Below are 131,743 nucleotides of genomic sequence, written 5' to 3'. Positions count from 1 at the left end.
CTGGCCCTGCTGGGGCTGCTGGCCCTGCTGGGGCTGCGCAAACTGGTGGGGCTGCGCGCACTGGTGGGGCTGTGCGCGCTGCTGGGGCTGCTGGCCCTGCTGGGGCTGTGCAAACTGGTGGGGCTGTGCAAACTGGTGGGGCTGCTCACCCCGCTAGGGCTGCGCGCCCTGGTAGGGCGGCTCACACCAGTGGGGCTGCGTGCACTGGTGGGGGCTGCGCGCACTGGTGGGGCTGCTGGCCCTGCTGGGGCTGTGCAAACTGGTGGGGCTGCGCGCACTGGTGGGGCTGCGTGCGCTGCTGGGGCTGCTGGCCCTGCTGGGGCTGCGTGCACTGGTGGGGCTGTGCAAACTGGTGGGGCTGCTCACCCCGCTAGGGCTGTGCGCCCTGGTAGGGTGGCTCACACCAGTGGGGCTGCGCGCACTGGTGGGGCTGCGTGCACTGGTGGGGCTGCTGGCCCTGCTGGGACTGTGCAAACTGGTGGGGCTGCGCGCACTGGTGGGGCTGCGCGCACTGGTGGGGCTGTGCGCGCTGCTGGGGCTGTGCAAACTGGTGGGGCTGCGCGCACTGGTGGGGCTGCTGGCCCTGCTGGGGCTGCTGGCTCTGCTGGGGCTGCTGGCTCTGCTGGGGCTGCGCAAACTGGTGGGGCTGCGCGCACTGGTGGGGCTGCGCGCACTGGTGGGGCTGCTGGCTCTGCTGGGGCTGCGCAAACTGGTGGGGCTGCGCGCGCTGCTGGGGCTGCTGGCTCTGCTGGGGCTGCTGGCCCTTGTGGCTGCGCTGGTGGCGCAGCAGCCCCGCGCTTTCCAGAAAGCTCCGGCCCGCAGCGCGCGCGCACTGGTGGGGCTGCTGGCCCTGGTGGCTGCGGCGGTGCTTGAGGAAGGCCGAGCCGTAGCTGAAGCGCTTGCCGCACTCGCCGCACTGGTGCGGCTTCTCGCCCCGGCGGGGCCGCTGGCGGCCGTGGAGGCTGGCGCCGCGCTTGCAGCGCTGCCCGCACCGCGGGCACTGGTAGGCCGCTCGCCCGGAGCGGCCGCGCTGAGGTGCCGCCAGCTCCCAGCTCCAGCCCGAGCGTTGGCCGCAGGCGCCGCAGGCGTCGGGCCGCTGCCCGCCGTGCAGCCGCGGGTGCGGGGCCGGCTCGGCGCCCCGGCCGCCGTGGGTGCGCTGGTGGGCGTTGCGGTTGGGAGCTGCGGGTGAAGCGCTTGCCGCACTGGGGGCACTGGTAGGGCTTCTCGCCCGTGTGCAGCCGCTGGTGGCTCAGCAGCTCCGAGCGCCGCGCGAAGCTCTTCTGGCAGTGCCCGCACCGCGGGGGGGGCGCCGACGCCCGGCGACCCCCCCGACCCCCCAGCGAGCTGCGGGGAGCCCCAGACGGGGGGTGGGGGGGAGGAGGGGGGGGATGGGGCGGCCTCCTCGCCAGGCGGCGGGGGGACGGTGGCCGGTTCCGCCAGCTGGGGGATGGGGGGGGTCGGGGGGGTCCTCGGTCCTCGCTGCCTGTCCCGTCATCTGGGGGGGGGGGAGAGGGTGATGTTGGGGGGAGCCCACCGCCGAGGGGGGCAAAACCCGGGGGGGGGGGGGAGGGGGGTCAAAATCCCCCATCCCGGTGGGTTAAAACCCCCACCCGGGTGTTTTGGGGGGGTCAACCCCCCCATCCCAGTGTTTTTTTGGTGGGTGGGGGTCTTAAACCCCCATCAAAGTGGGACGACCCCCCCCCCCCCCCCAGTCCTTTGGGGGGGGTTAAACCCCCAATCCCAGTGTTTTGGGGGATGGGGTAGATTAACCCCCCCATCCCGGTGGGTTTTTCTTTGGGGGGGGGTGGGTGGGTTAACCCCCCGTCCCAGTGGGACAACCCCCCCACCCTGGTATTGTGGGGGGGTCAAACCCCCCACCCCAGTGGTTTGTGGGGGTGGGGTTCAAGCCCCACCCCAGTGGGATAAACCCCCCACCCTTGTGTTTTGGGGGGGTCAACCCCCCCCATCCCAGTGGTTTTTTTCTTTTTTTTTTTTTTGGGGGGGGGGTGTGTTAAACCCCCATCCCAGTGTTTTTTTTCTTTTTTTTTTTTTTGGGGGGGGGGTGTTAAACCCCCATCCCAGTGTTTTTTTCTTTTTTTTTTGAGGGGGGTGGGTGTTAAACCCCCATCCCAGTGTTTTTTTCTTTTTTTTTGGGGGGGGGGTGTTAAACCCCCATCCCAGTGTTTTTTGGGGGGGGGTCCCGGCTCACCTGCAGGGGCCACCCGGAGGATCTCCCATTCCTTGGAGTCGTTGGGGTCCGGCACCCCCAGCTCCTCCTCCAGCTCCAGCCGGGAGATGACGTTGGGTTTGGGGACCGGGAAATCTGCTCGGGGGGGGGGAGGGGGGGGGGGGGGGGGCAGGGCACCCCCCTCATTACAACCGGTTCATTACCCGCCCCCCCCCCCCCCCCGCCCCCTTCCCCGGGACGTATTTTTAATTATAATGATGATTTTTAAGGAAACTGGGTGCTGGGCCGCGCCCCGCGCCCGTGGCTCCTCGCCACCCCTCCCCCCTCCCACCTGCTGGGGGTGAGATGTGCCCAACCCCCCCAACCCCCCTTTCCTCCCCCCCCCCCAACCCCACCCTCCACCTGACCCCAGTACACCCAGTACACCCAGTGCGTCCAGTGCACCCAGAGCACGCAGTGCCCAGTGCACCCAGTGTTCCCAGTGAGCCCAGTACTGCCAGTTTTCCCAGTGCACCCAGAGCACCCAGTGCACCCAGCACACCCAGTGTTCCCAGTGAGCCCAGTACTGCCAGTTTTCCCAGTGCACCCAGAGCACCCAGTACACCCAGAGTACCCAGTGTTCCCAGTGAGCCCAGTACTGCCAGTTTTCCCAGTGCACCCAGAGCACCCAGTACACCCAGAGTACCCAGTGTTCCCAGTGAGCCCAGTACTGCCAGTTTTCCCCAGTGCACCCAGAGTACCCAGTGCACCCAGCGCACCCAGTGTTCCCAGTGAGCCCAGTACTGCCAGTTTTCCCAGTGCACCCAGAGTACCCAGAGCACCCAGCGCACCCAGTGTTCCCAGTGAGCCCAGTACTGCCAGTTTTCCCAGTGCACCCAGAGCACGCAGTGCCCAGTGCACCCAGTGTGCCCAGTGAGCCCAGTACTGCCAGTTTTCCCAGTGCACCCAGAGCACGCAGTGCCCAGTGCACCCAGTGTGCCCAGCGAGCCCAGTACTGCCAGTTTTCCCAGTGCACCCAGAGTACCCAGAGCATCCAGTGCGCCCAGCCCACCCCATGCACCCAGTGAGCCCAGTGTGCCCAGTGAGTCCAGGGTGCCCAGTACTGCCAGTTTTCCCAGTGCACCCAGAGTACCCAGTGTGCCCAGTGCACCCAGTGTGCCCAGTGAGCCCAGTACTGCCAGTTTTCCCAGTGTACCCAGAGCACCCAGTGTGCCCAGTGCACCCAGTGTGCCCAGTGAGCCCAGTACTGCCAGTTTTCCCAGTGTACCCAGAGCACCCAGTGTGCCCAGTGCACCCAGTGTGCCCAGTGAGCCCAGTACTGCCAGTTTTCCCCAGTGCACCCAGAGTACCCAGAGCATCCAGTGCGCCCAGTGCACCCCATGCGCCCAGTGAGCCCAGTGTACCCAGAGCACCCAGTGTGCCCAGTGCACCCAGTGTGCCCAGTGAGCCCAGTACTGCCAGTTTTTCCCAGTGCACCCAGAGCACGCAGTGCCCAGAGCACCCAGTGCACCCAGCGCACCCAGTGTTCCCAGTGAGCCCAGTACTGCCAGTTTTCCCAGTGCACCCAGAGCACGCAGTGCCCAGTGCACCCAGTGCACCCAGCGCACCCAGTGTTCCCAGTGAGCCCAGTACTGCCAGTTTTCCCCAGTGCACCCAGAGTACCCAGAGCATCCAGTGCGCCCAGCGCACCCCATGCACCCAGTGAGCCCAGTACGCCCGGCGCACCCAGTGAGCCCATCCTGCCCAGTATGCCCAGTACGCCCAGTGCACCCGTGACACCCAACGCCTGTGGCTGGGGCTGGTTTTCGCTCCGGCCGGCCCTGGGGGTGGTTTTCTTTGGGGGGGGTGGGGGGTGGGGGTGGGGGGTGGGGGTGGGGTGGTTCCTGGGTGATGCCGGAGGGTGGCGCGCGGCGGGGGGGGGGTTGGGCAGCGGGGGGCCCGCCGAGCCCCTTACCCAGCAGCATCAGGCCTCGTAGCTCTCCTGCATGACGCGCCCGGGACCCCCACCGCACCTGCGAGAGAGGGGGGAGGGGGCTCAGGGGCACCCAGGGGCTGGGCCCCACTCCCCCCCTTCCCCCCCCCCCCCCCCCAACCTGGGGGGCTTCTGCCGGCCGAGCCAGGGGGGCTGCTGGCGACCCCTCCCCCCCCCCCGCCTGGGGATGCTGGTACCCGAGCATCACCTCCCCGCCCCTCCCCCCCAATCCCGGCACCCCGGTACCTACCGGGGGGGGTGGGGGGGTGGTCGGGGGGTGGTCGGGAGGGGGAGGGGGTGCCCGGCTCGGGGCTGCCGGGGAAGCTCCGCCGGGGCCGCCGGATGGAGGAGCCGCCGCTGACCCAGGAAGTTCAGCCCCCCGCCGCTGTGACGGGGGGGGGGGGGGGGCGGTGGGGGAGGGGAGGGGGGGGCGGCAGCGCCCGTGCCCGGTGCCCCCCCACTGGGGGCCCTGGGGTCGGCCGGGCTCTGCCCCGCACCCCCCGGCTCCCTTCGGCAGCCCCTCCCCCACCTCGAGCCGGCCGATCCCGGTGCGGGTCCCGGTCCCAGCCCCCCCCGCTCCTGCGTCCCCTCCCCCCCCCCAGTCCCCCCCCGGCACCCCCAGCCCAGTCCCATCCTATTCCCCTCCTGCATCCCAGTGCCATCCCAGTGCCATCCCAGTCCCCCCCGGCACCCCCACCCCATCCCCCTTCCATCCCTATCCCACCCCTGTTCCCACTTGCACCCTCATCCCAGTCCCATCCCAGTCCCATCCCAGTTCCTCCTGCACCCCCACCCCACCCCCACCCCCACCCCAGTCCCATCGCATCCCAGTCCCATCCCAGTCACTCCTGCACCCCATCCCAGTCCCAGTCCCATCCCATCCCAGTCCCATCCCAGTTCCTCCTGCACCCCCCCCCCCCACCCCCACCCCCCACCCCCCCCCCCAGTCCCATCGCATCCCAGTCCCATCCCAGTCACTCCTGCACCCCATCCCAGTCCCAGTCCCATCCCATCCCAGTCCCATCCCAGTCACTCCTGCACCCCATCCCAGTCCCAGTCCCATCCCATCCCAGTCCCATCCCAGTCACATCCTGCACCCCATCCCAGTCCCAGTCCCATCGCATCCCAGTCCCATCCCAGTCACTCCTGCACCCCCATCCCAGTCCCAGTCCCATCCCATCCCAGTCCCCTCTTGCGTCCCAGTCCCATCCTCCCCCGCGCCCCCATCCCGGTCCCAGTTCCATCCCAGTCCCATCCCCCCCCCGCACACCGGTGGACTCGGCCGCAAGTTTTATTAAGACAAACGGGGGGGCGGGGGGGGGAGGGGCGCGGGGGGGGAGGGGCGCGGGGGGAGGGGCGCGGGGGGAGGGGGCCGAGCTGAGGCTCCTGCGCTGCGGGTCCCGCTCCCGTCACCTGCCGGGACACGGGGCTCGGGGGGCTCGGGGTGCGCCCCCCCCCCCCCCGGACCTGGGGCTGGGGTCCGCGGGCTGCGCGAGGGCGTGGCAGCAGCGCGTCCACCCCCTAAAACCTAGGGGGGGGGTAGGGGAGAGCCCCCCCCTCCCCCCGCAGCCCCAGGACCCCCCCTCGGCACCCCCCGTGGGGGCCCCTCCCCCCCCCCGCAAAGGCTGGTGTCGCTGCCCACCCAGGGGGCCCCCCAGACCCACCCGGATGGGGGGGGGGGGGGCCCAGGAACGGGCTGTCGTGTCCCCCCCCCGGGACCCCCCCGTGGTGACCCCCCGAGTCACAGCGGCCGCGCGGCTCCGCGCCGCTTTGCAGGTTTTCATTATTTTAGTCGTCTTTTTTTGAAAAAAAAAAATTTAGTAATTTTATTTTTTTGTCTTTTTTTTTTAAAAAAAAAAATTAATTTTTATTTTATTTTTTTAGTAAATTATTTATTTTTTATTTTTTAGTCATCTTGGGTTTTTAATTTAATAATTTTATTTTTAAGGTTTTTTTTGTCTTTTAATTTTTTAATTTTTTTAGTAGTTTTATTTTTATTTTTTTAGTAAATTTAAAAAAAAATTTTTAGTCATCTTTTTTATAGTAATTTTATTTTTATTTTATTTTTTAGTAAATGATTTATTGATTATTTTCTTTTAGCCCTTATTTTTTTTAAATTTTTATATTTTTATTAGTTTTATTTTTATTCTTTTTTAGTAATTTTTAAAATGTATTGTTTTCATCATCTATATTTTATTTTGTATTTTTAGTCTATTATTTTTAATTTTTTAGTAATTTAATTTGAATTTTATTTATTTATAATTTTGTAGTAATTTTTAATTTTTTTATTTTTTATTTTGTTAGCAATTTTTTTAAATTTTATTTTTTTCTTTATTTTTTTAGTCTTTTTTATCTGTTTTAAAGTAATTTTTAATTGTTTTTATTTATTTAGTAATTTTATTTTTATTTTCAGTAATTTAAAATTTTTTTGTCATCTTATTTTTTATTTTTTAGTAATTTTATTTTTTTTAGTCTTTTTATCTTTTTAAATAATTTTTTAATTTTGATTTTTAGTAATTTTATTTTAAAATTGTTTTTATTTATTAATTTTATTTTTATTTTTTATAGTAATTTTATTTTTTAATGATTTTATTTTTTCTATTTTTTAGTAATTTTTAATTTTTTTAAAAAAATTTTAGTCATCTTTTTATTTTTAGTCATTTTATTTTCTTATTTTTTCAGTCTTTTTATTATTTCTTAGTAATTTAATTTTTTTATTATTTTTGTTTTTATTTAGTTATTGATTTTATTTTATTTTCTGTATTTTTTTAAATTATTTTTTTTTAATTAATTTTTTGTTTTTTTCAGTCGTTCCCCCCCCCGGCCCCTCCGCCCCCCGGCCCCATTCGTGAGCAGTGATGGGTCCGGGGGGCAGCTGGGGGTGACCCCCGGGACGACTTGCCCCTCCCCCGCCCCGGGGGACCCTCGGGGAGATGTGGGGGCTGTGGGTGGGGGCTGTGGGTGGGGGCGCTGTGGGGGAGGGGGCTGTGGGCGCTGGGGGTTGTGCCGCGCTCCCCTTCAATGTGCCCTGGGAATGCCAGTGTCTAAAATGTATAAATATTTAAAATTAAAAATCTAAAATTTTAGGTTTTAAATTTTAAAATAAAAAATATAAAAATTGAGAATCTAAAAATTTTTAAAAACTTCAAACCTAATAATTTGTAAATTGTAAATCGAAAAAAAACCTAAAAGCCTAAAAAATTAAACTCTAAAAATCCACCAATTTAAAAATCTAAGAATCTAAAAAATCTTAAAACTTTAAAATAGAATTTCAAAATTTTAAAAAATTTAGCAGTCTAGTTAGAAATATGAAGATCTAAAATAATTTAAAATTAATAAATCTAAAAATATTAAAAATGTTAGAAATACAAAATGATAAAATGTTAGGAATAGAAAAATATAAAAATTTAAAAATCCAACGACTTTAAAATTACAAATTAAAAAATGTTAATATGCTAAAAATACAAAAATATAAAATTTAAAAAATCTGAAATTTTACAAATTAAAAAATCAAAAAATGTTAAAATGTTAGAAATACAAAAATATAAAAATTTAAAAATATAAAGAATTAAATTTAACAAAATCTAAAAATGTTAAGATATTAGAAATACAAAAATACAAAAATTTTATAATTTTAATTTAAAAATATTTTTAGATTTTTAGATTTTTAATTTTATTTCTTTGATTTTATTTTTTAGATTGTAAAATGTTTAATTTAAAAGAATAATTTTATACTTTTTAGGTTTTTAGATTTTAATTTTAAAATTTTAATTTTTTAGATTGTAGAATTTTTAGATTTTTAGTCTTTTGAAGTTTTAGATTTTTATTTTTTATTAGATTTTTAGATTTTTTTTCCCTTGTAGATTTTTAGATTTTTTACTTTGTAGATTTTTACATTCCTGCACTTTAGATTTGTAACTCCAGGGCGATGAGGCGCAGCCCTCGGCACCGGCCGCGGTCACGTAACGCCGTTATTTTACGATCTTCCTGTACGCTGCAACATAAACAGGGGGGCGCGGTGGAGGGGCGGCCGTTCCGCCACGCCCAGGTGGCCCGAGAGCTGGAGCGGCGAAGCGTCCAATCAGCTCACGCGCCTGCTGCGTGTCAACATTTTGTTTCCACGCCGAGCGCCAGGGCGCCACCCGCCAAGTTCACACGTGCCGGGACAGTGGCCGGGCGCCCGCGCACAGTGGAGTCACCGCCACGACGCAGCTGCACCCTGTACTGTCTGGATGCTGCTGCTCACGCCTTGCCGGTCCGGGGGGCGAGCGACGCCGGGTGGGGGCAGGGAAGCGCGGGGCTCACGGGGGGCGCAAAGGGCTCGGAAGCGGCTGGGACCATGCGACAGAAAAAAAAGCAACCAGCAAACCGGCGACCCTTTCCCTCAGCGCTTTTCAGGGCAGCGTCGCCCCCTGGGCCGCGAGCCGGGGCTGGGAAGGTCACGCCAAGGACGTCGAGGGAGGAGCTGGGGGTCAAGCGCATCCTATCACATGGGCGAGGCGTCGCTGCAGACGATGAAGCCCCCCACGCCGTTCCGCAGCTCTGAGGGTTGATTGGTCTCTTGCCCCCATCCCCCACGCCGGGGGGCCGGAGGGGTCCCGCCAGCAGAGCGAGGCGCCCCCTGAGTGGCACCGTGAGGCTCCGTGAGCTCTTCGCCCCCATCGCTCCATCCTGGAGACCACCGGCTTGGTCCTCGGGGCGCAGTGCTGGGTCAGCTGGGATGGCTGGAGGTCAAGATCATCACACAGGGGGTCGTGAGGCCATACCCTGCTGCCGCCCCTCTCCGCGCGTCTCTCTGCTCCATCCAGAACCTTCCAGGTCTGGATTGCTGTAGTTGTGCCGGCTTGGCCCTTGCGGGCGGCGGAGCTGGGGCGCTGCAGACGAGCTCCTCGGGCACCCAGACTTCCGGCTTCACCGATGTGCTTGTTTTAGCGTTGGATTTGCTTCCGATGGAGGATGTTGTTTCTCCTCCTTTCCTCTTGCGCCGCTGCCGTTTTGCCGCCTGTGCTTGGCCCTTGCCCGCGAGTTTGCTCTCGGGTTGGCTCCTCATCGTCGGTTTTTGCGACCTGGCCCCCCGGATCTCCAGCAGCTGCCTGGAAGGATGTGAACAAGGAGCTGGCCCAAGGCCGTGGTGGCTTTGGGGGCAAAATCCCGTCCCCGAGCTGGCGCCCTCAGCTGACGCGCTGTCCCCGTGTCCCCCGTGCGCTCAGGAAGGGCAGGAGAGGAGCCCCCCCCCCGCGAAGTGGGGGCTCCCCCAGCCCTATCGTGCCCCCCCCGTGCGCCACTGTCAGGCATCGGTGAACCCGAGAAGGGCTGGGGGCTCTCGCTGGGTCGGCAGCGAACCCGGCGCCGACCCTTGGCCCTGAACCCCCGGACTCACCCCACACGGTGCTTTGTCCCCATCTTCGCCCACGCCCTGCCGCCGGGTTCCTCCGGTTGGTCAGCAACCGAGCTGGAACCAGGAGGTCCCGCTGCGAACGGGAAGGAGAAAGCTCGTCAGGATGAGTGTCGCCATGATGCGGAGCGGTGCTCACGCCTGGTCCCAAAACATCCTGGGTGCCCGTCCCGCTCCATCCCCTGCCCCCTCAACACCGGCGAGAAGGACGTGAATCACTCAGCGTCGCTTGGCGCTGGCAGCTGGGAGGCTGCAAGGTGCGAAAGCTAAAACCCTTGGATTTACACCAAATTTTTTCCCTGCTTGGACACAAGGAGCCCTTAGGGTGGCCGCTTTTAGCAGCGCAGGGCTTGAGGGATGCGGGCGAACCCGTCTGCTCTGATGTGGAAAGGACGAGGATTAACCCATGCTCCATCGCCCTTTTTAATTTCCATTTTTTATACCTTACATATATATGTAATATATCTTTATATGTATATTTACATTTCATATTATTTAAATTATTTATATATCATATATTTTATATTATCTATATTCATATAAACAGAAATAGTTATATTTAATAACATATTAAATTAAAATATATTAATATCATTAATTAAATAATTAATTTTAATATTAATATCATTAATTTTAATATTAATATTATAATAAATAATATTAATTTTAATTAATATTAATAAATAGAATTAAATATAAATAAATATAATATTATTTATATAATATATTATATATATTACATAATATATATTATATATATATATTATCTAAATATATATTTTATTTATATATATATATATAAATTATCTAAATAAATATAATATATAATAATATATTATATAACATATAAATATTATAAATATTATAAATATTAATATTATTAATAAAATCACTTATTTCTAATTTTTATATTTTTAAAATAAATATTAATTACATATATATTTGTATCTACATAATAAATAAATACATAAACATACAAATATATGTATTTATATAAGTATATTCCTTTCCCCAGCGCCCGCCGAAGGCACCGCTAGCGCCGGGGTTTGGAAGAGGGGAGGTGGACCATGTGGGCGAGTCTCTTTTGGAGAGGGGATTTGAAGTCATTCCCACGGACCCGAGCGTCCCGCCCCACTCCCGAAGCCAAGCGTGGCCCAAAGCGCTGGCGCCAGCGTCTGACCGTTGTTGCCGTGGGTTTTCCCACCAGACACCGCTCGCCCGCGCTATGGAAAGGAGCCGGGAGCTGCTTCACCTTTTGCGGCCTGCCCCGCGGGCGGCAGGTCCTCTTCTTTCTTCCACATGCCCTCACCAAGGGCATGCCTCATGACCTTGAGAGGCTGCTTGGACTGCGATTTGCGCGCCAGCTGCAGTTCAAACCTGGTGACGAAGAGGTGACAGTGGCGTGACCAGAGGCGCCACCAGCCCTTTCCGCTCTGCTCCCAGCTGGAGCTCAGCACCACTGTAAAAGCCGGGTTTTCCCCCCAAAATCATCCATCCCCCATCCCCAAGGAGCACCCCAGGAAATGAGGTCACCCAGGAAAGGTGTCCTGGTGTCCTCAGATCCTTCCTCCATCCCACCGTTGGCAGGAACGACGACGGGGCAGAGCCGTGGCAGGACCCCTGAGGCCACTGGGGGAAGGACTCACTCGGGAAAGATGATGACACATCCGCTGCGAGTCAAGGAAGCAGCAGGTACCATCGGGGACACCACCCTGTCCAGCAGCCAGGGAGCCTGCAGTGGAGGAACATGGAGATGCTGGGACGCCTTCAACGTGACCGTGGCACTCGATCACGGAGGAATTCATGGTGGCAGGAGCCGGTGGAGCCACGGGGAATCCAAAACGCTCACCGACAATGCAGCCATCCTGAGGTTTCTCTTCCCATATATCCCTTCCAGGAAATCGTAGTAGAACCTCATTTCCACCTTCCTGTCCTCAATGAGGAGCAGCCCAATGTCCCGCAGGACCAGCGCGACGTTCTTCCCCTTCCCCAGGCATTGGGACAGGAGGGACGTGGTGCCGAGGATGCAGATCTCCACTTTGCGCCGGGACACGTCGGCACCCGTGGCCACCTTGATGTATTTCACAGGCTCCAACACCTTATTGTCTGGAAAAACCCCACGAGAAGGATGAGGGCGCTGACCCCGTGGCCCTTCCTGAGGGGTTCTTACTGCCCTCGTCCTGTTTGCGGCCCACCTTCGCAGAGGGGGCAGTTTGCTTTTGGCCAAGGGATGTGATAACCCCCCTCCCCCTTCACCCCCACCGTGCAGTTGTTGTCCTACCAGACAGGTCATCCCTGTTGTCCATCAGGCTGTGGATGTCCCTGAGGACCCTGGACAGGCAAAAGACGGGCTTGTGGAGAGTGGCAGTCTTCGTCCCAACCCGCAGCTGTGTGAGGACCATGTCAAAGTAGCCGAGGGTGGGAATTCGGACCCCCTGGAGCAGAGGAGAAGGGCATGAAGGGTGAGGAGGGAAGAGCTGGGGGTTGGCTCCACCCCAGGATGGTTCCTCAGGCCCTGCCACCTCCCGCTCATCAGAGGCACCAGCTGGGACAGTGGGGAGAGCTTTGGGGAGGAGATGCCGAGTCCTCTCCTTCCTTTTCTTCCTTGGAAAAAGCGGGACTCGGGGGCAGAAGCCGCTCAAGGGCATCCAGGGTTCTCCAACAACGGATCAGCCCTGCGGTAGAAGACCACCTACCCGAGGTGACACCACCCTTGCCCGAGACCTATTTTGTCTCCCAGTGGGGATTTTGGGGGGGGAGTTTTCTGCTTTTTGAGGAGGGAAAGAGCAGCTGCGGCCCAAGCTCCACGGCCACAGGGTCCCCCCAGGGAAGCCGGGGGGATGAGGAAGATGCGGGGGTCACTCTACCTTGCGTAGCAAGAGCTGTTGTCGGACGTAGCTGGCCACCGCGTCCCAGATGATTATTTGCTCTGGAAAGCAAAGGAAAACCAGGTCACGCTCCGTGTCCCCTGGCTCTACCTGTGTCCCACCCCCACAACGCCACAGCGCTCAGTCCTGACAAGGCTCCTGCGCTGGCTGGGGTGCTTGTACCTCTGTGGGTGATGCTGGGCATCATGAAGATGGGCTTCATCCCATCCCAGAAGTCCATCTTGGTTTGCCTCATAGTAGTGGGTCGCCCCTTCATGGCAACAGCTGTGTGGGAAGCTCTTCCGTGTGTTCACCCCAGAGATGCTCCTCCAGAGTGTGTGAACCACCCCCCCACACCCCCTTTTGTACCCCGGCGTGGCCTGTGTCACAGACCTAGTGTGACATCACAAAGATGCGGCCACTGCTGACCCCACCACCCACTGTGACAGTCACCAGTCACCCGCTGCCCAGTCTGACACAAACCTTCTGCCTCCCGCGATGTTTTTGCTGCAGAAACCATTTTAACCACCTGTGAGCAGCCAGCCCAGGGCAAAAGTCCAAGCACAGAGTTGGGCCAAGCACCAGAGGTGGGCCAAACACTGGCAGCGAAACCTCCTAGGCGCAGAGGAAAGGGGACAAGGGAGGATTAAGTGGCCTCCGTGGAGGCTGAGCTCCCCTCCTTGCGTTCAGGCTCTGGCAGGGACGTGGGACCGTTGATCAGGCGGCAGAGGTAGCAGGTGCTCCATCTTCGACCTTTGATGGGCTGACAATGGAGAGTTTGGGGGTATTTTCCTCCTCCTCCTCCTCCTCCTTTTCCTCCTGCTCCTTCACCTCCTCCTTTTCCTGCTAGCTGCCCTTTTCTTCCTGTTATTCCTGGAAGTTTTGTCCCCTTCTCTTCCTCCTCCTCTGCTTCCTACTTGCCCTATTTTGATCTTCCCACTCTCTTTTCCTTCTGCTCCTCTTTCCTCCTCCTCATGCCATTCCTCCCCCTCCTCCTATTCCAATTTCTCCTTATTCTTCCTCCTCCTCTTCATCTTGTTTCTCATTTTCCTCCTCCTCCTCCTCCTCGGTTCCTTTTCTTCCCTTAGCCTGTGGACCGCCCCTGTAAAACATCCATCAAACGTCCACAAAATGTCCCCAGAGTTGATGAGGTCTGCGGTGACGCAAGTCGAGGCGGACTGAAAAAACACCACGTCTGCGTGGCTGGGTTCAGACAAAATGGCCTTTATTGTTTATACAAACTATTTATGTATCTCAGACAGTGCAGGTGTCAGACCCTGACAGGTTTTTGCGTCCTTCTTCTTGCCTGCTCTTTGCTGTTGCTGTAGGTGCCCGTATGCTGCGGCTCTAAGTTCCGATTCTTCACACCCCGTTTACATACCTGACAATTTGTGGCCGTCTTAAAGGTACACGGCTAAGTCTTTGAAGTCAACTAACTTGTCTGCAGACCCGCTGCAGACCCCAACAATTCCCCCTTTTTGTTTTTGAACAGCTAGTACCAGGTTTGTCATGCTCTGCGGGGCCCTTGCAAACATGACGGCAACCAAGGCAATAGCAAACAAACAATACTGCCAATCGAGTGAATGGATGCCAAAAAGGCTGAAATTTTCTCAGATTTTGTTAACATGTTGCTGCAATGGGGCGCCTAAAATCCATTCAGCACATACCATCAAAACCCTCACAGCCATGTCCTTGAGCCAACAACAAAAAGCAGCGGCAAATTTCAACTCACGCTCTTAACTGCCTAACAGGGAGATTTAACTCTTGAATGCTTTCCCTGCTGTTGCTCCGGAGAAGAGAAGAACCACTGCAATACGTTCCCGCCAGTTCCATAAATCAGCTACATCATTACCTGCTTCATCCAAAGCTATATTGCGTTTAAGCGCACGATGCTTATCAACATGTTCACGTGTTGATTTATGTGGGTGTCATGGTCCCATCATGGCCTCCTACTACACTAGCATCTACATAAAGACAACTATCGACACTCAAAGTGCAAACAAAATCAGCTTCTTTTGGGTTAACATTGTACAGAGGTAATCCCTTATCCCCGATATCAAGGCTTTCAGTAAGATTCTTCATTCCCCACATACATTCACTTGTTCGCAACAATGTTGGCAAGTCAGGAAGGGCACACCAAGCCAGGATGTGCTCGGTTGCTGTGCTAAGGAGACCCACACATCAGTTGTTGGGTTGACTGGCGGCAGCAGCGCTCCCACGGTCCGGCACGCTAAGCTCAGGCCGCACACAGCGAGCAGGTATCCCATCGTGGACCTTCATCTGTAGAAACACAAGCATCACCTCTCCCCCAAGTTAACAATCCATGCGGTCCCGACCAATGCCCGGTACGAGGGTCTTTCATGCCTACTAAGACACCTTGGTGCTTTTGCTGCTTGTCACCAGTTGGCACAAAATATCGTACAATGGGAGGCACCACACGGTCGACAGAGATTTCCAAAAAGTTCACAACACAGCGTGCTTTCTCTGAACGTGCCTCTGGGTCATTCCCCTCATTCCCTCTTTCTGATTTTCAAGCAGGCGTTTATAAGAGTATTGTTCATGCGTTCAACGATGGCTTGGCCCGGGGGGAATGGGGAATACCAAATTGCTGGAGATCCCCCACCGGGAAAGGAACTGACTGACGGACTCGGAGCTATAGGCAGGTACACTGTCCGCTCTGATTTCAAGGGGGACGCCAAGCACAGACAACAAAGCACGTTGCCAGTGCCCAGTGACATCACGCCTGGTCTCACCTGTGCGGGCAGTAGCAATCGTTGCAGCAGAATATGTCTCTATTGTGACATGGACATGCTTTTGTCTGCCAAACTCGTTGTAATGAGTTACATCTGTTGTAACGCCAGCGTTGTAAAGCTTGACGGCCTCTGGCATTAACTCCAAAACTGGGCACGGGGTAAGGTTTGGACAGTCTGCACAGGCTGCAACAATGCTGCGTGCAGCCGCCTGGGAGAGACTCTTTTGGCCAATCTGTTGATACAAGAATCGCCAATTCTGATGATAAAATTGGTGGGCTAACACGACCTGCAGGTGGGCCTCAGGAACAGGCACCGACAGAGCCACAGAACCTGGAGCATCAACTCCAGCGTTGCCATCGATTGCAGAACCGCGTAGGGAAGTGTGGCGGTAACATGCATAACATAGAATGGAGAACGGCGTTTCCAAATATCTTCCCGAAGTAAAAATTGAAAAAAGCTTGGGATGGTTGATATGGCCATGGACAGCCATCTCCAACTGGGAAAGGAGGGCTGCCACACAGGCTGAATCAGTAACGAGATTAACAGGGCCTGGGAAATAAGGAAATGCCAAGGCCGCAGCCCGCAACGCCATGACTTGCGATGATCCTTCCTGATGCACAATTTGGGAAGGCCATTGCCCATTTTTTTCCAATCCACTGCGGCTTTTCCCACTTTTCCAGACCCATCTGTAAATACCGTATCACCTTTGATTGGTCGTCTCCAACTCGGCTGCCGTGGCTGCAAAGTTAGATCTACAGTCATTGCCCAAAGTGGATGAGGTGGATGGTGGTACTGAACTTGCCCTTGAAAATTGCCAAGAGCCACTTGGAGGGCAGCAGAGTCTGACGGCGCCCATGCCACACAGAATTGTTGTCCAGGGGCTACCACCACGTGTGGAACACCTCCAGCCAACTCCAAATATCTTTTTTGGATTTTTATGATCAATTCAGCAGCAAGTTCACACCATCCAACAGCAGATTTCAAAGACTGCAAAGGCAAAGTGATCCCAGCTTCTGCCTCCACTCCTGCCTGGGACCCCTCCTATTGCCTCCCCTCCCCCCCCCCCCCAGACCCCCTGCCCCCACCACGCCCAGCACCCGGAACCAGGCACTGTGACATCACCCCACATCCAAGGGAACCCCAGGCAACGGGTCAGGGTCAGGGTCAGGTACATGCCATGCACAGCTCGACCAGAGAAGGTGCCAGGAAGGAGTTCTGTTGGTAGTTCTCACACTGCCCCGGTAGCCAGTGTAAAGACACCACAGAGGTGGGGCTACCTGCCTTCTGGGCTGAGATGGGGAACCGCTGACTTTCGAACTCGGCTGGAGACAAAATGTTCCAAACACACCTCTATGCACAACTCCAGCGGGGAAGGTGCCAGAAAGGAGTTCTGTTGGTAGTTCTACTGATTATATGGAAGCAGATGCAACAGATACAAACCTGCAAGTTGCGAGATGTTTGACAGTGATAAATGTTAATGGGAGTCGAGCAGTCAGGTAAAGCCTATTCAAACAAAACGTGCGTTACTGCAGTACTCCAAAACCCGATCAGGATGATGAAGTGGAGCCCATTGTCTCGTATGTGGGAACTGTGTATGTGGTAAGCGATGGCTGAGGAGGCTTTAGGTGTAATGGTGGAGAGGTTGGTGAGATGTCATAACGCAAGGGAGTCACTTCATCCTTCAATCTATGTATGGTATAGTAACGAACAGGAATTGAGACATTATTTCATGTCATTAATGAGACAGATGCTGCAATATTATGCTTAGTTCAGTTCTCAGAATCTTAAGTTCTTGGAAAACGGTATGTAACACAGAGAAGAGGCATAAAAGTTGAGCTTGGAAAACAGGTTGCACAATGCAAGAGTTTCAAATTGGCGTCCTTCAAGTTTGCCTGTAAGGTAAGAGATCATCTTAAGTTAGTTGGTGTAGTATTTTATACATTGATTTTAACAGGAACTGACATTTATGCAGAAGACATATGGGAAGAACCTATTGCCGAACACTAAAACCATTCACATTTTAAAAAAAAAGTGAAACTGAGATCTAAGTGAAGGCAGTTAGCCACTGAAACAACTTCTAAAAGAAGTAGAACATCTGTCCCCTTTGCTTTTGCATCAAAACTGGATTCATTTCTAGGTGGCGTATTCAGGTCTAAATTCAGCCCGAGTTACAGGTCTCTGAACTACAGCGCAGAGAACCCCTCCACAGGCAGCATTCTCAAACGAGAAATAAATGCACGTATGATTTTGTTACATATACAAACACATAACATTAGGCATTATATGTTGGCGATGTGGTAATGTGATGGCTATTTAACAATGATCCTTCCTCATCGGGAGAAACAGGATTTCTCTTGTTTGGAGATAGACGCAGCTTTGAGGCCAACCCATTTCTTCAGCCAGCTTACATTTTTCTGGACTCTTCAACTTCAGCCATGGCAATTAATCTAAAAAGTAAGCATCGTATCTTTCCCTTTTCACCTACGCAAATACGATTTTTAAAAAACACAGAAACAACCAAAGGAAAGCGAAGCCAGGTACCGTTAATGATATTCACAGAGGAGGAATGTCTCACTTAGTCCTCGGAGCAGACTAGGGGACAGAAACAGCAACCAATCGTTACCAGTATTTATCCTAGCTAGCGCTAGCCAAGTGGGAGGGCCTCATTCTGTACGAGTACTTGGTGATACCGAGGGTCTGCTAAAGGGAATTTTTGCTTCCTCCTTTCATCCAGTTCAGTCACCATAATTCAGAAAAACCTGCTCAGCTGTTTTTCTTTCTCAGCATTTGTGATTTTTGACGCCATCCCTATAATAAACTGTGCAGTGATGGATCGGCTGCAGTACCCGCTTTTTCCGCTAGATGGCAGCAGCGCTCCAGCCAAACGGAGGGCCCCGTCCCACCCACGGGCAGCGCGTGCGCAGAACGGGCCCGGCGCCTCGGGGCGGGGCTCCCGGCCGCGCACGCGGCCCCGCGAGGCGGGTTCGTGGCTTGGGCGGCAGCAGCGCGGGTGTCGCGCTCACCCTGTGTCGTGACAGTCAGCCCCTGGGCCGGAGCAGCCGAGGGGAAGAGGCCTCTGGACTCGCTTCCCAGTGAAACGGGGCTCTTGTGTTTTTCCTTTGTACCCAGGTTCATCCGGAATTGCACGTTGACAGATCAAGGGGAGCTGAACTGAAGGTCAGCCGAGATGTTACTTTTGTACATACGCCTTGTGCTGGCGAGTCGGGCTGCTGACTGCGGAGGGATAACTTTCGTACTTGCCGAGGGCCCACGATTCTCCGTGTGCCCGCCGCTTCCGAGTGCTGCGCTGCGGCTCGGGCAACGGCCGGGGAGGAATTGCTGGTGCCGCGTGGTTACGCAGCCGGGCCTGCTGGGCGCTTAAAGCAGCGCGTCCCGTCGGGCAGTATCACTTTCGTAGATTGTAAAGGAGCCTGAGGTGCAAACCCATTTACATTTCCGTACGGCGGTGTACTTGTCAGAGAGCTCAGTCGCACTGGCGGAGCTGGCACGGGGTTCCCTCGGGACTCCAGACTTGACTGTCTCGTTGAAAGGCTCCAGAGCCTGCTTGGGAAGCCACTTGGCAAGGCACAGCTTTGCCGAGAATTTTGTACTTGAATTCCGACTGTAATGCCAATGCCACGTCTTAGCCTTTCTCCAGCAGTTATAAAAGCAGAATGAGCGTTAAGAATCTGATTACCTTTTAACTAAATTCAAAACAAAGTTGCGGGATGAAGTGACTGGAAGTCCTGCAAGTCTGACTGGGTGTTACTGCCGTGCATGTTATCCGCCTGTCTACCGATCGTTCCTGCCTCGTGTTCTGCTGTGGTAATTCCTCTGGGTAATGCGTTGGGCTCTGAATGTAGTGCATCCTGCCTTCCTCCTGACCCCCCGAGATGTTATCGGTCTTTGCCTTCCTCACGTTTCACAGGGCGTGGGAAGGCCGGGGAGACGGGAAGCCTCGGCTGTTGTGTGCAGAAAAGCTGTCAGCCTTCTAAGAGAGCATGTAGCCAGCAAGCGCATCGTGGTGCTTCGGCACCGAGCCGATATGACAGACCTCAATGTTTTTTGTGAAAAGGGATCACAAGGAAATGTGCTGATGTTGAAGGGGGAGAGGTGGCAGGGGAAGAGGTAGGAGGCAGCTTTCAACCAATTTTAGGCTTAACTCCTGTGTTCCTGAGAATGGTTCTGGGCTTTGAGGGGTTTGCTTTTGGCTTTGTGCCTTAAGCGTGTCTACCTTTGAGGGTAACGCTTTCTTGGAAGTTGGAAACAGTCCTTCTGGGACACCAAACCAAACCCCGTACCTGGGAGGGCCGTTTAGCGTGCTGCACCGTGCGTTTTATTGCCTGTCGGTCACTTGACACTAGCTGTACGTGCTCTCCCCGTTTGGCACGTTCTTACCCTGCTGGCTGAAAGATTCTGTCTCTTCACTTCCTCGGCTTGCCACAGGCCATAACACTTGTGTGTTCATAGACCGCTTTCCTTGCTTGCTGCTTTCAGATTTGAGCATCGATGCCGTGGACGGAGCAGGAGAGCCTCAGCAGGACGTCGAGCACAAGCCGTTTAAACAACACTTGGATAAAGCTGCCAATTGTGTGACTCCAGAAGCAGAGAGACGCGGTAAGATGCTATTCTGCCATTCTTGGATGGATGCTCGCATAGTCTTTCCATCACCGTATGCCTGCTATGAGATTCATGGGAACAAGGGACGGCTGAATTCACAGCATTTTAAACACCACAAACTCTTGAAAAGTTTATAGGACACAAATGTATTACACTGGCAGATCAGACAAGCTCCTGTGTGTGTGTATATACATTATACTCGGTACTTTTGCGAGGCAAGTCTTTGCCTGGTCCCTCTGAAACTGGGACAAGGACTCACTGATGCATTTCAGGAGCAAAGCTGCTGAGTGAACGGGCTTTTCCTACTAGAAATCAAGCAGCTGCTCTGGCAAAACTTGACTTTGGTTGCATCTTTAAATCCTAGGAGGCTGAGAAACGGGACGAGCTGGTTAGAGGAAAGAGCCTCTCTCCAGGGAAGGCTCCGCTGACTTGACCCTTAAGCCTAAACTTGTGTCTTACTATGTTTGCTTTGTGTGTGTTAATGCATACCTGATTAACAGATTTCAGTTGATTTATCAGTTACAAGTTGGAGTAAGTGGTCCTTGGCTACATAAACCTCTCCTCTGTATTTTTGGACATGTTATGGCTTACTGTTGTACTTCAATACAAACCGGGAACGATTCTGGTAGTGTTGCAGTCTAACGGTAATACTGCAAGACTTTGTCTTTCTAAAACGTGCGGTCCTTGTTATCTGTTCTGGGAGATAGTGTATTTTGTGTATTGGTGTTGCCTTCACAGGCGCGTGGTGACCTGGCTCAGGAACGGCACGGCGGCCGACCCCTGGCCGCGCGGTCCATCAGCTCGCAGACACCAATGTGGTGGATGGCAAATGGCGTTTATTGCTGAACGACGTGACACTATATAGCCTAGGTTTACAGTGTCACTTCCGTCTGCTGACATCATAAGCTACAAGCTGTTGGCTACCTGGAGGGGGGCCCTGTGTTTCCGTACAGCGCGAGATCTTCCAGCCGCCAGGCCCTACCTGGCAACATTTCCCCTCTCCCTATGTTTAACTAAACAGGCTAAAATAGTAAAAATATTTCTAAAAAAGAGTACAAAGATAAGGCACACTGAGCAGTTGGCACTTGGGAAACGACTGGGGGTAATGGAGTGTAGCTTGGGATACCTGGGGAGAGCCAGGGAGAATCGGGGGAAATACTGATCAAGTACATTTTTAAGGCAGTTGTTGGTGTTCTACAAACATGATGTTGACCTTTTCTAGCCGGCTCTGGACAAAGGACGCGAGCCTGTTTAATATACAGGGTCCGAAGATCAGTGTCAGCAGGATCATTGCAATCGGCCCTACCAAGGTGGGTATCAGGGTGGCTAGCCACGGTGATTGGTTAAACCATGATTCAAACCACCCCTGTTGGGCTTCCCTGTCTCTTTTTCTTTGAGCCAATCTCTCTCTCAATTTGGCCATCGAGTCTCTAACCACTCCAGTGTGGTCAGCATAGAAGCAACATTCCTCTTTCAGGGCGGCACAGAGGCCTCCTTGTTGCATAAACAGGAGGTCTAATCCCCGTCTGTTCTGCAAAACAACCCCTGATAGCGAGGAGAGGGATTGCTCCAAAAAGGTCATGGATTTCTCGATTTTTTTGTAGGTCTTCATCGATGGCGGCTTGCAGTTGAGACAGGCCTCGTTGCTGGGTCACCAGGGAGGTCACTCCCGTGGCCGTGCCGGCTGCTCCCAAACCAAGCAGCGTCGCTACTGTTACAGCTGTCAGCACTTCTCTTTTTTGAAGCCTGCTATTGGCTTCTCCCCAGTAGCGGTACATTTCTTCTTCTGGATGGTATAGGATCCTGGGAACAATCAGAATTTGTACACAGAAGTCAGCAGAATCGTCAAAAATTTTGAGGGACACACAGGGGGCTACTCCTGATCGATGGCAGATCCACATTCCGGGTGCGGACGGGATCGCCAATTACGGGTCTTGTCAACCGCAACGGTTCTTGCGCAGACAGCACTATCCCAGCTTGCTAGGGTGGCATTACCGATACATACACCCAGGCCCCTGACTTGGTTCAAGGTAACTCCTTTCCGTGGTGTGTCCCACCTACACTGGGTTGGACTGCTGTCTGATGAGTAGTCGAAGGAAGCATCGAGGGCAATGCCCTCGTAGAAGGGGGGATAGACGTCATAACATAACCAACAGGAATTCATGAGATCCGGGTTTGACTGATTCAGTGACCGAAAGGTGGCATCTAACGCGCTAAAAAAGGGCTTGTCGGGTAAATGGTGAGAGTTCATGTTAGGTTGGCTTGAGGGAACTACCTGCTTGGTTGGTAAGGGATCGGCTGGGGCGGGCATGGCAGTCTGAAAGCTTTCTTTTCTTTGCTGGTTATCGCTTTTGATCACGACATTGGGGCCAATCGCTGTTCCGCTTTTTACTTCCTGTTTTTTAATAAAAACAGTCCCCCCCTATCTGTGCCGGGTAGCCAGTATCTAACGCCCCAAGTTTTGTTGATGGTCCATCCCAGGTCGTTTTCATTGGTTACTTTTAAGAAAATATATTGGCAGTCACATTTCCCGCGGGATACTGTCCCTCCCAACCCGTTTGGTCTCCTAGGGGTGCAGCTTGTTGGCCCCCAACCGGTCTTAAGAAACGGGTCTGGTTTCGCTACCTTCCAGCCAGACGCGATGGTTTCACAGCCCCAGCGAGAACAGTAATACTGGTAAGGGACGTTGCAGTAAGATCTGCCGGGGTTAGAGCTGGGACACATATAATACATTGTAGTGTTCAAACAGGGGGGTGAGAGGATGAGGTCACAGAGATATACTTGGAAACTAGGGGGCCCCGGGGTAACAATCTTTCGTAGTATCTTCTGGTCCTCCCATCTCGCCAGTACCCATTCCCACGGCTGATGTTCATACAAGCTGCTAGACGGCGTTATGAACCCCAAGATTGAGATCACACAAAAACATCGCAGCCCTGCCCTGCGGGGGCTGTTCCGCCGTTATCTGGACTTTGCCGGTGCAGAGCCCTCGGATGCGGACAGGCCGCTTGCCGACTCGTCGTCTTCTCTTGTCACCAGGGTATACGGGTTACGGGGGTGTCCGATGATCCGGTCCTGCAGACAAAAACTCACAGTTTTCATTAGTTTTATTCCGAAGGTCTGGCTTGATAGACTTAAGTGGACACCATTTGATTCTGTTATCTTTTCTGACCGCAGCATACCCTCGCCCTGTCAGAACTAATTCCCCCCCTTGTTCCCACTCTCCTAGCTCATTTCTGATCATAATGTACGGACCTTCTTCTAGCGCTGGAGTGGCCCAGTGCTTCTGGGCAGGGCGATTCACCTCGTCTCCCCTGGGGAGCTGGTTTAGAGCTAATAGGACTGTCGCTAATAAGCGTGCCTGGTCCCCTGAGGGAATGGCGTTGGTAAAACCTGGTTTTGCTAATACCTCTAATTGAGATTTCAGAGTTTGATCTGCCCGCTCGACTATGGCTTGTCCTGTACTATTATATGGGATGCCGTGTATCAGAGTAATACCCCATTTCAGGGCGAATGCCTGGACTGATTTAGACACAAAATTTGGACCGTTGTCCGTTTTGATCTGATTAGGGATGCCAAGCCACGCCATGGCTGTTAGCCAATGTTGGATGGTTGCCTTAGCGTCGGTTTTAAGGTGTTGTGTCGCTACGATCACCCGGCTATATGTGTCTACGGTTACTGCTAGCCATGCTCGAGGTTTTAGCAATTGGCAGAGCGTAAAATCTGTCTGCCACACCTCGGAGGCTTTAAGACCTCTGGGGTTGACTCCGCTAGACCACAATGGTGCTTTTTGGCAGTGGGGACATGTAGCTACTATATGTTTTGTGTCAGTGGCCGAGATCCCACATCTCTTTGCTAACGCTTTAGCTCCAATGTGGAGGGACTCATGTAACTGGCGGGCATCTCTCGGTGTCCACAGCCCTTTTGCAGCGGCATCTGCTTTGTCGTTGCCGATTTGGAAGAACCCTTTGATTGGGTTATGGCTGTTGACGTGGATAACTGATATAGTGCCCTTTTGGGAAAAAAGTGCTTCTTCCAGCATCAGAGCTATTGTGGATGTTGACACGCCAGGCCCCGACATGGCTAAGCAAAGCTTGGCCACAAACATTGAATCAGTTACTATGTTGAGATGTTCTGTCGGGAACAGTCCGCACGCCAGCGATACAGCTGCTGCTTCCAGCTGTTGGACGGAGATCGCATGATCGGTCATTTTGACACAGTGCCATTCTCCTCCCGACTGCCATACTGCTGCCGCGGTTGAGGTCACTGAGGATGCGTCTGTGAAGACCGTTGGTCCCTGTTGGGGCCGGTCCATGATTTTCCATGGGAGGTCGATGTTGACAATAGCTAGCACTTGAGTCCAGGGGGGCTTTGTGGCATACCGGACTTCGCCCCCAAATCCGGCGAGGGCTATAGCTAGATATTCTGACATTGCCACTGATTGTGCTGGGAGCTGTTTGCGGAAGGGCAGGTATATTCTGGCTGGCTCAATGCCCAGATGCCTTAGGGCGAGTTTTTTGCTTTTCGTGATGAGGTTACCGAGGCACTCGGCTTCCGGAGAGAAAGCGCGTGACGTTTTCCCCAGGACTACCCATTGTATTGGCTGAGCTTTTTCAGGAGGGCCTTGGGCCAGCGCTCCGACTCCCCCCCCTTCCGTGAAATGCACATACAGATCGAGTGGTATAGCTGGGTTCCACCTGGCGAGCGTGTTTGATGACGCCTGTTGTTCGATAAAGTCGAGAGAGCTTATTGCCTCTGTCGTCAGAGCTTTTTGTTCCCATGGGTGTTTCCCTTTCAAAAGCTCGTACAGGGGGGCCGTGATTTCGGGAGGGATCAGGACAACATTGCGGAGCCATTGCAAAGACCCCACTAACTGTTGCATATTGTGGAGTGTTTTAACGTTTCGACGGATTTTTATTTGAGGGGGTGTTATATAAGAACTTGTGATCCCCATTCCCAGGAAACTGACACAGGGTCTGCTTTTAATTTTTGCACTTGCGATTTCAAACCTGTTTGTCTTGAGGGTTTCTGAAATTATTGTCACCAGGTGGTCTACCTGATTGCCTGATGGTGCGGCAATCAGGATATCATCCATATATTGAATGATAGTCGCGGTCGGGTCACTGCGCCGAACCGGTGCCGGTGCCCGATCCACTGTGATTTGACAGATAGTGGGTGAATTTGTCATTCCTTGGGGCAGCACTTTCCACTGGAAGCACAAGTTGGGGCGTTGGCTGTTTGGGAACACTGCAGAAAAAGCAAACCGCTCCTTGTCCGCCTCATGCAGAGGTATTGAGAAAAAACAGTCTTTAATATCAAGGACAGCACAAGGTTGTCCCTCCGGAATCATGGAGTTCATGGGCAACAGTGTTTGAACAGGACCCATTGGCTGGATTTTTTTGTTTACCTCACGCAGGTCGTGGAGGAGACGAAACCCCTCGCCTGCTCGTTTGGGTATTACAAAGACTGGGGTGTTCCGTGGGCTAGTGGAAGGCTCTATATGGCCTCATTGTAGTTCGCGGTCAACTAACTCGAGAAGGGCATCCATTCGAGGCTTTGGCAGGGGCCGCTGCTCGACCCACACTGGGTCGGATGATTTCCATGTCAGTCTGATCGGCGGGAGTGGGTGTGCGGCAGTGGCCCTTCCTGTAAATTTGTCACTCTGGCTTTTAATAAGGCTCGGGCGTCCCTTCCCAACAGGGGTGGGACTCCTGACATGACGTATGAGAAGAGGGTAATGGTCTTTTCTGGTCCCTTTTCTGTGTGAAGCGTGATTGCTACCAAGTGAGCACTCTTCCGAGCTCGGGTTAATCCCCCGATTCCGCCCACCATGGGGGCGTCTTCCAATTTCCAACGTGGGGGCCAGCTCGTTTCAGGGATAACTGTAACATCTGCTCCGGTATCAATCAAAAAGGGGATGCTGATGGTGGTACCATTTAGGGAATTATGGAGGGAACAAATCCCCCATACCACTGGCGGGTTGTCACACCTTACTGCCAGGGCCACCCAGGGGTCTCGTCCCCACCGGGCGGTCCCTGCTGTCCCTGGGACGGAGGCCAGGTTTGTGGGGTCGTTGGCTGGGCCATAAGGTTGTTTGCTTCCCTCGGGGGCAACGGGTTCGGGAGTGACCCCCCCTGTCTGGGGTTGGTGTAATGGGGCCGCCTGACATCCCAAGTGGGAGAGGGCTGTGTGTGGCCCGGGGGCCCCCTCCCCTTCCCGTTTCCCTGCTTTTTAAGCCTGCATTCCTTCGCGAAGTGCCCTCTCTTTCCACAGGCCCAACGCGGTCCTTTAGATCGGTTTTGCAGGGGGAGCGCCGTTGGCGGGTCTCCCGATTGGGGGCAATAGATCATCGCGTGGCCTGGTTGGCCACATTTGGGGCATATCATCACGCTAGCCAGTGCACGAACGGCCACTTGGATTGGGGCCAGGTGTTCCTCGCTCACGACATGTTTGATCATGTCCGCGAGACTTGACCCAGGTGGCAGCGATCGCAGGATTGCCTTGTTTTTTAGATTAGACTGTTGCCGCAAACAGTCTGCGACAAGTGGGCCTTTTGCCTCTGGGGGCAGGGCCGAGGAATCGACTGCTGCTTGGAGGCGATCTACAAACTGTGTAAAGCTCTCACTTTTTTTTTGTTTTATTGTGGACCGTGGCGATGGCTTGGCAATAACTCCAGAGGCTGTGCGAATGGCTTCTCTAGCTGCACGAGTGGTTGCCATAACTTCATGGGCCCGCTGGCCCTGGGCTTGCGCTTGGGGGGTAATCATTGTTGGGTCTGTACCCATCAACCGCTGTAGGCTGGAGCCGTGTAGCGGATGATCCGCTCCGGTTACTCGGGCTAACTGCCTCGCACAGTTCTCCTCCCATTCCTGTTTAAACACAACCATCCCTGCCCCATCAAAAATCAACCTACAAGTCTGTTTTATATCGAACGGGAGCAAATCATCCCCCCCAAAAACCCCATCTACGAGGGCGGAGACCATGGCAGAACTGAGTCCTTTGTCCGCGATTGCTTTAACAATCGCTTGTATATCCTTAGGGCTTAAGGGGGAATGGACCCTCTGGCCCCCGTCCGTCGCTAGTGCGTCCGGGGGGGCCCAATCGGCGCACGCAATTTGTATTTTTCTCCAATCAGCGAGAGGAATTTCTGTCCCCTTACGTCTTCCTTTCCCCGTGAGTGGTGATAATTTGGTCTTTGTATTTGCAAGCCAAGTCTCCCACGCAGAGTCTGAGTCGGAGTCAGAGCCCGACTGACCGCGCACTGCCGGGCGCTGGTGGTATGTGGTCGGGCTTCGGCCCCTCCCTTGTCTTGCGTAATCGGGCGGGTCTTTCCCTTTTTGCCCGCCCCGCCTCCCGCTTGGGGCGGCGCCTGCCTTATAAGGGCAGTTCTGGGGAGGGTCATTCTGATTGGCTCTCTGCCCCTCGCTCCTGATCTTTTCCCTTTTTTGGTCATGCCAATCACTCTTTTCCCTCCCATTCCCCTCCCCCTCCCCGCGGTGAGCGCCTGTTAGCGCTGGCGCTCCCCCCTGCTCCCGCCGGGGGCGGTCTCGCCCCGCCCTTCTTCTGGCTGCTCGGCGCCACCTTGGGGCGCACAGGGCGGTGGTTCAGCCCGTGTATTTTCGGCCTCGGCTTTCGCCTCAGCGCCCCTGGCCTCTGCAGCCAGCTTGGCCCAAAAGGAGTCCGCCGAGGGTCCTGTGGGCGAGTTGGAGACGGAAGAGTCGTTTGGACGCTGAGTGGGCGCGTCACCGTTCTGTCGGCTTTGAGGGTCGGCGGCACCCTCCTCAGCCGGGGGGCGTGAGGTCTGCGTAGCCGCCCCGATTCCCACCCGCGGGGTGGTTGACAGACAATCCCTGGCAGCCTTCCAGGTCTCCTGCTCGTGTCTTAACTTTTTTGAGAGCCTGGACGACTTTCCCCCACGCTTTCAGATTTTTCCCGCTACCAGTAGACATCGTTTCGTCGCATAAAGCGCGGGAACATTTGTCCCACACATCTGGGTGGAGTATATCCACCGGCTGGTCAATGACCCCAAGCTCCAAAAGTCTCGCAACTGCAAGAGTAAAATCTTTGGGCTTACAGTCAATACCCCACTGCTTATGCAGCTGTAATCCGACCTTCGCAAGAGCTTCCATCCTCGGTTGGTCCGGGAGCGTCCTCCCCGCCGGGCTGGTCCTGCCGCTCCAGCCGCCGTTCACCCGACTCCAGGTGATTGATCCCGGGTTTCGGCACCACTTGTTGCCTTCACAGGCGCGCGGTGACCTGGCTCAGGAACGGCACAGTGGCCGACCCCTGGCCGCGCGGTCCATCAGCTCGCAGACACCAATGTGGTGGGTGGCAAATGGCGTTTATTGCGGAGCGGCGCGGCACTTTATAGCCTGGGTTTACAGTGTCACTTCCGTCTGCTGACATCATAAGCTACAAGCTGTTGGCTACCCGGAGGGGGGCCCTGTGTTTCCGTACAGCGCGAGATCTTCCAGCCGCCAGGCCCTACCTAGCAACATCTTGGCATGAACTAAACTTGCTGATTTGTTGTAACTCAGATTTAGCTTTTCTGTTCTTAAAGCTGAGAGGCTAAACTAAGCCAAGAGCTGAACAGTGGGTGGGTACGAGACCTTCTCCTGGTGTCACAGAAGTGAGGTGATAGCGTTCTTACTGTTGTGTCACTTAGCAGCCTTTCTGTATTCAGAGGCTGTGGCGTGACAAATGTAATGTCTGGGGTCAAACCCCGCTTTTTTGTACCCAATTCTCTGTTTCCACATATGGGCCTCCTGCCTTACTTGCGTTGCCAGCCTCCACTGGGATTACTCGGTCTGAACCGGTTGCTCTCACTCCTTATATTATCAAGGGAGAGGAAGAGAAACTTGCAGGGAGCAAACAGCCTCATCCAGGAGAGGCATTTTGAAAGCGATCAAATTGCATTGCATGCAACGAGCAATTTCTTCTGCTGTCTGGAAAAAGGATATGGCTGGTTTGATTTCCACCACGTGTGTGGCAAGTTAGATTGGAAGTGTCCACCCACCTTTGTGAAACTCTTATCAGTTTCTGTTAGTAGCACTTGATGTTCAGTCAGTTCTTTAAATGGCAACTATAGCAGTATTGTCTGGTAAAGGGAAAATCCACACAGACGTGGTTACCGCCGGGCTTGCTTTAGTCACGACTCAGAGCTGGGCCACCCCCCCAGTGGGTGACAGAGAGCCAAGGGATACAGCGTAGGTTATATACGCTTACCAGATCATTAGTCAATGTCTGAAGTTTTTAGGAGTTTCTTTTGGTCCTGTCGGTTCTGTGAATCCATCACCTGACTCTGTCCCAGTTGATTCACCTGCTCGGTTCCAGTCTGCCTCGGTTCCAAGCTCCTCCTTGGATCGTGATCTTCTTTCTGCCTGCTTTAACTCACACGCTCCTTCAAGCGCGCTTAGTCTTTGAAAGAGCAGTTCCTATTCACATGCACCAATTTTTCCAAAACCGCCTGCGTTTCTGAAAGCACCTGTGTCCACAGATTGTTCATCTGTTGCTTCTCTGTTCTCCCACTGATTAACTGGGCTGGGTTTTAAACCAGCCTTGGATTAGGGCTATGCTAGGGACGGGGACTGGTTCTGCCACTTAGCTGCTTCGGCACTTTAAATTTCTTAGTTAAAAATACATTTTATTTAACATTAACCTTAAATTTAGTAAAGCATACCTAAATATTATGGAGTAGTATGTGGAGGCTTTTCCTGACCATAGTTACATTCAAATAGTTAATAGCTTAATGATTTCTATGGTAGGTTGCATTCCGTGCTGGGATGTCATCTCATTAATTTCCATGGATGGCGATAGAGGATTGAATTTTTTTTATTTTTATTTTTATTTACTGTTTCATTTCCTTTTAACATGGACCGAGTTTTCCAGCGTCATGTGTCATATCTGCATGCAAGTCGAGGACCATGTTAACAGCACGAAACTTTGCATGTGGGGTTTTATGTACTGTGGTTTCTTTATAGTATCTAAGCTGTGTGCAGTACCTCTGGGTGCTCTCTGAGACGACTCGACAGGCGGCTACCGATTACATTCAGAAAGCTGTTACTAGTTGCTGTATCTTGGAAGACTCCGTGTGTTGTACAGGTGGTGTTCTTCAAATGGCAGGAACCACGGCTTTGACAAAGCGTAGGAATTACTAAGCTGCATTCTTCCTGACGCTATCTCTTAGTGTAATTACAGGATCAAAACCCATACTGGTTGAATTCTTAGTTGTACTCTCACCTTGTTTGAATGTTGTAAGCTGTAGAAAGTAAGTCTCATACAGTGGTTTAAGAATGGGTATATTTTTCTAAAATTTTTTATTTGCTTGATCATAACTACCATAAGGTGAGGTTAACAATTGATTTTCATGCATATTTCATACTTCCTCATTAAAATCTCTTTTTTTCTGTGGCTAATACAGATGTCTTACATACTCACTTCTGTCCGCCTGTTACACCTCCCAATCTCAACAAAGAGGGTCCCGATAACATTTTGTCCCCTCAGCGGTGTCTGACTTATCACCTGCCCTGGCCTTAGTTATCCAAGAATCCACCTTTTCGAGGCTCGTAAGAGGGTAGTGCGGCGGTGCCTAGACAGTGAGCCTTAGAGGGCTTCTGTGATCCAGCAGACTTGGTCCTGTCCTTCAGGATTTGTGAGTGGAACAGCCTGGTTTTAAGGGGCCTCTTCCAATAAGAACCCATGTTTCTGGAAATTATAGACATGCAGTTCCTTGGCTCGCTTATTCCGAACTCCAAAGTTTACAGACCTTTTGTATTTGCTTTTGGAAAACAAAGGTCCTGTTGGAGTTTTCTGGAGGCATGTCTTGCCCTTTGGCAGGTTTCAGCTGTCACCAGCTCTCATCTCCTCTGTTAAGAGTCCCTCTGCAGCCTTCTGCATTTAAGAACATATTTGTGCCCCAGCTGTACGGTGGCCGCGCATTCAACACACAGGTGGCACAGACACTTGCAGAATCGTAAAGTCGTGACAAAGATAGAAATTCCTTGGAGATTTCTAGTAAGCCAGTGGTTGATGTGTGTGCATTGTCAGCATCGTTGTACTGGAGAGCTGAGTGTCAGTTTTCCGCTTGGGAGATTCCCGCTGTGATCTAGTTTCACAGCAATATGTAACTGTGTTCCCTACATACCTTAGGACAGGATTACGCGCTATGCGCTGCTGTCTGCTATTTAAAATGTTGTTTGTCTGACAGGTCCTGTATCGGTCGCAATTTGCTGTTTGGGTCTGCTTTAGACAAAGTTTTAACGAAGCCTTTTGTGCAAGTAACATCTGATCGGCGCTCCGGCAAGGCTTACAGGTGGCTGGTTCTTTCTGTGGAGGGCGTTCTTCAGATGGCAAACGCTACTCTGCTTCTTGATCTTATTTTGCAGCTCAGCAGGCCCTGTGCATTCTTTCAGGTGAGCTTCGGGTGCAGGATGCGCAGATTCTGACACAAAATCATTTCCTTCACGTGTAGAACAGTTTCTGTGCGTAGAGCAGAAGTACAAGGTGGTGTTTCTAGACGTGCCTTGTCACTATGAATCCTCTTTTGTCTTAGAACTGGGGAAAGAAGAAGAAAAGGTGTTTGATCCAAATGCTTTGGATGCCGATCGCTGTGAAAGCTGTTACGGGGCAGAGTCAGAGGACATTCGGTAACCTTTACATCTTCTTAGTGCTTGAATCGGTACAGTCAATGTGGCATACGTGTTGGAGGTTTTTTTCCAAAATGTCTGTGAAGGTCCGTGCAGTGAAATCCTCCTGGGCACCTGTTCAGAGAATGGTGAGAGCTGTTGTGTTATCGTACGCCTGTGCTGCGCTCACGATTGTTAAGAGCGTGCACAGTTAGGTTGTCTGTTTTGTCTGTGTGCCTGTTTAAGGGCAGTAGCACAAAGATTGTATCTTAGCAAACAGAACCTTTTCTGGGATTACTTGGTGTCCAGAGGGGAGCTGTGTAAATTATTTCACTGTTCTGTGAGCTGTCTCGGAATAAAACCCAGTTACGGCTTTGCCTTCTCGTTTCTGCTGCAGGCTTTGCATCCTCATGGGAGCAAAGACCAGACACCCATCACTCAGACAAATGACGGGTGTCATTCGGTGTTTCTCATTCCTTCTACCTGCAAATTTGTGTAAGAATGGATTCGTGATAGTCCACAGGTTCTGGGCTATCCTTTGCTATTGTTGTCTCTGTAGTAATTTAGTTTGTCACATCTGTCATGTTGCATCCTTCCCCAGAGGTGTTTCCATCTTGAGGGATTCATAATTCCAGCCTTCAACTTTTTGTTTTGTCCAGCACAACATGGAACAGAGACAGACAATTGTTTTTTCTGGTGAGCGTGACAGAGACTCTGGTGAGTCCAGAGGTAGAAGAGCAATGAAGAAAGTTTGCCATTAACCTTGCCTCCGATGTTGGCAGTCTTTCCCTAAAAACGGAGGGAGGGAGGAATGGAAACAGGTAGATGCTTTGCTCACATGGGGAAGTTCCAAGCTGCTCAGAACTGTGGGAGACTTCCCACAGAAACAAATGTCATTTCTGCGGCAAATTTATTTGCCAAGGATGGACTTGGCTGTCTGAATGGACAGCTAAAGCCCTCTTCAGAATTAAGCGCTGCATTAAAACAGCTTGCGTCCTCGTGCCAAAATCTCAAAAAGTACATCAGGAAGCTCAAGCTCCTTCAGGAGCATTAGACCACCTTTCAGTGTCCAGTTCCTGAAGTTTGCCGCTTTGAAACAAAATCCACCAGGGATTTGAGTCCTGAGCTGGAGTGTCTCTTTGTCGCTGTAAAGATGATGTTTGTGCTCTTGCAGGTGCTGCAATACTTGTGACGATGTCAGAGAAGCATACAGGCGACGAGGCTGGGCCTTCGAGAACCCGGATAGCGTAGAGCAGTGCAAGAGGGAGGGATTTAGCCAGAAAATGGAAGAGCAGAAGAACGAGGGCTGCCGAGCGTACGGTTTCCTGGAGGTCAACAAGGTGAGAGATGGGTTTTGCCGTGAGCCTGTTGCATGGTGGTGATGAGCGTCAGAAGGCACAGTCGGGGCACTCTGCTCTTTTTTCCAGCTTTAGGTGTTCACAGGACTGTAATAACCCCTGGGCTCAGCGAGGTACTTGTGCCTGTAGGGGGGTTCAGTAGGAGGGTCAGGAAAAGGGTGGGAAGGGGCTGATTCCCTGTTTCATGAGGTGGGCTGGCTGGAGAAGCTTAGCTTTTTCTACCATCTAGCTAGTGAGTCTTTTTACCGAGGTTTCTGGAGGGGGAGAGGCAGCTTCTTTGAGGTGAGGTTGTCCATCCTGCCCTTCTAGTCTCACAACAGAGACCACCGGTGGGTGCTGGAGATAACAGTAACCAACAACTCGTCAGCAGAGGTGCTGGGGGGAGTGAAATGTTCCCTTCTTTAGAAAACCAGTGGAAGCAAGACTATTGGAGTTGTCAAGGTTGAAGATGCTTAAAGAGATGTTGTTTGCAACTGGAGTATGAAAAGGTAGTACAAGATACGCCAGATGACCACGTAACTACCCTGTCATTTGGCAGGTTACCGAGCTCAAAACACTGGGATGTGCAGGTTACGTACCCAAGTACATTCTAGCAGTCAGGCCCAGGGTAATTTTTTTTTACTACTTTATTTCAAAATCTGGAGGTTTTTTTACATCTTTGTGTACTATTCCTGGAGACAACATTCTTTATTTCTGAAAACCAAAACCAAAACCAAACACACCCCGCCCTTTCGCTCATGAAGCCAGACATCGTGTTTTGAGCATCATCATGGGTGCTGAACCATTACAGGACCCTTTGCCACAAAGTGTGGTGAGCAGGAGAGATTCAAAGGGGAGTGCTGTGGGTAGCAAGGGTCCAAGGGTGGGCGGGCGTCACTAGGGAAATTTCTGGGGGCCATTGTTAGGCACTTGCACTTTTGCACATCTCCATTCTCATCAGGTCCGCAGTTAACATACGCGACAGGTTTGCACGGACATTCAGAGGTGTAATGTAGCGTGTGAGCTTGATGCATTGAAATCTTCCAGGGGAGGGTGTGTATGATCGCTAGCGGGTGTCAGGGAGGACTGACACCTCATATCCATATCCTTTTCATGTTCAAGGTTAAAACTTTAATAACCTTTGTCTTTTGGGGGATTTTGGAGTGTGGGGGTTTTTTTGGTGGTAGGTTTAGTGCTTTATTTTTGAACACGGCTTGTTTTCATGGGTGCAGACATAGGACCGCTGTTGTTTATTGTATTAAGGGTTTTCTTACCCTGCCTGCTCACCCTCCCAGTTACTTCCTCCACTCCGTTTCTGTGATACCTTGTGATACCTTTTGATATTTCCCACAGCAGCAGTTAGTTCCCTCCCAGTAGACTTGATTCCTTCTTCTCATTTTTATGTCCGCTAAAATACTCTGCATAGAACAGTTGTTGTCAACATCGGTATGTGATGATGGCTTTCCACATGACTGCCTGTGAGGAAGAGGGGAAATTCATCTCTTTTTTTAGGACAATATTTGCTGGTATTGTCACCCATGACAATGAGTTGCTTATTGTCTATCTTATTTAAACTAAAATTTTAAAATCCAACCGCCGGTATGTCTGCTTTGTTTATGTAGATTCAGGCTTTTTAATGAAAGATGACTGTCTCCTGCAGGTAGCTGGAAATTTCCACTTTGCACCGGCAAAAAGTTTGAGCAGTCTCATGTACACGGTAAAGTATTTTCTTTTCCTGCTTATTGTGACCTTTAGCTTCCAAGTGTTTCAGACCATTTCCTTTGAACATCTTTGCATTGCTATCTGTGGTAACAGCAGCACTGCTTCAGGGGGGAGGACACTGGTGAAATTTTGTTAGAGATGTTTAGAACTGTATCGGGAACGAACAGAAAAGTGTTTTCTGAAGGTGCTGCCACATGGGTCTGGGAGAACATGGAGGAGAATGTGTCTGGGCAGTCTCTTGGCCTCACTTGTTCTACAAAACTTTGCTGCCCTGCTGTAAACAACCTCAGGTACGGTGTTGGGTCCAGGACCTGAATATCAGCATCTCTGGAAGGGATGTTTTGGAGAAAAGCTCTTGAGAATTTCAAGGCAATTCAGAACTTTCAGAGTAAAATTTCAGTCGTGAAGGACTTTGACTTCCTCAAGTATATATAAATACACCGTGGCTGGAATGACAGTGGTAGTTTACAGAATCATAGAATGGTTTGTGCTGGAAGGGACCTTTAAAGGTGCCCTAGTCCAGCCCCCCTGCATGAAGCAGGGGCATCTTCAACTAGACCGATTTAAAGAATCATTCACCAATATTCGAGTGAGTGGAGGTTATCTTTAGTCTTTATTGGGGATCGCTCCACCAAAGTCGTGCACCCCAAGGGGGTTTTTCAGTCCCCTCTTTATACAAGCAACTCAGACCTATTCATTAACTTTCTGGGAAATCGTTTACATATTCATTACAATGCCAGGAACTTATTTACATAAGCTAGTGACCATGATTTAAGTCCTTGTCTTTGCCACCTTTCATAAACAACAGGAACTTGGGACCAGACAGCCTTTTTAAAGATGACAAATCCAAGGACTTAGCAATTAGTACATCCGTCGTGTTAGCAATAAGGGTCCTTGGACGTTTCCCAGCTTTTAGATAAACATAATTACATCACCCTTTAGATAACTGGCACATCATTCACCGTTCATTCCCCCCTTTTCTAGTAACTTTTGCAAATTCTTTTGCAACTACAAAAAATCATTATGCCTTATGATCATTCTTCGACAGCACCAAACAGAGCATTGAAGTAATACACATATTCCTAAAACTATTACAATAAGTATTATAATAAAAGCATATTTTAACCATTCCAAATTGGGTAACCAGAAGTCAGTTTGTCCCATATAACTTTAAAACTCCACGATAAATAATCTTTAGTAATTTCATGCAGGATCTGCACCTTGTTCCATATCTCATGGATGTCTGTTTAATCATTCCATCCATCAGATTGGGAACAAGTATTTTGCCCTGGGTTTCCAGGACATGCTCCTCCTGTCTTGTTCGAGCTTTCCAATGACAGTTATTATCACTTTTCATAAATATTGTGGTGGTTAGGCTTAATAATATTTGTAAATCAAATCTGGGACCTAACTCATATATTTTATTATCAAATAGGCAATATCCTCCGCCGTAGTCTGGCTTTTTCCAAAAGTCTGGCCAGGTAGTCCATTTGTCATCGAGATAATTCCAGTTTTGGGAGGCCACCCCATACAGGGGTGTTATCAAGCCTCCTTTAGGAAGAGAGGTACGTATCCAGCATTCCTTAGCTTTCGTAGCATTAACAATCATTTGCAATGTTTGAAGACTGGTATTGTTTACCCATGCTTCAGTTTCTAATATTTCTACAACAGTTACAATTAAGATCAGAATAACTTTACACAAATGTCCCTGATCCTTTTTGACAGTCCATTGTGTCTCCGGAGATATCTTTACCATCTAAAGAACCGTAGTCCCGTGGGTCCTGCCGGGGTGACAGCCCATGATTTCTCAGGAGCCTTCTTTATCCAAGAGTAGTGAATCCAGGCTGGTTATTCTCTTATCTTGACGGCAGTGAAGGTTGTCAGCAGCACCTTCCCACTTTTCTTCCAAAGGTTTCCCTGAAAATGTCTTTATATACACATAGTCACCAGATTTAAAGGAACGGACTGGTTGATCCAACCCTCTGGCCCTTGTTCCCAATACTTGTTTATTTATAACTTTTAATTCTCCCTGGAGGGTCTTCGCATATTCACACAAATATCCCTCCCCTAACTGCCTTAAATCTTCCCTGGCAAATTGTAACGGGTACGGTCTCCCATACAATACTTCAAAAGGGTTCAAATTCTCCTTTGTTCTCGGTTTAGTTCGTATTCTTAATAATGCCAAGGGAAGAGACTGTGGCCAAGTTAGATTTGTCTCTTGTCCTATTTTCACTATCCGTTGTTTAATTAAATGGTTTATTTTTCCACTTGCTTGAGGCCTGTAAGGGGTGTGTAATTGCCAATCTATTCCCAGTACCGTACTCACTCGTATTATTTTGGCACAAAAATGTGAGCCTCTATCAGAAGAGATTGTTGCTGGAACCCCAAAGTGGGGGATGATTTCATTTAACAATCCCTTCGTTACCTCTCTTGTTTTATTTGTTCGACAAGGGAAAGTTTCTGGCCAACCTGAAAACGTATCGGTCACAACGAATAAATACCGGTACCCCCCTTTTCTTGGGAGTTCGGAAAAATCAACTTGCCACTGTTGTCCTGGATAATTTCCTCTACTAATGTTCCCTAGTTTTATTCTGTTTGCTACATTGGGATTATTACACTGTTTTATGACAGTATATAAGTTTCGCCCTATCAGTTTCTGATTTAGACTTTTATATAACATACCAGCTCCCCAGTGAGTCGTCTTATGTTCTGTTAGGGCTGTGGTCCATATTAAATTGGATGGCACCACTATACGGCCATCTGCCAAATAAGCCCACTTATTTAATTTTATTTTACCATTCATCTCCTGAATTAGCTTTAGGTCTCCTTTAGAATAGTTTGGCTCCTCATCTGTACTTAGAGTTTGGATTTTACCGTCTGGTATTAAGGATAGTTCCTCCTTTCCTACTTTCTCTGCTGCTCATCTAGCCTCATGGTCGGCCAGCTGGTTTCCAGTTTCCAAATCAGTGCCTCAATGGGCCATCTTATGTTCTTCCTTCCTGGATGACCCTCTTATAACAGCGGGGGCCATTCCTCACATCAAGGTCTGGCATGGCACATGTTCCCACCGCTCAACGCCTACTGGGTTGCAGCCAACAGCGGAGCTCAAGATTCTTCTTGGTGGCAAACACAGAGGCCAACCCAGTCTTGCCCTTGACTATGGTAGGAGGCACCTGACCAACCTTATTCCTTGTACTTCGTTGTCAATGCAGAGTTTCATCTGCACATCCCATAACAAGTCGCTGCCATGGCAAAACACACAGATTTACATTAGTAGATCTACTACAGAGTGTATTTTATCTCAGTTTTTGTGCCAATACCTCCCACAGCCCTGCTGACCGAGGGATATTGTTTTACCTGAACTAGGCAGGCCTTCCCTTATCATTTTTACTGTAACAGGGAAAGCATTTTTTTTTGCCTTACCTGGAATTTATTTCCAGATTTACCTGGTTAAAGATTTCTTTTACTTCACGGAGGTCCTCTTTTCCACTTTTCTGTTGAATTAAAGATAAGCTCAAGATTTCAATCACTTGATCATTTTAAACTTTTGGTTTCATTTCTCCTTTTTTAAATGTCTAGATGTTCTAATAAATCTCATCCCAACAAAGATTTTGGTGAATTTGGCATTCTTCTTTGTTTTCTTAGTTTGTACTTTAAGGTTTCCGGATGTTTTCCTGGTGGCCAGCTGCTCCCACAACTGTAACAAATTCCTTTCACTGAAGTTTAACATCAAATAAGTTGTTTTTGTATTCACTAAAAATTCCACCTCATTTTTTTCTAAATCACTATTATCTAGTAACAATCAACTTGAACCTTTACCTAGTCCTCTTAGATCATCCTGATAAGTCTTTCACAACCAACTTTCAAACATCTAAATTTCCCCATCAAAGACTCACCTTCACTCTCCTCAGACCCGCTGCCTGCCCTAGAGGGGCCATTACCGGTCCCGTTGTACTGCAAATGCTGCAGCAATTGGGGGTGACACCGTCAGGTCCTTCTGCTCAATCGTCAGCAACAGCAACCCCCTCCTCCCCACCATCAGAAGGGTTCGGGGCAGGAGATGCTCTTCCTGCTCTGCAGGTTACACAAGCCTGCCTCTGCAGCAGCACTTCTGTTTTAACTCTTTCTGACCCTGAATGCAAATCTGCTCCTTGTTGCTTTAAGTCTGCGTTCTTACATACCACGCCTTCGCAGGCAAACAGCAAACACCCTGCCATGCGTCCCGCAGGGCTCAGCCGCACCTTCGAGGGGCGACGGGGCTTTGTACAGACTCACCCCGATACTTTAACACTTTCACAAGGTCTTTGATTCTCCACCCCACTGCCCCGCCGCCCCGCCTCAGGTTTTACATACATCAGTACAAGTTTTTATCTTACAACGTGTTTCATTCTGGTTGCTCCACAGAAGGAACCACAACCTGAGCTTTTTAACACAAAAATTTCAACAAGAACATCTTTCTAGTTGAGGTCTCAGGGGTTTTTTCCTATCCTTTTCTAGAGCCATAATCAAAGATCAGGTGATGTTAATCCCACACTCTTTCTAGTGCTAGTACCATAGGATCCCGAGGGGGTACTAATCCACAGTCCTTTTGCCACTCGGGTTTGTCCCGGAGGACGAAGAACATGTCTGCATACGATACTTCGTCCCATTTTCCTTCTCTTCTCAGAAACATTAATTGCAGGAGAGTGTTATAATCTAACGTTCCTCCCTCCTGAGGCCATTTCGCATCACTCCCCAATTTATACAAAGGCCACCACTGATTACAATATTTAATCAATTTCCTTCTATTTTCGGTACCACCCTGTCCTACAATATCACTCCAATGTTTTAATATACAACCCAAGGGCGATTTTTCACAGGGCTTACTCCTTCCATTTCCCATTTGGCAATTTTAATTACTTTGTTTTTCTCCGGCCGCCGTAGCCACCCAAGGTCGGAAACGTGGGTAGAGCTCCTTACTCGTTTCTCACTCAAACGCGCGTCTCAAGCACTCTTGCACTCGCACTCAGTCAAAATAATTAAGCTATACACGGAAAATCAAAATGCGCATCTCAATCACACCATTCACACTCTCCGGGCAGCCCGCAGTCACACAAGCAGTATGTTATACGGTACCGTGCACTTATGTACAACTTTTAGGAACACTGACAGTTCACAAAGTATGCATTTCAATGAACAATTGCCAAAAACCAAACAACAAACAAAACCCCAAATTTTTCCTGGTCTTAAGCAGAGTGTTAAGTTTTCCGCTATTTGCCTAGAATTACCAGAATATTATTATTTTTCAACATACCTTTCATAACTCCGAGTTTTGAACATGTAACAAGACAAGGCATAGAACAAACAAGACACAGAGCGCTATTTCAGTTGTTACATTCTAGGAATTCCCCAATTCTTAAGACAACCTAAAGGAAGTTTTTAGCTTCCCCCCCCCCCCTTTTTTTTTTTTTTTTCCCCCCGATGCAAAAGTTTCCCTTTTACTTTTGCTGTGAGGTCCCTCTTGTTCCTGTGAGATTCCGCCTTATTCCGTCCCGCCCCCCGCTTTCCGTCACGAGGCCTCCGGGATTTTAGGAATGGCAGTAACCTCGGGTTTGCTCGATCTGCCCTCAAGATCGCTAGCGGCCACCCCTTGGTCAGCAAACCCCCTCCCAAGGTACCTTTCCTCCTGGGGACTACGCTGCGCGCCGGACGTCTCCGTGCGTCTCACCAGCCGCCCCGTTACTAAACATACCGTTTTATCCGTGGATCCAGGGGTTTCTCTTCTGCTCCCGGGTGAACAGCTGAGAAGAGGAGGCTCCTCCGAGGAAATCTCCCGGGGCACGCCTAGGAGCGTCCGCTCCGCAGCTGGTCCCTCAGCCGAGCAGAAATCCTCCTGCCTGGCTCGCCAAACTGACGTGCGGAATTAGACTCTATAACTCGAAAGTTATAAAGTAGGTATGTTTATTGCGCGCAGATGCACGGGGGATCGCTCCTCCACAAGCGTGCATACCCGAAGTGACGAACCATCTCACATTTATACAATGAACAAATGAATATTCAATTAACGCCTATACATATTCGTTACCTAAACCCCCGCTTCGTATGTTAATTAGCTTATCAGTCCGTTCCCTGGAATGTGGTGGTCCTGCAGGTTTGTAGGTGATTCATGTTCTTGTGACCATCCGATCTTCTTCAGGTGATTCATGTCCTTGTGACCACCCGATCTTCTTCAGGTGATTGTGACCACCCAATCTTTTCCAGCAAGGAGACTTAGCACTCCCTCCCTCTAGATAGCATTTGAATGTCTCTCATCTTTTCTTATTCTCTTTTAAATAGCCCCTTTGTTAGAGGAAGAGGGGCAGGCGTCTCCCCTTTGTTAGAGGAAGAGGGGCAGGCGTCTCCCCTTTGTTAGAGGAAGAGGGGCAGGCGTCTCCCCTTTGTTAGAGGAAGAGGGGCAGGCGTCTCCCCGTCTCCCCTTTGTTAGAGGAAGAGGGGCGGGTGTCTCCTCAAAACTGTGGTTGTCACCGCACCCATGACCAGTCACCATACCCACATTCCTTAAGCAGACACATACAATCACAATCCATGTCCATTATCCCCATTTCACATTATTTCTCCATATCACTATAATTATTAATCCTATATACACAGATTGACTTCAAATCATCAAACGTGTCAGTCTTCCAACCAAAACAGAATCAGAGTTCCGATATTACCTCAATATCAGAACAAATACCAGAACAGAATCAGAGTTCTGATATTACCTTAATACCGGAACGAATACCAGAACAGAACCAGGTGTATACCTGCGGTGCTAGCTAACCGGCACACGCCATCCTGCATAAGAATGCAATGATCTTACACCTTACGGACAGCTTTACAGATGGAGTGGTCCCAGAACAGAAATATCCGAAACAGTACTGTTCAAAATATAATATTTACAATTAATATAATATTTGAATAAAGATAGTACCTTTGCTCCGCAAGATGGAGTCCTTGTCTGCTCCTGCGGTGATCCAGATGAGACAAGGAGCCCCTCCGGGAAAATCCCCGGGGGTACCCTAGGGAGTCCCCGCTCGCTCTCAATGGGTCCCGCAGCCGAGCAGAGGAGGTCCCGTCTGGGTCGCCAAATTGATTTAAAGAGTCAGTCACCAAGATTCGAGTGAGCGGAGGAGGTTATCTTTATTCGCCAGCGCTGGGTGCATGGGGGATCGCTCCACCAAAGTCATGCACACCGAGGGGATTTTTCAGTCCCCTCTTTATACAAGCAACTCAGACCTATTCATTAACTTTCCAGGAAATCGTTTACATATTCATTACAATGCCAGGAACTCATTTACATATCTCACTAAACTAGTGACCATGATTTAAGTCCTTGTCTTTGCCACCTTTCATAAACAACAGGAACTTAGGACCAGACAGCCTTTTTAAAGATGACAAATCCAAGGACTTCGCAATTAGTACATCCGTCATGTTAGCAATAAGGGTCCTTGCACGTTTCCCAACTTTTAGATAAACATAAGTACATTATCCTATAGATAAGTGGTGCATCATTCATCATTCAAGAGCATGAGGAGGGGAAAGATATTCAGCTGCTTTAAGGTTTCTATTCTACAGCACCTTATCTTCTCACTGCCTGTCATCTAGCACCCACAGCAAATAAGCAGGGGACCCGCAGAAGGCACCTTCCTTCAGTTTACAAACCCTGACCCATTCCTTGGGCAGATCGAGCATGAATGAGTGTCCCTGAGTCCCAGAGCAGCTGCATTATAGAGCCTTCACTGCAATGCTTGCAAGGAAAGGAGCACCTCTCAATTCTTACTGCACTGTTTTACCATAACTAGTTGTCCCCAGCACCAAATCTTGTGCGTTTCTACTTGAAAAGCAGTTTAGAAAGCCCTAAATGATGACAAAGTTTCTTTCTAATTTTTTGCTCCCAAGTAAACAAAGTGTTTTGTTTGTCTTGCAATAAAATGTTTTTGATTCATATCCCAAAACTGTCAGGGCTTGGTGAATACAAAATGGATTTCTTCCAGGATACGGAATGAAAAGATTGAGTTGTTCTCACTGCTCTGGTCTCCAGGAGGAGCAAAGAAAAGACCGAACTTGCTCCATACAGGAAATCTAGCCCAGCTGTAATAATGATGAGGGAGAAGTGAAGCGGCACTTTCCTAACAGCTATTCTTGGGCTAAATTCTAATATATTTTGCAAATACTGGGAAAGTAGTACCCCTGAAAGCCAGAAGGTCAGTCTTTCTGATGAGTGCTGGCTTCTTACCACTGTGCCACCACCAGGCACAAACAATACATATATTTCTCCTAAACTAACTCTCAGAGGCAGCTGTGGAAATAAACCATTGTCAGCCCAGCCTGAGATGAGCACTTGAAATGTTATCCCAAATTACTGTTTCGGAGGCAATGGTGGGAAGCGCCAAGTGACTTGGAACTAGTGCAACCAGTTCTGCCTCTTACACAAGAGGTCATTAGCATTTGAACAAGGTAGTGACATGACACTTCACAGGCAGAAACCTTGCTTTGAAGAATACACAAAAGCACACACATCTCTCAGTTATTTGAATAGGGGAAAAGGTTTCTCTTGTCCATCCCAGATTTTCCAGGACACCGCTATGTGTGTTTACTTGTCTGGAAGATGTGCCTTGTATACCCACCCAAAAGTAACTCACACTCCAGTGTGGAGACAAAACACACACGGGTTACTGGTGACAGGTCTTTCCCAGTGTTGGTAGACACAAACTGTTGGGATGCTGTCAGGTACTGCAGTGCTGTCCCTGCTTGCTGCAACTGAGAGACGGGACGCAGCTTGATGCAAGCAAACGTCACTTTAATTAGCTGAATATCATGATTATATACACACAAGCAATTGTTACATCTAATTCTGATCGGTTCAAAAACTTGCTTATTCAATAACTATGTGGCAACTCCCGCGAGGACCTCACACTAGCTATTTAGCAATTCAGCAATAAAGACAACAATGTCTGCAGCTCTTGCACCACGTCTTTGAGCAAGCTGACAAACCGACCGCCTTATTCCTTGTATAGTCTCAACTTGATGATTAGTCCCTGTTTCTATACCCTTCAGTAATTTCTCATGTCCCTTTCACCAGGGCTTGTGACCCACAAGCTCGAGCACATTCCTTTCAACTAACTGATTGTTACTTGTGGTCCTGCTTCCCAGGCCCCCTCCTGCGCCTGCTCTCGTCCAGCGCATCTGTGTGGTTCCTCCATTCCCAGCTGATCTGCTTGCGCCCACATGCCAGGACCTGTCCAGAGCAGTTTTTCCCCTGTGATAGAAAGTGCAGCACAAGGCTGTGCCGCAAGTCTGGAAACCCCTCCATGCCCCAGCAGAGTATGGGACAGACTACCACAGCACAGCCCCTTCCCTTACCTCCTCCCACCCTTGGGGTCTGCAGCTCGGAAACGATCCCTTCCCCTCACGTGCCCTGCAGCTCTGGAGTCCTCATTTGAAATTTCAGGGGCAGAACTTATGAGCGGGGCTCCAACAGTCCAGCTGCCTGGGCATGCGGGACTGGCAGAAAGGCATCAGTCCAGTTTCCAGGGCCTTGGTGCAGTTTGGTGCCTCACAGCACAAGGGTTGTATCGACATGATGAACATCCGACGTTAGGGGCAAACTCCATCTGCTCCTCTTCAGGAGAAGTTTAAAGTGGTTCCCAAAGTCAATAGGAGTCATGTGTGCATATCTGAGGGTCTTCACTAATCCATCTGCTAATTAAATAATAATTAAAAGCCATGCTGTCCACATGCACTGCAATCATTACTTTTCATAATTAGCTAAACGTGTAAGTCAGAGCCACTGCTTCAATTTTTTTTTTGTCCGCTGCCTCAGCCATCGCTTGCTTTGACTGCCTAGGCTCTTCACCAAGGCAGAAAATTGGTTTAGCTGCATTTAATGGGTCTGTGCTAAGTACCACTACATGCTGTGAACTCCTTGATGCCTATTTAATGACCCTTGCCTATTACAACTGAGAAAAAGAGATGATTTCAGGATGACGTTCAGCAGTGGTCTGGAGCAGCAATTGAACAAATCCAACGAAACCCAAAGAAAATGGTCATGCCGCCTTAAGGTTGCTACAGCAGGTGCTTACAATTAGAAAGCACTCAAAGAAACCCTGGGTGTGGGCCAACACTGTTTACTACGTATTGACACGCTCTTTCTTCAGCTAAACACGTCTGTTGGACCACTTGCATTGGTGCTTTCCCCAGCTTTGGAGAGAGAACAGAAACGGTGTGAGCAAGGCAAGAGAGCCACGGGCACAGGGAGGCTCCCACTTGTGTGCAAAACACTGGCCCTTGGGCTGCTTTTAAGACTCAGCCCAGTCCTCACTGCCTGGAGCACGTTTTCCAACAGAATTCAACTCCAGTTCAGATAAAAGCCTATGTTTTGGGCGTTATTTTGATGTGGTGTAAGGAGAGAGAGACACACACACTAAAATTAGGCTATGGCTGGTTATCAGCCCAAAGAGGCTCCCTAGCACCAAAGTAGGGTTGGGTCCTCTGCTAAGCAGAGCAGAACTGCCAGTTGGACAACTCAAGCTCAAACTTCTCTGGAATAAGGCCCCACCTTTTTCCTGAATGAGTATTATTCCCTTGCCAAACTGCAGTTCTGCTCAGACCTCAACATTCTGCCTGCAGGCTTCTCGGGAACAAACGTAAGTATTATTTTTATAATGGGGAAAGTTTCTTTTTTCATGCTGCCCTAACTCAAAGCCAGCCAATGCAATTTTGCTCAAGCTTTCAAACAATAATGCCATCTCAGAAAATGTCTACAGATTGTATTTTTGAATGACTCCAAAACCTGGAAGCCTGTGTCTACGTTGCAGGAGAACAGACTGCCCAGTTACACGATTGCTTGAATACTCCCAGATCATCCCATCACATGTAGGCTCTCAGCTTCAGCATTGAATTTAAAAGTGCAGCAGCTTTAGGCATCCCTGGAGGCCACAGTACAGGCAGGTACCTCAAGCAGAAATTCAGATCTTTGGTGCTGAAAACGGTCTCCTGGAAGTGCTCACCTGCCTCCATTCCCTAAAACTGGAGCCTAAAGCAACCATACTCCTAATGTAGGTACCACACCTAAGTGACTAATGGGTAACTGCTGGGCTCACGCTGACTGTGCAGCTCACCACCCGGGGAAGCCGGGGGTCTCTTTGCCTGGGAGGGGTCCATGTTACATGGCTCCCAGCAGCGAGCGGCAAGATACAGGTGTCTGGCACTGCAGTGAATGATGATGTGCACATATATATCTCCAGGGCAACCAGGCAAGCCCAGAAGAAACTGACGCTCAGGCTGAACACAGGTAAATGAGCCCAGCGGTGGATCTGGAAAAAATCTACACCTAATCCTGCCCAAGCCGGAAGGTGCTTAAATTCCATAAGTATATTCTTTTTCACCTGCAAGAGCCCCGGGCATTCAGAGGAGTCTCACTGCAAACCCCCAGCCGGCCTGGTGGTGCAGGGGAGCTGGAAACACGAGGCACAGCTACGCCCGGCAGGACTTGGAGAGGACTCTGTTAAATAAAGTCCCCTGAGGTGTTCAGTTCAGTAGGCATTCTCAGGACAGATCTAACATGCGCCAACTGGATGAGAGTCATCTGAAAGCTCAGCTGCAGCAGCCGTTCTCACTGAAAACGTATCCAGAGGAGACACAGGAGGTATGCCCAAGCTTCCAGAATTCCTTCAGCAAGTTGTGAATGAGGCATGAGATGAAAAATCTCTCCCCAGCGGACAACACACAGACAAAGCTCAGCATACACTGCCCTTCCCTTTTTTGTTTCCCTCTGCTTTAATCAAGGATACTCCACAGTCAGCTCGAATGAAAAAAAAAAAGCCCTTTACAAATGCCCATCAAGCCCAAAAGTGTCAAGACTATAGAAAAATGGATGGGGAAAACCCCTTGAGAAGGTATTTAAAATATTCAGTACATATTAAAAAAATTTCCCTTTTTTTAAGTTCACTGAAGCTCCCCCTAGCAAGATCAGCTCCTGCTTAGGGAAAAGTATGAACTGTGGTTATTTGTGCAAAGGTAACCTTTCCCACTAATATAAAAAAAAAAAATAACTGAACCAAGTATTTCAGAAGTTGTAAAGACTGTTTGAATCTGTGCTTCGGGTTTTGTTGGTTTCTTTCATCCTGGTTAACACTGAAAGTTTACTCTTGCCTCTTCCAGAAGTAGCCAAACAGGCAATCAGGGATATTCTCCAGACCTTGGGTCCCACTGCTGGTGGCTGTCTGCCTGTTTTACAAAGTACTTGGAACACCAGGTTAACCCAGGACGGTACAAAACACATGGGCATCAGGTGAACCTGGTCTGGACCTCAGAGCCCAGCTGGATTTCCCAGATCAGTAAATGGCTTTTGAAACAAGCACTACCTACAAGTCCTTCAGGGTTGTCTTAAAATTTGCTCATTTTGTCTCAGGTTTAGTGAATAAATAAGCTTCTCTAATTAGCGGCAACATTTCCTTTAATGTTCTCTATACCTGCTGAATGTAATCTAAATGCTAAGATAATGTTATTCTAACGTCTTCAGGAACTGGCACCTCTGTAACAGGGACACTGACTGATCTGTGGTGAACAGCAGGAGTAGGTAAGCACTGTGAGAAAGCAAATCTCTTCCTTCATCCAACACCTTTGGTTGACTAAATGCATGGATTGTTTTTGCATTTGGTCACAAGTATCAAGATCTCAGCTATACTTTCCATTCCAGCTGTAGCAGTCAGGGACTTGTACTTCTAAGTTTGTGCATCTGCTTTACTCCTAAAAACATCCTGAAACCCCTCCATGAGAAATACTTCAGCCACAATTCTTCCTCTTCCAAGTTCCTGAACCTTGATTTTCAAATACATGGCATCAAATTACGATTCCCTCATCATCAGAACTGTTGCAAAGAAATTACATGCTTTTCTCCCAAGAGCAAAGTTTTAACAACTGTGGAATAAATCTGGGCAAGTGGCTGGTGTAAAGGCAAAGTATCTTTCCAATGGTAGAAAATACTCATCACACCTACCTGCCTGAAAAAGTGCTGTGTTGTTATAACAAAGACATCAAAGCCGCAGCTGGCCCTTTTAAGGTCACCTTGAATATTGCTTAATTGCTGGGACTGCTCATCACCCTCTTCCTTCAGTGTCTGAATGAACTGCTTTTCAGCATCTCGACTCTCTCCCGGTTTGGGGGAGAATACCCTCTTTGGGGTGGTTGGCCTTTGCTTGGGATGTCCTACAAAGGAGAGAAGAAAAGACCATCAGGGTCCCTTTATATGTATGGATATGACCTTCCTGTGTTTCTAAGGCCCTTGGGACTCAGCCCTATAAAAGAAAAAAAGGTCTGTAGCATTCACACAGATCTGTAATGACTTTCAAAAAAAGCAAGAGCACAGCGCAATATGTTTCTGTAGGGGCCAAAGCTCAAACCTTTGTAACCGTCATCTCACCTCAGGCTCTGAGCCTGAAGGTCTGCTATGAGCCGGGGAGAGCTCTCCCAAGAACGTCTTACTGAGAACTGAGGTTGTTAGAGGAAGGTTCCCTCTCACCTATGTTAGACATCGACAACAACAGAGGTCTGCATCTTGATGCGTGATGCTGGACCCCCTTGGATAACAGTGAGAGAAATGGGCACGTCCGGACTGAGATTCAGCTTATCCCCTTGTGGATGTGGGAAACAGTAAGATGATGTCTACATGGTACACATGATTTCTTTGGCCACCTCAACCCCAAGTCTGGTGACTTGACAGAGGTCCCAGATGGCCTTTGTAGATTTCCTTTTGCCTCCAAATAGGACAATGTGGGACTGGAGTTGTCCTTCCCTGAATGCAAACACAGCATGGGTTGCTTGCTATTGGGATTCGCCACTTCTTTTTCTCAGCAATACTGCAGTCTACCTTGCCAGTCCCCCTTGCTCTGCCCTTTGTAACACTTCTAAAGTTGCAGCACAAAACAGATCTGTACAGAAATGCCACCAGGTGCCACACGGTGCTGACTGTTACACCACTGACCCTGCATGGCTGCTCTCTCTGCACCATCGGTCACAGCAGCAGCGCTGTACGGTTTGCCCGCAGAAATGGGCCCCGACCGACTCTGGCTCCTCTGACGTGCTCCAGGTTGGCTTGAAGCAAGTCTGATCCTGTATAAAGATGTGGAACCACTGGTGTAGCTTGTGTTCAGGATATCAGCTCAAACACGGTGTCATATTCACGTGAATGGCTCAGGAGCTAAAGCTCGCTCATGATAAGCCCCTTCGGGGAAGTGAGGCCTTTATCCTAATTTAAGTTCATTTCCTGCCTGGGTCAGCTACTCCTTTCTCTGGAGATACTCGGGAGGATGAAGCAAGAAAGGGCAGTGTTCTGGTAGTGCCAGGTTGCTCAAGCCACTGCTTGGACCATCTGTTTTGTCTTTATCTTCTCAGCTTCCTGAGAACTCTCTGCAAACATCAGGCTGGGGCAACACCTTTGATTTAACGGTTCTTGTTGCTACCCTTGTGTCTCCTCAGTTGTTGCTTTCTAGCTCATTCCTGAATACTGGCCAGGAATCCCTGGTTCACTTCTTGAGCTCCTCCCACTAGTATCAAGCTTTTAGCCGAGGAGCTCGAGTCAGTAAGAAAGGGGCAGAAAACAGCCAGACACCTTGTTCCCATGCGTTACTAGAAATGGAGGACATTGGTCTGGATAGATGAAAAACGAACACTGCTGTGCTGGCAGCAAGGGTTGGGTACGGAAGAATCTGGGAAAAAAGAAAAGGAAGAAAAAAAAAAAAAGAGTATCTTGTGGTCTTACAGTCTTGTAGCACGGATTTCCCGCAAAACAACACAGGAACAATGTCTCCAACTAGTTGTCAGCAATGAAGGTAACAGGGGACAGTCTTCCACTGTGGATGCTACCTACCCCTTTCCCAAAACCCAGAAGAATCTTTCCACAGAGATGCATCTAACGGTATGAGTTAGAACCAATTTTGTTAGATGTGCTTTAGATATTTTAGATTTTTAAGACTGTGGCCTGGGTGTGCAAACAGACCCTTAGGGCAATTTTACTACATCAGGCAGGGAAGCAGCATAGCTTTTCCAGAACAATACACCAGGAGCATATTCCTGCTTTTTTAGATCCCAGACTTGCGTGGAGCCACTGGGAGCATGTCTTCCAATTTGCTGGACTGTGTCCTGGCTCCAGGCTAAGCTTACAGGGAACTAGCTCCAGAGATGCTCCCTCATGACCCCAAGTATCTCGTGCTGCAACCGCAGAGAGCCACGAGTGCAAAACAGCCTTTGACACAATTTGTGCCCATGACTGGCATTTGTAAGGAGGAATACCAGGTTTCCCAACATGTCAAAACTAACTTTACGATGTTGCAAGTCCTAAATACTACAATGCGGGATGAGAGAGAGAGGACTTTCTGTCATCAAGAGAGTTCAACCAGCACAGCCATTGCCCTCCATCCATTTTCATGTCAGTTTAAGCCTGTACGCCTTTTTACTCAGGAATGCTATTTTCTTACAGATTCTTCCATTCATGTAAAGGGGCTCTCAGCTGGGCAGTAGGCAGTAGGTATTATCACAAAATAAGAGATTCATAGGAGCAACGGCCACAAATATCTGTCTTTCTAGTGTAAAAATCTTGGGTTGTTGAGGCAGCGTGGTGATGTTACAACAAAAGGCATAGGGAGAAGTGTAAAGGGAAGCTCTTGAAATCAGTCCAGTTTTAATGAAAACAGAAACCCATCAGGTTGCTTTGTCTTATATCTTTCTAGCTTTCCTGTTCACTGGAACACTTGAAGCACACGTCTCTGTGTTGTCCTCGTCAGTGTTATAAGCTGTCCTTGCAAATGAAATTGTGCTATTCTCCTCAGGGATGAATCTGAACTTCTCAGTTCATTTGGGTCTGAAAAGCAGCTTACTAAGCTTACTCTGCCATTCGTGTCTCCCTTCTGTTGCTCTGCACAAAACAGGGTATGTATTAATGATGCTGGCCCTGATCCTGAATGTCCTTTTTGCTGATGGTGGGACCAGGGGGGAGACCTCGTGTATGCTGAAATAATCACCAAACCCCTTTGATCCACTTCAAAACTCGCAGGTCTTTTTTATCTACTTGTGTTTGAACTAGGAGACATGACAAGTATATACTCACAATTAACACAGTCCCTGAGGATTTAGATGGGGAATGCAATTTATTTGCCCTTTAACCGTCCAATTTTGGACATTTTCATAAGGAAAATGAGAAAATTACTTTCAGAGGACTGATAACAAGCAATTTGTAGAGTGACAGATGTCAGAAACAGACGGCACCATCCTAAAATGGAGTGGATGCAGAGCACCTGCATCTATGTACACCTGTTCCTATACACATATTTCAGGAACGGGATTGCATCAATAGATAAAATAGGTATCGCTATGAGACTCTGCATCTCAAACCTCCTTGCAAGTCTGCAGGAGGACTGACCAAAAGTCTAAAGATCAGATTCAAGGCTAAAAAAAAATTTGCATGACAGTCAAAGACCAGCACTGATTTAAAAGAATTGTACGTGAGGAGGCCAGTAACAGAGGGAACACAACCTAAAGACACCACTCTAAAGTTTTACAGCCTGTTTCATGGCCACATGTAGGTGTGGCAGTTACCTGGAGGACACGTGCTCTCCTATCACAAAGAGTAAATGCCTCACAAGTTTGTGATCCTGATGGAGGAAAGGCTGTGCTACTGCCCCTTAGCCCCAGCTACACTCACGCCTTGTCCTGTTTAGTGGCTGCTTTGATTGTTTTTTGGAATTGTTAAATAGGTGAAAACATTGTCTGTTTGTTATTTCTGTTATTGCTGTTGTCATTGCATAGAATGCTAAAGGCTACTCTCAAAAAATAAAGATGAGGTTTACCTTCCTATTTGATCCTTACAGGATAAACAATTTTAGGTTGTCATAATTTCAGACAACCAAGCTTAAGAAATCCTAAATCAGTCTGTGCAGTGGGAGAGAGGGCACTTACTCAACCTGTCATGACAATGAAGCAACATTTGAGGACTTACGAATTGGATATGCCAAAAATTTCAGCCTTGAAAGCCATTAAGTGACCTGTGGAAATGCAGGCCTCCTTAGGACAACAGAAATACGCAGTACAAATACGCCTATGTTTCATTTTGCTTTCCAGTTCTAGTGGAAGCAAATCAGCTGTTCTGTAACGTGCTGCTACCACCACAATCAGTTCTGGTGCTTAAACTGGAGTCCCACCGTTATAAATGCTGGTGAGCTGCTGGTCAGGCACTCTGCACAACAAATTTTTCTTTGGATCTCTCTTGGTGATCTCACCAGTTGCAAAACAGCCTAAAAATTGTATGATTCAGAAGACAGCGGTAAGTTCATGTTTTTACCCTAGTAGCTTCGTGAGGAGAATTCTGAAACCTGTTGGTGCCTGGGAAGATTAAATTTAACCTCCCATTTTCTGGATTTTTTTGGGCGTGAAGGAGGAAGAAGAGTTTGAGTTTAGTAAACATGAAGAGACCCTTGATGAATGTTCTAGAAGCCAAAGAGCTGTTCTACATTTTTTTACTTTACCATCAAATGAAGAAACATGGGGTTCTGCCCCCCATAATAGTAACAACTCAAGCATCATATAGCTGTAGAGATGACATTTGAAGTGTTTAAGTAGAGTCTAAAAAATGAGGCAACAGAACAGGAGATAAACTGCAAGCACAGAGAAATCATTGGGACCATGCCCACGCATTTCAGAAGCGTTATCAGCCAAAGGCCAGCCTTAGAAAAGCCTTTAGGTACCTTATACATCTGTTGATGTACACTTAGGAAACATAAATAGAAAGAAATTCCCTTCATCTTAGTAAATAAGCCAAGGTATTCTTCAGAAATGCTAAAACCATGTGTTTGTACGCAATGTTGAGGGCTAAGCTGACAATGCCCCAATAGCACTCCGAAGGTTATTTCTATAGATAACCCCTTTTCCAGTCATGCACGGAAACAGCCCAGGAAATTCAGCGCCTCTGCAAACAGTGAGAGTAGATCCCAGGCAATATACAGTATACTCTCATTCCAGGTAGCTGAGGTGTCTTTTATTTCACTATACCTATCTGTTCTCTTGTTAGAAAAGAAAATTGTAATGATAAACATAAACGTTCCCGTGACCTTAAAGATGTAATAGCAACAACTCTTTGTTTTGACGGAGAGATGACTTCGCGGTTGTAACAAAGAAAACAAAAGTCTGTTCAGCTCATGCGTTGGTATGATAAAGCCTGCTGTACTCAGAGCCAGCTTAATGAACCTTGGACACAATCAGTCCTCACTTAATAGCAGGTCTCCGTTTAGTGTGTTGACAAGAGATGCAGTCAACAAGTTTAAATCTTCCCTGAGCAGTGGGTTTTGGTTCATAATTACCTGGTGAATGGAGCCTGGTGGTTGTTACCGCTGACCTCTTAGGGGATGAGACAACAGGCCTGTTAGCATCCTGATCTTTTTGTACTTCTTTCTCCACACCTTTAGGGAAAAAAAAAAAAAAAAAAAAAAAAAAGAAAAAGGTAGAAAGAAACCGGTTTTATAATTCTGTTTGCAACTGTGCAGAACTATGTCACTAAGATACATACCAGAATGGCAAAATACCAGTATTTCACCCATGGGCTTTGCTCAGAATGATACTACACAGTACTTCTGTGTTGGATGTCAACCTGCCCCTTCTGCAAGCATGACTGTGTGCATGTGGCTGAGCTGACACGCACAGCACTAAAGAAGGTCAGAAGGTGCCTTACACACCATCTGGGTTCTCCAGCCACCTGCACGGTGGCAAATGCCATTAAGGCACAAACAGCTACATAGGTAGCCCATCCTATCTGTTCTGAGCTCTGTGTTCTCTCTCTTTACCTTGCTGTGCATCCTCACCCTGGGCTGGAGGAGAAGCTGAGTAGGACTATGCGAAGCTGACTGAAGTTACCTGCAGGGCCCTGCTCTATCAGCTTCTTCCCCAGGTTAGGAAACGGCCTTTTCTGGTGGCCAGCTTTCCCAAGAGGGTCTCACACAGGCAAGAGACGGGCTTCTGCAGAACCAGAAGCAGGCAGGCTGTGTCGGGGCTGTGCTGGATGTGGCGTGCCAGACAGGAGAGGGGGTCTCTGCCTGTGCACTAACTCAGCCAGGGCCAGAGAGGTGCAGCACAGGCAACGCACAAAACCGACAACACGCTGTGCCAATGCAGGATACAACAGGGCCACATCATTTCCTTGATGTCCACAAGGCCGAACCAAAACCTGGTTCATGCTCATCTATGACCCAGGCACGTTCCAGGCTGTCTGCCCTCCCTCCTCTCCGCTCTGTGTGTGTAGCTCTCCACATTACTCTTGACCTCTGCATTTATCCTTTTTTTCTGCAGCCACTAATTCTTCCCACTGACAGCAGGATGCCCCAGAGCTCTTGGATTACGACCTCCAGAAACTTTGCGCTAGCCTTTCCTCTTCCTTTAGTTTTCCAGAGGGAGGCAACTGGGCGTCTGTTATTATCCCTCCCATGGCTGGAGCTCTCTGGTGAGGGGCTCAGGGTGGTCTGTCAGTTGTCCAGGCTCTGCAGCCGCCGACTGCCTCTTGTACCAGGGAGATCCAGCTTCATCTGGAAGCCAGAGCGGCCACCCAAGCTCAGTTCACCCCTCCCGCCCACCCACGATTCTCATCAAAATAGCTGTGGGGACCATGCTGAGTGCAGGAACGCGAAAGACCGGCCCTGCTTGTTTGCCCATGGTGTGACAGTCAAGCCACGGGATTTCATGTGGAAAACACCGAGGAAGTAAGAAGAAAGAGCAAGGAAAAGCAAATCTCTGAGACAGTAAGGTATTTTTCTGTTTGCTTTCCTTTTTTATCGTTAGTGTTTGTGGGGGTTGCATTTCAGTCTGCAGGACTGTGTCACAGCCCCCGGACACACAGGAGAAACAGACACTTAAGGCAAACAATGTTTGCCTCATTAACTTGCCCTTCTCTTGAGTAAGTTCACAGACGGCTTGTAAGAAAATGTCAACGTCCCACAGAATCTGTAGTATCTGAAGCAGGAAAACAAACTCCTCTTTTCTTGCTGGTGCTTAAAGACAGTGACAGTCCAAATACTAATGCTGTCTTCCATTTGGCTTAATGCAAACCGTTCCCGTTCTGCTGAGCTCAGCAGCCACAGGGAAATCTTAGCTGCTTCCAAAGCTTTCAGTGAGCAGGAGCGTGCTGCGGCTGGACTAAAGCTTCCAAACAGAAATGACCTTACGTGTTTAAAACCTGTGTCTCAGCCTGAACTTTCTTGGCCTCAATATACAGCTGATGGGTCTTTTTGTAACTTTGCTGACTGGGATATCATCAGTTAGGCACAACATCTGCTGTCGCTTAAGAAGAGAAGCTGTTCCAAGTGTCCTGAGGGGAGCAGACCATAAGAAATGGCTGCACGGTGTCTAACCCTGTGTCCTGTTGCCAGTCGTGGCCACCAGCAGGTGCCTGGGGATGCAAAGCCTCCAGTGACACCTCCTGGTATGCACTCTTGCCACGAATGTGCAGCTTATGGACCTCCCCAGAGGGATTCAGGAAAATCTTTGCATTTAATAGCTCAACAGGATTTCCTGTCCAGGCTTTTACACAGTGTCCTCTTGAGATCGTGTAAATGGCCATCATTCATAGCATCCTACAGCAAGGCTTTCCACCAGTTTAACTACATATTGTATAAAGATTCACCCGGTTTTGTTCAGTGTGAACTTGCCTCCTGCGAGCTTCATTGGCTGAACCCTAATTGTCCCACAGGGAAAGAAAATAAACAATAAACTTCTCTGGCTATTTATGCTTTTATATGCCTCTGTCACATATTGGAGCTTTTCTGGGCTGAAGAGTCCTGGTCTGCACAGTCTTCCTTCACATGGAAGATACTCCATACCCCTGATCTTTGCTGTTCTCCTATGAGCTTATTCCCACTCTGTCTTTATGAGATGAGGCAAATAAAGCAACACATTTAATAACTGGGTGCAAAATACATCTAAACAGTTTCTCAGTTTTGTTAGCAGCTTCTGCAGTCCTTGACAGTTGCTCCATCCTGAATAACTTCATATTATTTGTAAAGATTGATACCTCATCTGTCATTGATACCTACTCCTAAGTTGCTCGTGAAGGCGAAAAACGGCCTCCTGACCATTTACTGAACATTTACCCTTATCTTCTGTTCCCTGTCTTTTACCCAGTTATTTAACCATGCAACTGCCTTCCTCCTTATAATGTCTGAATTTCCTTAAGAGCCTTTGGTGAAGGATCTTGCCAAAAGCCTTCTGGAAAACCAGCAGTCAAGCCCGTATCAATATGCTTGTCAACTCCTAGAACCTGCAGGTTGGTGAGTCAGGACTGCTCATCACAAAAGCCACACGACTCTGGCTCAGTATCTGATATAATGGTCCAAACCCGCATTAGATACAAATTAAACTTCTAATATAACACCAAAAAATCCCAGACATTTGATGTGCGGAAGGAAGAAGACAGAAACAGGGCAGTCAGTAATACTATTGGAGAAGTGCTTCAGCAGAGATGGTGAAAAATTATGGAGGATTAAGAAATATTTCAGAGGGAAATAGAAGTAGCAGTGATGAAATTTAACTTGGAGTAAGTAAACACACATTAGCCTAAAATAATCCCATACTTCAATTACTGAGCACAATTACTGTGCTCTGAGTAGGCAGAACCTCTCCGTAGGAGCAAACATAAATAGCAATATCGATTTCTGCCCAGCCTCCATCAGAAATTACAGAAAATACAGATAACACATTTTTTAAATGAGCAGAGGAAAATCAAACATATGACATCTTTATATTCTTCAATGCTACTGTTGTATTTGAAATGCTTTGCTAACGCAAAGATTTTAAGACACAGGGACTAGCTGAAATGGTAGCAGGAAAAATAAGCTTTAGAGTTCCTTTTACTGTAACATTTGGCAGTGTGAATGGAGAGAAAGAAAAGGAAAGAAGCGGCATGTTTTACAATTATTGGGAAATATATTTAACATGTGTAAGTAAACTGTGGGATTCACTGCTGCAGGAGGCAAAATGTCTGTGATGACCTTGAATGATTAAATGATACATCCCAAAATATGATGAAGGAAATCATATGGGCAAGGCCACAAACAGGAGTCAGAAAAAGATATTCCACATTAATCTGTAATATTAGAGAACTGACTAACAACAATAGGAATTATTGGTCCTTGAGGAACTTTTCACTGGATGGATCAGAACATGGGGTGTGGGGGGGTGATTTTCAGCTTGAAGATTGCAAAGTAATAAATATGAAATGTAAAAAAGTTTCTATTTTTCAAATGCTAACTTAACCCCCCCTAAATTATAGAAGCAGCTAAACCAAGCAATGTGTGATCAGCCAGCTAGCTGTCTGCAGTATTTATGGGTGTCATGGGAATAACAGTAAATGTCAGAACTGAATGTATGCTGTCATGGCCACTAATGCAAAGTCACAGCAACTTAATTCTTCCGGTCTTCTTGTTAGTGATACAAGGCTTAAAATGGTTTTAAATGCATTTAGAGAGTTCTTTGTTAAAAACCTTATGAATGTCCAAATGCTGGCATGTTTAAAAGATTTTTGGAATAACGTATTATGCTAAACTGTCTGAGAATGGCTACGCATCATTGTAAGTATCAGCCTGGCTTATTCATCTCCCAGACACTGTGAATTTGGACAACGAAGCCAAATCCAGAATTCTCGTTTTGTTGTACCTGCCCTGACTTCAGTGGAGGACCTTCCTGAGCATGATCACAGGATTAACTGAATACAGGAACTTAAGAGCACATTCTGCGCGACACACCCCCACCCCCACCCCACATCCCTCAAAATAGAAAATCAGACAAAATTCCTGACAATGTGTGCAGAAGTCCAGATTTGGTCATTCTACAACCTCGGCGAAGAGTGAGCTACCAGCTCTTCCTTGAAGATGATCATACTCTGATCTTACAGTCATTGATACATGAGAGTTCCAAAGATGTGTGAAGAGAGCAATGAATTTCACTGCAACAATGATGTAGCCAGGAGATAGCTTTTAAGGACCAGATTATGAGAGTATGTAACAAAGCCACTGACTTCCCTATTGTCATATTTTGTTTGTCATTTTACATATTGTCATATTAAAAGAATGGTAATTTTTCATTTCTGTGATTGGTTTGTGAGGAACAAAACTTTGGGTTTATCTTGCCTGAGGTAGTTCAGATATTTACCCACCTGGATCTGAAATATCTATGCTCTTACGATCCAGCCACTTGTCCTACATCTTGGGAACACCTCAAAATTTTTCCAAAATTGTCAAAATGTCAAAAAAGATGATCTGTGTGAATGAATAATTACAAGAAACAGTCATGTAAGGCTTGTCCTACCCTTAAAACTTTTTGTATCAGAAGATGCTTATCTAGCCAAATTGCTTTGCAACTCTGGCTGACCAGAACACACCTGTTGCTGCTGTAGCTCAGCTGACAGATAGTACTTTATTAAGATGCATTAGCTGGGTGGATTAGGACCACCGACTAAATTCCTGCGCTCTGCACCCCAAAACCACGATAGTAGTACGTGAATTTTTGGGAGCATGAATTTATAGAGCACTCATCTTGATAAACATCAAAGTCATCAACCCTCTTTCCTCCACAGACAATGGAGCAGAGCCCTATGCTGGGAGCCCTCACCAGCATCTTCTGGTTCTCAAATGCTGACTTAGGGGGGCTGCCTGTCCTTGGAGCGAGTGTGCCCTGGGCTTGGGGGTGTCACCTCGGTACCCTTCCTGCCCCCCCCCCCCCCCCACCCCCGCAGACTGCTCACCCATCAGACCCCAATTCACAGCACAGAAGGGTGCTGTCTGCATCCTGCTGACCCCACACCAGGGAACAGCAGGGAGTGAAGTGAAACCGGTTTTATAGAGGGTGCAATTAAAGGAAGAAAGAAGTTCATCATCCCCCTTTAACAGGTGGTGAGTTTAGGTAAGCTGCTCTGATGACAGAACTGCTGTGCAGTTGGATAGCCACAGACTTCTGAACTTTGTGGAAGATAGGTCTTTGGTTTACATTTTGGTCACAAAGGACTTTTCTTCCCACTGAAAAAACACCCCAGTAACTTATAATAGTATTTAAATGCAGTCGTTTTAGTGCTGGTGAACACTCCGCAACAGACTGACAGCATGATAGTCTTAACAGGTCTATCTTGTAGAAATCTTTCTAATTTCTCAGAATATATTTTACAGTATTTCTTAGTGTAATATTATCTTCAACCTCAGCTTTTAAAAAGGTTTTGGGGAAAAAAAATCCTGCAACAAAATTAGAAAATTCTAACATGTTTTATGGCAACAGTTTTAAATGAAACTGTTTCAGCATTGAAAATCCATTAGAAGTGGGACAAAACCTCCCAGCATAAAGACAACTGTCTAGGGATTCAATTACTGAAACTCCTTGCAATCAACTTATTTCAGTGGAATATTCTTTTTTCAAGCTTACAAGAAAAAAACATTCTTGAAATGAATCAGAGAAATCAACAGCAAAGTTTCTCTACATCACAAAGCAATAAGGCAATTTAATACGGTATTAACACATGAAACAGAGGTTAGCTATGCTTCTCAAAGATCACTTAAAACAGAACTGAGAAAAATGGGCTGATGATATGTTCTTAGGCTTCTGTTCTAAAATTGTCATGTTCCATAGTTTCAGATGAGTCAGCTGAGTAGGAAAGTTGGTTGTCTTGTACTGTGCTTGTGCTTCCGGACCTAATCCCATCCGTAATTAAAAATAGAGATTATTTGCCAAAATTTGTCAGATCTGAAAACAGTTTTGAGTTTAGTCTTATCTGACTTATTAGCAAAGCATCTAGGTCCTTCTTTCCTTCCTAACTAAGATGAAATGGATAGAAATACTCAATGTCTACTTATGTTGATTCAGAACAAATTAAAATGTAGTAGTATGAGACTCTGTCTTAGCTGCGTTACAAGAGGTCTGGAGCTCAAAGATTTGTACTGCTATACATTCAATAAGAAAATAATACCCATCCTTCTGTACTAGCTAATTATTTCTTTAGCTAGAAAAAAAATGTAAGAAAAATCACTTTTCTTCCAAAATGTTAATTCTCTAGGGAATGTTTCTCAACGGTTCTTTGTTATCTTCCTAACAAAACTGAAAATAATTACAGCAACACTTCTTACCACTCACAAATCTAACATGCATATAATCATGGTAAGAACAGTTATTTTCCAGCTTTGTATTATATATGTACATTCCTCTTATGCATTTAGAGGTGGACATTTTCAGCCCAGGAAGGGTGACTGTACGTAGCGTGTCTGGCCTTCTGCAAATTACAGGCTTGATAACGTAAACTGGTCACTTCCTCAACTAACTGGTAGCTGAACAAAAGCACACATTGATTTACATTTTCCAAGTGATGAAAAATCCTCCACATAACCTTGTAAAACCTTCCAGGGATTAAGTGCTGCCTTTACTAACAGTAGTATGTCTTTGGATGGTAGTCAGGGTCAGCACACCGCATGGAAATGCAGCTGTCCTTGCCCTGACATACAGTAGACAAGCTAATAATAACATTTTTGTTCAGCTCTGCAGAATCAGTTTGCAAAATGTGTAATTTACATCGTTCAGTTGGTAGGGGTTTTTACTATATATATATGTATAAGCAAGGGAAATGTAGAAAACTAGGAGGTTACTACAAAAGGTTGGAATGGAGGTTAAGCACTGGCAGAAGAGGATTATGAATTTCTGGCAAAGGCCCACCTTCTCATCTGTACAATGGACACATCGCTGGTGTCCCGCAGCAGGGAAGGAGGAAGAAAGCTAGCTGCAGAGAAAGGCACAGCTGTGAGAGAGGCAGACACCAGGGAGTAACTGCCATGGTACATGGCAAACAGGGGCGTGCGGGCTAACAGCAATTTGAGTTCACATGGGTGAAAAAGAAGGAAAGCACTGAGTTCATATGTCAATGACACAAATTAGTAATAAGCTATTTCTTCTTGCAGCTCCCATCACCTTTGGCTAATAACAATCTTTGACAGCAAAGTAACGATTAAAGTCCTCAGCACCAAATTTAACCCACTGACCAAGAAGTGGCAAATGAGCCCACTCTTGTGGCTGAAGTCAAGAATGGCCAGTGGTACGAAAGGGACCGATGTTTCTGTGTGTTAGTTTTAGGGAATCATGCTCTGCATTTCAGTTATGGACTACGTATTGCTGGCTCTGCCCTGAGTTACGGATGATACACTAAAAACCTCACCTGTCCCACCATCAGGTAGTCATGGTCTTCTGGCACTCTTGCTGCACAGGGAGAGAGAAACCCAAATTCATTTCACTGCAGTAATGCAAAAGACAACCTCAGGAATGCCGAGAAGCATTTTTTTGTGGACATTTTTCTGGATTTTTCAGATTTGCTTTACTTAAGTTTTGGCTGTTTACACTGAGCAACGTAATTCTGAATAAATTATTACAGAGGGGACAAAAAATGCAAAGCCTCTTGAGAAGATGACAGCATGAGCTTACTAGAATCGTAGGCCATTAATTCCTTGGGTAAAGCAGCATCCTTCTGTGGTGCTGGATTTCAGCTTTGATGACAACATTGACAAAATTTCTGCTTCTGGTTTAATTTGAAGTGTGAAACACTGTTAGCAACCCCGCCCAAACATCATTTTCCTCACTTCAGCTATGCAGAAGAGCAGAGGGATATTACTTTCAGTTTAAAAAGAGGAACAGTTTCCCATCAGTTTATTCAATTTTGCCCCCTTTCTGGAACTTACTGCGCTTTTACCTGCCTTGGTGGTTAGGGGCTGTGCTGTAAACCAAAGCAATAAGGACGACTTTAGTTAAGGAAGAGGTTTGGGTTTGTACCTTCTTGCTAAGAAATCTTACAACAACTCCAAGATAATGTATTTGAGGTCACGAAACACACAGGTGCTCAGTCTTCTCACTACTGCCTTGCTTTGAGGGCAGCCAAGACAGAGGAATGTCATTTTCTTCTGCCACTGCTGGTGACCTGTGGGCAAGATGCAAGCAGAGAGAGATCACCGCACTCTTCCTTCCCTGGCTCCCTGCTCTTCTTTGCCTGTTGGTTCGTAGCAGATTCCTGTTCTGCAGCGGTAAGGATGGTTCTGCTGGTTCCTGCAGTCTGCCTGCAGTCACAGCTGGCAGCACAAGGCTGAGGAGAGGGCAGATCTGCACCAGTGCAGCTCAGGCACCGCCTCAGAGCTGTGCCAGCGCACAGTGCAAGCACTCGCAGTGACAAAGGTGCCGCTTAAGAGTTCTGGCCTTTGTGAATGTAGCTAATCTTGTTCTTTTTCTTTTTTCCTCTCTCTTTTCTTCACACACACACACACCCCCCCACACCCTCCCTTAGCCAAGTAACATTATGGAACCCAACACATCCTGTGGCAATCAGTTCCCCGGTTTCCCTGTGATTTGATTTCTCCTATTTGAAATCCTCCATTAGCACGACGCTTGCCTCCTTTACACTAACTACAACTTTACTACCTATCTTTTTATACAATAACCGCCCCTCTGAAGATTCCTTCTTCAGTATTTCCTTCCGCTGAAGCTAGTTCTTATCCTCGCTGCTGATTTTCTCTGCCCCATTTTAACTCCACCTGATCTGTTCTGGCATGGGGATCAGAGCTGCACAGGTCTGGGCTGGGATTAGGGCAAATGTGACACAATTCCCGATTTGTTCCGCGTTCCTCTGCACTCTTTATAAATTGGCTTTTCCTTTTGTGAACTGCCAGAGGTTTTTAAGCCGACACTTTGCAACACCTGCTCTGCCGGCTGCATTCCTCCCGGCGGGGTACGCGCCAGCCGGGGGTGCCCCCGGCACACGGAGCAGCTCCCCAGCCCCCGCCACCCGCGCCCCGCTCTGTCCCCTCCGTCCCCGCCGCCCGCACCCCGCGACAGCGCAGCGGCCCGGCCAGGTCCGGCTGCTCAGCAGAACCCGCCCCCGCCCCGCCCCGCCCCTCCCGAGATCGCCCCGCCCCTCCCGAGATCGCCCCTCCCTGGGATGCGAGGTGTCACGTGGCCCTGCGGCCCCGCCCCCTTTCCCGCGCGCGGTCCCGGTGCGGCGGGCAGCCATGGCGGGGCGCGGGGCTGCGGAACGCGTGCTCCCCGCTCTGCCCCGCCTGCAGCCGCTTTCCACGGCCCGGCGCCCGCCCGCGCCGTGGTTCAAGGACCTCCAGGCTGCCGCCGGGACGGCTCCGGGCTGGCGGCGGGGCCGCCCCGAGCGGCAGCTTTCGGCCCCGGGCCTCAGCCGCCCGGTCGCTCACAGAAGCTACGGGAGATGCTGGTGGGAGCGGAGCTGAGGGGCCGGCGGGGTGAGGGGACCGGCGGGGCGGAGGGGGTGGCCGAGGGGACCGGCGGGGCCGAGGGGGATGGGGAGGCTGAGGGACATGGCCCGGCTGAGGGGACTTGGGGAGCTGAATGGACGGGGGAGCTGAGGGGGGTGGCGGGGCTGAGGGGGAGCTGAGGGGGGTGGCGGGGCTGAGGGGGGTGGCGGGGCTGAGGGGGAGCTGAGGGGGGTGGCGGGGCTGAGGGGGAGCTGAGGCGGAGCTGAGGGGTTGGCCGGGCTGAGGGGATGGCGGAGCTGAGGGGTTGGCCGGGCTGAGGGGGGTGGCGGGGCTGAGGGGGAGCTGAGGGGTTGGCCGGGCTGAGGGGATGGCGGGGCTGAGGGGGGGCCGGGCTGCGGCCGTGCCGTGCCGAGGGACCGGGGCGCTGCGCGGACCAGCGCCGCGGCGGGGCTGAGGGCCGGGGGCCGCGGGGGAAGCGGAGGCCGCGCGGGCGGCGGTTGAGCGCGGCGTTGGCGCCACCTACCGACACGGACGCGTCGCAGCAGCCCGGCCCCGTCAGTGCCGACACCTTCCCCGCCAGGCTGCGGCGGCTGGTCAACAGCCCGCGCTGCCGCTCCGTTCGCTGGGGCGCCTCCGGCCGGGGGCTGGTCATCAACCAGCCGCGCTGTGAGTGCGAGCTGCTGGGCGCCGGCATGGGATTTGGAAATCAGCACTCCCCTGAGGGAGAAGGGTTACCTGTCCTTGCCGGTGGCATCTCAGTTCACCTGGTGTAGGGAAGCTGTTGTCGTTTATGCAGGTAGATCTGCTGCCAGTAAGCATGAGTAGCATGGTTCACATGTATTTCAGGCTGCCTGTAGACTACAGTACAGTCTCCATTGCGTACTACACTAAGAACACCCTTGCTCAATCTCTGTGGAGCTGGCACAGCTCTACCAGATGAACGTTACTGCTTCTTGCCCGTCGGTAAGGATGCCCATCAGTAGGGGTGCTTAATAAGCTGTCATTAAATGTGTGTGAAAGTGAGTCATGTGAAGTGATAACTAGAGCATCCTGTTAGTTTTGTGCAAAGGAGACAAGACCTGGTAGTAAGATTTTTGTCAGTTGTCTCCTGAAAAAGAATTCACAAGCTACGTAGTTTTTAAAATGGATTGAATGAGTAGGTGAGAGCTAATGAGAAAATAAGACTGCTGAAAAGCCCTAGAACGTGTTTTCTTTCTTTCTAACGCTCTTTGAGAGGATCTGAGTTTTCCCAAGACAAGTGTGAGCCCTCAGGATTATTCCACACATTTTGTATCGGCCCTAAAGCTTTGTAGTTGGTGCTGTGTAAGGCAGATGTGAATATCTCGCTTTGCAGTGCTCTTGGGCTGCTGCCAGAAGAGCACTCCGGCTTCCCATTCCCTTGGTGGCATGTTAACTGTCATCTTCCTTGCAGCTGATACAGCAACGTGTTGGTTCAGCGCAACGATCGGAGAAGACTTCAACAGCCTTTTTGTGGCTGGCTCTTGGACCCGGGTGATGCACCCCATGGGTGCAGAGCTGTAAGGCGCGGTGTAGGAGGAGCGGCAGGACTGTGCGACCAGGAGAAGGGGAGAAGCAGCTGATGGTACTGCTCTCTGCAGCACCGGCTGGCCTTTAGAGCAGAGTAGGGTATCACCATGCTCGTGGTTACTGTGTCAGGGTAGGAACTGTCATCTAATTCAAGTGGTGTTTTCCGTGATGTGTGTGGAACTGCACGTGCAATACCAAGAAGACAAAATGAAGCATCGGAGAAGGGATGGAACTTATTTCAGTAGGGAGGCCAGGAAGCATTTAAATTAATGATTTGATGTTAACCTTGTTAAGGCTAAGGTGAGTCATAGCAGACTTCAGTGACATGTGGTTTGTCTGATGTAATGCAGACCACTGGTAAAGGAAATTATGAGAAAGAGATGACCTGTTCATTTTTTGTCCGCTGTTTTGATGGCTGCAGTTTCAGAGTTTTTGCTCTAGGAGTCTCATTTTCTAGAAAGACAGAACAAGGAAAACATTGGGGTTTCTATGCAGTCAAGTTCTGACAGGCTGACAATGCACTGTGCGCTCTGTACTGACTGTTTAGGGGCACGTCTGTTCCCAGTGTCTTGCAGGGTGTAACGCTCTGTTAAACATTCAGGAGCAATTCCTGGACAGCAACTGGAGGTTGGTAACTTGGCATCCCCTGGTGTCTTGTTTACGTGTTAGAACTAGATAATCTTCACGTCCCTATCCAAAGGTAAAATATAAACAAAAGAATTTTCATACCCCTGTTCCTTCTCTGTTTATAAATGGTGAAAGTACTGAACAGGGAATAAACGGTCCTATACGTTAAGTCTTAGCAAATCTTCAGGGTCAGCTGGTATTTATTTAGTGATTCTTAATGGTTAAATGTGAACTTGCAGAATAATGACTGTATGTTACTGATTTCTTGAATTAGTTTTCATCAGAGGAGTGCAAGAGGTAAATGTGAGGCTATTTTTAAAAAAAGTCCTTTTGAGTGAGAATTGGAAACTACAGGTCTGAGAAAGCCTGGCTTCTAGATCAACCCTATTGACGTGAACCATCCTGAAACTCGTAATTCTCATGGCTAAATGCAATCCTGCGGGGGAGTCACAAATGCAGTAGTTCTTGCAGAAATCAATGAGCGCAGGCGTTTGCGGTGTTACTGTCAGTGTTTCCACAAAGTCACCGAAACAGAAATTGAGCTGTCATGGTATAAAAGCAAATGCCATTTCATGAAACAGTAACTGTCCGAGAGAGGAAACTATAAAATAATGGAGAAGAATAAAAGGACTCTCTAGGAAATAACAAAATGGCAAAGTCTGGGATATTTTAGTCTGCACTGAACTAGTTGAGCTGACTGAGAAAAAAATGGCTTTGAAATTTTTTTCTTGACCAAATAAATGACTTGTCATAAAGTACTTGCAAAGTCCTTTGGAGGATTTTGACATTGCGCTTCCCTTAGCTGTTTGTGAGCTGTCAGTAGTGGAGTTCGGTCAAATCTTGCTTTATGATGTCCCTTTTTAAAAATGTATTGTCTGATTTAACACACTGTACTTTCAAAATTGCTTTTGTTTGGTTTAGTAAGTTACTACACATTTTGATTTATAGCACGTTTCTAAATATGGGTAACTCGTTACTGCCAGTTGAAGGAGATTGAATGCTACGCAGACACCTCTGTGTTGGCGCTTCACTCGTGTGCCGCACAGCAGTTCCTGCATGCTCGGGTCTTAAGAGTACAGTCTCCTTTCTGGGTTAAGTACGCTGGAGCAAAGGTAGTCTTCCCAAATAACGTTGTAGAGCCTTGGCTCCTCATATTGCCTTTCTTTGCCTGTGAAAACTCCTTTCCTTAACACTTGTTTCGCTTTATTTTGTACCCACTGCAGGACTGCTGACTGGAGGACAGTTTCATCAACTTTACGGTCAAGGTGTTTTCCCTCCTTACTCCTACATGGCAACCTCGTGCCGAGCCCCCAGCACTTCACCGGCACAAAGATTAGATCCGACTCCAGTCCCTTCCACTTGGATCCAGCAGGGACCACTTGGGTTGCTGCCAGGGCAAGGGGCTTCCCCAGCTTTTCCAGATAAAGGGGCTGCCTTTCCGGTACTCCAGACGCTTCCAACAGGAGCCACGTACACACTCCAGCCTGCGGCTTCTCTTCCGCCACTTCAGCAAGGGACTCAAAGCGTTGCCGCATCCATTGCAAATTGTAGTACTCTGCATCTTCAGTGCCGTACTCACAAGCCTGCTATCCAACAGGTATGAAAAAATTTTCTGCATTTGCTTTTCAAAAACAGATTTTAAAGTGAGACTTTCAAATATTTTTCTACAATACTCTGCCATGCGTATATCTCAAGTGAGAATTAGAAAGTGTCAAGTCTAAAAGGAAGATGGACCTAAAGCAAAAGGAGTTTCTGTTTGGTATTCGTGTCCTTCCTCCAGATTTTGCGTGTCCCCTGGTGATTTTCTGGATAGCCTTTCTGTTGAGGTGAAAGGCCGAGGAGAAGAACATTTGTCCAATACTAGTCGGTGTGAGGCTAACTTTCATTTTTGTTTTTTTTTAATTAAGCAAAACTTGGACAATGATATTAAAGCACTGAGACCTTGTTAAGAAGTAGTATCCTAGGCCTTGGTCTCATGTTTTTCCAGGTTAAGGTTTTAAACTCAAAGATTAGTCAAAAGTATTGTGCAGAACAGGGGTCCTCAAACTTTCTAAACAGGGGGCCGGCGCGCAGATTAGATGGCAGGAAGTCATCTGCGGCTGCTTGGTTTCCCCCTCCAACCCCCGGCGGGGCTGGGGGTGGTGTGGGGGTTCTGTAAATACGGGGGGCGGTTTGAGGACCCTGGGGGGCCATATCCGGCCCGTGGGCCGTAGTTTGAGGACTCCTGGTGTAGAATTTTTCATTCTGCTCGTACTATTTTTGTATCTGAATTTTTTTTCTTGCTTAGCTTCTTTATGTTGTATTTTTTTATGCACTGAAGACTAGAAAGTACAATAGTCTTGGCTCCTTTCTTTTTTCTAAATTATTTCTGCCACAATTGTCAGTCTCACTTAATCACTCAATTACAAAATAAATCAGTCTCACTTAAGTGTTTTTATTCCTCAGAAGAGGAGTTGAAGCAAATTACTGTTCTTTTCCTTGCCCTTACCTTGAATGGGAAAAATCACATGACAGGGTATTTTCTGGGGAGTGGTGGTGTATTTGTTGTGGGTTTGTGGTGTTTTTTTTAATTTCCCTAAAACTTCGGAAATTCAGAACAGTGACTCTTGCCTTGAACAAACTAAAGCTCAGTTATTATTCTTTCCTTCTGCCTGCTCCTCCTTTGGCAGCCGCGCCTTCACAGAGACAGCTAGCTATCCCTGTTTAGAAATCCTACACAGTGAAATCATTACATCTTTTGTGCATCTCTTCTGAGACCTCTGCTGAGAACATTTCAGACAATAATCAACAGTTCCCATAACGTCATTTTTGTCAAGGAAGGGTTCTGAGGAGCTGGGCATTTCTTGTAGACGCACTTGAATGTTTAAGAGACAGGCAACTTCTGCCACGTGCTCCTTATGCAAAGATTTCTGTGGTGGCCAGAGTGTGGAGCCTGCCTTACCAGCTGCTAACTATTAAGTCTTCTCCCAGGAGCAGGTGTCCTGAGAATCACAGAATGGTTTGGGTTGGAAGGGACCTTAAAGATCAGCAAGTTCCCACCCCCCTCCGTGGGCAGGGACACCTTCTATTAGACCAGGTAGCTCCAAGCCTCATCCAGAATACTTGCTTCATTAAGGTGGGAGGTGGTCCCCGCTTTGCGTTTCTGTTGGTTACAGAGCATAGGCTGAAACTCATCATGATGAATTGTAGTTGTCTCTGTCTCAGCTAAGGCCCCAGCCCTCTCCCGTAGTCAAGGGAAGGAAAGGGGCGTCTCGGGTGCGATTTCACGTAGCTCAGTTTAGAGTTTGTCTTGGGTAAGATTCCTGGTGTCCTGGAAGTGCCTGTTTTGAAGTACTGCCTGTAGGGGAGCTGAGGGAGACCAGCGTAGATTTAGACATGAATATGGAGATCTCTCTCACTGGATGACGCTCCTTTTGCTTTAAGTTTAAAGGATAACTTGGCTATGTTGCTCAGGTAGAATCTTCTGGGGTGGGAGGTGGGTGTGAGAACACAGTGAAAACATATCAAATTTTGCAAGGTGTAATCAAAACTAAAATACAGAAACTTAGGGAATCTGAGGCGTTTGAAACCTCCAGTGAATTAATCAGCGTTTCTGAGAGTGTAAGTGACATTTCAGTGGAGTATGATAAATCTTCTAATTTTCACTGTCACTCTAGGACTGTCTCAGCGGTTTTACTTCTGTGCCTGTGTATCTCTTAATCTCTCCGCTATCCTTTCTTCTATATATTATAACATACAGAATGCTGAAAGCGTGTTTCGTCATATGTCCACATGAAAAACTCTGGTTTCCTTCATCATGAGAGCACAGCAGCAAGATTAGTTTGTTTGGAAAGTGATAGTTAACCTTAAGATACGTATTTAGTAAGTGAGAGAACTAAAGAATGTATGTTCAATCTTATTCTTGACTCTATTCATTTCACTTTTGAAGTCCCATTAAATGAAATCAAAGTAGAACTTTGTCAAAAGATTTCATTTTGTGTGTATTCAAACTTGTTTGTTAACTTCCGTGACAAAAAGATTTCCCTCGTTTTTCATTATGATTCTTATTGAAAGGTCAGTAACATGAAATACGCTCATCTAAGTCTTTTTTTCCCCACTAGCCTTAGACCATAATTAGTTTAAGGATTTAGTTCTGTTTACTTTCAACTATCTGCCAAACCTTTGACAGCAGTAGAATCGCATCAATGAAATGCGTTGAAGCTTTATTATCCGAGAGTGTGTAATAATGAAAAATCAGTCGTGGAGACCATGTGAGACATATTAGTTATTGGTGCCACCTGACAGTGCAAGTCCAGTCGCGCCTTTTGAATGCATCTGTGCCTGTAGGGTTCACTTACCTATGAAGACCTTTCTGGTGAGTGGTAGTTTAGGAGTAGTCATGATATTCTTCGGAATGATACACTCTCGGTTAAGATAATTCATTTTCTTTGTAAGTCTTAAAATTCACGTGGTCACAAGTGTGTATGAACACCTAGGCTCAGCTATGTGAATACGCTTTCTGTGGTGTATTGTGACAAGAAACTCAAGCAGCCAAATCAGAGAGGTGATACTAAGACACAAAAGACTCTGATGATGAAGTTTCTGCATGTATGTGTGTGTTACCAATTTTATAATATATGTTTTTAATATATCTATACATATCTTAAATATTTTTAAGATTAAGAAATTGGTCTTAAAATGACTTGGGAGGTAACAATAAATTTCTGGAATGTCATTTACCGTGTGATTATTGAAATGTTTAATCAAAGTAAGCAATAGAACTCTGCACACCAGGCACAAGTCCCGGCAGTCTGATAGCTGTGTTTGAATTCTTGCAGCCACACCACAGAGCTGTTCAGCAGCAGCCCACACAGATCCGCTGGCTGGCTGTGCTGGTCCTGCTGCTTCAGCGTGCACCCACGACAGCTTTGTCCAGGTGAGCGTAGCCTGCTGAAAGGAGGTGAAAGCGAAGGAGACCGTATGAATGAACTGCAGGTTTATACACTTGTGAAATTAAGGACATAAATTTGAAAATTGATCTGCTTGATAAAGTGAAAGTGATGTGGTTTACGAATACCTATTTCAAAGAACCACTGAATGTTAAACGGGTAGTTTTGTAATTCAGGTTAGGTTTCAGGGTAGCAGCATAGTGGGTGTCCCCATCAGTGGAGTGTTTTTGCTTGACTTCACCAGAATCACTTTTAGTTAATGAGCCTGCATTTGTATTGGAAGAATGCTCTTGCCTGGACAAAAAGAGATTCTTTAATATTATGAAAATACTGAGAAGCAGCTCCACTTCTTTGTCCCGGACAGCTTCCTGCAGTCCTGAGTTTCATTTGATGAACGAGGAAAACTAAGGTGACTTTTCGGAATGGGCCCCACCTCAGAGATCTCTTATTAAAGATAACTCCAGTACTTCCTGTAAACGCTTTATGTAATTTTAGTGGAAACTGCACCTTATTTGGAGGGCCTGGCTTATCAGATATCGGAAGATCTGAAGTAAAAATGCAAGAGCTTCCTTTTCTATTACAGCATAACGCATATACTTTTTTCCCCTCATAGAGGACAAGCGAAGCAAGTTATGCTTATGTATGTTGAAAAAGGGTTGACCTACCCAAGCTTGATCATCCAGTTTCCTGTCTTGCAAATATCAACCTTTGTCTTTTATTCGTGACTTCTTTCAAAAAATAAGCTTATCCAAGATGGGCAGGTTATGGCCAGGGTAACACGTTAGTGTAAGGCTATAAATAGCCAACAGCCAGTCATGCCGTCGATATTGTAGTATTTATTTTTCGCACAGTGCATCTTTGTCCTCTCACTTTAATTGTGAGCTGCTTTTTTCATCCAGGACATGAGGATCCGTCTGAGCGATGGGCAGTCACAATTAAATAGCTTATCTCGGAAGGCCGAGATCCATGGGATAGTAAATCATTCCAAAGGAGTTGTCAAAGGTGGCGTTGTGGCTAGATTGAAGGATAATATACAGTGTCCAAAGGGTCTAGTAAAACTCAGTTGTTTGGAGAAGCGAGTCCGTGGGCAGTGTGTGGAGTCAGAAGAGCTTTAGGCCACTTGCTAGTGGTTGCTTTGTTTCCTGGAAACCCCCAGCAAAAAGCTGCCGAGCATCTGGGCGGACTGCGGGAAGGCGATCCTCTGCGTGAGAAGGCCAAAGGCGAGCAGTGCCCTGTATCAGTTCCACCAGGTCAGTAACCGGCTGTCTCTGAGCAGGGTAACACAACTATCGTACCGCGTGGATCAACGGGACTTCTAGAGATTTCTGAGTCTTAGCATAGCCTAGGTCATTTCTCCTGGAACGTGGTGACAGGCTGTGCAGGTGGTACAGAAGACAGCAGTTTGCCTGCGGTTCTTGCTGAGCTGTGGGGAATAATCAGTTTGCCTTTTGTGTGTTCTGGGGCATATACTTCCCCAAACTTCTGCTGGGGGATGTGGCAAGCTGCAGTATTGAGCATCCTGCCCGGCTGGTGTATTGATCATCCATCAGTAACCACTTGCACAAATCCTCAAAAGCGGTAAAATTCATCAGCCCTGGCTGCTAAGCATTTTTATTGTTCTTCACAAAAAATTGACCTATTGCATGGTATATTTCCTATCGTTCCACTCAATACCTTCCACCAGTCGCAGGAATTCAGTGTGATGCTGTTGAAGCGTGGTTTGCGGGGCGTTTTAGGCTGTTTGGTCCCGCTGTGCGCTGCTAGATAGGAGTGGCACAGCCTATACGAAACTGCTGGACCAGTCCCGAAGACAGCGAACCGTATCGGCGCACTAGCAGTCAGCAAGCTGGTTACCAGCCCCGTTTCTGTTGGATCCAGACGGTGCTTTGTGGTCTCAGAAGGAAAAGCGGGCACTCTTGGACAAGGAAGCCTAAACCTTGTGCTGTTCCTTACTGGGTCTTGCAGAGAGCATCGCTTTTAAGTTTAGGAGAGATTAAGACAGGTGGAGTTTCTGGGTCTTGGAGGCCAGCTGCTGGGCTTGTACAGTACGCACCTGAGCTGCTGAAAGTGTTAGGTGACCCTGCCTGGAACACGGGCAGACCAGGCCGGTAACTGACTGGTTGGTTGGCTGCAGTTTGCTCTCCAGGAAAAGCTACAGAGAATTACTGCGTGGAATGGCAAGGGGACATAGGTGGTTATACCCAGACACGGTGGCTGATGATGGTGTATCTCACCAGGTTTCTGAAATTGGGGTTTCAGAGGTTTCTATTACACTCTCATCACGGTTGGTTACAAAACAGGGAGCTCAGGTACAACTTCTTACCCATTTTTCATTTGGGTTCTCTTAAGTGGGGTTTGGATTAGTGTGGTGAATCAGTATCCTTGGGTAGGAATGAGTCTTTTGAGAGACCTCCTGCTATCTTCTGCAGCAGCAGTGCTGGCAGCTCACAACCATTAGCTCAATACTTCCCCGCTGCTTTATCATAGATGTGAACTGAGGCTACATATTGGATTTTTAATTTTTTTTTTCCTGCCCCCACCTCGTTTTGTCTTTTCTTAATAGCAGCCCTGCTGTTTGATTATTGCCATTACCATGGTTATTAAGCTGTCGGTATTTCCTTGTGGATCTGAAGCAAGAGGTAACGGGAAATGGAAGAAATAAACGTGCAAGAAAAAAGAACAACAACTTTCTGACCTTAAAAGCAGTCCTAAGTAGTTTGCTTTTATTTGTAATAAGGAATGATAATCAGCCATGTTATTTCAAAAAGAAATCAAGTCTGAACTAATTCCGATTGCCCAAGCACTCAAGCCAGATTTGTGTAGTGCTAGCAGTCCCTGAAAAGGTGTGGTTGTGCTTTAATTCCTGCACACGCTACGCTAATCTTATAAGTGAAATGCCCATCTTCTCTTTCACCACTTCTGCTAAGTTAGACCATTTTTCCTCTTGAGCTTGAATGACCAGCAAGCTATTAGTCTTCCAGGCCCTGACTTCTCAATCTTTTATCGGTTTTCCTTGTTTTGTTGCTGTCTCCCCCCATCCTTCTCCAGGTGAACTAAAAGGATTTAAATTGTACCTTTGCGTGGCCCCTTTCTCCTGTTGGAAATACACACGAGATCCTGTAGTGCATCCAAGAGGACAATATGTGCTGTAACAGCTTCAAGCTGAGGTCCCTTAAGAAGAGGCAGAAAAAGATTCAGTATGGGTAGGTTGGTTCATTGGTTTTTGGCAGGGATGATCTTATTCCTGGACGGTTTGGTAACCCAGATCTTACTTAAAATCCTGACTACTTATGACAGTAAACAAGCAATGCAACAGAAATGAAACACCTTGTTAACATTTTAAAAAAATAGAACTGAAAAAAAAAAATCAAATGAGAGGAATAATGTTTGAACCTATCTCATAAAAACATAAAGGTGGCTTAGCCTTTACTTAGCTTAACTTAACTTAAATTTCTCAAATTCCAGGTTTTATTTCCCCCTCCATTTCCCCCCACCCTCCACAGTTTGTGGCTATCTACAAACTGGCACATCTACACGAATCCACACCAGGACTTGCCTTCACACACCCAGGAGACAGGATCTCATCTCTTTGTGGTATCTCCATCAGGGAGAGACCAAGTCCTTCACTGGCATTTGATCTGATACGGCTTTCCTAGTAGGTGATCCTGCAGCTTCCTGTTTCTAATTTACTCGTCTCTGGAAGTAGCTTTTCATTAACCATGACCTCAGCTAGAAGGTCTAAGGATAGTCAGGCACTAAGGACTACTCCTTCATACTGGATCTCTTCCAAAAGAAGGCTGTATTTTAAATAGACCTGAGTTTCTGTTCAACATCATTGTATGACTTGTATTTGTCAGAAGAAATGACCCTTCTAGTGTCCTTTGACTGAGTCACCTCCAGAAGAAGTAGCAGTACAGACACTGGCTGTTAAAATGTCATCTATCATTTCACTTGGGTAGGACTTGCTGCTTTGGAAAAACTCTTTAATTGTCTTCATTCTGTTTTAAAGGTTACTCGATATATATGAATGCTACTAAAAAAATCATCACTGGATTGCTGATTGTGTCCTGTCATCCTGTGATGTCATTACAGTGAAAAATTTTAGTAGTGTTCAGACCTGATCTGTGATGGCAAAGGCAGTCTCTGTAGGTTCTACAAGAAGTGTTTCTGACCTGAAATTCTGTCGGGTTTTTATGCAGATCGATGCAGACTTTGAGTTGTGCCTCTGTGGGACACTGTCATGACCGGAGAGTCCAGATGTGAGGCTGTGACAGGCAGGGCAGTTTTACAGTATTTGCTGTCATCGGTATTTGAACTCCCACTCCTCCTGGGACTGGGGCGTCCCTGGGGGGCACCCCTTGTGTAGATGTGCCTATGGACAGTCGCTTGAGGAGGAAAATGGTATTATTGGTTAAGAAGCGGTGAGTTCCTCAAGTTGTGTTGTCCATATGCACATTTACAGCATATGGACCTTTTTCTTTTGCTTAAAAATGTTGTGGTTTATACTGATTTTTTTATACAACAGCAACAGGAATGCTTGAGTTTTAGAAGGAACTGAAGGCGGGTGGATTTTCTCTCTCATTTTCTATTACGTATGTGGCACGTGAAGAGGGTGGTTCTGATGTACCCCCACAGGTTCTACTAAGACCAGAAGTCTCTGATTTGAATGCTTGGGTATATTTAACACCTGCGGTGCAAAGGGTGTGCAGACAATGCATCTGCAGGCATACACCAGCTCCTGGTAAGTAACCTTCTCTCCAGGATAGACCATGAATAGTAGAAAGGAAGCATGCCAAGAGTAAGGTGGTTAATGAAAACCAAGACAAAGCAGTAGCTTTTTTTCTTTTTTCTTCTGGTTAAACTTGCTATTTAACTGAGAATAACGGACAATCTTTCAAGCTTTTGGATAAATGGATAAACAGATTCAATACACATCCTGTCATGGTAATTTTTTATACAAAAGTTCACTGTATTTTGTTTTTTCCAGAATCCTCCAATGCAGTCATCTTACGAAGCTGAACTGATGCCATCTGACTGGCTATGTAATACATCTGAAGAAAACAAGAAGGCAGAAGTCAGTCTTGAAGCCATGTTTCAGGTTGCCGCTGAGGTGCATTCATCATGCAAAGCTGAAAAGGTGGGAGTGGCACCTGTAGAGAGCCAGAATTCAATCCTGGAGCTTAATGGAAATCAGGCACCACCTGTTAATGGTTACACACCTTCTTCAACTGAGGAAAGCCAGCTGGAACGTCTCACTCCTGTAACTTCAGACATGTCGTTTCTGGTGGCAGCAGATGGAGCACTGGATTTGTCTCCATTGCAGCCTTCTGACATTCTTTGTGCTGCCGATCCCACTCTGTCTATAGAAACTGCTGCTGCTGCTAAAATACTACAAGAACTTCTGACCACACAGGAAGCAGGTGAAAAACGGAGCAAAGAACCACATCACCGCCCAGCTGAGTTCTCCCTCATGTTTTTTCAGGAAGAATTGTTCAGTCCAGAGCAGGTAAGGGGTAAGGGGAGGTAAACCAACATCTTTCTTGAGCTAACTATATTTGATAGTAATGCTAGGGCCTGGACCGATAGCTTTTCAATATTCTTGCCTGCTTAAGAACTGAAGGCTTCTTTAATTAAGCTTTTAATGGACAGTGAAGGGTTTGGTTGGTAAAGCAAGATATAAAAAAGAAGACGGAATGAAAAAGTATCCCCTGTTTCCCATGTTAATGAGCATGACGTGTCAGCCTGTTGGCCAAGTTAGGGTGCTCATTTGCATGGGAAACATGTGTAGTGCAGGTGTATTCGTGGTGATGAAGTGGATGCTTTTTTAGGTTGTAACATACCATCTTTAATCTCCAACAAAGAAGAATATTTTGAGAATTGCCACTGGAGGCAGATTTTTGCTTAAATTTAGATAAACGGTTAGATTGTTTCTGGTAAATAGTTGTTAAGTTCTGTTTTCTGTGGAAAGTATAGTTTATTGACATTTGACTGGTATAAAGCATCTTCATTGGTTTATACTTTGTGGTGTACAACAAGTTGTAATTGTACGTCGGTCTACCTGTACCTGGTCTTCCTGGTATGTAAAATTGTAAGTCTCATGAGGAGTGAGGGGCATTCTAGGTGTTACTCTGTTAAGGCAGCAAATGCGTGCTCTGCTTTTTTTTGTTTTGTTTTGTTTTGAAAACAAGGTAAGCTCAGGAGATTGACTGCATCTGTTTCTGCTGCATGAGACCTACCTTGCATGTAGGCACTCAATCTCATTTTTGTGTGTGCATTGAAGCTACTGTTTTATTGTTCTGTCGGTAGCTTGATGCCTTCACTGAAGTTTCTAGATCGGGAATCATCAGCTGGCGCAAACCTCCCATTGTTGCTTTCAGCGTTATAAAGATTAGTCATCTTCCTCTTGGGTATCTTTCTAGAAAGGGCTGTGTATTCTGATCAAGCCTCTGCATAGCTCAAGCCTAGACTAGACTGTTCTGCTCCGTACTGTGTAGGGAAGAGCACATCCCTGTGCTAGTGCATAGAGTTGGCAGTACTCCTTAATTGGTGCCCACTCAATATATTAAGCGTTGACCGCACTTTAAATGTTGTCAGTTTCGAGAATTTTTGAACTGCATTTTTAGAATGGTAGGTTGTCCCTTGTTGAAGGCCTTTGGAGTCCGTGACCTGAACTTCCTTGTCAAGAACTGGGGGAATTAAGCACACGAACCACGTAGTTGTTTGGGAGGGAGGTTTTGTATATTTGTGAGAATCCTGATGTTGGTCCTGGACTGTAACTGGTTAAATAACTGGCCTCATTTTTTGAGCAATTGAAAAGCAATTCAGGGACTGTTCAGCGTTTTGTTTGACAGATTCCCTCTTTCTGTTAGAACTCCTCTTCAACTAGTCTCCTCCTCCCAAACTCGGGAGAGGGAAGGGTAACTTAACACCCTACTTGTCCAGAGCCTGGGGTCATGGCAGGTGCAGAACTCTCCAGAGGAGGCTTCGGTGCCTGTACTCCTCACATCAGGCTCCAGCACAGTTTTCTTCCTCATCCCTGAATCTGGAAGCACTCAGGCTTTCAGCGGCTGTTGGTACCATGTGTTTTAGAGCAAGCTTGTGACAGAATAGTGGGCGTGCACAGAAGACCGCTCTGTTCCTCTCTATACGAGCAGAGGGGGAGCAAATTCCTCCAGTGTTCGTACAAGAGCATCAAAACAGCTCTGCTGGGTCAGATCAAAGGTTTGTCTTGCCCAGCGTCAAGTCTCAAAACAACAGCTGTAACCTGATGTGTAGGGAAGAGCAAGAACAAGGCCCGCAAACAGAGCAGGGCATTCCTGCTTATACTTTCCAGCTACTTTCAGCCCGAGGACTTGCGATGATGCTGTGTACTTCATCCTGGGTTTCTGCTCTGTGGACTGAAGTCAGCCCTTGAAACTGTCGGTTTTAGCATACGGGACCTTTTGACCAAGCTGGTACTGTTTTGTTTTCTGTTTCGTTCACAGTATTTCCCAGCATTTAATTACTCTTGTGACCAGCACTGCGCCTTGAACTGTCTTCCTCATAGAAGTAACAGTTTAGTAGAAACCTGCTTTATTCTGCTTTCCCGATTTCCTAAAAGACAGCAAATTAAAGAGCAGCTCTTTACATGAAAAGAGTTGGTACATTCAACAGTTCAGATCCAGCGTTGTCCTCTTAGCCTCAGTGAATTTCTGTCCTAGACTTTTAGAGGCTTTGGCCTTCAATGGACATCTCTTATTCCACTCCTACTCCTAAGAAATGTTTTATTTTCTTCTTAAAGTGGAAATAGAACATTTCTGTAATGCTTGATCAAGAGGAATTTGCCCCCGATTTCATTACAGTCTCCTTGGCTGCATACCTCTGTGAAGGCTGAAACGCTTGCTTTCTTTGGGGAAGGTGAATCCAGCAAACCCCGTTCATGCGAGTTGCTAATTTTAGTACCTCAGCTTCCCATCATGGTTCCAGCTGGGTATGGGTATAGTCCAGTCAGTGTCTCGTAAGTCGTGTAAGTAGTGAGATGCAGCAGTTTTGGCGTTTTTCAGTAACTGAAGTGAAAAGGCAAAACTTTCACGTCTGTCAGCTTTGGTAGCTTTGCTTGATTCTCCGCCAAACAATGTTTCGGACTCTGAAGTTGCAGAAGTATTAGACCTGAGTGGAGGGCCTGTCCACAGGTGCGGTGAATCCACGGTCAGAAACATGTTCGCTTAAAAGACCAAACAAAAAAAAAGGGATAGCTTGGGAACCAGACTTGTGTGGGCTAGGCTGATGCTGTTAGGCTGAAAATGGTATTACTACCTATTACATTAGATTACTGAAGAGTTGGTGTGTAAGAGTCTATAAACACAGTGATAAAAAGAAATCTGAAAGGGGTGCTGTGCAGTATGACTGCTCTTCAGTTTCCACACACGCAGCTGTAAGGGTTAAAATTGGACACAGCGTTGGAAGTACAGGTTCACCAGTGAGGGGGAATGAAATTTCCTCAGTTTGCTGGCCACGCTCGTCCCGGTGTAGCCCAAGGTGTCGTTAGCCTTACTGGGCACTGCAGCATCCCCACGTCCTTTGCAGAACTGCTAGTTAGAGTGTCTAGACTACTTTCACCACGTAGGCTAGTAACAGTTTCTTAATAACGGTGATCCCAATATGCATGTTATTTGTTTTTTCTTTATCAAACACTGCAGTTTGGTTTCTACATCCCCTGCCTGGTATTGCTTTTCATTAGTCCCTTCTTTTTAAATAATGAAGTTTGCAGAACTGTTTCTAGAGCAGTTGTCCGGTGGAATATCCGGTTTAGAATGCTTACCTGAGAAATCTTCCCTTCTCTCACTACTTGATGAAGGCTGCTCACTGATTTTTCTAGAACTTGCTATTATGTAAATGTCACCAGGAATAGAGAAGTCATCATCACTCGTGAGACTTGGATTCTAGCTGGTGAAGGTAGTGACCTACAGCCTGCCTGCCTTCTTTGTTTTTGTGCCTGGGAAGGAGTTGTGGTTCAGACATCAGACAAAAGGCACTGCTAGCCACGTGTTTTTCACGTGGCCTTGTTAACAGTACTAAAGCAATACATCCAGACAGCACATTTCAAAGAGGAAAAAACAAGTCAAATGGGTATCCAGCAAGTGCAGGAGGTGTGTGGGAGGGAACTAGTTCTCCCTGGAGTACTCCATTATTGTATTTGCACAGGCCTTTTTGAATGTAATTATTTATGTGTGTTTCTATTGATACGTATACACATAGCCTGTTATATACTCAACATTGAGTAATGACAGACTCAAGGTGGCGAGCGTGATTTTTGGAAAGACTGTCTTATTACCAAGTGTGACCTCTTGTCTTCTGTAAACTCACACATAATGGTTTTCAAAAGCTTTTTTTCCCCTTAATATAAGGAAACATTGCAGGCTCTGAGCAGTCATTCATCTTTAGGTTATTGATGGATAAGATATTTGCAGAAGAGATGACTATTCTAGAACAGGTGATACTGTGAAAATTTTTCTGTCTAAAGGTAGATTCCAGGTGCTTAACTTTGGGCCTGTACTGCCTCAGTGAAATAGAAACAGAACTTGGTTGCCTTTTTTTTTTTTTTTTTTTTTTTTTTTTTTTTTTTGCTACAGGTTTTTGCCACATGATCATGGAAATGTACCAGTTTGCCAAATGGTTGCCTGCAAAATACATGTAGAGCAGCAGCAGAGGGCTCTAAAAAGCAAGCAACACATTATAACTTAATGTCTTAACGACTGGGTGGGGTGGGGTGAGATTCCCAACCAGAAATGTGTGGTTCACGTGTGGTTCTGCATCACACAGCTCTGTCAAGTTGTTTGAGCTAGATCTGTCGTTACTATTACACGTGCTGGTAAGAATGAGTGCACCTGTATTTCTTCTGGCTTATTTCTTCTAGCTAGTTTAATAACTGAGGGAAAAGTTCAGACTGTGGGGACATGTACCCTAACTTTGTGTATTCTAGTTTTCTGATCTCATATTTTGCTTAATATGATGTTTTGTAAGAGGTTGTTTCAATTTAGCAACCTTAATTCTGAGTTAAAAACACTTACTGTGTCAACTGTCTAGGCAGTGTTCACCACCTGTTAGATGCCCTTTTGGAGTGGAGAAGAATAGCTTTTATTTTGTTTTATTGGTTATATATTAGTTTTATTATAAGATAACATTGAGTGATCTTTGGTTTTATTTCTTTTGTTGTTGTGTTGTGTTTTTTTAAGGAGAATAGTAGTGTTAAAAGTGAATCCAGGACATCGGAGACAGAAGAGAGACAATTCACTTCAGGAGCTGAGCCTGTGAACGAATCTGTAGAACAGACAGATTCATCTGTAAAATCTTTCTCCCGGAAAAGACGCAGTTCAGACACAGGCAACTCTCTCGGTAAGAAAGATTCTATGTTTTCTCAGAGATTACGGTGACAGCTACTCTGAAACTAACTATTACAGAAAGGGGAGAGTAGGAGAATTTACTTGTTGTCTGCCGTGTAAGTACCTCATTGTTCCTTCAGTTAAAATATTAAACTGTACAACCTCTTAGTGTACTTACCAACACACTTCAATAGAGACACTTATGCTAATTACTCTGATGTGGGAAAGGGTATAAATTATGTAAGTAAATAAAACTTGGAGTTCTGGGAGTTGTGCCAGAAACCTGGATGTCACAATATTGAGATTAAGTCCATAGACGTGTTCGCTGGAGGGCGACAGTGCTGTGAAGGAGACACTGAGTAATGAGGTAACTATGGAAGTTCCAGGGGCAAAACCCACCAAACTGATGAAGCTAGTGTAGAAGTCTGAACGCTTTGTCTCAGATCACTGAACACATTGTACCAGTCTGGTAGTGTCCTGAAGCACATGAGAAAAACAAGCCGCAGAGTATCTGAGGCTAAAAACTTCACACATCTAGTAACTGAAGGGAAAACAGAAATGTCCACAGATTAGAGAGACCTAAGAGGACACAAAAAGTACTTGGGATCCATTCTAGAGGGGAGTTTGGTTCAGCCTGCAAGTCTCTAAGAAGCTGTTTCCCTCACAGCTGTTCATCAAAGAGCCGATGGTGGGGTTTGAAGAGCCGTTGCTCACTTCAAAGGGTAGTTTCTAGATTCCAGATCATGATGCTGGTTAATAGTTCAGCTCATAATGCCCATCAGTTTCAAACATTTAAGTAAGGAATAAAGTCTTTCTGTCAGGAAGCTGAGAAAAAAGGTGGGATGCCACCTTGAAAAAAGACAAGCTTTTGTTTAAAACACAGAATCGAGAGCTCTTGTTCAATTACTTCCTGGTATCACAGATAACTAGCAAACTTCTCAGCTTTCATATCTGAAGGAAAACATTTGCTTAACGTGCCAGTTGTAAAGTTATGTACAGGAACATGTTGGAAAGCGTTCCCATGGGATTGTTCCACAGGGATGAAACACTGTTACGCTAACGCTAATTAGCAACGATTGGCATAGTCTGCTCTCTGGGAAATGTGACGGTCATCCAGGCCTGCATCTCCACTGTTGTACCTTTGGGGCTTGGTGTGCGTGTTAAGGGTAGAGATAGACAGCACACCTGAGCCCAACGTGATCAGGCTCAAGCTAGCCCGAAGTCAGTTGGGTGCGTGATAGAAGCCTCCAAGCTGGCATAGCCTGTCGGCTGCATGTCAGCTGTAAGCCTGAAGCAGGCAGGCTCAAGTGCGAGCTGACTTCTGCTGCTCTGACTACACCTTTGTCTGTCAGCACCTCCTGTCCTCTGTGAGACTTTGGAAACAACTTCTTTTTTAATCTCTCTGTGCTAAAATGCATCACGATGATTTCCAGGTGTTTCTTGGCAACTTGCCCTCTGAGTGTGATGGAGTCCTCTCTGTTTCCCTGTTTTCCTTTGGGCACTCCTTTGCAAGTTTTCTGAGCCTGCACTTTGATACACGCACCCTGCTGTGAAAAAGGCTCTTCTTCCATCTATTTCAGTAGGCTGTTTTTTTTTTTATGTTAACTTTCTTTGTTAATGTCACATTTCTTTAACATCACTTTTCTTTGTTACGCGGTGACACCAAGTTGTAGATACCACACAGCGAGAGCCAATATAATGTGGTACATTTCAGTGACTGGGAGCAGCTCTGAGCCCAACCCAAGGTGTTAATCTGTAAAAACGCACCAAGAATCAAACCCGCCTTTGTGGAGAAGGCATTGCTTCCCTCCAAAGAGCTGGACTGGACTTCTTTGCATTTCACAGCTGTTCTGTAGCAAGAAAAGACGAGTGTCCTTTCCCTAAAACACCGTCCCCAGGGTTTCCCTCCATAGCTGCCAGCCCATCTCTGCAGCACCATAAATCACTGAGATAGGTTATCTGCTTCCTTCAAATGGAAAACCAATGTATTTAACCAGCCTTCTCAGCTAAATTCTAGTTTACCAGTTTTAAGAACATTCTGCCCAGACGAATCAAGATGAAAGGTGTCTCTAGTTCATTGTCCTGTCTCCAACAGTGTCTTCGGCATTTCTGTACCATTAAGCAGAAAAGGCCTCAGTAACCTTCAGTTGATTTTTAGAGTCCCTTTTTGAAGCTGTGCAAACATTTAGCACCCACTGTGGTTTTTGTAAGTTAACGTCATTAATGCAGATTAACTACGCAGCGGGTGAAGAACCCTCCTCTTCAACTACTTCTGAGTCCTCCCGGGAGCCAGAGTCTGCTACAAAGGGTGCAGAACTTAACTCGGCGCTAAGATACATCATTGCAAATGATTACGGGCCGTGTCGTCTGTTCCCTTCCCACTCTTTTTCTTGAGAGGCGATGGGTATGGTGCTCTAGCTCCTGCCGTGTTTATCACACAGAAGTGCAAGGAATAGTTCACCTTCCAGGGACTGCTTTTTTTCAGCCCCAAGCTCGCTCTTAGGACATAGATTTGAAGGTGCTGATGATGCATCTGCCTTTCCCACTACTTTCTAGCTGAGCTCGTCTGTTAAAATGTTTTTGAAATAAAGTTTTTTGAAATAAATCTGTCCGCTTTTGTTGGCAGCATACACACTTGCAACAGGAGTCCTTTTGGACTTCACAAAGGATTGAGAGGAACTCTGTAAATACTTTGAGTCTCCTTCCCCATCTCCTCTGCATTGTGCTGCACAGGCACACTCAGCTAGTGAGCACAGCTGTACTGGACCTAATATCTGTGGCTTGTGCTTCCTCTTCTAAAAGAGCACGGGAGAAGGACCAGATTCTGATGGGAGGAATTTTTGTTTTCAGCCCGTCTTTCTGGAAATAGGCATCTCGGAATGGAGCAGGGGGAATTTGTTACTTCTGGACTGAAGCATTTAAGCTGATGCTGAGACATTAAGGAAAAAAACTTTCTTTCTCGATGGCTGACCATATCTTTTCTGTGAGTCGTCTAGTCCTGCAAATAATCTGATGACTGTCTCTGACTTTTTTTCTTTTTTATGCTGCAAGGTGCCCTAGACATTTACCACCCACTCCCATGCCGCTGCAGTTGTGTCACTGTGTGTTCTCTCTCATTCCCTCCAAGGTAAATAGATTTCTGGGTGCAATTGCTAAGGGCAAATCTTCATTCAGGCAAGCTCTCCCATGCTGTCATCTGTTCCCTTGAACTGTTTCCTGCACCTTCCAGCCAAAAATATTGTTAATGTTCATTTAGTTTTCCTATCCGGTCACAGTGAGATCTCTTCCTACAAAGGTGTTAAGAGTTAATGTGGGGACAGGCCTGGCCCTGAGCTCTTGAACATCTGTGTGAAGCCCAAAGCGAAGTTGCTCTCGGGGGTCCAAGCGGCAGCTGCTTGCTCCAGCTCAGTTGCCATTACCTTGACGTCATTATATATTCATTGAAGGCATTTCAAATTGCCTGTCCTGGCAGTCTGCTCTTTGGGATGAGTGGGTGTCATACCCTGTGTCTTAACTTGCCATAATTTAGAGGTGCATTGTTACAAGCCCCCTCATTTCTCCATCCCTATGCGTTTTCAAGATGTGTTCCCAACAGTCTGCTTTGGCAGGAGGCAGGTGTCAGAAAGTGCAAAAGTGGTGCCTATTGCAGGAACTTCGTAGTACAGAGAACGAACAGAGGCTGGAAGATGTGAATGTGTCTGTTTAGAGGTTAAATTTCTTGTGGGTGATGTTTGCAGTGGTAGCGCTGTTGTGACTTTATCGGGGTACTTGTTCGCTTTCTTGACCTGCAAGATCTGGCCATACGTGGGAAGTATCTCTGTGTTGCTGTGGATCGAGGTAACTGTCAAAAAAGGAGCCTCTTGTCTGTCCTCTCTGTGACGCCATGGGATCCTGGCGCTGGCTGTGGTGTGCTTTGAGGCAATTGTGCCTTTTCTGGGTAAACAAAGGGATATGGCACAGGCAGGTCAGGCCTTTCTGTAGATAGGGCTTATAGTAATTAATGTTTGGCTTTTGGTATCCATGGTGGCAAAGGCATTTCTAAATAATACATACTGAAGAATGGGAGCACTTTTCTTATAATCTGCTTTGGGGTTTTATATTTAAATTTTTGAAAAATTGGAAGAATACCTGTTTCTTTAAACAGTAGGCCTCAGGTGATCAGGTTATAGTCTGACATTGAAAGCATATTTTATAGTACCTGATAGAAATGCAATTGCTCTGTATGCTGCCAAGGGAAACATATCCAAGCACTGATACGTACTCGGTGTTCCCTTTTCTTCCTAGATCTCCGTCTGCCGGTGGATGTACCTCGGAAGCGGGGGTGCTTTCTGGAGGACGAAATAAGAGAGTGAGAAGTGGGTGACAAATGTGCAGCAGCTGCCAGCTGGATTCCCCTGTCAGACTCCAGCAGCAGTGGAGCTTTGCCCACAACAGCCACTTTGGATCATTTCAGCTGTGTTTAAAAAAAAAAAAAAAAAATCAAACCAAAAAACCTCCAACAAAACACCAAAGACTACACACAAAAAAGCCCAAAACAAAACAACAAAAAACCAACAACAAAACCAGCCCCACACCACACTTATTTTTTGCTTTCTTTTTAACTTGGTAGGGTGTTGTTTAGTAGGCCTCTTTCATTACATTTTCTACCTGTCAAGTTATAAAGCACCGAGTGGTCAGAGTAATTAATATGAAGTAATTCCTTAGCTGTTTGTATTCTTTAGATTTGGAAAGTCTGAACTTTACAGGAACCCTTAAACACTTTCTTGAGACACCCTTACTGGGAAGCAGATGGGTTTTAGTGCTCTGTTAGGAATCTGTTTCACTTATTTATTTATCTATTTAACGTTGTTGGGAGCTGCAGTATGCTCGGCATAGGTGGTGGTTGGTGCTCTCGCTGTCTTTGCTTGCAGTCGTACCGTGGCCCTTTACTGGGGATCGTGTATGAAACAAAAGCATTGGAAAGTCGCAAGACTCTGGGTCTGAATGGGTCAGAGATTTCAGGAGAGCAGCTAAAGGAAAGATGAGCTAATTTTCTAAGTGATTAACCAGGAAACCTTCTTCCTTCCTGAACCAGCTCTCTGTTCCACCAGCAAGTGTATGTATGTCACAGCTGCTGATCTTTTACGTTCCTGGGGAATTCTTCTGGTTTAATAATTTCCTTTTGATGCTAATGGTATCTGTAATGATAAGTTATTTATTATTCTAGTACTCTGTTCTAATTATGTCTTGAAAATATTTTTTAAACTTTTAGAGGAAGATTGTACTTATGTTGACAGCAGATCTTAAGTTTTTAATAGCTATACATTTGTGTTCATGTTAAAATACTGTTTGAAGGATAAAGGGGGCACATCCTCTACTTGTGGTGTTCAGGAGATCCATGTGGAAGAGCACCTAAACCATCCATGTAATGGCTTCATGCGTGTTCATACGAGCCAGCCCTGAGCCAAACGCACGAGAAGGGAGCAGAGAAGCTGTCAGGACCGCCTCGGCTTGTGTGGCTCCCAGCTGGGGCCGGGATGTGCTAAGGGAGCACCGGGCAGTAAGATGAACTGAGGCGAAACCTTTCCTTACAGCTTCTGTAATAAGATCTTTCTTAACCAGTAGTAACTTCTGTAATAAGGTGGTTTGTAACAAGATACTGCTTTTTTAAAATTAACTTTTGTAATAAGATGTTTTGTAATAAGGTATTTTAAATAAGTAGCACCTTCTGTAATAAAGATGTTTTTACCGATAGTCTTGTTACCGGGAGCAGGGTGGGATGTGGTTTCCCGTGTGTGCCCTGTTGTACCCCTGCCCAGGCAGGGTCGGCCTCAGGTGATCGGGTTCTAGTCTGCCGTTGGAAGCGTATTTTGTAGTGCCCGACAGAAATGCGGTTGCTCTGTACGCTGCCGAGGGAAACATACCCGGGCCCTGCTGTGTACTCAGCGTTCCCTTTTCTTCCTAGATCTCCGTCTGCTGGTGGACATACCTTGGAAGCGGGGGTGCTTTCTGGCGGTGACAGATGTGCAGCAGCTGCCAGCTGGCTTCCCTTGTCAGACGTGTAGCGGTGTTGCAAGAAATGGAGCTTTGGCACGGCAACGGGTGTCGCATCGGTGTTCTCTCCGTGTTCTCGATGACCAGGGGTGAGCGTGTCACAGCTGGAAGAAACAGCTGCTTCCTGTTCCAGCGGTTCTCGCTGACATGTGTATCACCCAGCAGCCGCTGCCTGGCGGAGCAGTTCCCAAGCTGGCGGCCCGCTCTTCCTTTGTGCCATGTCCCAGTTCCTGCGGGGCGGCTGCAGGGGCGAGCCTGGCTGCGCGGCAACGAGCCGCCCCGGCCCCTGGCCCTTCTCCGGGAGCCGCGGCAGTGGCGGTGGCTCCCAGCGCCGCGCCGGCCCGTGCGTGCCTGCAGCGGTGCTGCCCTTGATGCTGCTGGGGGCTCTGGGCTCTGCTCGCACCTGCCTGCTGCCTGCGCGCCGCGGGGACTGCCTGCTGGCTTTTAACCCTTTGTTATTAGAAATACCGACTCGGGGGTGTGTGTGTGTGTTTTAAAGACAGCGACCAGACATCACCAGACCCACGCAGTTTTCTTAAGCTGCAGGAAATAACTCTGGCCCAGGATTTACAGCCCAGTTTCCACCCGCCCCGGCCCTGGGCTTCCCGGGCTGCAAGCACATGTTGCTGGGCCAAGTTGAGCTTCTCATCCACCAACACCCCACAGTCCTTCTCCTCAGGGCTGCTCTCCGTCCGTTCTCTGCCCAGCCTGTGCTTGTGCTTGGTGTTGCCCCAGCCCACATGCAGAACCTTGCACTTGGTGCTTCTTTCCTACTTTCCGTTAGATCTAAAGATGTGGGTGACCTCCCTTCTACGGAACATGCAGCAAGAGCACTATGTCAAATCAAGGTTCTCTCTCTTTGAGTTTCAGACTTTTTTCACAGATTGGTACTTGCATAACGGCTGCTTAGAAAAGAAATCTTTGCCCAGAGGAGCGTGCTGTGTGGCCCAGCTCTCAACGAGGTGTTCAGGCCTGGACATAACTTTTAATACCAAAGTGCAAAGCAGTTCTGTTTTGATGGAGTTCTGAGAGTGCTGACACCGTTTAGGTAACAGCGTGAAATGTTGGCATGTGGCTGAACTTTGTTGATTCAATAGCTGGTAAATATTCCCTGGTCAGCCTTATCTGCCCAGGAGGATGCAGGAGGCTTGGCAGCAAGTAAAGCAGGGCTTTGCAGGGTAGGGGGGTGGTTTCTCATTAAACGTGTCCTCAGGGAGACTGACATGTTTGAAGCAAACGGGAGGCTGGTGGAATAGGTGCACACAGCCAGTGTGCGTGTTGTAAATAGATGTTACGATTGCTAGCCTTAGGCTCTGTGTTAGCAATTACTATATCCAAATATAAAAAAATTGGAAAATGCCAGAGCTGCACAACAAAGGACAGCCCTGGGAAGCACAAAAGCCGGGAAACAAACCCAGTGCATTTACAGGTACCTTAACTCTGCATCTTCGTGTTCCATGGTTTGCTGTTAGATGCTGGCAAAACAGAGTGTATTACTTCTGGAAGAACTAAATTCTGCAGCAGAGTAATAATGGGTGCTGCTTATCGTATGGAGCCTTTCCCTCTTTGTAGACAAGTCAGCTAAGAAGTTAACTGTATTTGTGATTGCTTTTGCTAAAAATGGTCTGGCGCTGGAGGCTGTCCCAGTGTGCCTCCCCAGCCCAGGGCAGAGCCGTGTCTTTGTGCTACTCTGACGCTGTTCCTTGCTTGATAATACCGCTGTAAGGGTACCCAGTAATTCACAAGTGGAGCTGCGACCCTTTGCAGCCTGGGATCAGATGAGAGGATGCCAACAAGTGATGTTGCAAGGTGGGACAAGTGCTTGCCCCTGTGTCTCTCTCACTTTCATGCACTCTTCAGCCTTTGCCCTCAAGATCGAAGTCTTTTGGCCAGGAGGCTCGGTGAGGCCGTGGCTGCTTCTGGAGTGCCTTGTGCTGCATGAAAGGGGAAGAGATGAGAAGCCCTACGCTCAGTTCCTCCTCCTCCTCGCTCATAGTTCAGGAGAGAGCGCAGAACCCAGCTGGGGTGTGTGCATCCCTGTAGGGACTCTGTAACCGTAAGGCTGGTAGACTTCAGAGCTTTGGGAGAGCAGCTCTGAATTCATTGGGTCACAGATCTATACAACATGACACCAAAGGTGATCAGTTTTCTATACAAAGTGTAATTTAGCTGTTAGGCAAAGCAGAAGTTCAGGTCTCCATCTCTGGGTCCTCAGTGGAGAAGTACAGCAGAGATGCAGGAGCCTCCAGGCACAACAGTGAGTTGTGTAAAACGCCAAGGATGCAGTTAACTATTCAGCTGACTGCAGAGGCAGACGGGCACTGTATGCCAGCCGCTCCTCGTTACTACTCTCTGTCTGCACAGCCACCTTGAGAAGACCTTGGGACTATGTTAGCGAGAGAGCTCCTCACAGACGCTCAGCACCACCTTGCCTTGTTCATGCTGCAGTGGCTGTCGGGGCAGCAGCGGGAAACCAGCGGGCGTTGCTCCAGCACCGTGGCTGAGCGCTCAGTCTCGGGCTCTTCAGATCACGCCAGAGTGAGCCAGGAGTTTAGCTGAGACTTGAGAAACGAAAGCACTTGTAGACGTGCCTCTCAGCTGGGAACCTTTAGGTGACAGCTGTGTAAACCCTCTCTCGGCTTTTTCTTGTTTCAGGCTAAGCTGTTTGGCTTTGCGTTGTGGATGAACACTTTTACGGCCAGAAAGTAACAGAGAGGTTACTTGATGCTTTCTGGATGATTGCTGTGGGCTAAATGGCATGTACTGATGGTATCAGATGCACTTCAGCCTTGTGCTCCAAACAAATCTGGGAGTAAAAACTCAACTGATAAACTACAAATGCACCGCATACTCTGGCTTTGGGTTCTTGAGTCATTAAAAGTAAACTGAAGCTCTCTAAAGAATAATTTTGTCCACATATGTTAAAACACGATGGCACCTTCTGCCATTCCACTTTCAAGAAAGGAGCTTTTTCCTTTCCCCCCCCCTCCTCCCCCTCCTCCTCCTCCTCCTCTGCGGTGCGCGGCGGGCGAGAGGCGCGGGCATCTCCTCTGCCGGGCAAGCTCAGCCGGCAGCCTCTGCACTGCGAGGCCCAGCCAACTCGGGCGAGTCGCCAGAGCCCCGGCGCGGCAAAGTCCCTTCAGTCCCTTCTGGCCACCCTGTCCGGACTGCGCGGCCGGGCTGAGGAGGGGGGCGGCTCCCCCGTCTCTCCCTCCCTCCCTCCCTCCAGCTCCCGGGCAGGACGAGCAAGCCAGCACCAGTGGGAAGCGCGCACACCATCATGTCAAAAAAAAAGAAAAATTGACTCCAAGTGCGGGGTATTCCAAGAAAAGTGGACTTCTGATTATTTTTTCACGGAGTACAAAGAAAGAGCTGTTTGTCTGATATGCCAGAATTCAGTGTCTGCGTTCAAGGAATACAATTTGCGTCAACACTACGAAACTCAGCATAAAGACAAATATGATTCTTTGGTCGGACAAGTGAGAAAAGATAAAATACTAAGACTGAAACATGGGTTGAAAACTCAGCAAAATACTTTTGTGAAGCAAAAGCAGCTCAATATATCATCACTTTGAGCAAGCGATCAAGTTGCCAAGCTTATAGCATGCGCTGGCAGAGCATTCATAGAGGGAGAATTTGTTACGTGTTTTGGTAAAGCATTTAGAAGAAGAATTAAATTATTTAAACTAACCCTGGTACTGAATTGGAAATTATAATTAAAAAACATACCTGCATTGTGGCAAAATACGTAGATACACTGTTCATGGTGGGTGGGGGTTTGTTGTTTTGAATGATCTACGCAAGTGAGTAAAGTGCTTCATATGTGAAACTGTATTAGGAGTCACCTGAAAATACTGAGGAAAAATAAAATATTGTGGAGGCAATATTGAGGCAAACCTCATCACTCGGATGCCTGGAAAAGGCAAGAGCACGCCTGCGGTCCCGGCAGTGAGGCTGTGAAGAGGCTGTGTAAGGACACTGGTGATGACTGATACGTTGTCCTCTCTAGATGCAGACTTGTGTGGTTTGCAGCAAAACAAAACAGCACGTCAGCACAGGATACGGATGCATTTCCACAAGTCATGATAAAACGAGCTGGTTTGCCTTTACAATTCATTTATCAAAGCCGCGGGGGTCCTGGTCCCTGTCCCAAGCCGCGGTGGTCCCGGTGGTCCTGGTTTCGGAACCAGCCTGAGCTGCAGGGGTGCCGGTCCCAGACCCGGTCCCGAGCCACGTGGGTCACGGTTCCGGCGGTCCCAGTCCAGGTCACAAGCCGCAGGGGTCCCGGCCACGGGGGTTTCAGTCCCGGTTCGAGCCGTCAGCCGCAGGGGTCACGGTCCCAGGGCTCCAGGTCTTGGTCTCGCTGCGAGACGCAGAGGGTCCTGAGCCGCAGGGGGTCCCAGTCCTGGTCCCTGATCCAAGCCGCAGGGGTCCCGGCCCAGGGATTCCGGTCCCGGTCCCAAGCTGCGGGGGTCCCGGCCCCGGAGGTCACAGACCTGGTCCCGGTCCGAGCTGCGGGGGTCCCGATCCCGAGGGTGCCGGTCTCTAGCCACGAGGGTCAAGGTCCCGGGGGTGCCGGTCCCGGTCTCGAACCGCTAGGGTCCGTGTCCCCGGGGTCCCGGTCCCGAGCCGCGGGGGTCACGGGTCCCAGCGGTCCAGGACCCGGTCCTGAGCTGCGAGAATCCCAGTCCCGGTCAGATCCGCGGGGGTCCCGGTCCCCGGGGTCCGGAGGTCCCGGTTCCGAGCCGTGGGGGTCCCGTTCCCGGTCCCTTGTCCGAGGCGCGGGGGTCCGGTCCCGGGGTCTTGGCCCCAGACCCGGTCCGAGCCGCGGGGGTCCCAGTCCCGGTTCAAGCCGCGGGGGTCCCAGTCCCGAGCCGCGGGGGTCCCGGTCCCCGGGGTCTCGTTCGCCATCCCGAGCCACGAGGGTCCCAGTCCCCAGGGTCCCGATCCCAGTCGCGAGCCGCGGAGGTCCCGGTCGCGAGCCGCGGGGGTCCCGGTCCCGAGCCGCGGGGGTCCCGGTCCCAGGGGTCTAGGTCCGGGCGGGTGCAGTACCCACTCTTGGTCGCCAGGTGGCAGCAGGTCCCCACCAGCCCTGCGCTGAGCACCGGCCGGGCGAGCACTGGGCCGGGTCTCAGCCCAGTTTACACCACCGGGCCCCGGGAGTGCTCGCTGCGGCTGCGGGGTGCCCTGCGCTCTGCCCTCTGCCCACTCGCAGCCCGGGCACTCATACTTATTGCCTCCGTATGCAAAAGCATCTACGTGCCTCAAGCATTTCAGTCCTTTGCGTATGATGCGCTCTGTTTCGCTGTGGGGAACGGGTGCATTTGCTCTGTTTGCATTTGGAAGCAGCTGTTAGTAACAGCACCTTTAAATTATTTTTTTACAAAAGAGAAGAGACTTTGCAAGACTGCCCTTTTTGAGTAGGGAAAAACGAGCGGTGTAAATATGTGGCTTAGGAGAAGCTCCCACTAGGTTTCCCCTTGCACCACTAAGCCATCACGAGCTCTTGTGTTCATAGCCGCTCCCTGCGACGGGAAAGTGAGCCGTTACCGGAGTGAAGGGGTGCAGAGCACGCGGCAGGGCTGAAAGGTGGGACAAGGGAGCGGGGTCTTTCCTCCTCCTGCCTCCTACTTTTCCCAAGTAAAAACTTGGGAAAACAACTTCTTTCTGGAAAGGATCCCTTTAGCAAGTGTTGTGACCACTCCTTAAATGGTTTTCAGTTCATTGGTCCCCCCAAAGGGTTCTCCAGTTGAGCTCATTCTATTATGCACATGTGAAATATTTTTTTTTCTTCCTAGCCTGAGGTTTTCTTTTAACCTAAACGTAGATAGCTTAAATTGATATCACCTAGGCTCTTTTATCTTTATGCTACTCTTTTCCAATAGCCATGATGCTTTGTTCACCTCTCAGATGGCAAAAGTGGGTGGTTGTAGAATGGTAGTGCCTTTTTGTCTGTGGGGCACGAAAACAAGGGCGTATTGGAACCCTGCTGTTACAGGTCTGAACGTTAAAGCTTGATCTAAAAAAAAAAAGAGTTAACAGAATAGTGATTTGAATTAAAAAAAAAAGGCGGTGGGGGGTGGGGAGACACGGACACGACACACACCAGAATACAGTAATATTATCCAGAAATCCTGTGTCTTTGCATCTCACGTACATTCTCATTGTTTCTTCGCTCCTTTCCTGTTTGCATAGGTGAAATGGATCAGCACTTCATCTGGCAAGTGGTTTTGCTTCCCTTCCTCCTGAAGGGGAGGCAACTCCCTGGTACTCTTGGACTTCTTTGTTTCAGCAATACCTTGATGGAGCAGATAGAGATAAGGAGCATTAGATGCGGGAGCTGGAGCAGTATCAGAAGACTGAAGCCTATAAATCTTTAGCAGGAAAGCACAGGACAGACCAAAGGCAAATCACACAGACAAGGTATTGAATGGGACAAAAAGATGGGCCTGGAACAACACAAGATTCCCAGCTGGTTGGGCAGACTGACGCTCGTTTACAGCCTTTGATGTAAAGGCTTGTTAAAACGTGGATGCTCATCTCAGTGAGCTCATCTGTGGGTGTGAAATAGAACATTTTTCTTTGGGTAAATCCTGGTTTCATAAATATGACATACAGCAACCTACACCAGAAATAATAATTGTCATTATTTTGTCACAGCAGTGACCAAACCCTTGTTAATTGTTCTCCATTGTTATGTTATTGCTTGTTAAAGAAAATGTGTTTTGAATTCAGAAATTTAAAGTGCTAAAGCAGCTAAGTGGCAGAACCAGGCCTTGTCCCTAGTGTAGCCCTAATCCAAGGCTGGTTTAACACCCAGTCCAGTTAATCAGTGGGAGAACAGAGAAACAACAGATGATCACCTTGTGCACACAGGTGCTCGCAGAAACGCAGGTGTTTCAAGAAAAAAAAATCAGTATATGTGAATAGGAATTGCTCAAAGACTAAGTGTGCTTGAAGGAGTGTGTGAGTTAAAGCTGGCAGAAAGAAGATCACGATCCAAGGAGGAGCTTGGAACCGAGGCAGAGACTGGAAGCAAATAGATGAATCAACAGGGACAGGGTCAGGTGATGGATTTGCAGAATGGACAAGACCAAAGGAAACTTCTAAAAACTTCGGGCATTGACTAATGATTTGATAAGTGTATCTAAGCCGTGCTGTATCCCTTTGCTCTCTGCCACTCGCTGGGGCGGTGGCCCAGCTCTGAGGGGCGATTAAAGCAAACCTAGTGGTACCCACGTCTGTGTAAATTTCTCCTGTAACTCTATATGTGAAGCATATGACGGAAGTGCTGGTAATCCACCGGTGTTGTGACTGTTGACTGATGTCCCGTGTTAGAATAAATACAAGTACAATGGCTAACAGGCCTCACATGCATGAAGAACATGAGAACGGTGGTGCTGGGTCAATGGGTCTGTGCTTTTCTCTAGTGCTCTCCTTGCTACCACCTAGCACTCAGCTGGCATATTCATGGGCACAGCCAGGACCAGCCCAGCCTCTTGTTTTCCAGGGAGCCGATCACCACACATATGGGAAACGGACAGTAGACAAGACGTAGTTCTTCATATCCTTTCCGTTGTTTTGCTAGAGAACCTAAAGTTTGATAGACCTTATTTTGTTTATATTTACATTGGCACTTCAGTGGGTCCAGACTAAATGGCCACACTCTACCTGACTGCTGCAAAAATTGGTTTGAGCCCTCGGTTAGTAACCAGCCGTTGGTTAACTTTGTCTTTGAAATACAGCAACCTATGGTGGAATAGGAAACTGAGACAGTCAGGGACATCGGTTGTATTTACTCGAAGGAGGTGGAAAATTTTCTAGGGAAATTTTTTAATAGTGTTAGCATAAAAATCCTGTCTGTGGCACATGAGCGACTGCTCTAGGCAAATGGCTTTTTAGAATTAGAAGCCATCCCTGCCTTAAGTGACACATTTAGAAAAAGTCTCTACGTGAATATTAAGCTCACACAGCAAAGCTGCAGCTACCTGATAGCACAGTATTTTTCCTGGTTTGGAGGATTTTTTTATTCACCTAAAACTTTCCAACAGTCGTCACTGCTAGTTTATTCCCTGTATGACAAATAAGTAGTAAATGAAGGTGTTTTCATACAATGGAACAATCTGCATGCTTGCATTTTTTTAACAGCTGTTGCAAAGATGTACTTGAAACCCTGAAGAGCTTTTGCTTTTTATACTACTGAAAACCACACTACACAGCTTTTTGCAAATTTCCAGTCTGGAGAATTGCAGAGTAATTGCTCGTTTGTTTCTGTGAAAGAAAAAAACCCCAACACATCTTCCTTTAGAGGCAATATTTTGCTGCAGATTTTAGTTCTATCTTTTCTATTTCATCTACCTCTTCTCCAGCTCAGAAAGGTCTACTTTTTAGAAATTCTTTTCATTTGATGTGTTAGAATATCTCTGTGTAGTAGCCGAAAAGGAACTGGACCTGCCCTTTGTCTCACTAAATTCTCATTTCTATAATACATGCAGTTTTCCTTTACTTATTAAAGAAAATGACCAAATCCCATACAGCTGCCTGGGATCATGGATCAATCTGAATATGCGTGGCCCAGCATTACTTTTTGCAACTGATCTAAAATTCTGTGCCAAATTCTGTCATAACCCAGGAATGGAAATAATAGAGATGACGTACTTTGCATATCTTCTCTGCAGGTTGTTACGACCCGCTGCAAGTAAATAAGAAAAAATACAGGTAGTGGACATTTCTAAATAAACCTCTGACATCTGACATTTTAATATCAGATTTATTCTCACCATACTTTCTGCATGGAAGACCAGAAGAATCTATGCTTTTAATACAATTTGTGCAGGAAAGCACTGGCAAAAATACTAGAGTACTTGTAATGTTTGTTCCTACACCAAACATGCTGAGGTGAGGCTTAAAAGCCCACGTGTGAATTCACATTTGCCGCAGTGCTGTTAGTAAAAGCTGTAACTCTCCGTATTTTTTTGAGAATGCTTAAAATGAAACACAACCTAACTCTCAGTTATAGAACAGTGTAGCACAGCAAAGACGTTATCATCTAATTTTTTCTTTATAAGATGTGGGTGCATAACCAGGAAGAACACTAACAATTATTTCTTAGTAAACCTTTACAGCATAAAACCATTTAGTGGGGCAGTGCAAATCAGAACATACTCTGACTTTAACACGAAAGAACACTTCTGCTGTATAGGTAGACAAAAAAATTGACTTAGTGGGATATTTTCGTTCTCACAGTGCTGTTTCCTCTCCTTTCATTGTCAGTAACCCAGTGATCTTTGTGGGACATTAGGGTTAGCATAGATGTTAGGTTAGCTTTAGATGCTTTACATGTTAGAGATGTATTCCTCGTGATTCTGCTCCACGCACAAGAAAAAGCCCGGCTTGCCTTTGCCTGGAGCGGGACTCAGTATGTTTTCAAACAGTTTTCCGCAAGGATACAAACACTGCCCCACTATCGCTCACAATGCTCTGGCCACAGCCTTAGCACAGATCACCATTCCACCTGGCCCCACAGTGTATCGATACATCGATGGCATCCTCAGCGGGGCAGAAGGGCCAGAAAGCATTACAGGTGCAATGAAAAACATTTGGGCAACACTGATCAAGTTGGGACTGGAAGTCCCAGAGTCAAAGTGCCAAGGGCCAGCACGAGAAGCTAAATTCCAAGGAGTCTGGAGGGTTGCAGGAGCTGCCTCTCTTCCACCAGACACACTGGAAAAGAAAGAATCTGGGCACAATCCACCCAGTACGCTGGAACTACAACAAGTTCAAGGGACTGTGAAGTACTGGCGTAACCATATTCCTGCCTTTTCCGTCATTGCTCGTCCCTGGTAGAATTTGTTATAAAAGGGAAAATCATGGCAGTGGACATCTCATCAGCTCTGTGGTACCGTCCAGTCCCCCTTCCTGCAGGAGCATAACAGAGCCTGGCCGCGGGCTCTCCACTCCGCTCCAGCCCCCGTTACTCCTGTCAGCACGTGCTGAGGTTGCAGGCTGCGCTGCTTAGGGAGCCGTGGCAGCACACATTTAGGATGGTGAATGCCAGCCATCCTGAAAGCGATAGCTGTCTCTTACCCTAAAAAGCTTCCTGTGATACTACGCTTCTCTGAGGTCCCAGTTTTCTCGAATTGCCCCCACCCCAAAGCAATTTCCCCACAGGGTCCCTAAGCAAGGCAGTAGAGGAGTGGCTCATCAAACTCCCTCCCAGCCCTGCCCTGGCTGAAAGAAGGCAGAAAGAAGCCTTCAAATGAGGGAAGTTCTGGCTGCAAGAGAATACAAGCTGACCAGGTCTTGGGATCCACTGACATCAACAGAAATTTAGGTGAAAACTCCCCTTTGACATGAAACTCAACTCCCAAACCAAAAAACAGTTGTGATGGGAAACTATGGTGGGGGTGAGAAATCAGCGCTGAGGGCAGGAAAGCATCAGCAGGATGGGAAACCATTGAGATGGGAAGTTGTTCTGTCATTAAAAGTCAAACCGTCACAACGCTGGCTGACCCAGGTGCTGGCATAATGATCGCCATGGAGACGGAACCCCAGAACACTGTTTGCCCCAACAAACGCCACGCTGTCCAACTGCCACGGCATAGAGCAGCATGCTCCTCGTGGTGCTCCTGCCCTCCGGGTAACCCCCAACCAGCTGTGCCGGCCAGCATCTCACCCCATCACCCCCCTTCGCTTCTGCCCACAGAGAGGTTCCCCCTCCAGCTGCCGACAGGACCAGAGGTGCCCGGCATGAGCTTCACCACCCTGACCATGCCGCCACCGGTCACTGCTGGTGTGCTGCCCTCTGTCCCGGGGCTGCTGATCACCATTCGGCCTTCCCAGCTCCACACCATCACCCACCAGCCCGCCCTGGCAACCTGGCAGGGGGTGCAGGGGCCCCTGGGGCACTCGGGGCAGGTCGTGCAGCTGCCACACGTGCTGCAGCTCCCCAGCGGTGTGCAGCTGCCCCCTCTGCCTGCTCCTTGTCCCCCTGCCTATGGCCGGGGAAAGCAAGTGGTAATGGGGACACTTGTGCCCCACCAGCCAGTGGGGCTGGGCCCATGGGACGTGGGCCAGGGGCAGCCCCTCTACCCTACGGGCTGCACTGTGCTGAACGTCCCTGCCCATGCTGGGCCCCTGCCACCCCAACACCCTGCGGCTCAGCACTGCGTGCAGGTCTCCCCTGTGCTCCGCACCCATCCTGGCAGTGCCCAGAAGCTGCTGGAGGCCTTTAACAACGACGTGGTGGCCAGTGAGGATGGCATCCCTGCTGCCACCCCCTGCCAGCCCGCCCTGGATATGCTCTCTGGCAGAAGCAGGACCAAGCACCAAGGTGAGGTCTGCAGGGTGGCAGAGCCCATAGGGGGTGACCTGCACCAAGGAAGGCTTGCATCACCCTGGGGGTGGCTTGGCTTCGTTTGCTTTTTCAGAAGTGGTGACCACCCCACCAAGCCCAGAGAACCTCCTGGACCTGCCCGAGCTGGGGCCAGATGCCTTCAACGAGGCCTGCCCTCAGCTGGCAGAGGACAATCTGCAGTTTCAGGATGAGCATTCGTCCGCCATGGACAGCAGTGACCCGCTCGCCTGGCTCGACAGCATCCTGGAGCTCCCTGAAGTTCTCAGCGGCTCCTGCTTGACCACCCTCCTCAACAAGTTCCCGGAGTTCTCAGAGTACGTGGCAAAGGGCGGCTGCTCCAAGGAGCAATCGCTGGTGGCAGGGCTGGGGGACAGCGAGGACACCGACCGTCGTGTCCCTGATGTCCCTGTCTTGACCACCACCCTCAACAGGATCCCTGACCTCTTGGAGTGCATGATGGAGGGCAACTGTCCCGAGGACCAAGTGGTGGCCGCAATGCAGGAGGACACCAACCCCTCCTGGCAGAGGGTGGCAACATCCCCCTTGCTGGACGCCAAAGGCAAGCAGGGTGGGCTGGCAGCGGTCTTCCCCACCCGGCTGCCAGAGAGCCCCATGGAGCCCTCTCAGGAGGGTCCTATGGACACTTCAGAGGAGAGCCCCTTGAAGGGATGCTCAGAGGGTCCCCACAAGGGTCTCCCAGAGTGTCCTCAGCAGATCCTGCTGAATAGTCCCCTGGCCAGCCCCCTGACTGCACCCCAGCATCATCCGCCCCGCATGGCCCAGCTGGTGGAAGAGGTGCTGCGGAGGCAGCCCCGGGTCATTCTGACCCGCCTGCCACCACCACCGGGCATCTCCTCCTGCCGGGTGGTGCCCAGATCAGGCAAGGCTGCTGGTAAACAGGCCAAGCGCCCCACATTGGCTGACACCCTCGGGATGCCAGAGATGTCCCCATGGGGCAGCACGCCACCCAAGAAGAGCAAGAAGATGGTGGTGTGCCCGGTGGCAAAAAGCTCCAAAACCCTCTGGGAGGGGAAGCCACACAGGGATGCCACTGGGGCAGCAGCAAGCAGAGGGCATCCAATAGCAACTATGTGCCCACCAAGCGAGCCAGAACCCTGAGGAACACCAGGAGACAAGGTGCTCCACGCTGCCCCAGTCACCGTTGATATATTGATAGAGAAGGTGTGGAGCACAGATCCCTCTGATGTGTGACCTGCACCTGCCCACTGCAGCCCCGGCCCTCTACCAGATCTGTCTGTCTTAATTCATTAAAGGTTTGATGTTCCTTGCACAGTGCCTCTGCCTGCGGTCATTCACGCAGCGGGAGATGAGGGTTAATGCAGCCCTGCCACATGCAGAGACCTGACGCTCCACCTTCCCCTCTGTCGAGGTGACACCTCCACCGAGCTGACCCACTCTCTAAAGTATTTACAAATGAAGGGACTTCTCATCAAGGGAGGCAGCCTTGGCAGGGGTGAGAAACAAAGAGCAGGTAGTGAAAAGAGCACCGTTATCTAAGTTGCGCAGGAAGAAGACTTCCAATGAGGAAAGTTCTGGCTGCAAGAGAACACAAGCTGATCAGGTCTTGGGATCCACTGACATCAACAGAAAATGAGTTTAAAATAGGACAAAGATAATTGTGGCAGTGGGAGATGGTGACCTCTAACTGAAATAGTTCTGCCCCAAAGAGGCCAAAATCCCACTTGGGGAGCATGCGTAGTCCGTAAAACACTTCAGCAGTGCTACTGAGGATGCGTACGCGTTTGCATTAGAAGCCAGAAACCAGCCACCAAATCTGTGTATGACACATGACTATGCAACGTGTGGCGCTCTGAGAAAGGCCCCGAACCCCTTCTCAGTGTTCCAATTGGACCTAAAAACTTTGCTCGCACTTTTTAATCGCTGCCCCAAAGTGATTTCCCCACAGGCTCAGTAAGCAAGGCGGTGGCGGAGTGGCTCTCTCAGACCCCCTGCCAGCCCCGCCCTGGGCACCGTGCCTCTGGCCCTGCCCCAGCAGACGTTGCTGCGCTGATGGAGGGGCTCACTCCCTCTCCACTGCATTTGCAAAGGGAATGGCTGGCTCACCCTTTGCTGCCCACGCAGCCAGCCCTCACCTTTAGCTGCTGTCATTCCCAGGGGTGCCGGCTCTCTCCCAGCACCCTCACACCTTCTCCCTGCAACACCGCAAAAGAAGCGTTCGCCAGGCACACAGGTGCCGTCACTGCCCTGCACAGCTGGGCACCCCAGACTGGCACTGCCTGACTGCCTCCCTCACCAAGCACCTCCACCTCCACAGTCTCAAGCTCCATCCCTTTAGATGGAAAGGGGGTCGCTTCATTGAGAAGTAACCGTTCCTCATGAGGAACACAGTCTCTCCAGGAGGCAAAATACTTTAATAGCACTTAGAAACAAAGCTGGGGCATCTGGGGGGCCACCTCATCACTACCCCAAACAATGTGTCCGTTGTGGAGAAAAACTGAAGAGCTAGACAGTTTCCAGAGGACAGCAAAACCTGACCTGCTGAGAGCTTAGGACAGTGCACGTCATGTTCTTCTTCACACTTGGTGCACGTTTGACAAGTTGCGAGATGATGGTAAATTACTTCCTTCAGAGAGGACAGCAAGACACTGTTGCCAACTAAGCTTAGGGGGTTTTTTTGGCTTTTTTCTCTGGTTGGCTAAGCAAAGAAACGGAGGCAGTTTCGAAGTGCACAGAAGCACAGCTGCAGACATAATTCCTGCTGTCACGCAGGCAGCGGGAGTGAACTTCATCCCTTTGGGTCCTTTTGAGAACACCAGGCACCCAGATTGTGCTGAAGGATGCTTTGTACACAGCGGACCCTTGGAGAGAAGCAGACACGTCCAGTTTTATTCCCTGGGAAAGTGCCCTGACACTGTCCTGCCCCTCAGGTGGCATAGGATAATTAAACTTACTAGTAAGCATGGGCTGATTCCTGGCCCACCATGATTTGAACAGCAGCCCTCAACTAGTTTTGTTCAGCCATGACAGTTACATTGCTCTATGTTGTGGGGGAAAGCAGGTGACACAGCTTGCCCCCTTGATGCACAGGGCTGTGTTTCAAAGGACTACGACAAGCCCAGAAGAGCACTGCACAGTACGGCTTAAGAATCAAGTAAATATTGCATCACAAACCATAATGCATGTGTCTGTCTGAAAAATGGGGTTTATGTAGGCACATGCAAAATGGGTCTGCTGCTCAAAACCCAGCAAATCCTGATTAGAAAGTTCATATACTAAAACGATAGGGCAACATACTTTTGGATTAGTCTCTAAATCCCCACGTAGATGTAACTCCTTCACTGCCATCTCAAATCGTACAGCTTGAGGCACTTTTATGTAAAGCCAAGAAAGCTCAACTCAGAAGGGAAAGATCCTTCTTAAGGGAACGGATCATCTCTAACTACAAGACACCTTCCCGCCCACTGAAACATAGCAGCAGAGTTAAAAGCAGCTTTTAAATTCCAAGTGGAGAGGTGCAAAGTCTGAAAACTACAGGACATTCTCTTCCTAGCACAAAATAATCAACTTTTTCCCACTTCTCTGCAAACCCCAACCCCGGTGTTTTGTGTTTTTCACACTGCAGCACAGAAAGCCAGTACCCACAGCTGCACAAGGACTTCCAGTGCCAGTGTGCAAAGCATCGAGGAGTCTGGGCTCAGTCTTGGCAGTACAGGAGCGATCCACCTCAAATGCACTGCACAGTCTGCACCTGGGGGTATCACAGGTCAATAGTTAATCACTGCTTTTCCTCCCAGTAACAATAAGGAGAGAAAAAAAGAAAATCTCCTTACATCCATGGCTCTTCTTTACAGGCTAGAGGTTTATGGAAGTGATGACCCATTTCACCCAACATTCAAGACACCTTCTGAACAATTTTCAGAACTGTCCCAAAACCCCCAGATCTTACACAACAATCAGTCCAAAGAAAGTACAGAGGTCTCTGCGCTACTGGACACATGCAGGAACACTTGTGTTTACTGGACACCTTTGTAAAGGGAAAAGGCATTACACCAGCGTACCAGATCCTTGCCCAAAAGACTTTTCAAACCACCTGTTTGTTGACGCAGTCACTGCACTTCAACCCTTCCACCCACGACAACATCCTCTCAGGGGGCAGACTTGCCTGCTCTTGATCACAGAATCAGTCAGCAGAGCTCATATTGAACCAAGCTAAAAACTGGGCCCAGCCTCTACGTTCACGGTTGGGATACACGGCTCCTATCACAGGGCTCACATGGCAGTCCCACCTGGCTTACGTATCTGAAGTTGCATTTCCCACGGGTCAAATATTCCTCTTCACATCTGCCTTGAAACTGAGGGCTCATGGTCAGCGAGAGAAGGGAGTTCCTTGCCTCCCGTGCAGTCAGGTCACGTTCCCCTGCTAAAGGCAGCCTGCTCAGGCCTCCCATTTGTGTACAATCTGTTAAAAGAGTAAAATCAAGTCTGAAGGTTATTCATTTGCTTCCTTAAACATTCTACCATTTGCAGCATTCGGCCCCCAGAAGATGACTTCTGACATAGCAACTTCAACCAAGCAACTGGCAGTTCAACAGAATCACCAACAGCCAGGTCTGTACCCTTGGGGAGACACTTTCAAAGCTCTTTGGAGGATCGCACTGGATCTGTGTGCTTTAGACCCCACTGCGTGGATTTACTGTTTTACTGGCAAAGGTTTTATGTACCACACGTGAACATCTTCAAAACACCTGCTGTAATGGTCTCATGCGTAAACAGACACAATGATCCTCTAATATCACACACGAAGAACTCAATGGATGCCCCTACCAAGGCAGTGGTTCCCTTCTGTAGCCACTGAACAAGCAAAAGGATGGATCAGAACGACATTATCAAGCTCTGAAGCAAAATTTCTGTCCTCCTTTAGCTGTAATTTAGAGCTTCATTGAGTGCTGAAGAGTGTCAGCCTGACAGCTCTGAAGCAGGAAGCGCTTGATCCTCTGTGCCAGAACAACACCGGCACTGGCCACACAAGCTGCCTGCGTACTCGCAGGGTCAGGGTCAGGGTCCGGGTCCGGGTCAGGGTCTGTACTGCCCTGCCACCGCAACACAGAAGTGAGGAAAGTGAAATGGAGATAGAAGTGTTCATTTTCCACGTAGTTGATGCTGGCAGCTTCTTGCCTCCAGCATTCCTGCACCTCAGGAGCCTGGGAAATGACAACAAATGAGAAAGTTCCTAAAAATAATTTGCCTAACACACCACAGCGTAGCACTTCCATATGCCCACACCACACTTCTGGCTCCCAGCTGCTCTCCTGTGCTTCCCTTTAGCTACCTGGGAGGCACCTTTTCCATCTCCTCAGATCTCAGAACACCCAACTCACGGCTCTAACATTCTTCCCCTTCCTCTCAACATCTTCCTGGTGGTCTCCGCTTTCTGCCCTCCAGATTAGGGCCTTATCATAACAGGACAAGGATAGCACTGGGGGTTTTTTCTGTAAGGAAGCCAAATACTTAAAACTCTTAATTAAAATATAAATTTTAAAGAGGAAGGGAAAAGCCAAAATGACAGCCAAGTGGAAGTTTCATTTGGTGCTCAAACCACCTGAACACTTCTGCTGCAGCTGCAGCCGAGAGCTGGCCCTTAGATGCCTGATCAGGATAAAGCCCCAAATCCTGCCACTAAGGTTTCAAATGACAAAATAACATCATCTAAGGGAAGGCAAAATGGATAAACACAAACATCGCCGTATGTTTACAGGGCCTTCACAGCACAGTGGTTCTCTGATGGCACCCAGAACTTAGCAGTATGGAGAATTACAAAGGTCAAGTGCTCTTTATAAGCGATGCACCCTTAAATCAACACTAGTGACAAAAGAGCCAAGCACTTGACTTGCAGAACGGCAGACGATTCCTGACTTTCTCCACAGCTTCTACTACTGATGAAGCTTACAACCACCTCACCATTTGAGAACAACATCCGTTGCTAGTGTTGCTCTGGTTGGAAACTCAGCAGGCTGGCACGTTCCTTCCTTCAGAGCCAGAAGGAATTTGTCGTTACAGGAATTCTCATGCCACTGAACTGGCAGCAAGGTACACAAGCCTCTTAATCCCTTTTTATACTTCTGCGCTTGTGCCATATAACCATTCTCCACTCTCCATCTCACCACCTCTCCAAGCAGAAAAGTCCCATCTGCCACACACTTGTCACAAACTACGTAGGATATGACACAGGTTTCAAATACACCGGAAAGTATCAAATCAGACACTTTAAAACATAAAAGAAAACTAAAAAAAGGTGGCAGTGGGAAATTATTTTCTACCTTGACTGTTAGGTTCACAAGCTGCTAGTAGTTAACATTAATGGCGCACTATTTCAAGGTCGCTGCTAGTAGTTAACATTAATGGCGCACTATTTCAAGGTCGTGATGGCAACCTGCAATGTGTGGGTATCAGCGAGAGAACTGCTGCCTTGCACCAGTTCAGGTGCTCCACCTATACCTTGTCACAGATTTGAATTTTTTGTTTGCTTGTTTTAAATGCTTATCAGGGTAGGATTTGCCTACCAAGACCAGATTTTAAGTGAAGTTACATTAAGCTGCTCTTGCTTTAAGTACAGCAAGATAGCTCCACTGCTACATTCAGCCACAAGAACGTAAACACCTCCAGCTTCATAGACACCCATACATTATTTTTGTAAGGAACAAATGACTAAACATGGAACAACACTATGGAAAAAGCAAAAGAATGCACACAATCAGCATTTCCCTATTTGGACCAAAACCCAAACATCTCTAACAGCAGATAAGTCTGAATTAAAAATCAACCACATCCAGATCCCAAACGGGGTAGGGGTTATTGTATGCCACAGACCTGGACTTGACTGTTGAAGGAAATCACGCGCTACGGAAAATTTGAGGTGGTTCTGCGGAAGGTTAACTACAGCCTTGGCAACTTCCTTGGGACATGAAAGGTACGTGCGCTACAGTACCACCCGCAATAAAGGAAACCAGTCTCGCAGTTTGAGTTCAATACCACATCCGCAAACCAAATGAGGCTGCTACGTTTGAGGAACACTGATGGAAACCTCACCTGCCATCCCAAAGTTATGCTACGGCATTTCTTCCCTTTTTGCCACTTTCCTCAGCCTTGGTACATCTTTTGCAGAATCTGAAGCAAGGGCCCATAGCTTCTTCCTGTTTCTAACAGTGAATGTCTGGGTTTCACACGTTGGTTTCTTGTGCGGCGCCAATAAGACCCAACACTCGCCTTCAGAAATGCATCCGTACACTAGGCAAGAAAAGGAAAATTACCAGTCACGACATTGTACTGCCCACAGGGCAACAGAGTGCCCCACTCGTAAGAGGATTTAAGGCCGTAAATAACCCTCAAATATCTTCATGAACAAGCACAGTTTAATCATGTGCTTTTAATCTGACTACCGACACAATCTAACAAGAAGACACATTAAGGGAAGCAGAGCTGTAGTTAAAAAAGTGGGGCTTCTCTTTCCTCTCCTGAGGGTTTACCATCCAGAGCTGGCTGAAGTTCTGAACCTGCAAACCGCTCCCCCATGCTTGTATGCTCGCTCTGGGAAACAAAGACGGCTGTTTGAATTCTTTTGCAGGTACAATCTTTCTTTACTTTTGAGTTGGAATGAAATGAAAAGCTGCCATCAGTCCCACTTACGGCACAGAGACACCCCTATGTTCCACGCACACGCCTGCCCAGAAATGCATGCAGAGGGAAGCCATCCCTTGGGTATCAAACACAGAAACAGCACTGAAAACCTTGACTTCTGAGAGTCCCTGCAGCGTTCTCCCAGGCCAATACACAGCATGCTTGTGGCAGGATCACCACTGCGTGTGCGTCACTTGCTTTCATTTCCATCTTCATCTCTAACCTGGCACTTGCCACCTCCAGAATGCAGCATGCATAAAAGCAATTCCGTTTACTACAAGCACAGCACCGTGTGAACCTTCTGCATGAAGCCCGGTATTTAAAGGAATTGCTATAAAGAATAAAAATCTGCCGGCACCACTGACACACAGACACGCTGTGTTTTCTGAAGAGGGCCGATACATGAAACCTGCAAACTAAGGACTGCGACAAACTAAGCTCGCTCCTTGCCCCTCTTCTTTTGCCCTCAGGCTGGTGCAGGAGCTCCTTTCACCAGAGCAGGCACACCACAGACACAGCCTCACCGAGGGGAAGGGTGGGGAGGGGATAAGGGCAGAGGGGGAAAGGAAAGACCCACAGAAGCAGCTTTGCTGCCCACTGCCAAAGTCACAAGCCGCTCACGGATCCTGTCCCCTCGCCCTGCCTCTGCTGGTCTGTGCCTCCGTCCCCCTTCCCGCCCCTCCGCTCCTCTCCCTAGCCCTCTCTCCTGCTGCTGATCCTGCATCCCTTGCGGCACCCCCCTGCCCCTCTGTCTCTGTCCCGCTGCATCCCTCTGCCCGCTCCTCGTCAGTCCCTGTCCTTTCTCCATCCCTGCCCAGCCCCCCCCGCTCTCCCTGCCCCTCTCCGGCCACCCCTCCGCCTTGACCCACCTCTCCCTGCCGCTCAGTGCCTCCCTTCCCCTCGTCTCTGCCCACGGGGGCTCCGGGGCCGGGGCCTGTGCTCGGGCAGTCCCGGGAAGGGGCCATGGCGCCTACAGGGCCCGGGCTGGGGGCTGGTGTCCTCCCAGGGCCTGACTGCTGGGCAGGGATGTCCCATGGCCTGCTGGGAGAAGGCGTGCCCCGGGGCATGCTGGGAGCTGTAGGCCCGGGGCCGCCCCATGGCCAGGTTGTTCCCGGGGCATGCTGGGAGCTGTAGGCCCGGGGCCACCCCATGGCCAGGCTGTTCCCAGGGCATGCTGGGAGCTGTAGGCCCGGGGCCACCCCATGGCCAGGCTGTTCCCGGGGCATGCTGGGAGCTGTAGGCCTGGCACCACCCCATGGCCAGGCTGTTCCCGGGGCATGCTGGGAGCTGTAGGCCTGGCACCACCCCATGGCCAGGCTGTTCCCGGGGCATGCTGGGAGCTGTAGGCCTGGCACCACCCCATGGCCAGGCTGTTCCCGGGGCATGCTGGGAGCTGTAGGCCTGGCACCACCCCATGGCCAGGCTGTTCCCGGGGCATGCTGGGAGCTGCCACTGCCCACCCTCAGCCTCCTGGCAGCCATGTTGGGCTGGGCAGGCACAGCCTGTGCTGGGGCTGTGGCCCGGCTGAGGGGACCTGTGGCCGGCCGTGGGGTGAGGGATGCCCCTTGGGCTGGCACAGGGGTGTCTGCTGCCTGCTGGCTGCCCGGGGGTTCTGTGGGGAGGTTCCAGCCCCCCGCTGTGCCAGGCCCCGGGGCAGCTGGAGTCAGGGTTGGCCGGGGCAGCCCTGGGGGGGAGCTGAGAGCTAAGGAGGGAAAGAGGCGCCGGCAGGTGCCCCGGGCACGGGCACCGGGCACCCCGACTTGCAGAGCCCCCTGGAGCCGCCCCGGCGTCTGTAGGTCCTGCAGGAATAGGGCTAGCGTGTTTTTCTGCTGACTCTGACAGGGCTCTGGCTACACCTGTCCTGCTGAGGGACTGGGAACATGCAGCTGCCTGGGAGAGTCACCAGCCAGAGTATGAGTGCTCAAGCCTTGTTTCCCTTGCTGGAAAACACTTCATTTTTAAATACAGCCTCTCAGCGGCGAGATCCAGGCAGTCGGGATTGCTTCCTGTAGGGAGCAGCCTGGTGACTGGAGGCTGCTGCCTTCAGTGGCAGAGCTGGACGCTTCTCCTCGCTGACAGGATTAAGTTATAAAGAATCACTCGGAGAGGCTGCAGCTAAAGCAGTGCACTCAGCCAGAGCCAAAATGCTCCATGGCACCACCCATACACAGCTCCACCAGAGAAGGTGCCAGGAAGGACTTCTGTTTGTGGTTCTCACTTCAAGTTGTTTACAGGCCTGGCTGCAGGCGATGGATACGCAGCCTCCCAGCGGGGTGCCAGGGCTGACGGGCTGGGAGACGGCATGGGTAGGTGATGGCTTTATACTTGGAGAGCTGCCCGCTCAAAGCCCAAATGTGAGCGAGGCGTCCCTTGCAGGTGTGGCAGTATAGACCCTCTTCACAACTTCCTCACATGCTCTCACCCATAATTTCAATACAATGGGTGTGGGGAGCATGTCTGACTGGCCTGTCAGAAACCCCATGCCTCAGCCCAGACTACAGCCCACAACTTGCAAGTTCCTGCTTTTGTTGTTGTTAAGACCGAGGCAATTGTGCTACTGCTCTGTGTTTATTTTTGTGCTGTTCTTCAGCAATACATGGTTGACCACTGAAGCCTGGTGGCTGTGCTGAACTGGTAGGGGGCCAGTTCCCTGGTACTCTGTGGCAGATGGTCCAGTTTTCCAGGCATGGATGATGGGTGCTGGTGCCGGGTCTGGCTCTCAGTACATGCTGGGATGTGCAGGACGGCTGTCTGAGCGCAAGGGTCAGCTGCTGCTGTTGGCCTGTTTTCTCGCAGCGAGGCGCCTGTGGAGAGAGGAGGCTGCTGAGACCCTACGGCAGCTGTGGTGCTGTATGGGGGTTAGGGTGGGGGCAGTACCCGGTGCACTGTGGGGTGCACATGGGAGCTGTGGGCACAGAGAGCTCTCTTCAAAAAGTGGGCTCCTTGCACCCGTCGGCTGGGGCTCTGCTCGCCTGCCCATGGCTTGTCTCCTCTCGGCCCTGACCATCCTGACCTGCCTGCTCTGCCCACGCTGGAAAGGAGACCTGACTCCAGCAGACTGAGGGGAGCAAAGCTGGGCACGGCACTGCAGGGCTAGGAGAGCCTCCTGTTCTCTCTCTCAGCATGCTTGTGGAGTCCAGCACTCAGCTCCCCTGTCCATCCCTGACCAGACAAGGGGACAGCCTCGGCTCTCTGTTCGGTGGGGTGCTCTGAAGAGAGGATGCTCTCTGCAGAATACGTATCCAGAGCCCTGCGCAGGCAAAACCCCTGCCCGTGCTGACAACACGCACACTGGCAGTGCTGGAAAGCACATGGGACAGATTGACTCTCTTTCTCCAAAGAAAACTTGACAGCTTCCTCACCAATCCCAGTTGCTTGGACATCTTGGCTGAGGTGAACACCTGGGATTTAAGGCATCACCTAGCAGGGTGATTTCTTCTCCTAGGCTCACTGGTAGGGAGAGAGATGCCGCTCTGGCATTTCTCCCTTTCTGGGGCAGCCTCATCCCTCGTTGTTTTGACTTTCTGACCTTGCTCTGCCCATATCTGTCACCTGGTCTGCTCTTGTCGAGGCAGGGTTGCTTCTAGCAAACACTTGCTTAGCAAGTTAGCAAGGTAACACGTAGCTAACCCAAGAATTGAGAGGCGCGGTCAAACACCTCACCGCAGAATTCTCAGCGGACTTTGGCCAGTAACTAACTCGGCATTCCAGAAGACCCTACCACGAAATGCTTCATGGCTTAAAGCAGCCAGCTAATATGGAAGTTTGGGGAAAAAAACCCCAACAACTCACCGTCTCCTCTTCCTCCACACAACGATGACACAACACAACACCATCCCATATAGGACGGAGCCCAAAACTGCCACAGCACCTTCAATGCAGTACTTCCGGAAACTTTTATGATCCTCAGCATCTGAGCTGCTCTGGCCTTCTACTCCTGTCGAAAAAATCTGCACGTTAGTGAGTCCTGCACAGTCACGGCAATCTCACAGGAGGTTAGAAATGTCCAAAAAATGATCAATCCCTTTCTGCTTGTGGAGGCTACGGCTTCTCCACACATGCCTCTGCCCTCAGCTTCCCAACTTCTCTGGTTCAGAGGGACGTATACCCACCTGGTGCTGCTTTATACAGCTCTTTTATGATTTCCTCTAGGTCTGGCGATGACACGTGGGGAGGCTTCTCTGCATTGTCCGCAGGTTTTCTTCCTTGAGGCACGTGAAAGAAAGTATCAAGTTAAAGCTCTCACTAATAAGATACTTAGCAGGAGTGCTTCGTCTGTGAACTCAGCCAGGACTGACGATGCGCCCCTGGCATACCAGGTGAGCTCCAGCACAGGATCCAGACCAGGAGCTGGAGCCACAGCTGCAACCAAACACCCATGAGAAGTTTGTGACATGCACTGTGACAGACGCTGGCACAACGGAAGAGCAGAACCTTTGAGGGGATCATGTCATGACATGGCACACGCAATGACAAAGGTCTATACTCCCACACCTGCAAGGGACGCCTCGCTCACATTTGGGCTTGGAGCGGGCAGCTCTCCAAGTAAGAAGCCGTCACGTACCCATGCCGTCTCCCAGCCCGTCAGCCCTGGCAACCCGCTGGGAAGCTGCATATCCATCGCCTGCAGCCAGGCCTGTAAACAAACAGAACAGAGAAGCTCCCCTGAAATCACACACCTCCGCCCCAAAGTCACCCGCCTCCCAGGTACTGCCACACCTCACAGGGCACGCAATACCAATAGTGACTACAATGGGTAGGGCTGGAGTCACTCAGGCTCCACCTGAGTGTCAAGAAAACGCACTGGTCTGGGACCAAAATAAGCCCAAAAGGGGCAAGTTGTTGTCTCAACTCCCAAATTACTACACTCTGGTTTAGAGGGTAACTACACGTAAAACAAATCTGTGCACAAAGTTCCGGTCAAGCTGACCCACTCTCTGAAGCAGTTATGCATGAAGGGACTTCTCATGAAGGGAGGCAGCCTTAGGAAAGCCGGGAAACAAAGACCAGAGAGCAGTAAGAACACCGTTATCTAAGCAATGCAGAACGAAGCCTTCAAGTGAGGAAAGTTTTGGTCGCAAGAGAGAATACAAGCTGACAAGACCTTGCCATCCGCTGACATCAACAGAAAATTAGGTGAAAATAGGACAAAGACAAATGTGGCAGTGGGAGGTCACGACCTCCAACCCAAATAGGTCCCTCCAGAAGAGGGCAAAACCCTGCCTGGGAAGCACGCGTATTTAGTAAAGTCCTTCACCAGTGTTAGCTGAGGCATAGAAGAGCCCACGGTCTCCCAAAACAAGAGGAAAAGCATGACCAAGGTACCAAAACCACAACTAGAAAGAGGTAAAGCACCACTGACTCAATGCACAGCCCTTCAGTTTAGCTGCCTTCAAGTCAGGCGTCCTGCCTGAAGCTGGGTGTCCAGCCCCCACCTCTCCCTGCCCCCAAGGTGTCACGGAGAGTCTTCTACCCGTCAGGGAGAACAACGGGCATGAAGGAGGCTGTGAAGCTGGGGCTGCTGCGATCCTGGCCAGGGCATGCCTACAGACGCAGCAAAGGCTGCCAGGCTCAGTGACCCCAAGCTGCCTGTGCATCCTCTCGGCCACCCACGGGCAGTCTCCCCTCCGGCAACTGGCAGCAAGGCACGAGCATCTCCAGTTCCTGCCAGCTGGGTACCAACAGCTGCCCACAACAGCTCTGGCCGGGAACGGTGTCACCAGGGCCGCAGCTGTGCCTGGGACTCAGCCTGAACCACAAGCCGCAGCAGAGACTCCGGACCATCTCTGCAGCTCACCAGTGCTTGCAAGGCATGAAATCCAGCATCAGTGCAGCAAGGCTCTGATCGATCCCTTTCTGCTTGTGGAGGCTACGGCTTCTCCACACATGCCTCTGCCCTCAGCTTCCCAACTTCTCTGGTTCAGAGGGACGTATACCCACCTGGTGCTGCTTTATCCAGATCTTTCATGATTTCCTCTAGGTCTGGCGATGACACGTGGGGAGGCTTCTCTGTATTGCCAACAGGTTTTCTTCCTTGAGGCACGTGAAAGAAAGTATCAAGTTAAAGCTCTCACTAATAAGATACTTAGCAGGAGTGCTTCGTCTGTGAACTCAGCCAGGACTGACGATGCGCCCCTGGCATACCAGGTGAGCTCCAGCACAGGATCCAGACCAGGAGCTGGAGCCACAGCTGCAACCAAACACCCATGAGAAGTTTGTGACATGCACTGTGACAGACGCTGGCACAACGGAAGAGCAGAACCTTTGAGGGGATCATGTCATGACATGGCACACGCAATGACAAAGGTCTATACTCCCACACCTGCAAGGGACGCCTCGCTCACATTTGGGCTTGGAGCGGGCAGCTCTCCAAGTAAGAAGCCATCACGTACCCATGCCGTCTCCCAGCCCGTCAGCCCTGGCACCCCGCTGGGAAGCTGCATATCCATCGCCTGCAGCCAGGCCTGTAAACAAACAGAACAGAGAAGCTCCCATGAAATCACACACCTCCGCCCCAAAGTCACCCGCCTCCCAGGTACTGCCACACCTCACAGGGCACGCAATACCAATAGTGACTACAACGTGTAGGGCTGGAGTCACTCAGGCTCCACCTGAGTGTCAAGAAAACGCACTGGTCTGGGACCAAAATAAGCCCAAAAGGGGGAAGTTGTTGTCTCAACTCCCAAATTACTACACTCTGGTTTAGAGGGTAACTACACGTAAAACAAATCTGTGCACAAAGTTCCGGTCAAGCTGACCCACTCTCTGAAGCAGTTATGCATGAAGGGACTTCTCATGAAGGGAGGCAGCCTTAGGAAAGCCGGGAAACAAAGACCAGAGAGCAGTAAGAACACCATTATCTAAGCAATGCAGAACAGAGCCTTCAAGTGAGGAAAGTTTTGGTCGCGAGAGAATGCAAGCTGACAAGACCTTGCCATCCGCTGACATCAACAGAAAATTAGGTGAAAATAGGACAAAGACAAATGTGGCAGTGGGAGGTCACGACCTCCAACCCAAATAGGTCCCTCCAGAAGAGGGCAAAACCCTGCCTGGGAAGCACGCGTATTTAGTAAAGTCCTTCACCAGTGTTAGCTGAGGCATAGAAGAGCCCACGGTCTCCCAAAACAAGAGGAAAAGCATGACCAAGGTACCAGAACCACAACTAGAAAGAGGTAAAGCACCACTGACTCAATGCACAGCCCTTCAGTTTAGCTGCCTTCAAGTCAGGCGTCCTGCCTGAAGCTGGGTGTCCAGCCCCCACCTCTCCCTGCCCCCAAGGTGTCACGGAGAGTCTTCTACCCGTCAGGGAGAACAACGGGCATGAAGGAGGCTGTGAAGCTGGGGCTGCTGCGATCCTGGCCAGGGCATGCCTACAGACGCAGCAAAGGCTGCCAGGCTCAGTGACCCCAAGCTGCCTGTGCATCCTCTCGGCCACCCACGGGCAGTCTCCCCTCCGGCAACTGGCAGCAAGGCACGAGCATCTCCAGTTCCTGCCAGCTGGGTACCAACAGCTGCCCACAACAGCTCTGGCTGGGAACGGTGTCACCAGGGCCGCAGCTGTGCCTGGGACTCAGCCTGAACCACAAGCCGCAGCAGAGACTCCGGACCATCTCTGCAGCTCACCAGTGCTTGCAAGGCATGAAATCCAGCATCAGTGCAGCAAGGCTCTGATCGATCCCTTTCTGCTTGTGGAGGCTACGGCTTCTCCACACATGCCTCTGCCCTCAGCTTCCCAACTTCTCTGGTTCAGAGGGACGTATACCCACCTGGTGCTGCTTTATCCAGATCTTTCATGATTTCCTCTAGGTCTGGCGATGACACGTGGGGAGGCTTCTCTGTATTGCCAACAGGTTTTCTTCCTTGAGGCACGTGAAAGAAAGTATCAAGTTAAAGCTCTCACTAATAAGATACTTAGCAGGAGTGCTTCGTCTGTGAACTCAGCCAGGACTGACGATGCGCCCCTGGCATACCAGGTGAGCTCCAGCACAGGATCCAGAGCAGGAGCTGGAGCCACAGCTGCAACCAAACACCCATGAGAAGTTTGTGACATGCACTGTGACAGACGCTGGCACAACGGAAGAGCAGAACCTTTGAGGGGATCATGTCATGACATGGCACACGCAATGACAAAGGTCTATACTCCCACACCTGCAAGGGACGCCTCGCTCACATTTGGGCTTGGAGCGGGCAGCTCTCCAAGTAAGAAGCCATCACGTACCCATGCCGTCTCCCAGCCTGTCAGCCCTCGCACCCCGCTGGGAAGTTGCATATCCATCACCTGCAGCCAGGCCTGTAAACAAACAGAACAGAGAAGCTCCCCTGAAATCACACACCTCCGCCCCAAAGTCACCCGCCTCCCAGGTACTGCCACACCTCACAGGGCACGCAATACCAATAGTAACTACAATGGGTAGGGCTGGAGTCACTCAGGCTCCACCTGAGTGTCAAGAAAACGCACTGGTCTGGGACCAAAATAAGCCCAAAAGGGGCAAGTTGTTGTCTCAACTCCCAAATTACTACACTCTGGTTTAGAGGGTAACTACACGTAAAACAAATCTGTGCACAAAGTTCCGGTCAAGCTGACCCACTCTCTGAAGCAGTTATGCATGAAGGGACTTCTCATGAAGGGAGGCAGCCTTAGGAAAGCCGGGAAACAAAGACCAGAGAGCAGTAAGAACACCGTTATCTAAGCAATGCAGAACAGAGCCTTCAAGTGAGGAAAGTTTTGGTCGCGAGAGAATGCAAGCTGACAAGACCTTGCCATCCGCTGACATCAACAGAAAATTAGGTGAAAATAGGACAAAGACAAATGTGGCAGTGGGAGGTCACGACCTCCAACCCAAATAGGTCCCTCCAGAAGAGGGCAAAACCCTGCCTGGGAAGCACGCGTATTTAGTAAAGTCCTTCACCAGTGTTAGCTGAGGCATAGAAGAGCCCACGGTCTCCCAAAACAAGAGGAAAAGCATGACCAAGGTACCAGAACCACAACTAGAAAGAGGTAAAGCACCACTGACTCAATGCACAGCCCTTCAGTTTAGCTGCCTTCAAGTCAGGCGTCCTGCCTGAAGCTGGGTGTCCAGCCCCCACCTCTCCCTGCCCCCAAGGTGTCACGGAGAGTCTTCTACCCGTCAGGGAGAACAACGGGCATGAAGGAGGCTGTGAAGCTGGGGCTGCTGCGATCCTGGCCAGGGCATGCCTACAGACGCAGCAAAGGCTGCCAGGCTCAGTGACCCCAAGCTGCCTGTGCATCCTCTCGGCCACCCACGGGCAGTCTCCCCTCCGGCAACTGGCAGCAAGGCACGAGCATCTCCAGTTCCTGCCAGCTGGGTACCAACAGCTGCCCACAACAGCTCTGGCCGGGAACGGTGTCACCAGGGCCGCAGCTGTGCCTGGGACTCAGCCTGAACCACAAGCCGCAGCAGAGACTCCGGACCATCTCTGCAGCTCACCAGTGCTTGCAAGGCATGAAATCCAGCATCAGTGCAGCAAGGCTCTGATCGATCCCTTTCTGCTTGTGGAGGCTACGGCTTCTCCACACATGCCTCTGCCCTCAGCTTCCCAACTTCTCTGGTTCAGAGGGACGTATACCCACCTGGTGCTGCTTTATCCAGATCTTTCATGATTTCCTCTAGGTCTGGCGATGACACGTGGGGAGGCTTCTCTGTATTGCCAACAGGTTTTCTTCCTTGAGGCACGTGAAAGAAAGTATCAAGTTAAAGCTCTCACTAATAAGATACTTAGCAGGAGTGCTTCGTCTGTGAACTCAGCCAGGACTGACGATGCGCCCCTGGCATACCAGGTGAGCTCCAGCACAGGATCCAGACCAGGAGCTGGAGCCACAGCTGCAACCAAACACCCATGAGAAGTTTGTGACATGCACTGTGACAGACGCTGGCACAACGGAAGCGCAGAACCTTTGAGGGGATCATGTCATGACATGGCACACGCAATGACAAAGGTCTATACTCCCACACCTGCAAGGGACGCCTCGCTCACATTTGGGCTTGGAGCGGGCAGCTCTCCAAGTAAGAAGCCGTCACGTACCCATGCCGTCTCCCAGCCCGTCAGCCCTGGCACCCCGCTGGGAAGCTGCATATCCATCGCCTGCAGCCAGGCCTGTAAACAAACAGAACAGAGAAGCTCCCCTGAAATCACACACCTCCGCCCCAAAGTCACCCGCCTCCCAGGTACTGCCACACCTCACAGGGCACGCAATACCAATAGTGACTACAATGGGTAGGGCTGGAGTCACTCAGGCTCCACCTGAGTGTCAAGAAAACGCACTGGTCTGGGACCAAAATAAGCCCAAAAGGGGCAAGTTGTTGTCTCAACTCCCAAATTACTACACTCTGGTTTAGAGGGTAACTACACGTAAAACAAATCTGTGCACAAAGTTCCGGTCAAGCTGACCCACTCTCTGAAGCAGTTATGCATGAAGGGACTTCTCATGAAGGGAGGCAGCCTTAGGAAAGCCGGGAAACAAAGACCAGAGAGCAGTAAGAACACCATTATCTAAGCAATGCAGAACAGAGCCTTCAAGTGAGGAAAGTTTTGGTCGCGAGAGAATGCAAGCTGACAAGACCTTGCCATCCGCTGACATCAACAGAAAATTAGGTGAAAATAGGACAAAGACAAATGTGGCAGTGGGAGGTCACGACCTCCAACCCAAATAGGTCCCTCCAGAAGAGGGCAAAACCCTGCCCGGAGAGCATGCATAAAGACCTTCAGCACTGCTGTCTCAGGATGGGTACAATTTTGCTGTAGAAGCAAGAAACATGTAATCAGTCCTGTGTATGATAAGGAAGGTTCAATATACTATGAGGTATAAGAAGTGTGCACTGGACGGGGGAAGGGAGGGAAGATTCCATCGTATCTTCGGGGATCTGTCGACAGGCTGAACCTGTCTTCTCCCACATAGAGATGCCAACTGGGTAAGAACTATATTCAGTGACTATCTCATACCAGCTTTTATTAGGTGCGTTGTTTTAAGCTTGATTTGCAGTTACTATATTATCACCAGCAGTCTTTGAACCTTATCCTTTCATAAACTAGCAGTTTGTATAATAAAAATCTTGAGCTTGTGTAAGTCTCTGGAGATCTGAATAACTGATATAAGGATCTGGCTCAGTGACGTTGAATAGGTTAGTTGAATCACTCTCGTCTACAGTGGGCTGTCAAAACGCAGGTAGCGGGCTAGCTGGTCGGCCATGAGGGTATCGTCTGTCTGGGGAAATTGACAGGTTGATCAAATATGAAGGGTTTGAGGAATCCCCCTTCTTAATGTGACACACCTGTTGGCTGGGACCGGAAAGCTTTCAAAGTACTGTTTCCAGGCCACGTGCAACACCCTTCAAAGACCAGGTGGACAAACATACAGCCTCTTAGGAATTCTTACTGGGACAACTCTACTGGGCACTAAAGAAGCCCACAGGAAAGGACTGGAGGGAAAAAAAAAATCACCTTTTTTTTTGTCTCATGGAGAAGTGCCTACTTCTGAGACTACTGAGAGTCTGCTGCACCACAGCTGCCCTGTTACTTCCCCTGGCCTGCGAGATGGGGCTGTGTGTTGGGGACCTGGGGTTGCCCAAGGAGAGCACTGCAGGGCTAGAGCAGGAATGCTCCCGCCTTCCTGAATGGACATCTCCCAAGGACAGATGTCCCCAAAGCTGATAGCCAGAGCGCAGCCCAGGAGCAGTGGAGTCACGGCACCAGGCACGGCTGTGACCCAGCCAGAGGACAAGCACTCCCGTGGACTAATGCCTGGCCCTGCTGTGCAGCTCTGGCCCCGACTCGCAGGCCGGGGAAGGCTGCCACACCACACTGCCCAGGGTTGGGTTCCAGCCCTCACCCGCCAACCTACCTAATCGCCACGGAGCAGCCCAAGTGTCCTGGGCTTGCAGGGTCACCAGGAGGAAGAGGATAAGGATGCAGGAGAGGGACACAGCCCCCTGTGCCTGCACCATGCTGCTGCTGCTGCTGCTGCTGCTGCTGCTGCTGCAGTCACCACTGCTGCTGCTGCTGCTGGCACTGATGGACCACGCCCACGGCACAACGTATCATGGTGTGGAACACTGGGGCTTGTGACCTCACAGCCCAGCCTCCTCAGGGCAGCCATGCCCCCGTCATGCTGCCACCCACCCAAGCACCCCCCTGGCACACCCCACCCCAGGAAGGCAGGGCTTCCAGTGGAGACCGAGACTGACACTGTGCTAAGGAGTGTTTTGACTGTCTAGAGCTTGATGATAGTGATGAAAGGGCCGAGTGTTTATGGGTACGAACGAGGGGAAAGGCCAGCAATGCAGATGTCATGGTGGGAGGCTCTTAAGACCACCACAGCAGGATGAAGAGGCAGATGAAATATTCTATCAATCAGCAGCTGGGAGAAATCTCACCATCGCTACCCTTGTTCTCATGAGGGAATTGAGCTTCCCAGATGTCTGCTGGAAATACAGTACAGCAGAGAGGAAAGGCTCTAGGAGCTTCCTGAGCTGTGCGGACGAGACCTTCCTGACCCAGCTGGTGAGGGAGCCTGCTAGGGAAGGAGCACCCTGCAGCTGTTGTTTGCTAACAGAGAAGGACTTGTGGGTGATGTGATGGCTGGAGGCCATCTGGGCCATGGCCATCGTGACATGTTAAGAGGTTTGATTCTTGAGAAGTAAGGAGGGGGGGCAGCAGAACTGCTCCCTTGGACTTCCAGAGAGCAGACTGCATCTGTCCTCTTTTTGAATAAAAATGCCGCGGTTTAGATATACGACTTATTTATAGAATTACAAGCATGGAAAACCAGTCTTTTCCATAAGAAAGCAACTACGGAACCTCTTCACTGACAGTAAATACCTCAATACGTGAGTACCCCATGCCACATGCCAATACCAACTCCAATGCAACATAACTGAAATACCTCCACTGGAGATACCAGTTCTGCAATTAAGTCTTGAGCTTTCCTCACAGAGCCTGCCACACCACCCGCTAGCATGTTCCGTTAACCTCCCAAACACTGGCCTTGAGAACCTGAGCGTGAAGCTGTTCTCAAGCACAAGCATGGAAATCCAACCATCAGTGGTCCAAGAGGTATGCAAAGATGAACATCTATGTCTCCCCTGTTGACACTCCTGAGGATAGGAAGCCAGAAGAGCTGTTCAGTTACCCAAGTCTAAATAGGTTTAGTATCTTTACTGAAAGCTGGCGAGACACAAGCCTAAGAAATCTTTGCTCCATATCTAACCATCGCTGAAACACTGAATCGAAAGGAAGCAAAGGAAGACAGAAGACACGCCAGGTCTGCCAAGCAAAGAACATGAGGAAGTTTCTCACCGCACAGAAGCACAGCTGCAGACAGAGTTCCTGCTGACAAGCAGGCAGCAGGAGTGAACTTTATCCATTTGGGACCCTTTGAGAACACCAGGCACCCAGATAGTGCTGAAGGATGCTTTGTACACAGCGGACCCTCGGAGAGAAGCAGACATGTCCAGTTTTATGCCCTGGGGAAGTGCCCTGACACTGTCCTGCCCCTCGGGTGGCGTAGGATAATTAAAATACAGGAACTTATTAGTAAGCATGGGCTAATTCCTGGCCCACTGTGATGCTAACAGTAGCCCACAAATCTCTCAACTAGTTTTGCTCAGCCTGTATTTATGACAGTTACATTGCTCTATGTTGTGGGGGAAAGCAGGTGACACAGCTTGCCCCCTTGATGCACAGGGCTGTGTTTCAAAGGACTACGACAAGCCCAGAAGAGCACAGCATAGAACAGCTTATACGTAATTGAGTATCACATCACAAAACATACTGCATGCATCTATCCATGAAAATGGGGTTTATGTAGGCACATGCAAAATGGGTCTCCTGCTCAAAACCCAGCAAATCCTGATTTTAAAAAATCATATACTGAAATGTAAGACGACATACCTTTGGGTTTGTTGCTAAATCCCCATGTCGATGTAATTCCTTCACTGCCATCTGAAATCGTTCAGCTTAAGGCACTTTCCACGCCAAGCAAAGAAAGCTCAACTCAGAAGGGAAAGATCCTTCTTGATGGGACGCATCATCTGTGACAACCGGACACCTTCCCGCCCACTGAAACATAGCAGCAGAGTTAAAAGCAGCTTTTAAATTCCAAGTGGAGAGGTGCAAAGTCTGAAAACTACAGGACATTCTCTTCCTAGCACAAAATAATCAACTTTTTCCCACTTCTCTGCAAACCCCAACCCCGGTGTTTTGTGTTTTTCACACTGCAGCACAGAAAGCCAGTACCCACAGCTGCACAAGGACTTCCAGTGCCAGTGTGCAAAGCATCGAGGAGTCTGGGCTCAGTCTTGGCAGTACAGGAGCGATCCACCTCAAACGCACTGCACAGTCTGCACCTGGGGGTATCACAGGTCAATAGTTAATCACTGCTTTTCCTCCCAGTAACAATAAGGAGAGAAAAAAAGAAAATCTCCTTACATCCATGGCTCTTCTTTACAGGCTAGAGGTTTATGGAAGTGATGACCCATTTCACCCAACATTCAAGACACCTTCTGAACAATTTTCAGAACTGTCCCAAAACCCCCAGATCTTACACAACAATCAGTCCAAAGAAAGTACAGAGGTCTCTGCGCTACTGGACACATGCAGGAACACTTGTGTTTACTGGACACCTTTGTAAAGGGAAAAGGCATTACACCAGCGTACCAGATCCTTGCCCAAAAGACTTTTCAAACCACCTGTTTGTTGACGCAGTCACTGCACTTCAACCCTTCCACCCACGACAACATCCTCTCAGGGGGCAGACTTGCCTGCTCTTGATCACAGAATCAGTCAGCAGAGCTCATATTGAACCAAGCTAAAAACTGGGCCCAGCCTCTACGTTCACGGTTGGGATACACGGCTCCTATCACAGGGCTCACATGGCAGTCCCACCTGGCTTACGTATCTGAAGTTGCATTTCCCACGGGTCAAATATTCCTCTTCACATCTGCCTTGAAACTGAGGGCTCATGGTCAGCGAGAGAAGGGAGTTCCTTGCCTCCTGTGCAGTCAGGTCACGTTCCCCTGCTAAAGGCAGCCTGCTCAGGCCTCCCATTTGTGTACAATCTGTTAAAAGAGTAAAATCAAGTCTGAAGGTTATTCATTTGCTTCCTTAAACATTCTACCATTTGCAGCATTCGGCCCCCAGAAGATGACTTCTGACATAGCAACTTCAACCAAGCAACTGGCAGTTCAACAGAATCACCAACAGCCAGGTCTGTACCCTTGGGGAGACACTTTCAAAGCTCTTTGGAGGATCGCACTGGATCTGTGTGCTTTAGACCCCACTGCGTGGATTTACTGTTTTACTGGCAAAGGTTTTATGTACCACACGTGAACATCTTCAAAACACCTACTGTAATGGTCTCATGCGTAAACAGACACAATGATCCTCTAATATCACACACGAAGAACTCAATGGATGCCCCTACCAAGGCAGTGGTTCCCTTCTGTAGCCACTGAACAAGCAAAAGGATGGATCAGAACGACATTATCAAGCTCTGAAGCAAAATTTCTGTCCTCCTTTAGCTGTAATTTAGAGCTTCATTGAGTGCTGAAGAGTGTCAGCCTGACAGCTCTGAAGCAGGAAGCGCTTGATCCTCTGTGCCAGAACCACACCGGCACTGGCCACACAAGCTGCCTGCGTACTCACAGGGTCAGGGTCAGGGTCCGGGTCCGGGTCAGGGTCTGTACTGCCCTGCCACCGCAACACAGAAGTGAGGAAAGTGAAATGGAGATAGAAGTGTTCATTTTCCACGTAGTTGATGCTGGCAGCTTCTTGCCTCCAGCATTCCTGCACCTCAGGAGCCTGGGAAATGACAACAAATGAGAAAGTTCCTAAAAATAATTTGCCTAACACACCACAGCGTAGCACTTCCATATGCCCACACCACACTTCTGGCTCCCAGCTGCTCTCCTGTGCTTCCCTTTAGCTACCTGGGAGGCACCTTTTCCATCTCCTCAGATCTCAGAACACCCAACTCATGGCTCTAACATTCTTCCCCTTCCTCTCAACATCTTCCTGGTGGTCTCCGCTTTCTGCCCTCCAGATTAGGGCCTTATCATAACAGGACAAGGATAGCACTGGGGGTTTTTTCTGTAAGGAAGCCAAATACTTAAAACTCTTAATTAAAATATAAATTTTAAAGAGGAAGGGAAAAGCCAAAATGACAGCCAAGTGGAAGTTTCATTTGGTGCTCAAACCACCTGAACACTTCTGCTGCAGCTGCAGCCGAGAGCTGGCCCTTAGATGCCTGATCAGGATAAAGCCCCAAATCCTGCCACTAAGGTTTCAAATGACAAAATAACATCATCTAAGGGAAGGCAAAATGGATAAACACAAACATCGCCGTATGTTTACAGGGCCTTCACAGCACAGTGGTTCTCTGATGGCACCCAGAACTTAGCAGTATGAAGAATTACAAAGGTCAAGTGCTCTTTATAAGCGATGCACCCTTAAATCAACACTAGTGACAAAAGAGCCAAGCACTTGACTTGCAGAACGGCAGACGATTCCTGACTTTCTCCACAGCTTCTACTACTGATGAAGCTTACAACCACCTCACCATTTGAGAACAACATCCGTTGCTAGTGTTGCTCTGGTTGGAAACTCAGCAGGCTGGCACGTTCCTTCCTTCAGAGCCAGAAGGAATTTGTCGTTACAGGAATTCTCATGCCACTGAACCGGCAGCAAGGTACACAAGCCTCTTAATCCCTTTTTATACTTCTGCGCTTGTGCCATATAACCATTCTCCACTCTCCATCTCACTACCTCTCCAAGCAGAAAAGTCCCATCTGCCACACACTTGTCACAAACTACGTAGGATATGACACAGGTTTCAAATACATCAGAAAGTATCAAATCAGACACTTTAAAACATAAAAGAAAATTAAAAAAAGGTGGCAGTGGGAAATTATTTTCTACCTTGACTGTTAGGTTCACAAGCTGCTAGTAGTTAACATTAATGGCGCACTATTTCAAGGTCGCTGCTAGTAGTTAACATTAATGGCGCACTATTTCAAGGTCGCTCTAGTAGTTAACATTAATGGCGCACTATTTCAAGGTCGCTGCTAGTAGTTAACATTAATGGCGCACTATTTCAAGGTCGTGATGGCAACCTGCAATGTGTGGGTATCAGCGAGAGAACTGCTGCCTTGCACCAGTTCAGGTGCTCCACCTATACCTTGTCACAGATTTGAATTTTTTGTTTGCTTGTTTTAAATGCTTATCAGGGTAGGATTTGCCTACCAAGACCAGATTTTAAGTGAAGTTACATTAAGCTGCTCTTGCTTTAAATACAGCAAGATAGCTCCACTGCTACATTCAGCCACAAGAACGTAAACACCTCCAGCTTCATAGACACCCATACATTATTTTTGTAAGGAACAAATGACTAAACATGGAACAACACTATGGAAAAAGCAAAAGAATGCACACAATCAGCATTTCCCTATTTGGACCAAAACCCAAACATCTCTAACAGCAGATAAGTCTGAATTAAAAATCAACCACATCCAGATCCCAAACGGGGTAGGGGTTATTGTATGCCACAGACCTGGACTTGACTGTTGAAGGAAATCACGCGCTACGGAAAATTTGAGGTGGTTCTGCGGAAGGTTAACTACAGCCTTGGCAACTTCCTTGGGACATGAAAGGTACGTGCGCTACAGTACCACCCGCAATAAAGGAAACCAGTCTCGCAGTTTGAGTTCAATACCACATCCGCAAACCAAATGAGGCTGCTACGTTTGAGGAACACTGATGGAAACCTCACCTGCCATCCCAAAGTTATGCTACGGCATTTCTTCCCTTTTTGCCACTTCCTCAGCCTTGGTACATCTTTTGCAGAATCTGAAGCAAGGGCCCATAGCTTCTTCCTGTTTCTAACAGTGAATGTCTGGGTTTCACACGTTGGTTTCTTGTGCGGCGCCAATAAGACCCAACACTCGCCTTCAGAAATGCATCCGTACACTAGGCAAGAAAAGGAAAATTACCAGTCACGACATTGTACTGCCCACAGGGCAACAGAGTGCCCCACTCGTAAGAGGATTTAAGGCCGTAAATAACCCTCAAATATCTTCATGAACAAGCACAGTTTAATCATGTGCTTTTAATCTGACTACCGACACAATCTAACAAGAAGACACATTAAGGGAAGCAGAGCTGTAGTTAAAAAAGTGGGGCTTCTCTTTCCTCTCCTGAGGGTTTACCATCCAGAGCTGGCTGAAGTTCTGAACCTGCAAACCGCTCCCCCATGCTTGTATGCTCGCTCTGGGAAACAAAGACGGCTGTTTGAATTCTTTTGCAGGTACAATCTTTCTTTACTTTTGAGTTGGAATGAAATGAAAAGCTGCCATCAGTCCCACTTACGGCACAGAGACACCCCTATGTTCCACGCACACGCCTGCCCAGAAACGCATGCAGAGGGAAGCCATCCCTTGGGTATCAAACACAGAAACAGCACTGAAAACCTTGACTTCTGAGAGTCCCTGCAGCGTTCTCCCAGGCCAATACACAGCATGCTTGTGGCAGGATCACCACTGCGTGTGCGTCACTTGCTTTCATTTCCATCTTCATCTCTAACCTGGCACTTGCCACCTCCAGAATGCAGCATGCATAAAAGCAATTCCGTTTACTACAAGCACAGCACCGTGTGAACCTTCTGCATGAAGCCCGGTATTTAAAGGAATTGCTATAAAGAATAAAAATCTGCCGGCACCACTGACACACAGACACGCTGTGTTTTCTGAAGAGGGCCGATACATGAAACCTGCAAACTAAGGACTGCGACAGCTCGCTCCTTGCCCCTCTTCTTTTGCCCTCAGGCTGGTGCAGGAGCTCCTTTCACCAGAGCAGGCACACCACAGACACAGCCTCACCGAGGGGAAGGGTGGGGAGGGGATAAGGGCAGAGGGGGAAAGGAAAGACCCACAGAAGCAGCTTTGCTGCCCACTGCCAAAGTCACAAGCCGCTCACGGATCCTGTCCCCTCGCCCTGCCTCTGCTGGTCTGTGCCTCCGTCCCCCTTCCCGCCCCTCCGCTCCTCTCCCTAGCCCTCTCTCCTGCTGCTGATCCTGCATCCCTTGCGGCACCCCCCTGCCCCTCTGTCTCTGTCCCGCTGCATCCCTCTGCCCGCTCCTCGTCAGTCCCTGTCCTTTCTCCATCCCTGCCCAGCCCCCCCCGCTCTCCCTGCCCCTCTCCGGCCACCCCTCCGCCTTGACCCACCTCTCCCTGCCGCTCAGTGCCTCCCTTCCCCTCGTCTCTGCCCACGGGGGCTCCGGGGCCGGGGCCTGTGCTCGGGCAGTCCCGGGAAGGGGCCATGGCGCCTACAGGGCCCGGGCTGGGGGCTGGTGTCCTCCCAGGGCCTGACTGCTGGGCAGGGATGTCCCATGGCCTGCTGGGAGAAGGCGTGCCCCGGGGCATGCTGGGAGCTGTAGGCCCGGGGCCACCCCATGGCCAGGCTGTTCCCGGGGCATGCTGGGAGCTGTAGGCCCGGGGCCACCCCATGGCTAGGTTGTTCCCGGGGCATGCTGGGAGCTGTAGGCCTGGCACCACCCCATGGCCAGGCTGTTCCCGGGGCATGCTGGGAGCTGTAGGCCTGGCACCACCCCATGGCCAGGCTGTTCCCGGGGCATGCTGGGAGCTGCCACTGCCCACCCTCAGCCTCCTGGCAGCCATGTTGGGCTGGGCAGGCACAGCCTGTGCTGGGGCTGTGGCCCGGCTGAGGGGACCTGTGGCCGGCCGTGGGGTGAGGGATGCCCCTTGGGCTGGCACAGGGGTGTCTGCTGCCTGCTGGCTGCCCGGGGGTTCTGTGGGGAGGTTCCAGCCCCCCGCTGTGCCAGGCCCCGGGGCAGCTGGAGTCAGGGTTGGCCGGGGCAGCCCTGGGGGGGAGCTGAGAGCTAAGGAGGGAAAGAGGCGCCGGCAGGTGCCCCGGGCACGGGCACCGGGCACCCCGACTTGCAGAGCCCCCTGGAGCCGCCCCGGCGTCTGTAGGTCCTGCAGGAATAGGGCTAGCGTGTTTTTCTGCTGACTCCGACGGGGCTCTGGCTACACCTGTCCTGCTGAGGGACTGGGAACATGCAGCTGCCTGGGAGAGTCACCAGCCAGAGTATGAGTGCTCAAGCCTTGTTTCCCTTGCTGGAAAACACTTCATTTTTAAATACAGCCTCTCAGCGGCGAGATCCAGGCAGTCGGGATTGCTTCCTGTAGGGAGCAGCCTGGTGACTGGAGGCTGCTGCCTTCAGTGGCAGAGCTGGACGCTTCTCCTCGCTGACAGGATTAAGTTATAAAGAATCACTCGGAGAGGCTGCAGCTAAAGCAGTGCACTCAGCCAGAGCCAAAATGCTCCATGGCACCACCCATACACAGCTCCACCAGAGAAGGTGCCAGGAAGGACTTCTGTTTGTGGTTCTCACTTCAAGTTGTTTACAGGCCTGGCTGCAGGCGATGGATACGCAGCCTCCCAGCGGGGTGCCAGGGCTGACGGGCTGGGAGACGGCATGGGTAGGTGATGGCTTTATACTTGGAGAGCTGCCCGCTCAAAGCCCAAATGTGAGCGAGGGCTCTCTTGCAGATGGGGGAGTATAGACCCTCTTCACAACTTCCTCACATGCTCTCACCCATAATTTCAATACAATGGGTGTGGGGAGCATGTCTGACTGGCCTGTCAGAAACCCCATGCCTCAGCCCAGACTACAGCCCACAACTTGCAAGTTCCTGCTTTTGTTGTTGTTAAGACCGAGGCAATTGTGCTACTGCTCTGTGTTTATTTTTGTGCTGTTCTTCAGCAATACATGGTTGACCACTGAAGCCTGGTGGCTGTGCTGAACTGGTAGGGGGCCAGTTCCCTGGTACTCTGTGGCAGATGGTCCAGTTTTCCAGGCATGGATGATGGGTGCTGGTGCCGGGTCTGGCTCTCAGTACATGCTGGGATGTGCAGGACGGCTGTCTGAGCGCAAGGGTCAGCTGCTGCTGTTGGCCTGTTTTCTCGCAGCGAGGCGCCTGTGGAGAGAGGAGGCTGCTGAGACCCTACGGCAGCTGTGGTGCTGTATGGGGGTTAGGGTGGGGGCAGTACCCGGTGCACTGTGGGGTGCACATGGGAGCTGTGGGCACAGAGAGCTCTCTTCAAAAAGTGGGCTCCTTGCACCCGTCGGCTGGGGCTCTGCTCGCCTGCCCATGGCTTGTCTCCTCTCGGCCCTGACCATCCTGACCTGCCTGCTCTGCCCACGCTGGAAAGGAGACCTGACTCCAGCAGACTGAGGGGAGCAAAGCTGGGCACGGCACTGCAGGGCTAGGAGAGCCTCCTGTTCTCTCTCTCAGCATGCTTGTGGAGTCCAGCACTCAGCTCCCCTGTCCATCCCTGACCAGACAAGGGGACAGCCTCGGCTCTCTGTTCGGTGGGGTGCTCTGAAGAGAGGATGCTCTCTGCAGAATACGTATCCAGAGCCCTGCGCAGGCAAAACCCCTGCCCGTGCTGACAACACGCACACTGGCAGTGCTGGAAAGCACATGGGACAGATTGACTCTCTTTCTCCAAAGAAAACTTGACAGCTTCCTCACCAATCCCAGTTGCTTGGACATCTTGGCTGAGGTGAACACCTGGGATTTAAGGCATCACCTAGCAGGGTGATTTCTTCTCCTAGGCTCACTGGTAGGGAGAGAGATGCCGCTCTGGCATTTCTCCCTTTCTGGGGCAGCCTCATCCCTCGTTGTTTTGACTTTCTGACCTTGCTCTGCCCATATCTGTCACCTGGTCTGCTCTTGTCGAGGCAGGGTTGCTTCTAGCAAACACTTGCTTAGCAAGTTAGCAAGGTAACACGTAGCTAACCCAAGAATTGAGAGGCCCGGTCAAACACCTCACCGCAGAATTCTCAGCGGACTTTGGCCAGTAACTAACTCGGCATTCCAGAAGACCCTACCACGAAATGCTTCATGGCTTAAAGCAGCCAGCTAATATGGAAGTTTGGGGAAAAAAACCCCAACAACTCACCGTCTCCTCTTCCTCCACACAACGATGACACAACACAACACCATCCCATATAGGACGGAGCCCAAAACTGCCACAGCACCTTCAATGCAGTACTTCCGGAAACTTTTATGATCCTCAGCATCTGAGCTGCTCTGGCCTTCTACTCCTGTCGAAAAAATCTGCACGTTAGTGAGTCCTGCACAGTCACGGCAATCTCACAGGAGGTTAGAAATGTCCAAAAAATGATCAATCCCTTTCTGCTTGTGGAGGCTACGGCTTCTCCACACATGCCTCTGCCCTCAGCTTCCCAACTTCTCTGGTTCAGAGGGACGTATACCCACCTGGTGCTGCTTTATACAGCTCTTTTATGAATTCATCTAGGTCTGGCGATGACACGTGGGGAGGCTTCTCTGCATTGTCCGCAGGTTTTCTTCCTTGAGGCACGTGAAAGAAAGTATCAAGTTAAAGCTCTCACTAATAAGATACTTAGCAGGAGTGCTTCGTCTGTGAACTCAGCCAGGACTGACGATGCGCCCCTGGCATACCAGGTGAGCTCCAGCACAGGATCCAGACCAGGAGCTGGAGCCACAGCTGCAACCAAACACCCATGAGAAGTTTGTGACATGCACTGTGACAGACGCTGGCACAACGGAAGAGCAGAACCTTTGAGGGGATCATGTCATGACATGGCACACGCAATGACAAAGGTCTATACTCCCACACCTGCAAGGGACGCCTCGCTCACATTTGGGCTTGGAGCGGGCAGCTCTCCAAGTAAGAAGCCGTCACGTACCCATGCTGTCTCCCAGCCCGTCAGCCCTGGCACCCCGCTGGGAAGCTGCATATCCATCGCCTGCAGCCAGGCCTGTAAACAAACAGAACAGAGAAGCTCCCCTGAAATCACACACCTCCGCCCCAAAGTCACCCGCCTCCCAGGTACTGCCACACCTCACAGGGCACGCAATACCAATAGTGACTACAATGGGTAGGGCTGGAGTCACTCAGGCTCCACCTGAGTGTCAAGAAAACGCACTGGTCTGGGACCAAAATAAGCCCAAAAGGGGCAAGTTGTTGTCTCAACTCCCAAATTACTACACTCTGGTTTAGAGGGTAACTACACGTAAAACAAATCTGTGCACAAAGTTCCGGTCAAGCTGACCCACTCTCTGAAGCAGTTATGCATGAAGGGACTTCTCATGAAGGGAGGCAGCCTTAGGAAAGCCGGGAAACAAAGACCAGAGAGCAGTAAGAACACCATTATCTAAGCAATGCAGAACGAAGCCTTCAAGTGAGGAAAGTTTTGGTCGCGAGAGAATGCAAGCTGACAAGACCTTGCCATCCGCTGACATCAACAGAAAATTAGGTGAAAATAGGACAAAGACAAATGTGGCAGTGGGAGGTCACGACCTCCAACCCAAATAGGTCCCTCCAGAAGAGGGCAAAACCCTGCCTGGGAAGCACGCGTATTTAGTAAAGTCCTTCACCAGTGTTAGCTGAGGCATAGAAGAGCCCACGGTCTCCCAAAACAAGAGGAAAAGCATGACCAAGGTACCAAAACCACAACTAGAAAGAGGTAAAGCACCACTGACTCAATGCACAGCCCTTCAGTTTAGCTGCCTTCAAGTCAGGCGTCCTGCCTGAAGCTGGGTGTCCAGCCCCCACCTCTCCCTGCCCCCAAGGTGTCACGGAGAGTCTTCTACCCATCAGGGAGAACAACGGGCATGAAGGAGGCTGTGAAGCTGGGGCTGCTGCGATCCTGGCCAGGGCATGCCTACAGACGCAGCAAAGGCTGCCAGGCTCAGTGACCCCAAGCTGCCTGTGCATCCTCTCGGCCACCCACGGGCAGTCTCCCCTCCGGCAACTGGCAGCAAGGCACGAGCATCTCCAGTTCCTGCCAGCTGGGTACCAACAGCTGCCCACAACAGCTCTGGCCGGGAACGGTGTCACCAGGGCCGCAGCTGTGCCTGGGACTCAGCCTGAACCACAAGCCGCAGCAGAGACTCCGGACCATCTCTGCAGCTCACCAGTGCTTGCAAGGCATGAAATCCAGCATCAGTGCAGCAAGGCTCTGATCGATCCCTTTCTGCTTGTGGAGGCTACGGCTTCTCCACACATGCCTCTGCCCTCAGCTTCCCAACTTCTCTGGTTCAGAGGGACGTATACCCACCTGGTGCTGCTTTATCCAGATCTTTCATGATTTCCTCTAGGTCTGGCGATGACACGTGGGGAGGCTTCTCTGTATTGCCAACAGGTTTTCTTCCTTGAGGCACGTGAAAGAAAGTATCAAGTTAAAGCTCTCACTAATAAGATACTTAGCAGGAGTGCTTCGTCTGTGAACTCAGCCAGGGCTGACGATGCGCCCCTGGCATACCAGGTGAGCTCCAGCACAGGATCCAGACCAGGAGCTGGAGCCACAGCTGCAACCAAACACCCATGAGAAGTTTGTGACATGCACTGTGACAGACGCTGGCACAACGGAAGAGCAGAACCTTTGAGGGGATCATGTCATGACATGGCACACGCAATGACAAAGGTCTATACTCCCACACCTGCAAGGGACGCCTCGCTCACATTTGGGCTTGGAGCGGGCAGCTCTCCAAGTAAGAAGCCGTCACGTACCCATGCCGTCTCCCAGCCTGTCAGCCCTGGCAACCCGCTGGGAAGCTGCATATCCATCGCCTGCAGCCAGGCCTGTAAACAAACAGAACAGAGAAGCTCCCCTGAAATCACACACCTCCGCCCCAAAGTCACCCGCCTCCCAGGTACTGCCACACCTCACAGGGCACGCAATACCAATAGTGACTACAATGGGTAGGGCTGGAGTCACTCAGGCTCCACCTGAGTGTCAAGAAAACGCACTGGTCTGGGACCAAAATAAGCCCAAAAGGGGCAAGTTGTTGTCTCAACTCCCAAATTACTACACTCTGGTTTAGAGGGTAACTACACGTAAAACAAATCTGTGCACAAAGTTCCGGTCAAGCTGACCCACTCTCTGAAGCAGTTATGCATGAAGGGACTTCTCATGAAGGGAGGCAGCCTTAGGAAAGCCGGGAAACAAAGACCAGAGAGCAGTAAGAACACCATTATCTAAGCAATGCAGAATGAAGCCTTCAAGTGAGGAAAGTTTTGGTCGCGAGAGAATGCAAGCTGACAAGACCTTGCCATCCGCTGACATCAACAGAAAATTAGGTGAAAATAGGACAAAGACAAATGTGGCAGTGGGAGGTCACGACCTCCAACCCAAATAGGTCCCTCCAGAAGAGGGCAAAACCCTGCCTGGGAAGCACGCGTATTTAGTAAAGTCCTTCACCAGTGTTAGCTGAGGCATAGAAGAGCCCACGGTCTCCCAAAACAAGAGGAAAAGCATGACCAAGGTACCAGAACCACAACTAGAAAGAGGTAAAGCACCACTGACTCAATGCACAGCCCTTAAGTTTAGCTGCCTTCAAGTCAGGCGTCCTGCCTGAAGCTGGGTGTCCAGCCCCCTCCTCTCCCTGCCCCCAAGGTGTCACGGAGAGTCTTCTACCCGTCAGGGACAACAACGGGCATGAAGGAGGCTGTGAAGCTGGGGCTGCTGCGATCCTGGCCAGGGCATGCCTACAGACGCAGCAAAGGCTGCCAGGCTCAGTGACCCCAAGCTGCCTGTGCATCCTCTCGGCCACCCACGGGCAGTCTCCCCTCTGGCAACTGGCAGCAAGGCACGAGCATCTCCAGTTCCTGCCAGCTGGGTACCAACAGCTGCCCACAACAGCTCTGGCCGGGAACGGTGTCACCAGGGCTGCAGCTGTGCCTGGGACTCAGCCTGAACCACAAGCCGCAGCAGAGACTCCGGACCATCTCTGCAGCTCACCAGTGCTTGCAAGGCATGAAATCCAGCATCAGTGCAGCAAGGCTCTGATCGATCCCTTTCTGCTTGTGGAGGCTACGGCTTCTCCACACATGCCTCTGCCCTCAGCTTCCCAACTTCTCTGGTTCAGAGGGACGTATACCCACCTGGTGCTGCTTTATCCAGATCTTTCATGATTTCCTCTAGGTCTGGCGATGACACGTGGGGAGGCTTCTCTGTATTGCCAACAGGTTTTCTTCCTTGAGGCACGTGAAAGAAAGTATCAAGTTAAAGCTCTCACTAATAAGATACTTAGCAGGAGTGCTTCGTCTGTGAACTCAGCCAGGGCTGACGATGCGCCCCTGGCATACCAGGTGAGCTCCAGCACAGGATCCAGACCAGGAGCTGGAGCCACAGCTGCAACCAAACACCCATGAGAAGTTTGTGACATGCACTGTGACAGACGCTGGCACAACGGAAGAGCAGAACCTTTGAGGGGATCATGTCATGACATGGCACACGCAATGACAAAGGTCTATACTGCCACACCTGCAAGGGACGCCTCGCTCACATTTGGGCTTGGAGCGGGCAGCTCTCCAAGTAAGAAGCCATCACGTACCCATGCCGTCTCCCAGCCCGTCAGCCCTGGCACCCCGCTGGGAAGCTGCATATCCA

The 131,743-nt window shown here is 49.3% G+C and overlaps 3 protein-coding genes and 3 long non-coding RNA genes across 13 annotated transcripts; 2 read left to right on the top strand and 4 right to left on the bottom strand.

The window, feature by feature from the left end:
* Window positions 1–1,047: 1,047 nt before the first annotated feature.
* On the bottom strand, window positions 1,048–4,156 carry LOC129735132 (uncharacterized). The gene is made up of 3 exons (XR_008730591.1): window positions 4,143–4,156; window positions 2,210–2,323; window positions 1,048–1,495 (listed from the first exon to the last, which is right to left on the bottom strand). It is a non-coding gene; the product is annotated as an uncharacterized LOC129735132 (long non-coding RNA).
* Window positions 4,157–9,245: 5,089 nt separating this feature from the next.
* Window positions 9,246–12,755, bottom strand: LOC114017656 (coiled-coil domain-containing protein 81-like). The gene is made up of 6 exons (XM_055700482.1): window positions 12,423–12,755; window positions 11,837–11,990; window positions 11,405–11,661; window positions 11,202–11,287; window positions 10,808–10,932; window positions 9,246–9,631 (listed from the first exon to the last, which is right to left on the bottom strand). The coding sequence occupies exons 2-6, from the start codon at window positions 11,955–11,957 to the stop codon at window positions 9,537–9,539; spliced, it is 684 nt and encodes a 227-aa protein (XP_055556457.1). The 5' UTR covers window positions 11,958–11,990; window positions 12,423–12,755; the 3' UTR covers window positions 9,246–9,536.
* A 5,415-nt stretch (window positions 12,756–18,170) lies between these two features.
* Window positions 18,171–38,094, top strand: LOC129735131 (endoplasmic reticulum-Golgi intermediate compartment protein 3-like). 7 transcript variants are annotated; one of them, XR_008730587.1, is made up of 5 exons: window positions 18,171–18,352; window positions 19,104–19,303; window positions 19,673–19,792; window positions 31,344–31,565; window positions 32,591–33,811. XR_008730587.1 is itself a non-coding variant. In XM_055700492.1 (5 exons), the coding sequence occupies exons 1-5, from the start codon at window positions 18,953–18,955 to the stop codon at window positions 34,609–34,611; spliced, it is 639 nt and encodes a 212-aa protein (XP_055556467.1). In that variant the 5' UTR covers window positions 18,379–18,952; the 3' UTR covers window positions 34,612–38,094. The 7 variants fall into 7 exon arrangements, 1 of the variants encoding a protein (XP_055556467.1); XM_055700492.1 differs by lacking the exons at window positions 18,171–18,352; window positions 19,104–19,303 and adding exons at window positions 18,379–19,013; window positions 34,414–38,094 and having other exon boundaries at window positions 31,344–31,437; window positions 32,591–32,756; XR_008730588.1 differs by lacking the exon at window positions 19,104–19,303 and having other exon boundaries at window positions 18,174–18,352.
* Window positions 38,095–66,228: 28,134 nt separating this feature from the next.
* LOC129735104 (heat shock factor protein 5-like) lies at window positions 66,229–85,183 on the top strand. 2 transcript variants are annotated; one of them, XM_055700485.1, is made up of 6 exons: window positions 66,229–66,530; window positions 69,751–69,848; window positions 74,849–75,367; window positions 80,076–80,235; window positions 83,274–83,349; window positions 84,507–85,183. In XM_055700485.1, the coding sequence occupies exons 3-6, from the start codon at window positions 74,858–74,860 to the stop codon at window positions 84,583–84,585; spliced, it is 825 nt and encodes a 274-aa protein (XP_055556460.1). In that variant the 5' UTR covers window positions 66,229–66,530; window positions 69,751–69,848; window positions 74,849–74,857; the 3' UTR covers window positions 84,586–85,183. The 2 variants fall into 2 exon arrangements, with proteins under 2 accessions (XP_055556460.1, XP_055556461.1); XM_055700486.1 differs by lacking the exon at window positions 83,274–83,349 and having other exon boundaries at window positions 66,231–66,530.
* Window positions 85,184–92,366: 7,183 nt separating this feature from the next.
* Window positions 92,367–106,264, bottom strand: LOC114015970 (uncharacterized). The gene is made up of 4 exons (XR_008730576.1): window positions 106,137–106,264; window positions 104,680–104,877; window positions 101,880–102,052; window positions 92,367–92,553 (listed from the first exon to the last, which is right to left on the bottom strand). It is a non-coding gene; the product is annotated as an uncharacterized LOC114015970 (long non-coding RNA).
* A 19,581-nt stretch (window positions 106,265–125,845) lies between these two features.
* Window positions 125,846–127,732, bottom strand: LOC129735127 (uncharacterized). The gene is made up of 3 exons (XR_008730581.1): window positions 127,584–127,732; window positions 127,264–127,408; window positions 125,846–126,275 (listed from the first exon to the last, which is right to left on the bottom strand). It is a non-coding gene; the product is annotated as an uncharacterized LOC129735127 (long non-coding RNA).
* Between the last annotated feature and the right edge of the window lie 4,011 nt (window positions 127,733–131,743).

The sequence above is a fragment of the Falco cherrug genome, unplaced genomic scaffold (genome assembly GCF_023634085.1).
Source record: "Falco cherrug isolate bFalChe1 unplaced genomic scaffold, bFalChe1.pri scaffold_35, whole genome shotgun sequence".
Taxonomy (NCBI): Eukaryota; Metazoa; Chordata; class Aves; order Falconiformes; family Falconidae; genus Falco; species Falco cherrug.
The sequence above is the reverse complement of the archived record's forward strand: the minus strand, read 5'-3'. Positions and strand labels throughout refer to the sequence as shown.

Bases quoted from the DNA above. Each gene is read 5' to 3' on its own strand.
- LOC114017656 (XM_055700482.1), bottom strand. From the start codon at position 11,957: ATGGTCCTCACACAGCTGCGGGTTGGGACGAAGACTGCCACTCTCCAC. The intron at 10,933-11,201 runs GTGAGTCCTTCC...CTTCGTCACCAG, and splicing joins TGTGTCATCATCTTTCCCGA to GTTTGAACTGCAGCTGGCGC. The intron at 9,632-10,807 runs GTGAAGCAGCTC...TCCCGTTCGCAG, and splicing joins CGCGGGGCAGGCCGCAAAAG to CGGGACCTCCTGGTTCCAGC.
- LOC129735131 (XM_055700492.1), top strand. From the start codon at position 18,953: ATGTTATCCGCCTGTCTACCGATCGTTCCTGCCTCGTGTTCTGCTGTG. The intron at 19,793-31,343 runs GTAAGATGCTAT...CTTTTGTCTTAG, and splicing joins TCCAGAAGCAGAGAGACGCG to AACTGGGGAAAGAAGAAGAA. The intron at 31,438-32,590 runs GTAACCTTTACA...GTGCTCTTGCAG, and splicing joins GCAGAGTCAGAGGACATTCG to GTGCTGCAATACTTGTGACG.
- LOC129735104 (XM_055700485.1), top strand. From the start codon at position 74,858: ATGCAGTCATCTTACGAAGCTGAACTGATGCCATCTGACTGGCTATGT. The intron at 75,368-80,075 runs GTAAGGGGTAAG...TGTTTTTTTAAG, and splicing joins AATTGTTCAGTCCAGAGCAG to GAGAATAGTAGTGTTAAAAG. The intron at 83,350-84,506 runs GTAAATAGATTT...TTTTCTTCCTAG, and splicing joins TCTCTCTCATTCCCTCCAAG to ATCTCCGTCTGCCGGTGGAT.